At 32.0% G+C, this 122,737-nt stretch overlaps 5 protein-coding genes across 7 annotated transcripts; 3 read left to right on the plus strand and 2 right to left on the minus strand.

Moving 5' to 3' along the window:
- Window positions 1–2,709: 2,709 nt before the first annotated feature.
- On the minus strand, window positions 2,710–55,144 carry LOC134728110 (E3 ubiquitin-protein ligase ZNRF3-like). Its single transcript, XM_063592540.1, has 10 exons — window positions 54,809–55,144; window positions 24,756–24,869; window positions 19,618–19,692; window positions 17,571–17,717; window positions 16,475–16,561; window positions 10,630–10,656; window positions 9,903–10,079; window positions 8,997–9,099; window positions 6,591–8,285; window positions 2,710–3,041 (listed from the first exon to the last, which is right to left on the minus strand). Exons 1-10 carry the CDS (start codon window positions 54,995–54,997, stop codon window positions 2,980–2,982), a joined length of 2,676 nt encoding a protein of 891 aa, XP_063448610.1. The 5' UTR covers window positions 54,998–55,144; the 3' UTR covers window positions 2,710–2,979.
- A 15,753-nt stretch (window positions 55,145–70,897) lies between these two features.
- Window positions 70,898–107,749, minus strand: LOC134728114 (notchless protein homolog 1-like). Its single transcript, XM_063592546.1, has 13 exons — window positions 107,643–107,749; window positions 106,305–106,459; window positions 105,356–105,656; window positions 104,437–104,513; window positions 102,691–102,788; window positions 101,778–101,814; window positions 100,784–100,939; window positions 99,936–100,083; window positions 84,564–84,604; window positions 82,142–82,344; window positions 81,218–81,377; window positions 80,364–80,434; window positions 70,898–70,977 (listed from the first exon to the last, which is right to left on the minus strand). The coding sequence occupies exons 2-13, from the start codon at window positions 106,455–106,457 to the stop codon at window positions 70,965–70,967; spliced, it is 1,458 nt and encodes a 485-aa protein (XP_063448616.1). The 5' UTR covers window positions 106,458–106,459; window positions 107,643–107,749; the 3' UTR covers window positions 70,898–70,964.
- Window positions 84,923–88,771, plus strand: LOC134728111 (uncharacterized). Of its 3 annotated transcripts, none has more exons than XM_063592542.1 (3): window positions 84,923–84,998; window positions 86,520–86,558; window positions 87,316–88,771. In XM_063592542.1, the coding sequence occupies exon 3, from the start codon at window positions 87,324–87,326 to the stop codon at window positions 88,623–88,625; it is 1,302 nt and encodes a 433-aa protein (XP_063448612.1). In that variant the 5' UTR covers window positions 84,923–84,998; window positions 86,520–86,558; window positions 87,316–87,323; the 3' UTR covers window positions 88,626–88,771. The 3 variants fall into 3 exon arrangements, with proteins under 3 accessions (XP_063448612.1, XP_063448611.1, XP_063448613.1); XM_063592541.1 differs by lacking the exon at window positions 84,923–84,998 and adding an exon at window positions 85,452–85,608; XM_063592543.1 differs by lacking the exon at window positions 84,923–84,998 and adding an exon at window positions 85,690–85,756.
- Window positions 92,297–94,513, plus strand: LOC134728112 (uncharacterized). Its single transcript, XM_063592544.1, has one exon. The coding sequence runs from the start codon at window positions 92,311–92,313 to the stop codon at window positions 93,751–93,753; it is 1,443 nt and encodes a 480-aa protein (XP_063448614.1). The 5' UTR covers window positions 92,297–92,310; the 3' UTR covers window positions 93,754–94,513.
- Window positions 107,750–107,815: 66 nt separating the features above from the next.
- LOC134728113 (large ribosomal subunit protein uL18m-like) lies at window positions 107,816–119,951 on the plus strand. Its single transcript, XM_063592545.1, has 6 exons — window positions 107,816–108,020; window positions 110,742–110,829; window positions 113,707–113,784; window positions 115,771–115,884; window positions 118,349–118,463; window positions 119,608–119,951. Exons 1-6 carry the CDS (start codon window positions 107,954–107,956, stop codon window positions 119,764–119,766), a joined length of 621 nt encoding a protein of 206 aa, XP_063448615.1. The 5' UTR covers window positions 107,816–107,953; the 3' UTR covers window positions 119,767–119,951.
- Window positions 119,952–122,737: the final 2,786 nt, after the last annotated feature.

Below are 122,737 nucleotides of genomic sequence, written 5' to 3' on the forward strand. Positions count from 1 at the left end.
TAAATTCAATCGTTTATAATTTTTTTAGTTTAAACAAAGTTTTTCTGAACTATATTTTTGTGTAAAAAATGCATAAATGTTAAAATTAAAATATGGTGAAAGTTGGATTTTTAAAAAGTGATGATGTATTATTTTAACCTCTGCCCCTCCTAGTCCTGATGTCTCAATTTTAGGCTCCCACATCATGCACATGCTATATATAATGGTTGACACCTGACCTCATATAAGTAGTGATAAGTAAACAGCACTTCAACATCATTATGAAACCAACACTACAGCACTTTAATGTGATAGGTATTATCACTTTTGAAATAACATTTCAAAATCAGGCCAAAAACAAATATGTTTTTAGAAAACAACACTTATACATAGTGCTTTAAGCATTCATCATAAATGACTAAAATGTGCCTTAGTTGAGGTGAATTTATACTGTTACTATTGAACTTTAATCTTATAATAGAAGATTTAACTTTTTAGAAAAAGAATAAGAAATTAAGTCTTTGAAATTGGATGATAATAACTTCAAAATAAAATTGCTTTAATAAAAATGAACTTATGTTATTGTCAAGGGCAACGCAAAAAAAATGTTATACTACATAGGATACTGTAGCATTCTTATACAGGAAATTAAATAAAGTTATCTCCCTTTGACCAGGTACTCTATATTGGGTAAAACTTAACACTTGTTGGACACTTCCAAAATATGTGCATAAGAGAATATAGTCTGTTTAACCTATTAAAAGGGAGATAATTGTTGGAACACTGCCTGAGGAGGTATATAAAGAAATATTTCATGGTCCCAGAGTTTGAAGGGGAGTTAACAGAATATTTTGAACAGGAGTATCCTTTTTTGAGGGTATTTAGAGTTTTAGTTTTACAATTATATGAAATTAAGATAACTTCATATGAACAAACACATTTTGAGATGAAATTAATTTGTAAATATATGTAATATTAGCTTGATTTTACCCCCATGTCCAAAAAAATAACTATTACAATTAAGTAAAATGGTTTAAAGAATGTTGACTAATTTTAGGGGCTTATTTATGTATCTTATCATACCTCCACCATTTACTGAGTACCTGACATATATGACATATACTGGCCATTGATTGTACATAATGCATTGTTATTTTATCACATACATATGGTCAAAAACATACCTTTAATAAATGATCAAACATAAAACAAAGGCAATATAAAATCAATTGAATAATAAAGAAAAATTTAGACTTGGCGGCATGGATTCAAGGCTATTTAATTTTTAGTAAAATGGATGTTATACTTAAAAACAACAAAGCTTTTTGAAAAAAAAAGAAATTGAATTTTTCCATTGCATTTTTCATTTGAATATATGACACTTGTGTTTCATAAAATCAGGAGATAGAGTATAATTGTCAATGAGACAAGCAACCTTCAGAAACTGAAAGAAAAAGAATATCGACAGTTACCATGGTTACCTTACATATATCATGTATATGGTACATGAAATTGCAAAATTTTCAAAGATTTTATTTTTTCTAAATCAAGGTCTGCAAAATGTTCTGTTGTATTTTTAACATTATAGCAAAGATTTAATAAATAATTACCATTGTATTTTCAAGGGGTACAATCAAAATCATGTGATGGATATACACACACCGGAAGTTACAGTCGAACTCGCCGCTTGAAAGGTTAGAAGTTGCATTTTCTTGTTTATATCAATTAAATTTTGATTAATAAGTTGGCACACCTAATGTCGGATTGTATGTAGTTTTAAAATACACAATTGTTTTTGCTAGAAAGCGTGCAGTTATTGCAAACACTTCAACACAGTTCCAATTTTTTGACGGATAACTGTGTCGAGGTGTTAGCATTAACTGCACGCTTTCCAGCAAGGATAATTGTGTATTTCAAAACTAGATAGTATCCGACATTTGGTGCACTTCCTTATTTATTAAATTTTATTGATATAAACAAGTAAATATATATAGGAAGATGTGGTGTGAGTGCCAATGAGACAACTCTCCATCCAAATAACAATTTAAAAATTAAACCATTAAATAGGACTACTTACCTTTCAAGCGGTCTGCTCGACTGTTACTTCCGGTGTGTATATATTCATCACGTGATAATGATTGTACTCCTTGATTTTGCTTATTTACATGATTGTAGGTTATAGGAGGTATTTGTATTGACATGTTTGGAAATGTTTATTAGGTACAATATGATTACTTCCATCATGTTCATAATAAATTTGCATTATAATTTTGGGGTCAGAAAAAAACCCAAAATGAACAAATTGTGACTGAGGTAGTGAGAGTTGAAGTTTTCATTGGTGGTTATTATAATAAGATTTGTCCTCTACACATAGGGATAGTGAATTAAATTGAGTTTTTTCAATAAAATTTCCAACAAACAGGGGAAAATATGTGAAAAGAACATAATCAATAGTCCGAACTCAGGAGAACCCAGTGCCTTCCAAATTTTTAATGAAAATCAGTATTGAAGACATTGTATTTATCATAACAATTACTTTATTTCTTTTCTGCTGAAATTGTTATTTAAAGTGTCTAAAGGTCAATCAGGTAATTTCAATCTATTGACATATCCAAAAAGGGTGCTTTAGTTATCATATTTATTGGGCCATTAAAAATTGCAGTGCCATACTCCCAAGAAAACATGAGACTAGGAAATGGACATTTATTGTGTTAATAAAATTTAAGTGAATATTTGTAATTTTGAATAAACATTGTCAAAGACCAAAAAAACAATATTGTAAAAATTCAATAACTGATTTTAAACATTTATAATATGATAAGCTGATCTTAAAAAATAACAGACAAACATGACTTCTACGACAGACAACAATGAACTGTAGTGAAAGACTCTGGTACGTCACTTATGTCTTTATACAAGATTTCCACTGGACAGGTATAAAGGGTTGTCTTGTCTTCATACAACATTTCCACTGGACAGGTATATACGGTTGTCTTGTCTTCATACAGCATTTCCATTGGCATGTTTAGTCTGGTCTTTCATGAGTACAGTAACGGATGAACCTAAAAATAAAAAGAAATTTTATTTTTGCATAATGAGTCTCTCCTTAAACTATTCAATTTATAAACATGATAAACTTAAAATAGAAAGAAAATGGGAAGTTTACATTTAAAGTAACTTCCATATTTTTTTGGTAGGGTTGTGCCATTTTTGCCTAAAAAATGTACCCATTTTAATATAACACTCACTGAAATTCAATACCTATAGTTGTATAAAAATTTAAGAAAGAATGACCTATACTTTTATACAATATCTAAAATATGACCCATGCTTATATAAGCACTAACTCATCATCACTCATAATTCATAAATATATCAGCTACCCTTAAGTTTTTATATATGAATTGACATCATTTGGTGCACATAAATTTATAATTAAGATTCTCAATTTAGCATATTTATATATAGATCATACCCCAAATCAATAATATATATAGTTATCAAATGTAAATGCATTTTAATTTAGGATGTCATTAAAAAGGAGGGTTATTCTTATATAAAATCTTGCAAAATTATGACCCATGTTTTTGGCACATCCCCGTATACCCAATAATAGGAAGTTGACCCCCCGTGGACTACACACCACTTTACAGTTTTCATTTAAATGGGTTGTTTCCAATATTCTTATTTGGCTAATTTAATTCCAACATTTAAATGTACTAAGAATAAGTCACACTGGCAGGCAATCCTTGTCATGCTTGTAAACCAAGTTGAATAAAATTGCAGCCTATTCATTTTTTTGAACATGTTGAAGTGTTGTTGTCATTTTAAGGTTTTATTAAAGTTGCATTACTTTATTGACAGCCCTGCATACCAACATGACCAAGGCATGTAAGGTATCCACTTCTATTGACTTCATGAGAGTACAAGACTTTATCACAAGTCAACACAACAGAGTTGGTTCACCAAATGTACTTAATAATTTCCAAACTATGTATTAGTCATCCTGGATTGCAGATTTAATTGTTGGACCCCCAACTGCCTTTATGAATAGTTGATCATTTAATTATAATTAGAACTTTTGTTTTAATATAAATTAACATACCAGGTTAATAATGGTTAATATACAAGTAAAGACTCCTACATTGACAAGTCAAATCTAATTTACATGATTTTCTGTCTACCGATGACAACAAGTATTTAAAATCAACTTCAGCTTCCATTTATTCAAAGACAATTAAATTACAGCTCATTTGCATATTAAATATTATAACAATTTGTCATACACATTACAAATAAATTTACAGTGATATAACAATATTGTAGCAATGTAATCATAAATTGTTTGAACCTTAACAGTAAACTTATACTAATGATGTCGATACATCAGTTATAAAAGAAGAAATAAACAGCTGTGCCATGAGAGCATGATACGCCCGACGTTTTGTGTGTAAGTTTTATGCAATAATCATAAACAGTTTCTGAGAAAGTTTTAAGCAATAACCATATAATGTTTTTGAGACACGGTGGGACATGTGAAACCCCCAACCCTGTTTTTTTTAACAAAAAACTAAATATCACTAAAATAAAATTTTAAATCAAAACCAAAAAGTAAACAGATCTTTAGATTAATATAACAAAGAAGTGTGTAAAGTTTTAAGCATTATCATAAATTGTTTTTGAGATACGGCGCGACATGTAAAAAAACCTCCCCTGTTTAACAAAATACTCAATAACTCCGAAATAAAGTTTTGAATGATCACCAAAAAGTATACAGATCTTTAGATTAATAAAACAAAGAAGTGTGTAAAGTTTTAAAACCCTCCCCCTTTTTAACAAAATACTCAATAACTCAAAAATAAAATTTTGAATCATTACCAAAAAGTATACAGATATTAAGATTATAAATATAACTAAGAAGTGTTTAAAGTTTTAAGCCATAATCAAGAATCGTTTTTAAGATACAGTGCGACATGTGAAAAAAACACACCCCTGTTTTAGTTACAAAGTGCCGTAACTCAAAAAGTTTAATCTTATTTTCACCAAATTTGGATAAGTCGTTCTCAAGTTACATTGCAACATGTTTACGCCGGACAGACAGACGGACGGACACTGGACATTTGTATACCATAATTATAATACGTCCTGTCAAAATTTTGACAGGCGTATAAAAACAAAAGAAGTAATCCGTGCAATTTTTGACAGTTGCAGTCAACATTTCCAACAAAAGTAAAGCATGTCTTTTTTTTGGTCACTGGGTTACTTCATTCTTGCATTTACTTCCAATATCCTTTTAGATTATTGTTTTATACAAATTTGAACAACACAAAATACTACCCGATAGAAAGTACCCACTAGATTATACACAACAACAGAAAGTCAAGACCCTTTATTTATAACAACAGAGTCCTCTCCTTTGACCAACAGAAAGTGCCCCCTCCCCACCTGATTTTGACCAACAGAAAGTACCCCTCTCCCCCACCTGATTTTGACCAACAGAAAGTACCCCCCTCCCCCACCTGATTTTGACCAACAGAAAGTACCCCCCTCCCCCACCTGATTTTGACCAACAGAAAGTACTCACCTGATTCAGACCATAAAAAAAATGTGTTCTTCAGTGAACATGGTGAAAGGACTTAATATGAGCATGATGAGCTTGCTTCCACAGAAATAAAGGGGTCTGGTATTAAATGCTGTTGCATATTTTCAGATTCTAGACAACCTACATTATTTAGTATTTAAATGTACTGGTCCTAAGTCAGGAGTCTGTAATTTGATGGTTGTCTTTCATTTTCATAATAATTGTCTTTTCCCTTTGCATTTTTGTTTGAATTGTTCAACATTTTGTCGCATGGGACCCTTTTAAAGATCTTGTTTAAAGATCTTGTTTATTGTTGAAGGTTGTACATGCAGTGACCTATGGTTGCTTACTTCAACATCTAAATGGTTTTGTAGAAAGTTGCATGTCACATTGGGTTGTTGATTTAGAAGAGTGACGTAATTTTGGAATAATGACAAGGACAAACAATATACACAACAGCACAGGTAGGTTTGGCTTTTTCCACCGTCCCACGATGGACAGCCTACCTGTGCCCACTCAAGCTATAATCTCTTTTTTTTGTAAAAATATTGATTACAAATGCCTATCTGCTTTTTTCAGTTGATTGTACTTGCAAGTCTTTTGATTAAACAAAAGAAACCAATGGGTGGACAGAGTGGACAAGCTAGAAATTTTGCCATTCCCATGCAACTGTGGACTGGTGGACAGAGCAAAATCCACCTGAGCTGTACATAGTGTATTCCTGAACTACTTATAAATTATCATGATCATCTCAACGAGTGATTTTCTCGCCTGAGCGGGTACAGAAATGTACAGCGAAAGTGAAAAAAGCAATTGAGTTGAGATGACCAATAATAATCTGTTTATTGCTATTTTGCCTATGACAATGTACACATTGCCAACAGCACATGTGCCCTTAGTTTTTAGCGATAATTTTTCATATCACTCTACTACACTGAGAAGGAAATAATCAATAAGTAAGATTAAAATCAAATTTGTAAATAGCTGTAATGAGCTGTACAGCTTAACAATCATAAATTGATAAATTTACCTTGAGAGGTAGCTGTAACTATAGAGTCTTTGGGTAGAGGCTTTGGTTGTCTATAAATAACTCTGTCACGATGACGATCTGCATTAATCCTGATTATCGGTAAAATATCACATGACCTACTCAAAGGAAAATTGTGCAGTAAGTCTCCATTAGAATTTTTAAAAGCTGATTTTTCTTTGGTCAATGTACTTGCAGCAATGTTGAGTGTATTGCTAGGATAAGATTCTCCCTGAGTATTAAAATGTAATTGATGTGTTTCCTTGTCCTGATTTGTTAATCCATTATTGCATCCTGAAGAGTGGGGTAGATTAAAATGTAATTGTTGTGTTGCCATGTCCTGATTGGTCAATTCATTATTGCATCCTGAAGAGTGGGGTACTAGATTTCTACACTTATTTGTATTAAATCCATATTTATACATATTTGGGTCAGTCTTTTGCCGATTGATAAACGATCGACTTCTACAACCAACACAATTAGTCAGAATTTGTCGTCTATCTTTTGGAAAGGTATTTACAGTGTTATGTACATGGTGAACCATTCTACACTTATTTTTCTTAGGTAGTGTATTACTTTCCATCGGAATATCATTACACAATTCAGTGTAAGAATTCAGATTACAAGAACAACAAGTTTTATGACTAGACGATATCTCACTATCCTCAGTGAGACCAGAAATCTCACTCAAATTTAATAAACGATCTACAGACGGACAACTATCCAATTTACCTGACATTGAATCTAAACTATCAGCCGTGTCACAACCACTGAGTTCACTGAGGTTTAACGTTGAAGCACTATTATTAATATCACAGTTTTTACAGCTGCCAATTTCTCCAAAATTATTACAATCTGAATACCTGTCTAGACATGACGCCTCTGAAATAGATGTTTTCTCTGAACTGAGGTCCGTACACATTTGATCCGGGGCTCCCCCACCCCAGAACACATTAGAATCGTAACTTGTGTTATCACTGCTGTCATGGTTACCACTACTACCATAAGTACTGTGGTTGCTATCAACAACACACTGCTGAACACATTCGGGACATTCTAAACTACTGTTGCTTGGGTTTCTGTCTGAACAACTGTCGCTACTGCAACTTCCGTAATGAGCCTTGATACTTGTGTCTTTTCCAGAATTATATTCTGGTTCACTATCACATGTTTGTCCCGCATTGTTTTTCATTTTATATTGGAATAATCGTGTACTTTGCCCTAGATAATAATGGTGAGTAGAATTATGAATCTGTCTGTGTGTCCCACAATAATTTGTATGATGATGAACCGATGATGAAGTCACATGATGTGAATAAGATATCCCTGAGTTGACGAGTGAAGAATTCCACGGAAAAACACGACCAATTTCTGTAGTTCTATTTTTAGCACAACATGACTGCAATGCCTGATGATAACTGTGATGATAAGGTTCTCGTGAGAAATTTCGATGAGAATTTCGATGATATTCATGACAATAAGAATTGCACGAGGAAACAGATGATCCAACTGTTCCCTCGCAGGATGTACATGCATTGTGAAGTTCTGAACGATAATTTAAATAATGTAAATATTGAGAATGTGTAATCTGATGGTATATATTGTTTGTTGGAGGAGGTAGTTGATAATATTGTCTTTGGTCGGAACTTCTACTTTCAGTTTGTCGATTACTGGAAGACTGGTGTGATTCAGGTGGTTCTGAAAATAAAACATGTGAAATTACGGTCAAATTCAACATGACTACAATAATTCAGATTACAGTCAATTTCTCATTCTTTTATGATATTCTGCAATTGCTTCGAGTACACAACTTTTGTAAAATACTAATACATTGTAAAGTATGTCAGCTGATAATTGTCCCACATAGTGTATGTTTGTATGGGTGTAAATGATGTCATTTAAAGCTCAACTAAATCATCTCATACAATACCTTTAATAATTTATACTTTTTCTTTAGTCTTAATTGATAGTTGCCTCATTGGCAAGGAGACCACAACTCCTATAATTTTGCTTAATAATGTTTAAGACATAGAAATTCAAATTGAAAATGGAAATGGGGAATATGTCAAAGAAACAACCACCCGTCCAAAGAGCAGACAACAGCTGAAGGACACCACTGGGTCTTCAACACAGGAGAAAATCCCTCACCTGAAAGGTGGGCCTCAGTTGGCCTCTAGATAAAATTATGTACTAGTTCAGTGGAAATGGATGTCACACTAAATTCCAAAACATATATATACATGAAGTAAAATTTAAAATCATGTAAGACTAACAAAGACCAGAGGCTCCAGACTTGAAACAGGCACACAAATGGGGCGGTGTTAAACATGTTTTGGGAGATATTTCCATCAATTCTGGAGTGTCTTATTCCCCAACAAATATCCATGACTGTCAATGTTGATTACTTACCTATAATATTGTACATACAAAATGGACATGTTCTATGATTGACCAACCAAGGATCTACACACATACTGTGGAATTCATGGCAACATGGCAGTACACGTAAAACCTGAAATAATAGATATACACACATATACTGTGGAATTCATGGCAACATGGCAGTACACGTAAAACCTGAAATAATAGATATACACACATATACTGTGGAATTCATGGCAACATGGCAGTACACGTAAAACCTGAAATAATAGATAAACACACATATACTGTAGAATTCATGGCAACATGGCAGTACACGTAAAACCTGAAATAATAGATAAACACACATATACTGTGGAATTCATGGCAACATGGCAGTACACGTAAAACCTGAAATAATAGATAAACACACATAAACAGTGGAACTCATGGCTACATGGCAGTACACGTAAAACCTGAAATAATAGATAGACACATAAACAGGAGAACTCATGGCTACATGGCAGTACAAGTAGAACCTGAAATAATAGATAGACACATAAACAGGAGAACTCATGGCAACATGGCAATACACATAAAACCTGAAATAATAGATAAAGACACATAAACAGTGGAACTCATGGCAATATAGCAGTACATGTAAAACCTGAAATAATACATAAATACATTTATACTGTGGAACTCATGGCAACATGGCAATACATGTAAAACCTGAAATAGTAGATAGACACACAAACAGTGGAACTCATGGAATCTCACTTTTTTTTAATCTTTATAGTAAAAGCAAATTTTGAAATCAAAATGGCAATAATTAAACATGTTCACTATGCAAAATATTCTAAGTCAATGAACCAACTAATGATTGTACAACAGATCGTTCCTGGTGTGTCAATGTTGTGCTATAGATCTATATATGAGTAATTGAAAGGTTACCTGTCCTTCTTTATATTCTTCTAAACATATTGCACAACTATCACCATTAGAGGAAGTCTGACTATAAACATCTGAGGTAGGGGAGGTAAGTCTGGTCAAACTTTTTTCTTTTATACACTGGTATTTTCTGGTTTCTAGTTTAGCTATTGCCTGTTTTGCCAGCTCAGACATGGACAGCTGAAATGAATAAACAAAATCTTTATTGTAACATAGTTGTTTAAAACAGCTGTTTAAGTTCACATCAATAACAAACTGCATTAGGCATAATTGTTTTGTGAACAAAGTATACGCTTTGCTCATTGGTGAAGGCTGTATGGTGACCTTAGTATAGCTGTTAATTTCAGTGTCATATGGTCTCTTGTGGAGAGTTGCCTCATTGGCAATCATACCACATCTTCTTTTTATATTTATACCTCCACTTTCATATTGATTCATGTATTACAGGTATTACAAGCTCTAATAGCTATGCATGTGGTAAATGTAGGTATAATAACTATCAAACTATTATCACTGATTGATGTCTCAAGTTTGTTTAACAGAATGTCATGCAAGGTGTCATCACATGTGGAGCAGGAAATTCTTATTTTGTAATTTGTTTCATTAAATAATTCTTATTTTCTATGTATTCCCCCAATTATTTAAACTGTTTAAAGTCTTTAAAGGTTAAGTCAGAATTTTATTTCACTTCATTGTTAAAACTGGTACCTATAATAGTCTTAAAACATACCTGCTGCTCTCTGTGTCTGCATTTAAACTGAAACAGAAACAAATGGACATTACTCATGTTACTGAATTTTAAAATCAACACAATTTGTCTGCAGGTTAAAATATAATGAAATTGGGGAATGTGTCAAAGAGACATCAACCCAACCATAGAACAGACAACAGCAGAAGGTCAACAATGGGTTTTTAATGCAGCAAGAAAAGTCTGCATGCTGGCAATTGCTTGATTAAACTTATTACTTCCTAAGAGGGTAGAAGACTTTGTGAAAAATTTAATTATAGATACATATAAACTGTAAAAACATCAGCTACTTGCTTAAGCTTCTATCTCCGGAGTTTGTTACTTTTTGCCAGTTTCACTATCCACTGGAACCCAGAAAAAGTAACAAACTTCTGTGCTTGTATTCCATATGGTCCTATTATTAAACTACTAAAAAAATAGAGGAATAAGGAGAATATATAAAGGGCTAATTTTTTCAAATTAACTATTATAATATCAAAACAGGGCCATTCAAAACAAATCGTCATTCTAATAAAATTGCAAGTAAGGGAGCCTGAGATAAGTGCTTTGCAGTGCTAACAACATCATGTCACATTATTGAAGACATTGCACTCAAGTTATAAATGATCAAAGATGGTTAAAATCTCTTTCTTAATGGTAGATCTGACCAAATGTGATTGTAAACGTCAGAACTAAAATTTTAATGAAAGTAGTCTTGTTAACATTGTCTCTTTGATACAAATGAAACTATTTTGGTTCAGGATGTTTATGCAAAATTTGCAATATCATATATTTTATAAATCTTGCCAACATTATACATGTTATACATGTTATATAGTGCCAAATAACCTTTGATTTAACATGGTTGAAAAATCTTTATAAATTTTCTTTTCGCTTCATTATTATTAAAATTCAATAATTTTTATCAATTTTCTAGACGGCACCCTAATAGTTAAAGTCTTTTGAAAATAAATAAAAATAATAAAGATTTATTGCTTGATTTTTTCTTCTTCAGGAAATGCATTAAAAAAATTACAATATTGACAAAAACTTTATTCAATGCATGGCTTATACAGTCAAAAATGTTATTTCTTTAAAATGGAATTTTATTTTGAAGGTCATATGACCTTTAAGAAACATAAGTAGATAGCAATCTGAAATTACTGATGTTTTATTCCTTTTGTAACATAACAATGACATAAAGACTTGCCTAACATGCTTTTAATATGTTTTATGCATGATACTTGTCAATGAAACTATACTTTGATCAAATGCATCAACAATTAAATGAATGAGAATTTGTTGTGAAAATCATTTTACATTACATGTGCAGGTATTATACCTAGAGAATACAAAACAGAAATGTGTCGTGCAATGTGGGAGAATATTAATATATCTAAAGCATGCAAGAAGGACATGAGACGATCAGTTTTTATCTAAATTAATTCAGATATGAATAAAGTGAAGGTTGATAAAGCTCTCAAATAGCAACTCATGTCAAGAAATCTTCTCTTTTCAAATTTCTTGACAACTTATATATTCTATCAAAACAGCAAAATATAAATAGAAGGAACACTTTTACCTTCTTAAAAATGGGGAAAATATTAATTTAATGACATAAATTAATTACACTAAACAAGGGAAATAAATAAATTGAGAGTGGAAATGGGGACTATGTAAAACAACATGACAAAAGAGTAGATAACAGCAGAAGGCCACCAATAGGTCTTTAATGAACCAAAACACTCTTTTAATATTACAATTTATACTTCTATTACTTAGCTATGGAGTTGTCAGTTTATTGTCAACTTAAAAGTGGTTTGTATTTGGTATCTTTTGCCACTGTTTTACATGCAATATTTTTTTTATATATAGAAATTTCTTAATCTTCACTCTTTTATTTGTGAAAAAGTATTCTTAAACAAGAAATATGTTGACAATTCCATTTTTTCCATTTGATTCAAGTAATACATTCTCTCACATTTAGTTAAACAAAGTCTTTTTTGTCCTGTCAAATTATATTTCCATAAACATGATAAATAAGAATGTAATATATCAAATGAATCGAAGTTTATAAATCAAAGCACAACAAAATAGCCTTAAAAGTAGATGTTAAATAAATGATAATAAACCGTCATTTTGTTTGATATCAAATTAGAACACAGAACACTGACTTTTATATAAAATATAATCCCCTGATAATATGGCAACATATGAACAAATCTATACTGCTGAAGCCATTATTTTTAAATTTACTCTATCAAATTTCTCATAAAATGCATAAAAATCTACTAAATGGTTACAAATATCACCAAGTCTTTATACAGCATTGAAAAAAAGTAAAATTTTGTTTAATATTTAGATAATTTTGACAAAAAGCTTGTTAAATGACTTAAGCAATCTGTTTCAATAGGAATTCTGTGATGCATGATAAACATAACTACTTAACATCAATCCAATGAGACAACACCTGGATGATCAAAGCCCTACCATACAGGTAACAAAACAACAAATACCAATCTATAATTCATACTGCATCATTACTAAATACAAACCAACGTTCAACTTAGTTTTCTCTAACTTTCTGATCAGGGTTTCAACTAGTTATTTTAGGGGCCCTTTTTGGCTTGCTGTTAGGTTTGAGCCAAGGCTCTGTGTTGAAGACCATACTTTAACTTATAATTGTTTTCTGTGTTAAAGACCGTACTTTAACTAATAATGGTTTACTTTTATGAATGCACCATAACATGGATGGAGAGGTGTCTCATTGGCACTCATACCACATCTTCTTATATCTTTAACTATAAGTCTTGATAAAAAACAATATATTATAACATAATTAAATGTCTTGTTTTCTGGTTTCAATACATACTTAATATCACCATTACATTACTATTGCAATGTTGCACTAAATGAACACTTCAAAAGTAATAAAAGAGGGACGAAGTCAAACTCATAAATCTAAAAATAAACTGACAACGCCATGGCTAAAAATGAAAAAGACAAACAGACAAACAATAGCACACATGACACAACATGGAAAACTAAAGAATAAACAACACGAACCCCACCAAAAACTAGGGGTGATATCAGGTGCTCCGGAAGGGTAAGATAATAATAAGATATGATTGATTGATTTTTGATGTTTAATGACACTTTCAGCTCTATATTGGCTATATCCTTGCAGTTATTTTTGATTGCTGGAGGAAGAAGTAGAACCCAAACAAAACCACAGACCTTGACCAGGAAAACAGGCAATCCTAGCCAATAAAGATTTAAGTCCAATACTTTTGATGGTGCTGGGTTCAAATCTTAAAATCAGTGCTGAATTTGATAAAGAACTGTTCCCGTTTATATAAAAAAAGAAGATGTGGTATGATTGCCAATGAGACAACTGTCCACAAGAGACCAAAATGACACAGACATTAACAACTATAGGTCACCATACAGCCTTCAACAATGAGCAAAGCCCATACCGCATAGTCAGCTATAAAAGTCTCTGATATGACAATGTAAAACAATTCAAACGAGAAAACTAACCGCCTCATTTATATAAAAAAAATGAACGAAAAACAAATATTATGTTCCCTTGAACTACCAGCCATATTGTTCTTTCAGTAAAGTCCAAATTACCTTGAGAATTCAGTGCAAAACCTTTAGAGAGGGATTTGGCTTCATCTCAAAAATGAATAATCAAAATAAAAATCTAATCCATTTAAAATCATAAATTATATGAAAAACTTGAAGAAGCGTATTGCTTAATGAATGAACATTTAATGATACGTTTCATTCTCAAATTTTCCATTTCATATTTTAAAAGTCTTTTGATATATTAGATAGAATTCAAAGATCTCACTTAATATAATAAATCTCTTTGTAAAATTATATAACACTATAATTAATTACATCTGAGATTTCAAGGGTCTTACTTTTCAAAATCTCCTATTTAATATGACTGCATGGAATGCTTTTAACTAAACTGTACTAAATTACAGGGGTCAAGGTTGTCCATTCTTACTTTTTCTTTACAGATATTTTGATAATCACTGAATCAGTGCAATTGACAGGAATGCAAGTTTTTTTATTCGAGATATAAATCAGAAAATGTTATCTCAGTAAGATATCTTTGAATCCTGCATAATATCCTCAATTCATTTTTTTTTTGTATGGAATGAATTATAAAATATTGAATTTAAAATCAGTTTAAAAAGACGTTTTTTTAATGAACAGACATTATCAATTATTAACTGTAAGATAGGGTACATTAATATGTAGGACATCAATTCTATTGTATATTAATGGATAATTAAAATTACATAATATACTGTCTAGAAAAAAGTAACAGCACATCATCAAAACTTTTAAAAACATAAAGAATTTTACATTTTATGATTGGATTAATTGAATTTAACAAATGTCCTTGTAATCGATACAACAACAAAAAGCTAAGGCAACTGAAATAACTATATTAAGTCATGGATACAACCCATACTTTTAGAAAACAGTTAAAATTGAGAACCGTTAAAAATAACACACAATACTTTACCAGAATTTGTATCCCAAGAGTGCACACACTGAAATATCTCGACTTCTTTACTAATCATTGATATTATGTTGATAGTCCTAAATATAAAGCTTTATTACAACTGTCACATAAACTTAACATAAACCAAGAAAACTAAACTTTGACCTTTGAACCATGAAAATGAGGTCAAGGTCAGATGAACCATGTCAGACAGACATGTACAGCTAACAATTCTTCCAAACAACAAATATAGTTTACCTATTGCTTATAGTTTAAGAAAAAGACAAAACACAAAAACTTAACACAGAGCAATGAGCCGTGAAAATGAGGTCAAGGTCAAATAAAACCTGCATGACTAACATATAGATCATAAAATATTTCCATACACCAAAGAAAGTTGACATATTGCATATAGTATTAGAAAAAAAAGACCAAAACTCAAAAACTTAACTTTGACCATTGAACCATGAAAATAAGGTCAAGGTCAGATGACATCAGCCAGCTAGACGTGTACACCTTACAATCATTCCATACACCAAATATAGTAGACCTATTGCATACAGTATAAGAAAAACAGACCAAAACACAAAAACTTAACTATGACCACTGAACCATGAAAATAAGGTCAAGGTCAGATGACACCTGCCAGTTGGACATGTACACCTTACAATGCTTCCATACACTGAATATACTAGACCTAATGCTTATAGTATCTGAGATATGGACTTGACCACCAGAACTTAACCTTGTTCACTGATCCATGAAATGAGGTCAAGGTCAAGTGAAAACTGTCTGACAGGCATGAGGACCTTGCAAGGTACGCACATACTAAATATAGTTATCCAATTACTTATAATAAGAAAGAATTTAACATTACAAAAAATCTTAACTTTTTTTTCAAGTAGTCACTGAACCATGACAATGAGGTCAAGGACATTGGACATGTGACCGACCGAAACTTCGTAACATGAGGCATCCACATACAAAGTATGAAGCATCCAGATCTTCCACCTTCTAAAATATAAAGCTTTTAAGAAGTGAGCTAACATTGCCGCCGCCACCCCTGTAGCCGTAGCCGCCGGATCACTATCCCTATGTCGAGCTTTCTGTGACAAAAGACACAGGTTCGACAAAAAACTGAGATCAGCAGATTGATTTGTTTTACTGTTCAGTGAGAAAAAACAAATTGGTTGCTATTTTTTGTAATAAAGAATCAAGAAATAGATACTTGCAAAATATGATTTTATAGTTCCAGCTATATATGATGTAAGTACAGTCTTTATTTTGGTGCCGTGACTAGGTATTGATTATAATAACACTTACCTTTATAAGTATCACAATTACAACTATGCACAAAGCAACAAAAACAGCAACAAAAATTCCCACATCTAAATACTCTTTATCATTTTCCTGAAAGACAATATAAAGTTGCATAAAACAGCATTACATTTGTTATACTGCATTGTATATATGTCAAGCGTATATTGAAAATTTTAAAATGAAAATAATGCATCTACATCAGAGACTTAAATTTCTGATATTTAGTTTTCTATGAATCAATGGTGGACTTATTTGTCTTTTCATCTGTCTTTTGATTTTTTGCAATAGTGTTGCCAGTTTTTCCTTGGTCTTCTGAGTTTTCATCCTCCCTTAGGTATCTTTTGCCTCCATTTTGACATCAGTATTCTTGACTAATCATTTTGTATTTGTTTTGATCGACTGAGCATTGACACAATTTTTCTGAGGATTTTGTTTTAACTGTAAGGGATATCAGTACAACAAGGTCACAAGTTGTATGCACCAATATGCATCAAGTACTTAGTACAACAAGGTCACAAGTCCTATGCATCATGTACTTGACAGTCTGTTGACACATGACAGCAACCATTGTAGTATTTCAGCCAGTGTCTTGTTGTGTTTGAGTCAGACCTTGCTAACCCATAAAATTATTTTTTTAAAGAGGAAAGAATGCATTAAACAAAAATGTGTCCACTGTACATGGATGCCCCACCCGCACTATAATTTTCTATGTTCAGTGGACTGTGAAATTGGTGTGAAAAGTCTAATTTGGCATTAACATTAGAAAGATCATATCATAGGAAACATGTATACTAAGTTTCCAGTTGCTTGGACTTAATCAAAAACTACCTTGACCAAAAACTTGAAGCAGGAAAGAAGGACGGATGAATGAACGGACAGACCCACAGACCAGAAAACATAATGCTCCTCTACTATTGTATATAGGTGGGGCATAAAAAAAATATTCTGCTCCAAACAAATTACATATGTACTATTTATTGGCCATGTTTTACATTTGTATACTTACTTTTTTAACAGGGACATTGGACGGTAAAGATCGTATTCTTGCCCTGGCATTTTGTTGTGTCTGTATGATTGTCATTAGTCGTATTATACTTACTTTTTTAGCTGGGACATTGGACGGTAAAGATCGTATTCTTGCCCTGGCATTTTGTTGTGTCTGTATGATTGCCATCAGTTGTACGGCCTCATTACCATGAATAGTTATTACAGGTCTCTCTAACTGCTGCCAGGCATACTTTCTCAACTAGAAATAAAAGGATCTCTGCATGAAAACTTTGTATCTTTAGTCATGTTAGTGGGACTTCAGTGTAGGTTTACTTTGTGTATTTTGTGGATATTACTTTGTTTGAAATGTAATTTTTGCTACATTGAATATCCATCAATTATTTGCATGAAATTGAAAAGATGGAATATAGTGTATTTTAAAATAAATTTTAAATTCATTCAATAATGAAAAATTCGTTGTGAATAATATAAAGCTTTACTACCAGATTTCAGAACGCTCTATAAGATAAGATCCGAAGAATAAAGAGACTAGAATTTCAAGGGATGGAAAAAAGGTTGAACAGGCATAAACCAGTATATCCTCCCTCCTTGAAATGGGGGAGATTTAACAAAACCAAGGAATTGTACTGATATTGGATAAACGTACGTTTGGGTCAGATTTGTTCAGGGTTTTTAGCCTCAAAGGGGAAAGATTTTAGTCTTTGATGTATAAAAAAGAAGATGTGGTATGATTGCCAATGAGACAACTATCCACAAAAGACCAAAATGACACAAACATTAACAATTATAGGTCACCGTACGGCCTTCAACAATGAGCAAAGCCCATACCGCATATATTCAGCTTTAAAAGGCCTGATATGTGTAAATTTTCAAAGGGGAAAAGGTTTCAGTAAGTAAATTTTGCAATTAGTGAAGATTAGAAACAAGAGCAAATTTCCCTAATAAACAGTGTTTAATCAGAGTTTAGTATTTTTGTGTTTTTACTTTTTCCAGAATGATTTTTACACAGCCCACTTTAGACCAGAAATTCAAAATCCCAAATACTTTGTACTTTAAACCAATAAGGATTTAACAGGCAATATACTGGCTGAAATCTACTCTCTTTCCAGACAAAGTTAAAAATTTAATTTTAGGATAATTAGAGTATTTAAAAACAGTTTTAATGACTATAAACATAAACCTTATATACAAAAACACAATGCGAATGTTGCAATAATTATTCTACGTTGAAAAAAAAGTCCTACTATAAATTTGTTAAGACCACCCATAGCTGTATTAATTTATGATCTAATCATGTGACGTATACAATCTGCAGTGTACCTACCAGGTGCACCCATAATGCACATTTGGTTTCGTGCATATATATTGCAGGTAAAAATACACCTCATTATTCAACAGAATGTGCACTGGACAATTAAAACACAATGCATCTCTGCAGTGCAGTCTTCCTAATTACTGAAGATCATTTTATTTTTTGCAACTATCAATGTTTGGATATCTAAGTGCAAATGACGTATTGACCAACTATTTGTTTTAAGTATTTATGTTTTCCACAATTCCATTGTTATTATAACATCCCGATATGTTTTGTATATGCCTGTCCAAAGTCAGTAGATTGAAATTCATTTGTTGTCATTTGTTGCTGTGTTACATATATTTGTTTTTTGTTTATCATGTTTATTATTTTGTACATAAATATTGCTGTTGGAGGCTGTACCGCATTAATATCTATAGTTCTTAATTTCTGTGTCATTTGGTCTCTTGTGGAGAGTTGTCTCAATGGCAATCATACCACATCTTCTTTATACTTATACTATCATGACTATGTCTCCATAAGACCATATGAATTCTTGAAGCAAAGTTTGTGCATTGAAATCTTGCTTCTTTTTAAACCATTTTTTTTCAAACAAGATTAACTACTGTGGATTCATTATTATTTGTTGGATACCAATCTTCCTAGATTTTGTAGGTTCAGATGAACCACAAATTTAAATGCTCAACAATCAAATTTTCTATCAGTGTGACGTATGCTGAATTCGGCAAAGCAATGAAATTAAATATTTAAGTTTTCCTTAATCCATGAAATTCAGTACCCACAATAATAAATGAGTCCACAGTACATTTCAATATCTCCATACCCTCTTTGAAGCTTCAGGAACATCACTGACATCAAACACCACAGCAGTGGCACCTCGTCTTATTGCTACTTTTGCCTGAAACAAAAAAAATACAAACATATATACAAACATATATAATGCAGGTCAAAATAAAAACATTTGTCTAAAATTTTGTCAAAATATAACATACATCGGTCTTAATTCTCTAGACATCTTTTCTAAATGTGTGAAATAAAGAGAAAAACCTTTCAATTTTTGCAAGAAAGGATATTTAATTTGTATAATTTTGATGTTTTGACTATATAATTTATATAAAATGGTATATATTTATAGATACACAAAGATATATGTAGCGGAAAAAACCCGTTAAAAAAAGATATTTATGTCAATGAACTGGTTGTCAATTCGTATGTTAAGTGGAAAAATATAAAAGCTGATCTGTGTCTTTATGGTGATATAATAGGTCCTCTATATCTTCAGTACAAGGTGATCACAAAGTTTCATTAAAAACAAAAACACACACATCAAAGACAAAAACACACACATCAAAGCTTGATATGTCGGGATGCAATGGACTGATTCTCTTTCATGTGTCATGTCATCCCTGTTGATCTTAAGGTATGATAATTAACTACATTTAGATGTATGACTGGACCCAGGTCATCACGGTCAACTTATGTACAAAGGAATAAAACTCTATTGATGTGCATAACGTTTTTTACATGTGACTTTTAATATTTCCTGTTCTGGTATCCACAACACAGAACAAAAATGTCAAATATTCATGTTCAAATTCTTAAAAAACATAAGTTAATAAAGGCAGCCTCAAATATGTTGTTTTGTCTTTTGGCTAAATGAGAAAATCTGTCAAGTCTGTGGTTTATCATGTTTATGTTTAAAATATCCTTCATCATAAAATGTTAGGACCTTCATCAATTCAGAACAATATTATTATGCACAGAGCAAGATCAGGACAATTCTGAACATTTTAATTTTTAATTTTAGTCTCTTTTATATATTTCGGAGTTTAGTATGACGATGTGATGACATTCATTATCACTGAACTAGTAAACATTTTTGTTAAGGTGCGGGAGAATTTCTTGTTGCTTTCAAGACCCATTGGTGGCCTTCAGCTATTATCTGCACTATGGTCGGGTTATTACATGTCTCTTTGACATATTTCCCCTTTTCCATTCTCAATTTTATTCTGTGATCTTTTGTGCCCATGTGTGTATCATCTGCTCAGATTGCCTTTACTGCAGGCAAGATTGTGTTGCCTCATTCAGTAATACATTTGTCATGTTGCATTGTGTTGCCTCATTCAGTAATACATTGGTCATGTTTCATTGTGTTGCCTCATTCAGTAATACATTGGTCATGTTGCATTGGGTTGTCTCATTCCGTAATTTATTGGTCATGTTGCATTGTGTTGCCTCATTCAGTAATAAATTGGTCATGTTGCCTCATTCAGTAATACATTGGTCATGTTGCCTCATTCAGTAATACATTGGTCATGTTGCCTCATTCAGTAATACATTGGTCATGTTGCATGATTCAGTTATACATTGGTCATGTTGCCTCATTCAGTAATACATTGGTCATGTTGCCTCAATCAGTAATACATTGGTCATGTTGCCTCATTCAGTAATACATTGGTCATGTTGCCTCATTCAGTAATACATTGGTCATGTTGCATGATTCAGTTATACATTGGTCATGTTGCCTCATTCAGTAATACATTGGTCATGTTGCCTCATTCAGTAATACATTGGTCATGTTGCCTCATTCAGTAATACATTGGTCATGTTGCCTCATTCAGTAATACATTGGTCATGTTGCCTCATTCAGTAATACATTGGTCATGTTGCCTCATTCAGTAATACATTGGTCATGTTGCATGATTCAGTTATACATTGGTCATGTTGCCTCATTCAGTAATACATTGGTCATGTTGCCTCATTCAGTAATACATTGGTCATGTTGCCTCATTCAGTAATACATTGGTCATGTTGCCTCATTCAGTAATACATTGGTCATGTTGCCTCATTCAGTAATACATTGGTCATGTTGCATGATTCAGTAATACATTGGTCATGTTGCCTCATTCAGTAATACATTGGTCATGTTGCCTCATTCAGTAATACATTGGTCATGTTGCCTCATTCAGTAATACATTGGTCATGTTGCCTCATTCAGTAATACATTGGTCATGTTGCCTCATTCAGTAATACATTGGTCATGTTGCCTCATTCAGTAATACATTGGTCATGTTGCATGATTCAGTAATACATTGGTCATGTTGCCTCATTCAGTAATACATTGGTCATGTTGCCTCATTCAGTAATACATTGGTCATGTTGCCTCATTCAGTAATACATTGGTCATGTTGCCTCAATCAGTAATACATTGGTCATGTTGCCTCATTCAGTTATACATTGGTCATGTTGCCTCATTCAGTAATACATTGGTCATGTTGCCTCATTCAGTAATACATTGGTCATGTTGCCTCATTCAGTAATACATTGGTCATGTTGCATGATTCAGTTATACATTGGTCATGTTGCCTCATTCAGTAATACATTGGTCATGTTGCCTCATTCAGTAATACATTGGTCATGTTGCATGATTCAGTTATACATTGGTCATGTTGCCTCATTCAGTAATACATTGCTCATGTTGCCTCATTCAGTAATACATTTGTCATGTTGCCTCATTCAGTAATACATTGCTCATGTTGCCTCATTCAGTAATACATTGCTCATGTTGCCTCAATCAGTAATACATTGGTCATGTTGCATTGTGTTGATTCAATGTGTTTTGTTGCTGTATATCATATTTGATTGATCTAAATTGTTTTGAACATTAATCAAAGCCATTATTGTTTTCTCATTTCAATTTATTTACATTTGTAACTTTTGGGCCTTCTATGCCAGACAATGTGGTATAGGTTTTGATCATTGCTGAAGGCTGTTCAGTGACCTATAGTTGTTAATGTCTAAATCATGTGGTCTAGCTGATGGAGAGTTGTCTCATTGGTAATCATACCACATCTTCTTATTTTTACATTGACAAATTATGCCTCCATTCTAATTATAAGCCAGTTGGTATGCTTGCCTATATATAGACTTTAACCCCGCCACATATTTGCGCCTGTCCCAAGTCAGGAGCCTCTGGCCTTTGTTAGTCTTGAATTTTTTTAATTTTAGTTTCTTGTGTACAATTTGGAAATTAGTATGGCATTTATTATCACTGAACTAGTATTTGTTTAGGGGCCAGCTGAAGGACACCTCCAGGTGCGGGAATTTCTCGCTACATTGAAGACCTGTTGGTGACCTTCTGCTGTTGTTTTTTCTATGATCGGGTTGTTGTCTCTTTGACACATTCCCCATTTCCATTTTCAATTTTATTCTTTGAAGTTTTATTTCTTCTTTTATATGACTGCTGGCCCATAGACGTTGGGTTATATTTTTTCTATCATAAGGTAGCTCAGACCCATATACTTCTTTGGAGTTTAAATACTTTTGTCATAAAGGGTTGTAGTTCTCATTTAACGGAACACATGTCCAACAAATTTCATTCTAATAGCATGCACATAATTATACTAAAATGAAAAGTCTTTCCAACAAATTTTTAAAAAATCGTATTTTGTCTTTTCCTCAAATTTCTTTTATATATATTCTGAAAATCTAAAATAGTTTCCTACATTTTTCCTACAATGCAGTATTTGTATGTCCACAATACAGCCTTTGTGTACAATGTCACAATCCCCCTTCACATAGACCTCATAACTATGATAAAAATTTGTCTTGTCACCAGATTAAATATTTAGAAGACAGTTTGAAAATGAATGGTATTTTTTACCTAATAATTAAATTATATGATAATTATTGCACTCTCTGTGAAGTGACATCAAAGATTGTGCCTCAGGTAAATTACTACACCTGTGGTTTGTATACCTGTACAGTAAGGTAAATGTGTTATTAAAGAGACAAATGTTTTCAGTATTAACACTTATATATACATATGGAGGCTTAATAAAGAAAGAAACTATGAAGTATGGACTTTGCTCATTGTTGAAGGCCAAACTGTAACCTGTAGTTGTTAATTTGTGTGTCATTTGATCTCTTGTGGAGATTTGTCTCATTAGCAATCATACCACATCTTTTTTACCTAAAGCAGCAATAGTCATATAAGTTCTAGCTTTCATACATGATAATTTCGAGAGTTCATACCTGATTATATAAGCTCATACAATGATTTCTGATGGGTTCTAACATTCATACCTGATCATATAAGTTCATACAATGATTTCTGATGGGTTCATATATTCATACCTGATTATATAAGCTCATACAATGATTTCTGATAGGTTCTAACATTCATACCTGATCATATAAGCTTATACAATGATTTCTGATGGGTTCTAACATTCATACCTGATCATATAAGCTCATACAATGATTTCTGATGGGTTCTAACATTCATACCTGATCATATACGCTCATACAATGATTTCTGATGGGTTCTAACATTCATACCTGATCATATAAGCTCATACAATGATTTCTGATGGGTTCTAACATTCATACCTGATTATATAAGCTCATACAATGATTTCTGATAGGTTCTAACATTCATACCTGATCATATAAGCTCATACAATGATTTCTGATGGGTTCTAACATTCATACCTGATCATATAAGCTCATACAATGATTTCTGATAGGTTCTAACATTCATACCTGATCATATAAGCTCATACAATGATTTCTGATGGGTTCTAACATTCATACCTGATTATATAAGCTCATACAATGATTTCTGATAGGTTCTAACATTCATACCTGATCATATAAGCTCATACAATGATTTCTGATGGGTTCTAACATTCATACCTGATTATATAAGCTCATACAATGATTTCTGATAGGTTCTAACATTCATACCTGACCATATAAGCTCATACAACATGTAGAATGATTTCTTATAGGTTCTAACCTTCATACCTGATTATATAAGCTCATACAATGATTTCTGATAGGTTCTAACAATCATACCTGATCATATAAGCTCATACAATGATTTCTGATAGGTTCTAACATTCATACCTGATCATATAAGCTCATACATTGATTTCTGATAGGTTCTAACAATCATACCTGATCATATAAGCTCATACAATGATTTCTGATGGGTTCTAGCTTCATGACTCCAACCCAACCATAAACCATCTTTTCTGACACATCTCTGCTACAAATACTCATTGGATGGATCTGAAAAACAGAGAAAAGTTGTCAATGAACCATCTGACTTCTATAGATAAATAAAGTCTTCATTGAACAGACCAACTTCTTAAGATAAAACATATTTAATATAGGTAATTGTACATTTACCCTTTGATTTTATTGCCTAATATTTTTATAATCATGTACAGGAGTTGATATTGGAAGACAATAGACAAAGACGTCATATTATATTAGTGCAGCAATGCCATGAGTTCAGGTACTTTCCTAGCAATTTATCAATAAAATGCACACAACTTCAATCTTTTACAACTGTTTCAGATATTGCTTTCAATTAATTTAAATTCATCTTCTACACAAGCATTAATTTTACATCTTTTACATTTTTTTCAGCCCAAGCATCATTTTCCATGTTTATTTTAAGATTTCAACTATGGTAAATCCTGTAGCTTTATTCTAAGTCTTTATTCATGGAACTTAAATCCTTTCTGTAGTAAACTAGCTGATCCTACTTAAATCAAGTCATTTCAATTTAATTTAAAATTCTATGTCTAATGCTTAACTGAATTTAATAGAAGGAGCTTTAGAAAACAAGATTAAATCACTTTAAAATCCATTTACATGAAAACTACCCTTCCTCTAAACAATTATATGTTAGCAGGAAACTGAATTCTTCGGATAACTTTTAAGACTGCTACTCAATCAGAAATGCAGTATATAGTTTACATAGATATCACATCACAGACTATATGGAAATAACGGACTTAAAACCTGGATTTAATGTCTAATAGATACGAGTACATTAAGTAAAGAGGATGAATTCTAACCCAGCAGGACTGGAGTCAACAAATTAAGGATTACATATAGACATATACATGTGGATCACTATAGTACAAAGAGATTAAAGTTCTATCTATATCTACCAACTCAATTATTCCAAATATTCCTTCAGGTATAGTGTTTGTATCAAGTGCTAATCATATTATAATACAGCTCAGCTCTTGGGCCTCAGCTATTTGGGTCCCTCGTTTCTATATTTCTATATTTCCTTACCTCCTTTAAAGGCAGATGTTAACTATCTAGTTTAGTCTTTAGTCTTTAGTTCTATTTGTCTGTATCTTTGTATTTACAATTTGTAACTTGGTGGGTTTAGATTAAAGTATTACAGAGAACATTTGAGTCAATTATCAATTAGAGTCACTTAACAGCAGATAGCTGGTGCTTGTACAAAGACAGAAATATGACTATAGTTATCCATGCCTTTGATGTGTTTTTAGAATTTGATTTAGCAATTAATAAAGGACTTACGATTTGACTTTTTGTATTGTTTTGGTATTTTGTTATATATATTTGTTTTTGTACATTTGTACTAGCAAACTTGACATTTCAATTGTTCAAAAAAAGGTCAAACTGTTGCTGTACTTACACTTTTTATTATTTCATATTTTCATTGTCTCCAATATTTCATTGATCAGAAATTGTTGGAGTATAATTGTATTTATTCATCGTAATACAAAAATGTATTTTTTTATTTTATTTGAAAATATTGGAAAAAAATAATTTCATAAGATTATACTGATGATTAAGCCCTTAAAAATAAATGATCTTCTGAATCTCCTCCTTTTCTTTTTTTTAACCACCTATTTAAGGTTCTTCTTATGTTTTATATTTTAAAACTTATTCCAGAACTATCAAACCCCAATCCTAATAAAACATGTAACAGCTTTACAGAACGAAAGCTCAATTACTCCACTTAAGTTACAATGTCATACACTTCTTGATCAAAGACGGTTTGTTTCACTAAATATCTCATATGACAAAAAGAACACAATTTACATCTCAAACCAGATTGTTATAAATGTCGACCAAAAATGATCTATCTTTAATAAATATGTTTTCTTCAAAAGTATGAATAAATTATGGGTTTAATAATACATATAAGTATCTCAAAATTAAGGCAGTAAATCATTGAGAGAATTTAATGAAGGTATTGGAACGGGATCAGCAGCCTGGTATCAAGTTCAACTTACTGAAGTCTATTCATAACCAAGTGTTTCATATAAATATAGTGTCTGAATTGGGAATAAGCTAACATGGGTAAATAACTCAAGTTGTTGTGGAATCTTGGACTGTAATAATTTATAAGTTATCTCCCACCAAACTAGCCAAACACATTATAAACAGTACAGAGAGGTTAATAGTTGAAGGTAATATTGTGAATTCAAGATCACTGTTTGGTTCTCTTTTATTGTGTCTTGGTCCCACAGATGACATCACATTTGCTTCTAGAAGTATTTTAACCTACCAAGGATATTTGTTAGCCCAGTTAGTTTACTATCAATTATATCTTTCTAAGATATTTACAACCAATAAAATATAAAGGTACATTATGGTCTTTCACTATTACACAGCAATTTTTTCAATTTGTTATGTTTTCATTTTCAAAACTTGTTAAATTAAACAAGAAGTTTAAATATAACCAAAAAAAAGGACATCTCCTGTTAACTAATTTATCATTCTTTTTCTTAACCTTCAAAAATTATGACTTCAAAAGATTTTACTATATCATATTAACATAATCATGATGAAAAAGTGTTGTTAAAGATATAACATTGTATACATCTAACCACATTGTCGGTCAAGTTTAACACCTAACAGTGTAGAATTTATAAGATGTTGTTTTTTTACAAAGAACAATTATGATTTATTATCATGCATCTAACATGGCTTTTTTTATTGTTTTTTTATTTTTTGACAAATCTCTTATGAAGCATGTTATGAATCAAATAGTTAACAAATGTTGACAATCTGAAGCTATATATGTTCTTCAAAGTACAACATAGAAAGTTTAAAAGGATATATTATATTTAATATCTAAAGCTATATATGTTCTTCAAAGTACAACATAGAAAGTTTAAAAGGATATATTATATTTAATATCTTAAGCTATATATGTTCTTCAAAGTACAACATAGAAAGTTTAAAAGGATATATTATATTTAATATCTAAAGCTATATATGTTCTTCAAAGTACAACATAGAAAGTTTAAAAGGATATATTATATTTAATATCTAAAGCTATATATGTTCTTCAAAGTACAACATAGAAAGTTTAAAAGGATATATTATATTTAATATCTTAAGCTATATATGTTCTTCAAAGTACAACATAGAAAGTTTAAAAGGATATATTATATTTAATATCTAAAGCTATATATGTTCTTCAAAGTACAACATAGAAAGTTTAAAAGGATATATTATATTTAATATCTAAAGCTATATATGTTCTTCAAAGTACAACATAGAAAGTTTAAAAGGATATATTATATTTAATATCTTAAGCTATATATGTTCTTCAAAGTACAACATAGAAAGTTTAAAAGGATATATTATATTTAATATCTTAAGCTATATATGTTCTTCAAAGTACAACATAGAAAGTTTAAAAGGATATATTATATTTAATATCTTAAGCTATATATGTTCTTCAAAGTACAACATAGAAAGTTTAAAAGGATATATTATATTTAATATCTAAAGCTATATATGTTCTTCAAAGTACAACATAGAAAGTTTAAAAGGATATATTATATTTAATATCTTAAGCTATATATGTTCTTCAAAGTACAACATAGAAAGTTTAAAAGGATATATTATATTTAATATCTTAAGCTATATATGTTCTTCAAAGTACAACATAGAAAGTTTAAAAGGATATATCATATTTAATATCTTAAGCTATATATGTTCTTCAAAGTACAACATAGAAAGTTTAAAAGGATATATCATATTTAATATCTAAAGCTATATATGTTCTTCAAAGTACAACATAGAAAGTTTAAAAGGATATATCATATTTAATATCTAAAGCTATATATGTTCTTCAAAGTACAACATAGAAAGTTTAAAAGGATATATCATATTTAATATCTTAAGCTATATATGTTCTTCAAAGTACAACATAGAAAGTTTAAAAGGATATATTATATTTAATATCTTAAGATATATATGTTCTTCAAAGTACAACATAGAAAGTTTAAAAGGATATATCATATTTAATATCTTAAGCTATATATGTTCTTCAAAGTACAACATAGAAAGTTTAAAAGGATATATCATATTTAATATCTAAAGCTATATATGTTCTTCAAAGTACAACATAGAAAGTTTAAAAGGATATATTATATTTAATATCTAAAGCTATATATGTTCTTCAAAGTACAACATAGAAAGTTTAAAAGGATATATTATATTTAATATCTTAAGCTATATATGTTCTTCAAAGTACAACATAGAAAGTTTAAAAGGATATATTATATTTAATATCTAAAGCTATATATGTTCTTCAAAGTACAACATAGAAAGTTTAAAAGGATATATTATATTTAATATCTTAAGCTATATATGTTCTTCAAAGTACAACATAGAAAGTTTAAAAGGATATATTATATTTAATATCTAAAGCTATATATGTTCTTCAAAGTACAACATAGAAAGTTTAAAAGGATATATTATATTTAATATCTAAAGCTATATATGTTCTTCAAAGTACAACATAGAAAGTTTAAAAGGATATACTATATTTAATATCTAAAGCTATATATGTTCTTCAAAGTACAACATAGAAAGTTTAAAAGGATATATTATATTTAATATCTAAAGCTATATATGTTCTTCAAAGTACAACATAGAAAGTTTAAAAGGATATATTATATTTAATATCTAAAGCTATATATGTTCTTCAAAGTACAACATAGAAAGTTTAAAAGGATATATTATATTTAATATCTAAAGCTATATATGTTCTTCAAAGTACAACATAGAAAGTTTAAAAGGATATATTATATTTAATATCTAAAGCTATATATGTTCTTCAAAGTACAACATAGAAAGTTTAAAAGGATATATTATATTTAATATCTAAAGCTATATATGTTCTTCAAAGTACAACATAGAAAGTTTAAAAGGATATATTATATTTAATATCTTAAGCTATATATGTTCTTCAAAGTACAACATAGAAAGTTTAAAAGGATATATCATATTTAATATCTTAAGCTATATATGTTCTTCAAAGTACAACATAGAAAGTTTAAAAGGATATATCATATTTAATATCTAAAGCTATATATGTTCTTCAAAGTACAACATAGAAAGTTTAAAAGGATATATTATATTTAATATCTAAAGCTATATATGTTCTTCAAAGTACAACATAGAAAGTTTAAAAGGATATATTATATTTAATATCTTAAGCTATATATGTTCTTCAAAGTACAACATAGAAAGTTTAAAAGGATATATTATATTTAATATCTAAAGCTATATATGTTCTTCAAAGTACAACATAGAAAGTTTAAAAGGATATATTATATTTAATATCTTAAGCTATATATGTTCTTCAAAGTACAACATAGAAAGTTTAAAAGGATATATTATATTTAATATCTAAAGCTATATATGTTCTTCAAAGTACAACATAGAAAGTTTAAAAGGATATATTATATTTAATATCTTAAGCTATATATGTTCTTCAAAGTACAACATAGAAAGTTTAAAAGGATATATTATATTTAATATCTAAAGCTATATATGTTCTTCAAAGTACAACATAGAAAGTTTAAAAGGATATATTATATTTAATATCTAAAGCTATATATGTTCTTCAAAGTACAACATAGAAAGTTTAAAAGGATATATTATATTTAATATCTAAAGCTATATATGTTCTTCAAAGTACAACATAGAAAGTTTAAAAGGATATATTATATTTAATATCTAAAGCTATATATGTTCTTCAAAGTACAACATAGAAAGTTTAAAAGGATATATTATATTTAATATCTAAAGCTATATATGTTCTTCAAAGTACAACATAGAAAGTTTAAAAGGATATATTATATTTAATATCTAAAGCTATATATGTTCTTCAAAGTACAACATAGAAAGTTTAAAAGGATATATTATATTTAATATCTAAAGTAATGAACATTGCACTTTCATACTGATTTGATGAATGGGCAACTCTTTACCATTTAGTGGCAATTATTACATGCATACTCAGAGAGAGAACATGATAACATAGGACCAAAAATTTTAAAATTGAGTGCTCCTTTCATAACTTCATCTTTAACTTACATTTTTAATAGAATAATAGATACAAGTACATTTCCCTGTGTTTTAAAGAATGCAAGAGTAACCCCTGTTTTTAAAGCTGGTGAAAAATTCATGGCAACAAATTATAGACCAATTTCTGTACTTCCAGTTTTATCAAAACTTTTAGAAAAGCATGTTTCAAAACATTTGTTTGACTATCTTAAAAGATTAGATCTTTTACACCCAGCACAGTCTGGGTTTCGACAAGAACACTCTTGCCAAACTGCCCTTATCAATATCATAGATAAATGGATACAGGATATGAATGATGGTAATATCAACTTAGCAGTCCTGTTGGATTTTAAGAAAGCTTTTGATGTAGTAGATCATGATATCCTCTGTAAAAAACTTGAAATTTATGGATTTGATAATACTGCTGTTTCTTTTTTTCAATCGTATTTGAATGAAAGAACTCAACAAGTACAAATTGGTAATGCTCATTCTGAAAAACTTCATATCAAGTATGGTGTTCCCCAAGGCTCCATATTAGGCCCCCTTCTGTTTATATTATACATCAACGACCTTCCTATTTATATGAAAAATTGTTGCACTGATTTATATGCCGATGATTCAACCTTACATCTTTCTGGTAATTGTTATCAAACTCTTCAGTCAAAGGTACAAGAAGATTTACATGGTGTAGAGGCATGGTGCAATGATAACAATATGTTCATCAATAAAAATAAAACAAAATATATGATAATTGGAACGAAGCAAAGAGCAATGCCACATTACAATGAGAGTTGTTTAACTATTAACAATCAAGTGATACAATCTTCCACATGCGAAAGTCTTTTAGGCATTAAAATTGACCCTTCCCTCACATGGACAACCCAAATTGACTTGATCTGCTCAAAAATATTACTTAGACTTTATCTACTATTAAAGATTAAAAAATTTCTAAATCTAGACTGCAGAAAATTATTCTATAATGGTTATATCTTGCCACTTATTGATTATTGTTGTATAGTGTGGAGTAGTTGTAGCAGTGAGGGTTTAAAAAGGATATTAAAATTACAAAAGAGGGCTGCTAGATTAATACTAGAAACAGACCCATTCGCTCCTTCTGCACCCTTATTCAAACACTTAAACTGGATGACAGTTGAACAGAGAATAAAATATCATAAGTTAGTGATGACATTTAAGTGTATTAATAATGATGCCCCATCATATCTTACTAACAAGTTTCATTATGTTTCAGACAGAAATCCGTTCCCCTTGAGAAATGCTGTTCAAGGAAACCTCATACTCCCTAAACCAAAAACAGAATTATTCAAAAAATCTTTTATGTATTCTGGACCATTCTTGTGGAATAATTTGCCAATACCGTTAAGAAATATTACAAATATTAATTCTTTCAAATACAAAATAACAGATCATTTATTGAAATCAACCTAGCTGTATAAATAATATAAAAAACTGATCATGTCATCATGTTTATTTTTTCATCACATTTTATCAAGTTGTATTGAACATTATTATCACACTTGACTTTTTATGCTAATGTATGTATGCACTGTACTAGTATATGTTTGTGTTTTGTTTGATTTTTCATTACGAGGGCCTCAGGGAAGATTAGTTATATAGCTAACTGTGTAACCCTCTTAAAATAAAGTATTGTTGTTGTTGTTGTTGTTGTTATTATAGGATTAAACACATTTTTTCTAGAGGTTATTGATGTGTAAACCGGGGCGATTAACTCACAAACTGAATAAAAGTGAGTTAGAGACCCGGATTACACATCAATAACCTCTAGAAAAAATGTGTTTAATCCTTATAATTCTTCAGCCAAACATACACGATTACTAATTTACATTTTTACTTTGATGGCTACTATATGTACCATCAGAAACACAATGGCATGTCGTAACTAAGGAGTACGCCGCCATCTTGACTTTCTAAAGAAACTTAAATGTCCGATAAACGCAACAGAATCTAAAATGAAATAGCACCTACATCAAAAACTTCATTTTAATTAGATACTACCTGAATATGAAGCGTACAAGTAACGAAATAATCTTCCTTCTGAAAGTTTTCAATCGTATGACGTCGTGTTTTGCCATGACGTAAATTCGCCAAATCATACATGAAATTTCCTGGAATTTTATTTAAATTTTATTTTTATACATTTTCGAAGCTTTATTGCATTTATTTTATATTTTTTGGGGGGGGTTTTATATGCATTAGAATAGAAACAACTGTTATGCAATTGTTTTATAATCTCAACTTGCTGAAAATCCCAATATCCCTGCAAGAATGTGTATCGCGCATGAATAGATTACGAAAGTAGTTTCGGAAATATGGTTTATCGAAGTGTAAACCAAGAGAAAAATTCTAATTGACCAATCCAATTCAAGTATTTATAGATATGCAAATGATATAAGAATTATTAATGTGTAATGTAATATGACTATGATCCCCAATTCACAGTAGACAAACATGCTGAGCTAACAAATTCACAAGGTGACACTGACAATATAGTCCCTCTATCAAATATATTATTCTTTGTACTATGATCCGAAAGTCAGCCAATATTGTCCAAATAAAAGCTACTTTATAACGAAACAATGTAAATTAAAAAAAAATTGGGATAATAAAGATAAAGCTGATATTGTCACCAAATTTTGCATGACAATGAGCAGTTCAATAAAACACAAAAGACGCTCAATTTTTTTTCTTCGAAAGTTGTGCTCTTTATATGAACCAGTATAGAAATTTAAAATGTATTCTATCATAGATTAAGAGACAACAGCTGAACTGACAATGGTAATTGGTTCCATAAGCAAGTGTAAACATTGAATATTGCTTTATAATTTCAGCAGTTGAATGTCACTGACCACCAGGCATCTTAAGAATAACTAATACAAAAACTTTTAAATCGTTAGTAACCTTCATCATTAATTTCATCTGACAAGTCATTGACCACAAATATGGTTTAACAATTTATTCTTAGTGAAGAATACAAAGCCCTGTCTTTCCGCTAAGATTTGTGATCATGACTTCTTCATAATGTCATTACTATGAGTCACAAATACTTCAAAGTTTTTTTTTAATTTATTTGATTTTAATTTGTTTTTAATATCAACACCTACACCTCTTGTGACACAATGTACTATAATAAAGTCACTAACTGAAAAAAAAATGACAAAATGTACTGATAATCTACCATTAGAAAGAGAGAGAAATCCAAAAAATTACACATAAATAGAAATAATATATATATATGTTAGCGGCAATAAGTGAAATTAGGCATTAAGCTTAAATCCTAGGCAATAAGCTAACGCCTAGGCATTAAGTCTAATGCCTAAATGATGTTAGGCATTAGTCTTAAATCCTAGGATTTAAGCTTAAATCCTGAAAATTGTGCCCAGGCATTAAGCTTAATGCCTAAAGTATAAATGCGAGTAACTAAAAAACACCTATCTAATTAAATAAAAATTATACATTAGTTAGATAATAACATTACGAGAACTGAAGTTTAAAATGTCATCTACTGGAAATAATATCACAGATAAAATATGTTTTTATATTAAAAGTCATTAAATATTACTCATCAGTGATTGAAGTAAAAGGTTCCAAATTTGGTTCTGCAATAGGTTCTGGTATATCAGAGGCATCGAGAATGTTTTCAGTTTCATTTTCAGTTACAGGTTGATCATTTACAGACTCTGGCTGGATTAAGTCCTCTTCCTTTTCTAAGGTCATCAATATTTTTTTCGGAATTTGGTTTCCAATTGTTGCACATTTGCCAAATAAGACTTCATAGAAGGACCGTCCAATGCCTTTGCTAAGAGCTGAATTCTTTTGAATGTGGACAAACTTCATACCAGTTGACCACTTTGTTAATTCATTGTCCCTCATACATGCAGTTAGCATGTCATGGATATCTCCATTTGATCGCTCAATGCTACACTGTGATTGGGGATGTCTCGGTTTCCCATGAACGATAACAAGTGCTGGCCACATTAATTTTAACTCAGATATAACCAAAGCTGTGAATTCCCGACCATTGTCACTTTCCAGTATATGGTGCGCACCAAAAATTCTAATATATCAATTAAATTAAAAGCCACCTCTGATGCACATTTTGAGGTAAGGGCTTTAATGTTACAAAATTTTGTGAGATGGTCTTGAAATACCATAATAATTTTATAGTTTCCATCTAGGTTTGATTGAAAATCCATCAAATCAACTTGTCCTCTACTGTTAAAGTCTTTCGATAAAATGGGTTTCACCACTACTCCTTTTCCTATATGTTTTTTTTTCATATTGCAATTTTCACAAAGTGACAGAAATAATTCAACTGCATCGCGTGAAATGTTAGCATATCCATTATTTAGTTGTTTTATCATGCGATCTCTGCCGCAATGACCTGTTTCTTTATGTGCCTTTTCCTAAATACCATAGAGTTCCTCTCGGAAGACATAAATTTTAAAATTTCCCTCCTCATTCTCGTTGACTTTAGCTATCAACCTTTCAAAACCACCAATGTTAAAAATGTCATACCTTCCTAAATTGTAGTAATCTTTTGTCACTTTCTTTTCTGATGATTCCAAAAGTTTAATCTTTGCCAAAAGATCATGGTACTTTACTCTAGGGTATATGCTCTTTGTTTTCCCTGATTCGAATTTAGACCTCAAAGATTCAAATAAAAATTCCTAAATAGACATGGTTGCGAACAATCCAGATGAAGAAGTGTAAAAGACAAGATGGCCTGAGGGCATTTAAAAAATATTTTAACAGAGAAAATTTACTTATCCAATAAAATGGTGAGCAAAAAATCATATCTTAATTTTGTCTACTTTTGACCCGATCAAACCAGCTTGACCAGTGAAGTGTAAACATTTTCAAATAGTTATTATAAGTATTATAAAGAATCTCCCTTTTTTATGGGATACAATCACTTTTTTAAATCTTTTTTATTTGTTGTACTTCCACAAAAAAAGTATGAGTTAATTCTATTTTGAATAAGAAAAGTACTAAAATTAGGGGATTAGTCAGATAAACGTATATTAATATTAGGAATATAATTAAGAAAATACTTTATTTCAAGAAAAATCACTAAAAACACATAAATTCTAAAATTTCACTTATTGCCTAAAATCATGTTCGGCAATAGGATGAATAATCATCACCAAATTTCAGGTAATAAGCTTAATGCCTGGAAATTTCAGGCAATAGCTTAATGCCTAGGCGTTAGCTTATTGCCTAGGATTTAAGCTTAATGCCTAATTTCACTTATTGCCGCTAACATATATATATATACTGTAAAAAAAAATGTGCTTTGTAAAAATTTAGACAAATTATAGAAATTTTTCAAACAAAATAATTTTTATATTTTTCCTCTAAAGATATATGAAACATTTTTAATATTGCTAACTTATTCCATTGTATTCCTTAACTTCAAAATATCTGATTATTGCATTCGGTAGAGAAACTCGATCATCATTAATTTGATAGTAAAATAGACAATTGATAATTCAGCATTACTTTTTTAAAAGATTGACGTTCAGAAAAAAAACATGATTCCTATAACTATGTAACTAGTATATATATTTGTTTAGGGGCCAGCTGAAGGACGCCTCTGGGTGCAGGAATTTCTCGCTGCATTGAAGACCTGTTGGTGACGTTCTGCTGTTGTTTGTTCTATGGTCATGCAGGTTGTAAATTAGCATTGTCTCTGTGACACATTCCCATTTCCATTCTCAATTTTATGTAACAGTTAAATAACTTCTTGTACCAAGGTACTTTTTACAGTGTCTTTTGTACTAAGGTACTAACAGTGTCTCGTGATTGAACTTCCCTCCAGTCCTATAACAATCTATCAATAAGGTTTTTATTTTTACCTGTGCGGTTTTCATTAAGATCAAAGTGGAGTCACACCAGAGACAAAAGGCTTAACTGTGATTTAATAGGTAATAAACTGATCATTAAACATATTAAATGAATATTTCTTCAAACATCAAGGTAAGATATTACCTTCCCTGTAAAGGAATAGCTCGACCTATAATGTGACCAGCATACAAATGTAAACAAACCCAACACTTAATTAGCATACTGCCAAACATTTGTAAAAGATGATAAAGAAAGAATGTCTTATTTACTAGGTGCATAATTTCAAGCACAATACTTATTTAACAGGTACGGAAATGACATTTGAACTTTTTGTACAATAAGGAACAAAATGAAACTATTTTATACTTTGCTGTTCTTTTCCTTTGAAAGAGAAATATTTTTTAAAAGTAATGTCCATGATGACTGCCTGCAGGTAATTGCAGTAAACAATTATTTTATCATTATATTGAAAGAGCTTTTTTTCTTCTTCTTTTTATCAATGAATTAATTCAATCAGAAAATAAAAATTCTATCAGTTGTATATAAATCATGTAGCAAACAACCATTGTCAGTCAGTGCTAAATTTGTGAAATGCATTCATTAAAATATTTTGAAGCTGTACAAATATGACTCATTCAACTTAATCAACGTATTCTTTTCTGTACATCATTTGAAATGTATGTTACAATATTGTATGTAAATATAAATATGTAAATAAAGGCAACAGTAGTATACCGCTGTTCAAATGATCGACGTCCAATCTCTAATCAACGTCCGTTCCTCAAATCGACGTCCAAATCTGACGTCACAGTAAAACATCTTCCAAATCGACGGCCAATTTTACGCCTATCTAATCGACGGCCATTTTGGACACAGAATATATTATGCCAATTTCTTGCGTATATGTTTTACTTCAGGTGTAAAACTCAGAAATTTGTTGAAAAATATCTTACACAGATAGAATTATAATACTGAAGAAAAAAATTGGCTGTACTTCTTTATTTTGTCTATTGTTGTAGACCGAACAATGTCTCTAAATGTCGTTTGGTTTTCTTTGTCTTTAGGTTGTTTTCTCCTTGGCATATCATCATATGCATGTCATTTATTAACATGAATAGGAATGATAAGATATAAACTTTGATATGCATGATATACCTATTTCGGGTTCAAAAAAATATACATGAAAAGTATGTATAAAATGTTTAAACCCTACAAAACATGTAAATGTATATAAGTGTAAATGATTAAGTTCAGTAATTTATTATCTATTTATATTGAACAATTATCGATTAAAGACAATTAAAATCAATCGAACGCAGTTTTGGCAATACATGACTTTAGATTGAGCGTCGATAAGACGGTCAAAGTATTGGACGTCGATTTGAGAATGTGACGTCAGATTTGGACGTCGATATATGCTTTCATTGCCTTAATTTACTATCACCAATCAATGCTCTTCATATGAAATTATTGTATGATATAGTGCTGATGAGACAAATATCTTTCTGGTAAATTCTATTAGTTTTAGCTCAGTATGAACCATTTTGTTAATGTAAATGAATATGTTTTAAAATGTTGCAAAAATTGTCCAATTGTGCTCCATATAAGGAAGTGGTATGATATGTTGCCAATGAGACAACTTTCCACTAAAGTTATATTAGCCTTAGTCTCAACATTTAAGCTCTAGCTGAGCATGATGTCTGAGGATTATATATATATCATGTAGGTCAAGTAGTCAACCTCCCCCCCCCCTCCCCACTCAATCGCCCCTCCCCCCTTTCTTTACAAAACTGATCAAAGAAGCCATAGCCATACAATTGTACAAAGATGGCAAACAACTGAATGCAAACAACTTATTTCTTTAACTGCACTACAAAATGTGGTATCATGCTGCTTATGTTGCCTTAAACCTAGTCCAGCTCATCAGTGTTCTCCAATAGTATTTTATAAGTGTGAATAAACGTATACACATAATTTATTGAAAAAAATATCTTTAAATTCTCCCTACATTATTTCTTTGTTTAAAAGAAGCCAAGAGATTTCAGTAGTTTGTCAACATTAATCCTTTATGCTTCATAACAATTAAATAATAGCATTTAAATATTCATCTTAATGTCAAATTCCACAACTATTTAACTTTCAATTTTTTCCTTCCAAATTTCATGCCATTAAAAGCTATAGAGTTTAGTGATAATCCTTTGTATATGAACATGTATTAAGGTGAAAGTTCTCTGTGTTGTGATGAATGTTAAACAACCTATATCTACTACAGGCCAAATAAAGCTAAGTTTGAACATCAAAATTTATGAATTAAGAAAACATAAAAACATTCCAAAACTTCTAATGTCAACAAATAGGTCAACGAATGGAGTTATTTATGTTGTCCTTTAAAACAAATTTTATTAATGAAATAAAGTTGGTCATGTTAAAGTCTGACATTGAAATTAGAGAAAATGTCAAGACCTACTGATTCAAATCAAACATTTAAACACAAAAATAACCAAATATCCTCATTAGAACCTGATTATAAACCTGTAGATGAACAAAGGATATGGATCACAGGTCGTAATTGGTATTATAACTAAAAAAAAAATTTTCAAAAAACAATTAATTTCATAAAATTAGAAAGTTATTTAAACATATAGAACAAACTAAATAAGTATCTTTTTAACATTTTTTCCACATCCCCTTCTTCACAACTTTGGTCAGAGCAAAGCTTATATTAACTTTTTATAAAAGTATAGGCGTCTTGGGTGTATTCAAGTATGGGTTACTGACTGTCATTAGTAATAAAAGTTGAACCTTATAGACATTCACATTAAATGATATGAAAAAATGAATTCAAACAAATTCTAATAGAAAGAAAGTGTATTCAACATTTACAGAAATTCCTCAATTAAAATTAAATGACCTGTGAAAATTGGCTTCCCTATGTGATTTTAGTTATCATTTTATTTATTTTGTGAAAAGATGGAAAAGTCATGCATCAGTTTGTTTGATTTCTAAATATGGACGTCTTCTTTTATGTACAAAAGCGACCACAAAACGGGTGAATGATGACAAATATCTCATTCATATTTCTTAAAGAGGTTATCACTACATTCTCATTCACCGAATCACTCGATTCAAATCTGTTCAATATCAAACTTTTCACACAATGAATAAGGTTACATTTAATTTCCCTTTTTCTCCTATAGACGAGATCTATCTGATACTGCTGTGGATTTCTAACCCCGATAATAAACACAGATCAATTCATAATTCTGGTGTGTTAATAACATTCAGTCTCGGTTGGCGTAGCAAACATTATAGCGAGAGTCTTAATCAGTTGATAGAACTACGATGTATATGGAGCCGTACTGTTTAATTCAAATTCTTTATCACAATTTTATCCATTCAAATAAGTTTACACTAGGTTTTATATCATCGGTAAATAAATTTGTAGGTGTATGCGTACACCTTCCAGAAAGTTCAAGTAAAAGTATTTATGAATGAATTTTATCTTTACTTTCACTAGGATGCTTGTTACAATGGATTGGCATGATACGCGACAACAGGCACTGTTGAAGGCCGTACGGTGACCTATAGTTGTTAATGTTTGTGTCATTTTGGTCTTTTGTGGATAGTTGTCTCATTGGCAATCATACCACATCTTCTTTTTTATACTAAAAGATTGTCATTTTGGTCATCATCAGAACACGTAAATAGCAGCTTAGTGACAAGTGTTTGGTTATTGTTTAAGGCTGTAGGATAAAGTATGATGGTGTCTCACACTAAAGTATGATGGTTGTTAATGTTTGCTAAAGTGCAATGGTAAAGAACGCTAAAGTGCAGGGGAACAAAAGAGAAAGCTTTGATCAAGGGCACTAATGTTAAAAACAAGTCTTTTTGCAAAATCTAGTTTGCTATGATATAACATATAATGCGATGGGATTTTACTTATCGGTATAGTCTTATGTGACTGTTTCTGAAGGAGTATAGGTCCGGTATTAGTGCCAATTTTGGCCTCAAATTTCAGGTTCATCTTACGAAATATTTTGGACACTTTTCAACACTCAATTGATTCAATTCCTTTATGTGAAAGAACTGATTAAGTCATCAAAAACAATCCGATTCAAGCTTAAATATGGAAAATCTATGAAATATGCTATAAATCGTACTTTTTAGATGGTTTTTGTCAAAAATGAAAGTGATCTGTGTTCATCCTCAACCTTTATTATCATCACAATCAACTTACATTTCAATATTATGAATGAACAAATATGCGGCCACTTTCATTCGAGACAGACACCCTCTAAACTTTAGTAATTAAGCATGACTTAATGATAGTTACGTACCCCAATATGTGCATTGTATTGTCAAAAACCGCCCATATTTGTGTAGCAGAAGTTTAAATGAATTATAAATATCAAAGAGCAACAACAATGGAGCTGTTTAACCTGGTTGGGAAATGATTATTACTTATATTACTGCAAATGGAATTGTAATTACACAATAAATCATTGTAATTGTGATAAAATCATGTTTTGACGGATTTTTAAGGCATGAAATCACTAAGTTGTTTTTTTTGTATGTTTTTAAACTCCTACTGGCATGACTGGGCTTCCACTAAGACAAATATTTTTACCACTTTATCATATTTGGTGGATCATTAGAGTCAAATCAGTATAAATAAGGTTTATCACTCCCTGAATAACTGTCAATCATATAGTGTTGGGTATGACCTTAAATAACCTACTCAAACTCTCAAACATCCTTTAACAAACACAGTTCTTTTCTGAATAAATAAACATTTATGTGATAGGGTTATCACTTCAGTTTAGATACAAGTTACCTATCATGTATAAAAGTTACATGGCATTCTATTGGTTGTATGGAGTTTCTCAGCAACAAAAACATCCAATCAAATACACTTATCTATAAATTGTATGGCTGTAGTACTATTCCTACTATTCCTGATGGTAGCTGAATGAGATATAAATTGTTGGTTTCATTCATGACTTAATATTAAAAGTTTATTCAACCTACATGACCTATATTCTAAACTTATAAGAAAGTGACACATCTGTATGTAGATATAGGAAGATGTGGTATGAGGATCAATGAGACAACTCTCAATCCAAGTCACAATTTATCAGATAAACCATTATATTAGTCAAAGTACGGTCTTCAATAGGAATCCTAGGCTCACACAGAACAACAAGCTATAGAGGGCCACAAAAATAACTAGGGTCCTGTTAACTTATATGTAAACATCAACTAGTCCTGGATGTAAATGCTCAGATATATGGCAAAATATACTCTGGAGATCTTGGTTGCATGTTAAGATATTTAAGAAGTGACTGAACTTTAGAAGTAATACATTGCAAAACATAAAATCTGCAGAAGTGAGCCTTAAATAACCTCAAAAGTCCTTTAAACAGGTCAAGTTAAAATTGGAAATTAGTTTGCACTTTTATCATGTTTATTCAAAAGTTTTCCTTATTTTTAAAAATATAATTTCACTTAAAACAGCTGTCAGCTATCCAAAAAATCTTTTGTTAGTTTCCCTCTCCTTATTAACACAGAAATGTACAGTAATTAGTGTTTCACAGGTGGCCATAAAAGGCAACAATGGACGATTATTTTAATGAGTGACATTTCTTACATTCCACAACACTAATTTGAAGATTTCAACACTTTTTTACAAATATGAACAAATACTATTCAATCTTTCTTCTCTGTGTTGTTCGCCACTTATATAAATTAGGTTTGTGGAGCCTTGATCTTTACCATTGTAATGTAGGACCCGGTAAACACTTGAAAAAGAAATCGTTCCTGATAACAGATAGTCTACTTCAAGTCGCAGTTATCATAATCAAACAAAACAGATAGGTTAAACCGCAGAAAGTCACACGTACAACATTTAGAACAACTTCGTAAAGTGGATCCTCGTCTGTGCTTTTTGTTTTGTCAGATTCCTGTATCCGGCTAACACTATGTACATTAAAGTAGTTCTCCTATTTTTGTAATTTCCAGTGTCCTGCTAGATTTTATTTCCCGTTTTCACAGCACAATGATTTGACTTTTATGTGTCACGCTTACAAAAAATCAGCAATCCCGGTGTCATATGGTATTTTGAACCCCATGCTAAAATGACCCCAGGGTCATTAGACTGCAGTGGTATTACAATTTAAACCAGACTATAGAGGACTGCAGTTTTTAATCAGTGTGATCTATTTTCACAAATAAATGTAAATTATACATAAATATTACAGACAGCCTTCAAAATAATATATTGCATACAAAATAATATATATAATTAACATTCTTATCACAGTGCAGTTGTTCAACAGTTCATAAAGGGTGACTTACAAAAAAGGTATATACATCAAAAGACTTTAACATGTTTAAAGAAAACTAGAAGTATTAGATGTGAAAATAAATTCACATTACCTTGTAAAAACAACAGAAATATTACAAAGAATATGAACATGATGAAAGGTCTGTATACGTGCAAGATAGCGCCAATAATTAAGGGTTTAAAACATTTTCTCTTTCCTAACTATTACTTATAAATTCCATTCTAAAAAATCTGTTCATTCATTCATAATAGTCAACATTTCAAACAATTTTTTATCAGGGTATAGTTGTCTCCCCTGATGTTTGTCTGGACTATTTATTCTATGTTAATCAAAAGATTCAACATTCAAGTTTAAATATTATTAACATCTTGTTTAAATAAAGTCAAGGGCAAGCAAACAACGTAGTTTATAAATATGCAACTGTTTCACATACTTCTATTACAGACTATACCATATCCAAATATGTATTTTGTTATAATTCTCAAAAGAGATATTTAAATAAAACTGCAGTCTTAAGAATTTCACAAATAGGACCATAAACCCTTTACACGTGTAAGTTTTATCCCATATATCCAAATATGTACTTTATTATAATTCTTTTCACATCATCAAAAGAGATATTTAAATAAAAACTGCAGCCTGAAGAATTTCACAAATAGGACCATATACCATTATTAAGTTTTATCCTGCAATCAGCCAACTATGGTACAAATAACACATGGACAAATAAATGTTTATGTTTTTCATAAAATATTCTAAGGAAAAATTATCAAATTATTGTAATTATTGTTGATCAATCGATAGTTTGGAACACAATTTAAAATTCCTCAGTATTTAAAATACTCTAAAAAGACTAAAATTAGAAAGACTTCTTAAATTCTATGCATAGCTATAACCCAGACATGAATAATTTGGACTTCAATTATTGCCCTAGGTATTTAGATCTCTATAATAACATATTTGAACTAAAGGCCTGGACAGAAGCCAATAATTAACGCCCTTACAAGTACCAGACAAAACAGACAACTCTGGACACAGTACACATAAACTGAATTTGGGTATTGTCCAATACTTTTATTTCTTTTTCTTTTAAAATTAACAAATTTTCAAATATATCTTCAAAAACATATTTAATTCCTTTAAACACGGAAGGCATATGTATTATATACTATGGTCTGGTTTATTTTTTAATGGATGTATTTAAACTGGGTTACATGTAACAGGACACAGGTATCTATACTTGGAAGTTACAGTTTATAAACGGTCTATTATACTTTAATTGCTATTCTACATCTAAAAGTTTACTTTCAGGCTAGATAGTTATAACTCTAACAGCTCACAAAAAGATTAAGATGACCCATGCCATTTATAACTGTGAGGGTATTAATACAAAAATTAAGTTCAATATCAGTACGGTCTAAATATTAAGAAGCTTAAAGACATACACCTCTCATCAGATACAAATGTACCTAAATAACTTAAATGTATTTTACATAGATGATCATGCATTTAAAGGAAATATTTTATTTTAAATCTGTAGTACTTCCAAATAAAATTGAGAATGGAAATGGGGAATTTGTCAAAGAGACAACAACTTGACCATAGAAAAAACAACAGCAGAAGGTCTCCAACAGGTCTTCAATGTAGCGAGAAATTCCCGCACCCGGAGGTGTGTTCATGTACTTTATGTGATTTGGCCCATGTTGGTGTTGTTTGGTCTAATTTAAAGTCTATCCAAATTATTTTTGCAAAGAATTTCTCTCAAGCTCAGGGGCTATCTTAAAACTTGCAGTAGGGGGAGTTTTTTGCTCCATGTTGAAGGTCTCATTATGACTTTGCGATGGAGAACAGCAATGTTCTTTAGCTTTTACTGTGTATTTAATAATTGGCTGTGCACCTATACTGATTGTGTGTCATGGATGGACACCCAGTGACCTCTTTATTTTTTCTGTTATAAATACATTAAACACTTTTAATTGTCTCGAAATAATGTTTTAAAATAACAATTATCAACTCTATATTATTTGATATTTCTTTGATTTTTATAATTTACGCATTCCACAGCTGACAATTCATAATAAACAGCTGTTCAAAAAAGAATATAACAGCTTAAACTTACTTAGTTGTATAATATCTAATTATAAGTTTTAAAAAATGTAATTATGTACTGAAAAACCTACAATGACAAAAAAAATATATCCTTAAATAGAACATAAGTGGTGAAATCTGAGTTAAAATTAACAAATTGTTGACGACTATGTTCATCAGAATAATTAAGATTGAAATATATATGTTATTCCATGATAAGATTCTTGTAGAGATTTCAATCGTTAAATATAAAAATATATTAGCAATCTGATTAAAGGAAGTCCAAATGCATATGTTGCCTATATACTGTTAATTCAGAAATTATTGTAATAATTTAATTATTGCGAAAAAGTTTAAATAACAGAAATATTTCTTTTACTGAATTAAGGGCAATTATTCCTTCTTTAATTTCTGATCAAATCATCATTAATTAACAAGATTAAAGGTCATGGATAGAACAGATACCCTGCATGTAATCATTTTCTCAAGGTATAAACATACAAAAACCGGAGCCCCTATACCCATACAAATTACCCTCTAAATGCCATTTAAATTCTGCTGACAGTTAATTTAACCATCCAAAGTTCAATAACAATATACTGAATACACTCCTATAAAATACTTGGACAATTCTATCAGATCAAAAGCAGACATGTACTTGTATAAAACCTATAGCCTTCTCAACACAAAAACAAATTGGATTTCTACTTCTTTGATCTTATTGCTATTTGTTAAGTCTTATTTAATCTTTGTGTACAAAAACATACTAGTTTCTCTTAATACAAATCTCCAAATCAATCGTAGACAAGCTGCCATCTTAACGTTCAATCAGCCCCGCCAACATCAAACGAGTTATAGGTAAATGAGGAGGTGTATTTATTACCATATTAAAGCAAATGAGGTGAAAGTAAAATCTTAACATATAGTTTAAGTCCGATTTATAAAGTTTTAGACTATATATAAATGGTCATACGTACTGGCACACAGACTAAATGGTCCAATGTACTAGGGCACATCTAAAATAAAATCTTAACAAATAGCTAATACGTCTGATTTATAGACTAAATGGTCGTATGTACTAGGGCACAGCTAAAGACAGCTTACGTCCCTAGCTATATGTTATAGACTAAATGGTCGTATGTACTAGGGCACAGCTAAAGACAGCTTACGTCCCTAGCTATATGTTATAGACTAAATGGTCGTATGTACTAGGGCACAGCTAAAGACAGCTTACGTCCCTAGCTATATGTTGTAATGGGGCACAGCTCAATACCTTCAATCTATTAGTATAGTCAATAAAACTTAAACCTATTTACCTCATCCAAAAAAAATCTTTAAAGGGCAATAACTCCTTAAGAGGTCAATTGACAACTTCAATCATTAAACTTTTTTGAAGATCTTTATACTTTGCTGAACATTTTTGCTGTTTACAGTTTATCTTTATCTTTATCTTCCATTATATTCAAGACCAATTCAATGAATGTCAGATTTGCTATAAAAGTTCTGCTTTTGAGTTATATGCCCAAAACAGCATTTATAACCCCTATGTTTTATTTTTAGCTATTATAAGGTGGCCATGTTTGTCGATGGATCAGAACTTCAGATACAATTTATAAACTTAGTCTGCTCGATGGTCGGGTTGTTGTCGCTTTGACACATTCCCCATTTTCTTTTTTACCCTAAGGAACATTTAAGTTTGAAGATATTTGGCCCAGTAGTTTCAAAGGAGAAGATTTTGAAATAGTTTAAAATGATGGACGCCAAGTGAGCTCACATGTGGCACAAAGGGCCCCAGTGAGCTAAAAATATCTGACGCCACATAATGGAAAAGTGATTGCTGTTTGACTAAAAAAGTTCAATTGGGACAAATTCTAGAGTCAAGCGGGACAGATTTCCAAATAGCAAAAAGGTGTATAACTCCATATTCATCTGATTTATATAGATCAACTAAATTACAAGTTCAATGTCTTGGATTGACACAGCTAAAGTAATTCAGCTCCTTACATATCAAAATCTGAACAAACAGCTCAGTTTACAGATGTATAGGTTGTAAATTCAGTGACCTAGATTAAATCTAAAAAGCCTAGAGAGCAACTCTAAGACAGGTTGTCACAAAATTAGTGACCTCTAAATCCTATAGATTGGACCAACTCTATGACAGGTTGTTAAACCATGTAAACCTAAATCCTATAGATTGGACCAACTCTATGACTGTTTGTTAAACCATGGTAAACCCAAATCCTATAGATTGGACCAACTCTATGACTGTTTGTTAAACCATGGTAAACCCAAATCCTATAGATTGGACCAACTCTATGACTGTTTGTTAAACCATGTAAACCTAAATCCTATAGATTGGACCAACTCTATGACAGGTTGTTAAACCATGTAAACCTAAATCCTATAGATTGGACCAACTCTATGACTGTTTGTTAAACCATGGTAAACCCAAATCCTATAGATTGGACCAACTCTATGACTGTTTGTTAAACCATGGTAAACCCAAATCCTATAGATTGGACCAACTCTATGACTGTTTGTTAAACCATGTAAACCTAAATCCTATAGATTGGACCAACTCTATGACAGGTTGTTAAACCATGTAAACCTAAATCCTATAGATTGGACCAACTCTATGACTGTTTGTTAAACCATATAAACCTAAATCCTATAGATTGGACCAACTCTATGACAGGTTGTTAAACCATGTAAACCTAAATCCTATAGATTGGACCAACTCTATGACTGTTTGTTAAACCATGTAAACCTAAATCCTATAGATTGGACCGACTCTATGACTGTTTGTTAAACCATGGTAAACCCAAATCCTATAGATTGGACCAACTCTATGACAGGTTGTTAAACCATGTAAACCTAAATCCTATAGATTGGACCGACTCTATGACTGTTTGTTAAACCATGTAAACCTAAATCCTATAGATTGGACCGACTCTATGACTGTTTGTTAAACCATGGTAAACCCAAATCCTATAGATTGGACCAACTCTATGACAGGTTGTTAAACCATGTAAACCTAAATCCTATAGATTGGACCAACTCTATGACTGTTTGTTAAACCATGTAAACCTAAATCCTATAGATTGGACCGACTCTATGACTGTTTGTTAAACCATGGTAAACCCAAATCCTATAGATTGGACCAACTCTATGACAGGTTGTTAAACCATGTAAACCTAAATCCTATAGATTGGACCGACTCTATGACTGTTTGTTAAACCATGGTAAACCCAAATCCTATAGATTGGACCGACTCTATGACTGTTTGTTAAACCATGTAAACCTAAATCCTATAGATTGGACCGACTCTATGACTGTTTGTTAAACCATGGTAAACCCAAATCCTATAGATTGGACCAACTCTATGACAGGTTGTTAAACCATGTAAACCTAAATCCTATAGATTGGACCGACTCTATGACTGTTTGTTAAACCATGGTAAACCCAAATCCTATAGATTGGACCAACTCTATGACTGTTTGTTAAACCATGTTAACCTAAATCCTATAGATTGGACCAACTCTATGACTGTTTGTTAAACCATGGTAAACCCAAATCCTAGATTGGACCAACTCTATGACAGTTTGTTAAACCATCATGTTAACCTAAATACTAAATTGGACCAACTCTATATACATGATATATGACAGGTTGTTAAACCATGGTGACCTAAATCCTGCACTGGTGCAAATCTATGACCAAGTAAAAACCATATTGACCTAAAACCTAGATTGGATAAACTCTGTGGTTGCAAAATCGGTGACCTTAATCGTAGACTGAACCAACTCTTTCCATTTGAATTCTACTTGTTATTCATAAATGCAGTGTATTACACATCAGTAATTCAAATCTGTACCAGAACATTTATCTTTCTTAAACTGAACTTCTTTTAATGGCAGAGAATTTTCAATTTCCAACTTTCACACACTTTGTCCAAGAAAACAGTTAGTTCTCCCGATTCTTTCACCCACGATATATAATGTTATTCTGATTTCTATAAATCTCTTTGTAGCTCAAATCAACATTAAAATGATTTATGTCGCCAAATGAAACGAAAATGAAGGATTTGAATAAAATTATCATTTGTGGGAGCCACACAGAAGAATGAAAGAATGATATTCGAATGATATTTATATTATATTAGGATTACAATACTGTTCATTCATTAGATCACATCAGACCTGTATACAAAGTTCACTTGTTGTTAGGTACAACCCAAACACGCTTACCAAAGTCATTCTTAAAAAATCATATTCATATAAGTTGGCATTTTTATGCTAAGTCTCAATGCAACCAAAAATTTCCCATTGATATTTATCATTTATACAATCAAGGGAATGTATTAAAATGCCAACATGAACATTTCCATAAAAAAATTGGTGGAAAAAACTATGTATGATTATTTGATCAATTGTTTGTGTTTTAACGCCACTTTCAGCACTATTTTGGCTAATTTTTATCATGTATATTGTGGTGGTCAGGTTTTATTGTTGTCGAAAGATGTGTCTGTAGAGAACTCTACCTTTAAATTCATTCAGCCACCCAGTCTGCTAGAAATACAGGAATAGTAATATATTGGCTGAACTTGCATCTTTTTCATTTTTAAAATTTTCAAACTTCGATCATTTTTAAATTTCTCATGTTTATATATTGATAACTTATTTTTATGATATGATTTTGCGCAATCAGGTTTCTTCTTCTAATTGATGAAAATTAAATTTTTAATTCAAAGACCTCAAAGGGGCCACCAACTCAAAAGTGGTAATTAAGAGTGTTGTTCTTTACAACAGTATTGGTGTTTGTACGTATATATAAAAAGTAAAAACACAAACATACCGAACTCCGAGGAAAATTCAATAAGGAAAATCCAAAATCAAAAGTCCAAACACATCAAACGAATGGATAACAACTGTCATATTCCTGACTTGGTACAGGCATTTTCTAATGTAGAAAATGGTGGATTGAACCTGGTTTTATATCCCATTAGCAGGAAAGTAAAGCTATTATCTATTTATTTATCATTTAATAAATGCCTGGTATTTACTGTTGATTTTTCCAAAGATGAGTAATTCTAATGAATTTATAATTCTGTTTTTTATTGTGTTGTTTAATTGCTGTCTGATCGCTGATATTACCTACATATGTTTTCTGTAAGAAGACTGTCCTTCTTGCAAACCAATTACATTCTTTTCATTTACCATGTTGGGCATGTTGAGTTGTAATAAATATTACAAAATAGCTATTTTTAATTTTCTTAGTCTTTTTTCATAAAAGTCATAACCATTAATTTCAATTTGTTCTAAAATTATACATTTTTACATACAAAAAATAACCAACAAATTGAAACAGCAATAATGTAACAAGCAATCCAGTCTGTACAAAAGGGGGTATGTAAAAAACACCATGTGTCAAAGTTTACCTTCCAAATAATATAAAATGACATATATTATGATGCATATTACAAATAACATAGTAGAAATTCTACAACCAGGTCAGTCACAGACTAAATATTTCAATATCTAAGTTGTACTATATGTTTACAATGATACAGCATTATTTGTACAACGATTGGTGTAAAATCTATTTGACGAACAAAATATTAGGCCTGAGTATTTCTGAAGTAGTCACTCTACCTCTGTTCATAAGATGCTCTTCTAGTGTTGGGAAATTAACGAACAAAGAAGTTTATCTTTAGAATGTTATCGTGTTTACATAAGAAATCAGGCTACGATAACCTAGGATGATATATCTCTATTAAATATGATATTTACAGATACGATATAGACATAATAGATATAAAATCTATTTCAAGTAGAGTCATTATATTTTAATACAATCCTCCTTCAAATGATCAAAGCAATCCAAAAGAAGCGGGATATCTTGTAGTATAAGCGGTTATAAGGCTTGGTTGGTACTGTGTGGCACACTATGCGGTATGGCGGTTAGAATGCTAAGACGATGCTGTGTGGCTCACTATGTAGTAAAGCGGTTATAAGGCTTGGTCTGTGTTGTGTAGCACACTATGTGGTATACTGATGTTATGAGGCTTGGTCGGTGCTGTGATGTACACTATGTGGTAGAGCGGCTAAAAGGCTTGGTCAGTGTTGTTTGGTATACTTACATGGAAAAGCCGTTAGAAGGCTTGGTTGGTGCCATATAGCACTCTACCGTCTACGTAGTTTAGCAGTTATTGGGGATAAGGTCGGTGCTGTACGGCACATTATGTGGTATAGCAGTTAGAAGGCTTTATGTCAGTGTTGTGTGGCACACTGTGGTATAGTGGTTAGAAGGCAAAATTGATAGGTGCTGTGTGGCACACTATATGCGGTTAGAAGGCAAAATTGATAGGTGCTGTGTGGCACACTATATGCGGTTAGAAGGCTTGGTCGGTGCTGTGTGGCATATCCTCTTAATTTATCCCAACAATTAAACAACCAATTTTATGTATCAGATGGCAAAATAGACAAACTTTTAGTCATCCTTGATAAGAAAATTATGTCAACTTGCTGATCATAATAAAGAACACTTCAGTTTTTGAATTTATCTCTTCTTCTCTTTTATTAAATCTTAAATCTTGATAATAGCCATTACTTAACAGGAGTGTACCCCAAGGTTTAATGAAGTAAATATTGTATGACACCTGTATGGCCTCCTTCCAATCAGAAATGAAGGAAAGAAATAAAATCACAGACAAAATGTTCACATGATGTTGGAACATAAATTTAAATTGATATAATGTATATAAGATATTTGCACTTAAAGTAGTTCTTTAGTAAGTTTCTACATTTGCCAGTACTTCTCCTGGTTGTAAAACAATAATTTTCATAATAAATCTTGCCATTGTACTTGAAAAACAAATTACAAGGGAACCTATTAAATCAGATAGAGAAGAACATACACTATATGATTCTCAATAAAGGCAGGATATATAGGTAATAAAAGAGAGGAATCACACTTGGTGATAATTAATAAATACAAGAAGGTTTATTATTACTGATGCTCTCTTTTATTGTATCATTCATAAAAGAAACTAAAAACAAAATTAAAGGAAATAGATCTTGACTTATTACATTACCTTTTCAAATAATTAATGCTTAATTTCTAGACTCGTATGATGAAACTATAACCAACAAAATAATATATATCAAATAAACAAGGGGGATAACTCATGAAAATAACCAATTATTCCAGTTCTGCAATTTTTTTAACAAACTTGACTAAAACTAATTTCAATACTTTAAATGATGAAAACTAATTTGCAAGTTTGTATTAGCACATGGTTAAATACTCTTGTCTCCTTTATCTTTTATATTTATTTGCTACTTTAAACATGGTAAAAACCCAAAACTAGCAAGGATGGTAGAACCTATATCTTTGCTTACATCTTCGTGTACTTCATATGAGTTCTGACAAATAGTAATCACACCACCTCTTCTTATTTTACTATTCTAATTATTGCCTTATCAAAAGTTGCAACAAGGCATCAGCCAGTTTTTTCTTGCCACTTTTGAAAATCTACTTTTTGTTCCCTATCTAAAAGCTAAGCTTGTCACAGTTTTTATTATCTAAATACAATTTTCTGTAATAAACTTTTTTGTTTATTTTCAAATCCTTTCAAACACATACAATTCTGATATATAAAAACATACGACTGCACATCAGTACCTACTGTGAATGCAGGTGTTAAAGTTACCATTAATTTGGCAAGCGATTTAATTTAAATTCATATCCTTGGCGTTGCTTTATCATTTTCTTTGATAATCTTTTTTTGTCAGAACTTCAGAAAGACATATCAAAGAATCTCTCTACTTTCAAATCCATAAATATTCTTTGCAGCTAGTAAATCATTATAACATTATACTATCATTAATTTCATAACCAACTTATCGTTCATATTAGAATTTTAAAAGGCAGTAATTTCAATTCAGTCTATCGCCACAAAAAATCGGTGTATTGGTATTTTCCTGTATTATTTTCCCGTATTATAAAAAGGTCAAGTAATCTGATCTTCAAAGCTTTTCACTACCTGTATGATAGCTTTAAAAAAAGACTTAAATTAAACTTTTACGACACATGACTTTTACATTAACGGAGGTAAAGTATTTAATATGTATAAAAGTGGTTTAGTAAGACACATGACTTTTACGGAGGTAAAGAATTTAATATGTATAAAAGTGGTTTGGTAAGACATCTGATTCATTAAAAGATTTTGTACAAGCCCGTGGAGATAGTATCGTAACTTCAAACGTTTGTATATCTAACACAAGGTGTACAGCATAGATATGATAAACTACTAAATCTCCGCTAAGGTCGTGAACTTTGTATCATAAAACCTTTATATGTCTCTCATTGTGGCCCAGTTTTATATTTGGTCACATTTTCAATGTTTTTAATACTTTATTATTTACAATATGACTGATATTCCTAAACACTACAAGAAATTTATAAGCAAAAAAAAATCTCAATTAAAATGTGCAACAGTCAGTCAGTACTGATTAAAAGGTTGGGCACCTTTTTATTTTCACAGGAATTTTAAAGTGTCCATAAGTTTACAATGTAATAATATCCCAATAAAGGAGAAATTCTTTGTAGCAACTTATTTTTCTTGATTTGACAATTCTTGGTGTTCTCCATTCAATAGATATCTTGTAAGGACTGATTTAAATATTAAGACTAAGAGTAAAGAAAAATACTTCTTATATATATATATTTCTTCTTAAGTCAGTCTAACATACACAACACAGCCTCCAGCCCATGATGGTCTTGTGGCAGTCACCAGGTTACACCAAACACTTTAATAATGCCATAATCATGATAATTAATACCTGCTTAGTCTACAGAGTATTTTGATTGATTGATTGATTGATTGATTGATTGTTGGTTGATTGTTGGTTGCTTTTTTAAGTCCAGTGGCAGCATTTTTAGATTGTTTCATTGAACAATTTGTTTCAATCTATTAAATGTATATTGTAATTTGACTAAATATCATCCAAAATTGTACATGTATGTTTCCTCCTTCTAATAACAAGAAACAGTATGAAATTGGATTGTGGAAAGCTGTGTGGATTTTCCCTAAACAAAACTATTTTTAACAAATACATCTTTCATTTGATTTTTTTCTTATTCTTTTTTTTATGTACAAAAATGTACATCATTGTCTTATGCAGGAATGCAATTATGTACTGAGAAACAAACAATCAACTGTTCATTTAGATATCATTAATGTTAATTAAGACATGGATTATTTAATTGACAAGGTAATTAAATTATTACCTTGGGGCATAATAAACATTCACGTGTTTTGTTGTAAACAATAGCACCTGGATTGGATTAATTACTTTCCCAATACACAAATTCTTTCGTAATACATCTGTTTATTTAATTGTTAATCTGCAATTAACAGAGTCGACTTGTATATAATTAATCGTTGATAAACACCGCCACCCGCATAGCAAAATATAATACTACACACAACACACTTGACAGAAATATACACCAGGTGATTGGGGTACACAGGTAAAAACCTACCTGTAATATGTTGCCCTCTGCGCTGACCGTAGATCCTGCTGCACTAAAATGCCCTGCAATCCTTTCTATTTCTGTTTTATACTCTCCATTCTTTGTAATTTTGTGCATCACTATTTCTAAAACGGCCTTTTCTTTACAATAAACCAACGACCACAGAACATTTATTATCAATACACTTCCAAATATCATCGTGAAATCCTTTCCTTCTTTCGCCGAGACATATTTCTGGTGTTAAATCCCAATCACTAAAAAAATCAAACGTAAAATGTTGGAAATGAAAACTTTTACAACTATTCTACTCCACAACTAAAGGTTATGGCGGCATGCATCAAAGAGTTTCAGTATATACCACGTGACTGACAGTGTTTTCCCCGCCCACAAAGTTATTTTTATCACATAGTTTTCCTGGACGGCCGCTTTAATAATATAGAAAAGGCTTTCTTTGACGTCCGCTATAACTTAACCATGTAATATAATATAGACTTTTTTAAAAAAACTATATATATAATGAAGTGTTGATAGTCTTGACAAAAAAATACGCAAGTAATACAAATGAAAAGTTATTTTAAACGAATTGAATAACTGATTGCCGTTTTAGAAAAAGGTAAATAAATGATCACATAGAATACATTTCATTATAATGTCACTTGAATATTTGTTTTTATCAAAATCCTACGAATAACATTTTTAATAATTATATATTAGAATGAAAGAAGTTGAACCATTTACATCCCACCGAAAAAATTTTACAAATTATACCTCTGGAAATTCAGAAGAATTAATTAAGACTCTAGAAAGTAACATTGCGTTTAGGTTCTATTCTTATAATAAAAAAAAAGGAAGATATAATGACCTTTTGTATTGTTTTCAGTGTGTAAGTATTATCATGCTGCTTAATTGGTTTAAATATTTCAGAAAAGATTGATTCACAGTGGCAAATATTTCATCCTATAATATATTGACAATTTATGCAGTAAGAATGTTCTGTGAAGTTGGACAAACCGGGATGAATTAACGACTATTTTCGACAGTTACTAGAAACTAATGGTATTAAAGTAAGGAGTCCGAATTTTTTGCCAAAGACCACCAACTGACCATTTATATCGTTTTTTACGGCAAATGCATAGTTTATAATTTTCATATTTTACACACCGGCGTGAATCTTGAGAATTGAGAAGAACGAAACACGAAATAAAACATAGAACTGTAATCAAAAATAGTTCATAAATCATTGAAAAATTACAGGTGGTCCACATATACCTAAAACGAAACATTGCGCAGATTTTTCAAACACGCATATATATTTTGAGTTATGTTTTACATATTCTCTGAATACGTATTTTGATATCTTAATAGATTTTTCAATTACAAGAACATTAACTGTATGCTCTGATTAAACTTATATAACATGTATAATCTTACCCTTACAGATCTTTGATCACACATTTGAATTCATTAAAAATGCATTAAGTGGTTTTCAAAAAGGATATATAACACATAAACGCGTAAAATAAGATGATTACATTTTCAAATTATCCACTTCGACACAAAATACATTAATGTTTAAGATACAGGATCTATATAATGCATATGTATAAAACCCATTTACTATTTAATAGGTGCATCAAAACACAGAGGTGTTGTTGGTGTGTTTGTAAAAGAGGTACGAAAGATACCAAAGGGACAGTCAAACTCGTAAATCTAAAACAAACTGACAACGCCATGGCTAAAAATGAAAAAGACAAACAGAAAAACAATAGTACACATGACACAACATAGAAAACTAAAGAATAAACAACACGAACCCCACCAAAAACTAGGGGTGATCTCAGGTGCTCCGGAAGGGTAAGCAGATCCTGCAGATCCTGCAATAGACATCATCAAGCCTAGTGTAATCCTTCAAACAAAATAATTCATGTTCATAAATATACCAATAACTTTATTTCTTCTAAGCTATGCAAACGTATCAACATAAGAGGAGAAAAGCAGCCAACACCAAGAACAGAAATAAGCCAACACTATGAACAAAACGAAGCCAACACAATGAACTAAAAGAGGCCAATACTATGAACAAAAAGAAGCCAACACTATAAACAAAATGAAACCAACACCATGAACAAAGAGAAGCCAACACCATGAACAAAAAGAAGCCAACAACATGGACAAAAAGAAGCCAAGACCATGAACACAACTAAGCCAAGACCATCAACAAAAATAATCCAAGACCATCAACAAAAATAAGCAACACCATGAACAAAAATAAGCCAACACTATGAACTAAAAGAGGCCAATACTATGAACAAAAAGAAGCCAACACTATAAACAAAAAGAAACCAACACCATGAACAAAAAGAAGCCAACACCATGGACAAAAAGAAACCAACACCATGAACAAAACTAAGCCAAGACCATCAACAAAAATAAGCCAAGACCATCAACAAAAATAAGCCAAGACCATGAACAAAAATAAGCAACACCATGAATAAAAATAAGCGAACACCATGAACAAAGAGAAGCCAACACCATGGCTAAAAACAGATAACACAATGGCCACATTCAAACAATACCATGGCCAAACACGTACGACACAATGACCAAATGTAGACAACGAAATGGCCGAACACGGACAACACAATGGTCAATAATGGATAACACCATAACCAAATGCAGACAACACAATGACCTATCACAATAACCAAATGTAGACAACGAAATGGCCGAACACGGAAAACACAATGGTCAATAATGGATAACACAATGACCAAATGTAGACAACACAATGACCAAATGTAGACAACACAATGACCAAATGTAGACAACGAAATGGCCGATCACGGTCAACACAATGGTCAATAATGGATAACACAATAACCAAATGCAGACAACACAACGACCAATCACAATAATCTAATGCAGACAACACAATAGCCAAATGTAGACAACACAATGGTCAATCACGGACAACACAATAACCAAATGCAGACAAGACAAAAGCCAAACACAGATATCACAATAACCAAATGCAAACAAGACAACGGCCAAAAATGGATAACACAATGATCAAATACAGACAACATAATGGCCAAACACGAACAAAACAATGACCAAACGCAAACAACGCCATTACCAAATATGGACACAACCAGTTCCAAAATGCAGACGGCACTATTGACAAATGCTGACAACACAAGCAGACAACATCATGACCAAATCCAGACAACACTATGACCAGTCACAAATAAAATAGTGACCAAACGTAGACAACACCATGACAAAATACAGACAACATCATGACCATACGCAGACAACACCATGACCATACACAGACAACACAGTGACCAAAACCAGACAAAACCATGACCAAATGCAAAAAACATCATGACCATACACAGACAACACAGTGACCAAAACCAGACAAAACCATGACCAAATGCAAAAAACATCATGACCGAATGCAGAAAACATTATAATGACTAAAAGCATATATATACCGTTTATATCGTGTTTATACTATAAACGCATAACATGTTGAATGTAGACCAATTGAAATTTAAGTCTGGTGAAACATGTTAGTAGGAACTGGTTTGAAGAGCCTTCTGTTACTGCGAGTTCTGACTTATAGCTACCTTCCGCTTTTGCTCCTTTTTGGTTTTTTTTTTAACCTATTTTGTGTGCTTCGTCGGATTTGACGAGTCCAGCCTTTTCACCTAGTTTAAAGGTGGTCTGCTTGTGTAATAAATGCTCCGTTATTCGTGAAAACAAGTTCCTTCTTCTGATTATGTGACAATTTTGAATATTTATTGACCTCTCACAATACTGCTGATATTAAAAATATTTTATGATGTCTACAAGTGTGGACACAGATCAGTGTGGATAGTATGTTTGGATGTTTGACATTGTTTTGTATGCCAAAAGAAGTTCTATGTTTTCCCCCATATTATTAACTGTGTTGCACAATATGACAATCAACCTGGGCTTTAGGAGAGTTGTTTATTTAATATTTAGTTTTTTTTATGTTCAAAACTGGCATGTAAGAGACACCAATTGCCAAATGATTATGATAGAATATGTTCCACATATTTGATTTTGGAGACATTTTGAAGCTAGGAGAGGAACAGGTTCATTTTTTCATGATGTGATTTTTTTTAATGTGGGAGATGGTATCTGAGAACATGTATTTGCTTACTATTTGTATGGTTCTATTTATATTACTAGTACTTTGTGGAGTATAACGTAATCAGAGATCAATATTTTAATTAGATTGGGATACAAATATATGTAATATCAATACAGTAAGGCAGTTTTGTTGTGGTATGAAAGTGTTTTGTAGTAATTAACAATTGCTGTTACATTTGTAATTCACAAAAATTAAGAAATAAACAAATGAATGATAAATGTTGAACATGTACCATGAAATACAGTTTTAGAATTTTTTCAACATACTGGATGACCATTTACAATCAGGACTAAGGTGTCATGTAGGCAGTAAAGATGTACACAAGAAAGTGTAACATAACAATCAGGCATCATATTGCTAGTAGAGAGATGTAAAGACAGTTCTAGTATGATGTCTACAAGAAACCTGAACGGGATGTGATTTCTTATAATGATAAACTGGTTTAACTCCACCATCATGTTGTACCCTGATCATAAAAATTAAAATTGAAATGGAGCATGTGTCAAAGAGACAACAAACCGACCAAAGAGCATACAACAGCAGAAGGTCTTCAACGATTGGAGAAAATCCCGAACCCAGGGGTGGTCCTCAGCTGGCCCCCAAATAAAATTGTGTACTAGCTCAGTGAAAATGGATAATTCATTTCCAACAAACAATGTAGACAATCAGTACAATATTCATTATCCTCAATCAAATACAATCGTTTACAAAATACCGAAGATCTTTTCCCTAAAGACTATCTAAATAATATATGTGCTTTTAAAGCCCATGAACTTTAAGTATGAAAGAAAGAGACATGTGGTATGATTGGCAGTGAGATAACTATCCACCAGAGACCAAATAGAGTGGATGTAAACAGTTATAGAGCACTACAGGGTATTCAACAACTAGCTTTGTCTCATATTAAATCCATCTAATTTACAATCCAATCTAAAAGTTAGATTTCGCTTGTATATCTATTACTAGTACATATGAGTCATATAAAAACATCGATTCGACCATCTTTTCGGTCGCAGGACCAAAATGTTTTAAAAGAGTGATTTTTAGGCTTAGCAGGGGTAAAGAGGGGAGTCCAGCTCAAATGTTATTTTCTGGAGAGAAAAAACAAGGAATACAACGCCCCATAACAGCGCCCCCTTTTGAACCCGCTAGCGCATAGTGCTTAAACATAAATTAAAAAAAAAAATATCATAGAAAAAGACTTTCCTAGCCTCTCTCTTTTGACCATATCAGTGCGTAGTTTATATGACTAAACTAAAATTCAAATTGAAAGAGTCGGTATTGCTTTGTTTCATAAAACAAGAATAGCAAACGTAGATACAAGTATCTTGTCATAGGAAGTGGTAAATCCTTCTTTGTAAAGTATCACTTTAATTAAAACAAAAACAAATCTCTGAAACTGACAGTATCAAGATGCTTGATTTTGTATTGACAGCATATTTGTTACGTTTAGATGACGCGTGTTTTTTAACAAATGATCGGCATTCATATGGAAACAAATTGTGCCCCTCTTCTTCCCGACTTGTTCCTTTATTCTTATGAGTCTGACTTCATACAAGAAAACCCACAAGATGTAAGCAACAACATCCTTTAATTTTACTTTCCGCTATATAGATGATGTTCTCTCACTAAATACTTCAAAATTTGGTGACTCCACAAGTGTCAGATATTGAATATGCTCCTAATAGATATATATACGAGTCTAAATTGAAAACTACGTTCAAACCTATGATTGCGTGGGACAAGAGTGCACATACTGAAATGTCTCGCCTTCTTTACTTATCATAGATATTATGTTGTTAGACCAAATATAAAGCTTTATTACAACTGTCACATAAACTCAACATTAACCAAGAAAACAAAACATTGATCAATGAACCATGAAAATGAGGTCAAAGTCAGATGAACCATGCCAGGCTGACATGAACAGCTAACAATTCTTAAAATTGAGAATGGAAATGGGGAATGTGTCAAAGAGACAACAACCCGACCAAAATAAAAAAACACAACAGCAGAAGGTCACCAACAGGTCTTCAATGTAGCGAGAAATTCCCGCACCCGGAGGCGTCCTTCAGCTGGACCCTAAACAAAAATATACTAGTTCAGTGATAATGAACGCCATACTAATTTCCAATTTGTACACAAGAAACTAAAATTTAAATAATACAAGACTAACAAAGGCCAGAGGCTCCTGACTTGGGACAGGCGCAAACATGCGGCGGGGTTAAACATGTTTGTGAGATCTCAACCCTCCCCCTATACCTCTAACCAGTGTAGAAAAGTAAAAGCATAACAATACGCACATTAAAATTCAGTTCAAGAGAAGTCCGAGTCTGATGTCAGAAGATGTAACCAAAGAAAATAAACAAAATGACAATAATACATAAATAACAACAGACTACTAGCAGTTAACTGACATGCCAGCTCCAGACTTCAATTAAACTGACTGAAAGATTATGATTTCATCATATGAACATCAGGCACAATCCTTCCCGTAAGGGGTTTAGTATCATACCATCATAACATATATGAGAAGAACATAACCCGTGTCATGCCAACAACTGTTTTTAGAATAAATGTGTTTAGTTCCGACGCAAAGACCTTATCAGTGACTCAATATTAACGCCAAAATATGCAATCTTTAATGACTTGACAACAGTATCGTAATTATATCCCTTCTTAATAAGTCTATTCAAAGGTTTTGTAAGTTTATGAGGTGAATACTGACACCTTTGTGCTTTATAAAGAATATTTCCATAAAAAATTGGATGTGAAATACCTGAACGTATAAAAAGTCTGCATGTAGAGCTATATTTACGAATGATGTCTTTATACCGATGATAAAATTTAGTAAATGTTTTGACTAGTTTGTGATATCGAAAACCCTGGTGTAATAATTTTTCAGTAATACATAAATTTCTCTCGTTAAAATCTAAAACATTGTTTCATACACGATCGAATCGTACAAGTTGAGATATATAAACACCGTAAGATGGTGACAAGGGAACGTCACCATCTAAAAACGGATAATTAACGATAGGAAATGAAAAATCATCCCTTTTATCATAAATTTTAGTATTCAGCTTTCCGTTAGTGATATAGATATCAAGATACAACAAACAATACAACAAATATAGTTGACTTATTGCTTATAAATTCAGAAAAAGAAACCAAAAACACAACAACTTAACACTGAGCAATAAGATCTGAGATATGGACTTGACCACTAAAACTTAACCTTGTTCACTGATCCATGAATTGAGGTCGAGGTCAAATAAAACCTGCGTAACAGACATATATATTATTAAATATTTCCATACAACTAATATAGTTGACCCAATGCATAAAGTATTTGAAAAATAGACCAAAAATCAAAAAAATAACTTTGACTACTGAACCATGAAAATGAGGTCAAGGTCAGGTGACACCTGTCAGCTAGACATGTACACCTTACAATCATTCCATACACCAAATATAGAAGACCAATTGCATAAAGTATAAGAAAAACAGACCAAAACACAAAAACTTAACTATAACCACTGAACCATGAAAATGAGGTTTAAGTCAGACGACACCTGTCTGCTAGACATGTACACCTTACAATCATACCATACACCAAATATAGTAGACATATTGCATATAGTATAAGAAAAACGGACCAAAACACAAAAACCTAACTATAACCACTGAACCATGAAAATGAGGTCAAGGTCAGATGACACCTGCCAGTTGGACATGTACACCTTACAGTCCTTCCATACACCGAATATTCTTGACCTATTGCTTATAGTATCTGAGATCTGGACTTGACCACCAAAACTTAACCTTGTTCACTGATCCATGAATTGAGGTCGAGGTCAAGTAAAAACTGTCTGACGGGCATGAGGACCTTGCAAGGTACGCACATACCAAATATAGTTATCCAATTACTTATAATAAGAGAGAATTTAACATAACAAAAAATCTTAACTTTTTTTCAAGTAGTCACTGAACTATGAAAATGAGGCCAAGGACATTGGACATATGACTGATGGAAAGTTTGTAACATCGGGCATCTATATACAAAGTATGAAGCATCCAGGTCTTCTACCTTCTAAAATATAAAGCTTTTAAGAAGTGAGCTAACGCCGCCGCCGACGCCGGATCACTATCTCTATGTCGAGCTTTCTGCAACAAAAGTTGCAGGCTCGACAATAAAAACCGCAATTTTTATACGTGTGCATGTCAAACAAATTTCTTTGTAGAAGGGTCTAAAAACAGCACAAACAACATTTTCCAAAAGACCAAAAAAGTGAAAAAGTATATTTAAACAAAACGCATTTGACTAATAGGTCGAACAACTGATGTTCTTTAACCCTGCTGACTGCCATTGGCGATTGCCAAATAAAATTGATCACAAGATGTAACAAAATGGATCTTAATATGAATTTAATACTAAACAAAAGAAAATTTGTTAACTTGTGCATGGCCACGATGTTCTGCCACAAACATTCGGTGGCAATATTTCTTTAGTACACCAGATCCGGATTTCGACAATAAATGTCTCTTCAGTGATGTTAGGGATCGAAACGGTATTTAGAAGGCCATATATATATATATATCTGTAAAAATAACATCTACATGCCTTATATGTCATGTACTGTAGTACGACGCTAGATTAAAACTGACGTGGAAAGGTAACACCTGGCCACCGTAAGCTTATTTTTTATGAAGTCCAGGTAGTCGTGTGGTCTAGTGGGACGGCTACAGTGCAGGTGATTTGTTGTCACGATATCTCAGTAGCATGGGTTCGAATCCCGGCGAGGGAAGGACAAAACATTTGCGAAATTTACAGATCTAACATTCAACCCAACAATATCTAAACATCAACCCAACAATATTAGATCTGTAAATTTGCTTTCGCAAATTTTTTATTCTTCCCTCATCGGGATTCGAACCCATGCTACTGAGATATTGTGACACCAAATCGCCTGCACTGTAGCCGTCCCGCTAGACCACACGACCATCTGGGCTTCATAAAAAAGGAAGCTTTCGGTGGCTGGTGTTACCTATCCACATCAGTTATAATCTAAGGTCGTATTGCAGTACATGACATATAAGGCATGAAGATGTTATTTTACAGCTAGATCAGCTAAATTCTCTATAGTAAAGGATCCGACAAAGTAATGTAAGATACAGTCACAGAAAATAGTTATATTTATAAGTACGTCTGAGCCAGTGAAAACTCTACAACAGATTTATCCATCGGATCACCAGCAGTGGTGGTGATACATGGCTGTGTACGTTATATATATAGAACTCGTCTAAACATCTATCTAAATATATAGATATTAGAAGATGTGGTATGAGTTCCAATGAGACAATTCTCCATCCTAGTCACAATTATAAAAGTATACCATTATAGGTTAAAGTACGGTCTTCAACACGGAGCCTTGGGTCACACCAAACAGCAAGCTATAATGCCCCCTCCCCCCCAAAAAAAAAATATTTAAAAAAATACTAGTGTAAAATAATTCAAACGGGAAAAACAACAAACGAGAAACGAGAAACGCTTATGAACAAGATCAACAAACGACAACTAATCAACATTACATTCTTGACTTAGAACAGTTTAAACAATTGCAACGGGTTCACGTTTTAATGGTACCAAACCTTCACCCTTATTTGAAACAATTAGTGTAACATCACAACATCGAAAGACACGCTATAAAATATCAATTGATATTGTCTTTACTTCAATCCTGTTCCTTTTTCACGAATGTGATCTACCGAATTAGACTATTTACCAATTTTGCAATAAAATAAGTAAGCCGACGGGTGCCACATGTAAAGCAGCATCTGCATACCCTTCCGGAGCATCTGAGATCACCTCCAGTTTATGGTGTTTTTTTTGGACAAACTTTTTTTTTGACTTTTTTTCGCGACAAATCAAAAACATTTTTTTTTCTTTCAATTTTAGCATTTCATATAGTGGCAGCTGTGGGTGAAACAAACATTTTTTTCTCAGAATCAAAAACAAATTATTGTTTTAAACTGGAAACAAACTTTTTTTCCAAAAAAATCCATAGCGGCCCCCTCTTTTGCTGCATATCCAAGAACAAGACCTACCTTAAGAACGTTTCATAATTAAAACAATCGACTCGTGTGTCAGATTAGTAACAGCTTAGCTATACGAATAAGATCATGTAATACCAATGTGTTTTGCAAATAACTTGTGTTGTTTGACGCCTTCCAATTAATTGATTTCAAGAAATTAAAGGTTTAACATATTATAGATCAAAGACATGCAGTTGAAACGAATGTGTGTTCTCTTTGATCGTAATCCGTTCTTGATTCATAAACTATGAATGACAACACTTAGGAGACCAGAATCAAACGATTCGTAAGATCGATAGTAAGTTATTGGTTACTACCCACTGCTGTGTTGAGTATTTTAGTACAAAAACACAGACCAAAATCAATTCGGAAAAAGTATTCAAGACAAGATTTCCAATTAACGCTACAGTTATAGGAAGGTACCTGACAACTTTAATACGAGTAAATGTTATCAGAGACATATGTGTGTATATATGTCTCTGATGTTATCAATGTTTTCCCACAGGTTAGACGAACAATAAGTTCAGGCGAAAGTAAAAAGCGAGCGCAAGCCATGACAAACTTATTTACCGTTAACGCCAAGGAACAGTAAATGTGCAATGTTACATGCGTTGGTCAAATTTTGAATACAACTTATGCTCGTTGAACTATAATTGATTGAAAATCGGAAAAACAAATATGCATTCATCTCTTTTTTTCTCTGCAGTTTCATGAGTTTGCATTCTTTCAAAATAGGTGAACAGGCTCCGTGATGAAGGCCTTACATTGACCTATAATGATTTACTTTTTTAAATTGTTATTTGGACGGAGAGTTGTCTCATTGGCACTCACACCACATCTCCCTATATCTATTTCTATAGAATGCACATAACATCGACTTAAACGTAATTTGTCTTACATTCATCAAATTGGCACCTTCAAACCCCATAGTTTTTTTTTTAAATATTTTTGATGTTACTCAATTTCCGTTTTTATAATGTAAAAAGGCCCTGTAAAAGAATACTAGTACTATTTACCACACAGGCCAAATTGTTGTTGAAATCAGAGAACTGTATATCTTATTTTAGATACATAATTCCTTTTTCAAAAATCCAGGCTAAGATTTAGCTAATAACATCACCAACATCCTATTTTTTGTTTACCCTTCACTCAGGGTGTAAATGATAACACAGTATACGTAAATGCTAGATACATGTAGTTCTTTTCCATCTCCTCTCACATGTTTTTGCATCGAAATATATAAAGGCTGGAATAAGATCGTTATCCCGCCAACTACTTTGCACCAGTAGTCTTTTTTATGTGTTTCTTCTCAACATCTATCACTGCAAAGGAAACCGTTGATTCTCACAATGATTTGAATGGGTTTGGTTTGTAGTAAAGGGAACAATGCATTCCTGACCCGGTAGCTTAAAAAAATGGTTAACATTGTGTGTGGAAGCCTTGAAAAACTTGTAATCATTGTTTGTGGAAGCTGAAAAGGCTTCCCGGTTACATTCTGATTATAAATCAATACACTTCTATTCGACTTACAATGCGCCCAATTGTGTAATTCTATTTTTTTCCATTCTATTATTGCAGTACTAAACAATGTCTTTTGTATAACCTAACGGAGATTTTAAAGGTGAGCTCGGTACAAGATGTTAGATTACTGCTACATATTGATCTGTATGTAGATTTATCACTGTTTCAATCATACACCAAGGATCCTATATCGTAACGCATAACACACCCGGTCTAATTTGAACATGTATATTGCTATATTATAACTGGTATATTTTATGGTACATTCACATTATAAAAAACTTGGATGATTTGAGCATATATTACTGTACCTCAGATTATACCGGTATCTGATTTGAGCATTGTTGAACCTAAGTTTATACCGTGTCAACTTTGAGCATGTATTGTTGTACATTAGTGTATGCTCGGTTTGATTTGAGCATGTATTGTTGTACCTCAGTTTAAACTGTGTGTGATTTGAGCATGCACTGTTGTACCTCAGTTTATACTGGGTTTGATTTGAGCATGCATTGTTGTACCCAAGTTTATACCATGTCAGTTTTGAGCATGTATTGTTGTTCATAAGTTTATGCTCGGTTTGATTTGAGCATGTATTGTTGTACCTCAGTTTAAACTGTGTGTGATTTGAGCATGCATTGTTGTATCTCAGTTTATACTGGGTTTGATTTGAGCATGTATTGTTGTTCATAAGTTTATGCTCGGTTTGATTTGAGCATGTATTGTTGTACCTCAGTTTAAACTGTATGTGATTTGAGCATGCATTGTTGTACCTCAGTTTATACTCGGTTTGATTTGAGCATGCATTGTTGTATCTCAGTTTATACTCGGTTTGATTTGAGCATGCATTGTTGTATCTCAGTTTATACTCGGTTTGATTTGAGCATGCATTGTTGTATCTCAGTTTATACTGGGTCTGATTTAAGCATGCATTGTTGTACCTCAGTTTATACTGGGTCTGATTTGAGCATGCATTGTTGTGCCTAATTTAATACCTTGTCAGTTTTGAGCATGTATTGTTGTTCATTAGTTTATGCTCGGTTTGATTTGAGCATGTATTGTTGTACCTCAGTTTAAACTGTGTGTGATTTGAGCATGCATTGTTGTATCTCAGTTTATACTGTGTTTGATTTGAGCATGCATTGTTGTATCTCAGTTTATGCTCGGTTTGATTTGAGCATGTATTGTTTTTCATTAGTTTATGCTCGGTTTGATTTGAGCATGTATTGTTGATCATTAGTTTATGCTCGGTTTGATTTGAGCATGTATTGTTGTACCTCAGTTTAAACTGTATGTGCTTTGAGCATGCATTGTTGTACCTCAGTGTATACTCGGTTTGATTTGAGCATGCATTGTTGTATCTCAGTTTATACTCGGTTTGATTTGAGCATTCATTGTTGTATCTCAGTTTATATTGGGTCTGATTTGAGCATGCATTGTTGTACCTCAGTGTATACTCGGTTTGATTTGAGCATTCATTGTTGTATCTCAGTTTATAATGGGTCTGATTTGAGCATTCATTGTTGTATCTCAGTTTATACTCGGTTTGAATTGAGCTTGCATTGTTGTACCTCAGTGTTAGTCTGATTTTAGCATGTAATGTTGTACATCAGTTTATACTTGGTTTGATTTAAGCTTTTAAGCCTGTTTTGCGTCAGTTTATACTCGGCTTGATTTGAGCATACCTTGTTTTACCTAAGGTCATACTTCGTCTGATTTGAGCATACATTGTTGTACCTCAGTTATTACTTGGTTAGATTTGAGCATGTATTGTTGTACCTCAGTCTGATTTCAGCATACATTGTTGGTCTCTAGATTATACTCGGTTTGATTTGAGCATGCATTGTTGTATTTCAGTTTATACTCGGTCTGATTTGAGCATGTATTGTTGTACCTCAGTTTTGGTCAGTCTGATTTGAGCATACATTGTTGGTCTCTAGATTATACTCTGTTTGATTTGAGCATGCATTGTTGTATCTCAGTGTATACTCGGTTTGATTTGAGCATGTATTGTTGTACCTCAGTTTTGGTCAGTCTGATTTGAGCATACATTGTTGTTACTCAGTTTATATTCGGTCTGATATGAGCATGCATTGTTGTACTTGGGTTTATACTCGTTCTGATATGAATATTGCTGTACCTCAGTTTATACTCATTGTGATATGAATATTGCTGTACCTCAGTTTATACTTGGTCTGATTTGAGCATATGTTGTTGTACTTCAGTTTATACTCGATCTGATATGAGTATTGCTGCAACTCAGTTTATACTCGGTCTTATTTGAGCATGTATTGTCTTTATACTTTGTTAAGTTGTTTCTTACACTATAAGGTATCACATAGATGGCTCTCAAATAATTATAGATTATTACATGGCATTTTCCATATGGCTCTGGTATCAGCCCTAGACTCCCATATCAAGCCAGAGGGCTTTAGCCCGAGGGCTTGATATGGGTCGTGGGCTGATACCAAGGACCATATGGAAAATGACATGTTATAATCTATTTATCACATATTTTCAAGCAGGAGAAAACAAATAGCTTACACCAAATTAAGTTTGATATTTCATCAAAAATCAAAAAGATATTTAACGAAAAAACTAAATAAATGTATCACTGTGAGTTAAAAATGTTCGTATCACTGTGAGTTAAAAAAAAGTTCATATCACAGTAGCATGAGTAGGTTAACAACGTTTTGTGAAAAGTTTCAGAAATAATGGAAACGGGTACTTTTGTGATTTTCACTGTTGATTTCTACTTTTTTCTTCTACAGCACATTTGTTACTTTCTAAAAATGTTTTCATTGTGTTTAACTTGTTTACAAATAACCTTTGATTGACAGGTTACCGGAAGTTAAATTCGGGGGCTTGATATGGATTTCGAGGGCTGATATCGATATCGGCCCCGAGGGCTGATAACCAACCCTGACTTCCGGCTATTATTGGCCATGCAAAAACGTATCAGTACAAAATATGTGATAATACCAGTTACCGACTCTTGTGTATTGTGTACAACTTATCAAAATGAGCAAGCGTATAAGAAAACATTGTTTCCAGTAAAGAATGTCACCTAAGCATTAATCATATATTCTCTTATAAGATTGTAAGGGTTTCTTCGTCAATCCTTAATCTGGATAAATTGCATTTATAATTTAAGAAATTTCCAAAAAAGTTCAGATTTGTTTAGCTACTGTATTTAACCTTTGACAAAGAAACTTCAAAATAAATGAGTGTATGCTTCCCATGGGAGACACTAAAATTCTTCATTGAAACTGTCATGCTTCTTAAATACCAGAACGGAAATGATTATGCATAGAAATTAGAGGGTTCACCATAACAATATTTCGGAATAACTCGTACCTAATTAGAGAAATTGAAAAATATTTTTTTCATTGAAAATCAATAAGCTGGCATATGAATCTTTATTAAAAAATAATAAAATAATTGGTTTGACTGTAAGTCCACATTATCATGTTTCAATTCCTGATTTATCTTGTCCATTGAAAACAGGGAATTAATAACAGGGTTAAAGAGTGCACAAATTAAGTCAGATTATTCGATTTCTGATGAAAGTGATCTGAAAATTATATTGTTAGTCATTCACCCTTTCATTAAAAAAAATGCCATGTTAAAGTCAATGGAGTCTGGATATAAAGTCAATGGAGTCCTGCTGGTCTAAACAATCTGTATTGTATAGACGTGAACTTAGAAATATTGATATCATCATCTAATGAAAAAACATAACTGGAGAGATGCAGATAAAGAATAAAAAAACACGATTGTAAATTGCATTTTAGGACATTCACTTTATATCAGATATTGCTTAAAATATTTCATATATTCTTATGTTATGGAAGATTGGAGTTGATAATAAAGATCAATGATATTTTCTTATTCTCATATGACGTCCTTATTACGCTTTGTAAACAAAGCCGTGTTCTAATGAGCACAAAATATGTTTGACACATGCGCACGAACTTACTGTGCATATTAACATTATTTCCATCGTTATTCATTAAAATATATACATTTAAGCAGCTAACATAAACTTTTATTATATATTTTTATAAAACAACATATATTTACTCAGCTCGTAGTTTTTAAACTTATTCATTGAACTTTTGATGTCATCCCTAAATCATTTGCATCAAATAAAAGTTTAAAAAAAAATGAAATCCATGAAAATGGTCATCTCACACAAACATTGATGTGTTCATCAGGTTTATCCTCCACTGACCGTACAAGACCATTATGGGTATTCATGGTTGTTAACCCCCAACCCTATATAACAAAAAGAAAACTTTGTAATAAAATATTTTATTTGTAAAGATTGCACCATGAGTCTTTGTTTTCCTTTTGTCTTTATCTTTATCTTCTCCATCTGGAATTAGAAAGGTCAACATACAGTAAATAAGCTACATCACAGATTTTGTAAAAATTGTATATAGAAATCATATAAAATCAGCAAAATTTTAAAGTTTTCAAGTTTCTAGATTATTTCTATAAAGAATGTTTTTGATATCTAAATATCCATATCAAAAGACAGTAATTGCTGGAGCCGTGGTGTAGTGGTTAGTGCATCGGACTTCTAATACAAAGGTTACTGGTTCGATTCACGTTCCAGAATGAAAATATCAAGGACTGAATTTTCGGCTCTCTCTTGACTCCATTTGCAAATATGGTCTTGAGGAAACAATGATAGTCTGTGGGGAGGGGACAATACATGGCTGACCCTATTCAAGAGAGAGCCATATCTCTTGCACATAAAAGAGACCGTTGTAAATTTTGAAAAAGAGCAGGCTAATGCCACTACAAGGCAGCACTGGCAAAGTGGAACTAGATATATATGAATCTTATTCAAAAGCATATATGTAACAGGCTATTATTTAAACTTAGAATTATTTTTAATTATAGAATTGGCATAGTGTCTAGTGCAAATTTGTAATAAATTTCATATTTATATTGTACTATTTTAAAAAAAGTTTTGAGTGGCGCATAACATTTTCCATGCAATGTTTTTTGTAAAGATCGTGGTGTTCGTGGCACAGTACATACATTATATTAAAATGTGGTATTTTCTTTGTGATAAAAAACACTGTGTGCTGCATAAAACATTAAAATATAGAATAAAAAATAAATTTGAAGCACAAGAAATTTATGCAAATTCCATAATTAAAATAATTCCAAGTTGAATTAATAGACTGTTATATGTAAAGGAATCTTCACTAGAATTCTTACGACCTTATCAAAACATAAGATGACATTATAAACATTACAGAAGACATCTGTATCCCTTATATATAATAATATAAACAAACTATTAAAAATGAATAATGACCACTTTATTACAATGAGGTCTAACAAGGGGCACACACATTTTCATGGATTCTAGGACTTCATTATAAAGAGGTCTAACAAGGGGGACACACATTGTCATGGATTCTAGGACTTTATTACAATGAGGTCTAACAAGGGGGACACACATTGTTATGGATTCTAGGACTTTGTAACAAAGAGGTCTAACAAGGGGGACACACATTGTCATGGATTCTAGGACTTCATCAAATGGAGGTCTAATTTCTGGAAAGGAATTGTCATGGCTTATAGGACCTCGATAAAAATAGGTCTGACATGAGGACCGAAATTGTCATGGATAAAAGAACTTCATTACATTATTAAATATTATAGGAATTCATTACACTCAATGTAGGATTTACACGAGGACACAAGTTGTCATGAATTACAGGACTTTTAAATTACAAAGAGGACTCAACATAATATTCCTTCATTACAGAGAGTTCCAACTTGGCGAAATAAATTGTCAGGGATTATTAAATAAGGGCACATGTATATTCTCTTGGTCTAATATATACGACACAAATTTTCATTTATTACAAAATAGGGCACACATCATAGTCTAAAATATAGAGGGACACATATAATTATATAAATTATATAATATTGTACAATACTGTTGCCAAGGACACAAAATTGACAAAAACTGAAAAGTAGTATAAAATAGATATACAAAAAGTGATAGATTATAACATATCACTGGCTTACTGCTGACCAAATATAAAGTTACTCTGTTAAAAACATTCAATACTTATTAGGAAAGAGCCTAGTTTGTTTGTAGATATGAAATTTTTCACTTTCAAGCAGATCAAAAATGGGATATAAATTTTCAGATATATATCCACAGGGTTCTAGCCATTTGGGGGAAGTGATTCCAACTATTTATCCCTGTTCAAATACGTTGATCTTCCAAAACTAGAGGCTTGTAAGAGCCTGTGTCGCTCACCTTGGTCTATGTGAATACATGTATTAAACAAAGGAAGCAGATGGATTCATGACAAAATTGTGATTTGTTGATGGTGATGTGTTTGTACATCTTACTTTACTGAACTTTCTTGCTGCTTACAATTATCACTATCTATAATGAACTTAGCCCAGTAGTTTCTTTGGAAAATGTTACCGGTACTGTAGTAAAAATTTACAAATTTTATGAAAATTGTTAAAAATTGACTATAAAGGACAATTAATCCTTAGGGGTCAATTGACCATTTTGGTCATGTTGACTTATTTGTAAATCTTACTTTGCTGAACATTATTGCTGTTTACAGTTTATCTCTATCTATAATAAAATTCAAGATAATAACCAAAAACAGCAAAATTTCCCTAAAATTACCAATTCAGGGGCAGCAACCCAACAACGGGTTGTCCGATTCATCTGAAAATTTCAGGGCAGATAGATCTTGACCTGATAAACAATTTCACTCCAGTCAGATTTGCTCTAAATGCTTTGGTTTTTGAGTTATAAGCCAAAAACTGCATTTTACCCCTATGTTCTATTTATAGCCATGGCGGCCATCTTGGTAGGTTTAGTGGGTCACGCCACACATTTTTTAAACTAGATACCCCAGAGATAATTGTGGCCAAGTGTGGTTAAATTTGGCCCAGTAGTTTCAAAGGAGAAGATTTTTGTAAAAGTTAACGACGACGGACGAGGACGACCGACGCCAAGTGATGAGAAAAGCTTACTTGGCCCTTTGGGCCAGGTGAGCTAAAAATAGGGTTCCCACCTGTGGACCACCCCCCTTTGGGATCTGCCACAGATCCACCTCATCCCCTAAATTTTTATTGTTATTTCAGACTTCCATCAGACATAGACTAGTTGTTATCATGATGATACTTATTTCTGACCTTATTTGCAATTCTGAACTGACGTAACCAAAATTTATATTAGGAAAATTAATCTTGTTCTCCGGAATATTAGGCATTGAATATTTGATCATTTGATATGATCAATATTACCAGCCATGCATGGTTAGACAGAAAAGATATACATCTTGTACATCATAAGGCAGAACAGAGTCATCAAGAATTTTAATGGAACCTTTGTATTTCTACATGAAACACTTGTTTATCTCTGATCAATGTACCGTGCCTGGACAATTATCGTCACATAAACAGATTTGCGAAACAAAGTTGTCACTTTGTCTGATGACCAAAAGAGAACTCTCCAATAAAAAGACCAAAAAGGCATAAAAATGATCAAAACAGTCATCACTTCTCATAATTTAACATCAATTTACGTCTTAAGTATAAACATTTGTAAAGAAAATCGTAAAAGTCATATGTCTTTATCAACTTTCATCAACTAAATTTTGTTACAAAAAGTAAATATCCTATAGATCAAAGAGATACAATACTACACACAGAACCAATCAAGACACTATTAAATACAGATCTTTATAGTTAAGTGGTATGATTAATTCTACAGGCTTTCATCTATTACTTTAACTAAAGTCATAAAATTAAGTTAAAAATTAACAAATAAAGGGAAATAATTCAAAACAAATTTAAGAATTCTGATATACAGATTGTTTTACTGGACAAGTAGCAAATGGTTCATTTATTTTCCTTTTTATCTTAACAGTTTTTACTGTTGTCTACAATTTTTACTTTATATGTCAAAAGCTTTTTTAAACATTCTTTTTTATTAGGTTTAAAGTCTCTAATAAAGTTCTGATACCTGAAAACCATTTTTTTTACATTATTACACAGGCAAACTGTATATATTTTCAAGTCACTCTTTAGTAATAAAAACAATCATATTTTTATTATTATTCTTATAATTCCAATTGAAAATGTAATAATATGATACAATGTTAAACATTACATAATAAATTTTAATTTAATGAAAATATTTTCAATTGCAGAAGATAAATAAAAGGTGTAAAGCTTTAAGGAATACACCAACAAGGCAGCAATCTAAAGACAAAATTAACCAGAACAGTCAAAAAGACACCTAAATGGCAACAAACAATCCTTTACGATAGACATAAATTCAAAATTCTAAATCATTCTGTCTCTGAACAATGTGAGTGAAGCATAATATAAAATTAGTTCATGCAATCAACATCTTAGTCCTGTAAGTGGCATAATGATCAACTTGCCCTTTTGACAAAAAGAGGGTTGTTGTAAAAAAAAATCTAGTTTAATGTAGAGATTAATTAATCTTGTTATTTTGTAAAAATTTAATTTACTGAAAAGTACAATTTCTTTTGAATTGCAATTCATAGAAATAAAAGTAGTGACCATTTTACAATAATGTCTCTGCTTTACTCATGTTAGTCAAAATCTTTATTCACAACCCTAATACAACTAGCAACCTCAAGTACAATAAACCTCATCACTATTTGTTCGCCATTACTGGACACCACAGAGGTTCCTGTAAAATTTTGAAATCGCAATAGAAAATATCTGTCGCCACACTGAAAAAGTGATTGTATGATGACAATACCATTATTCCTGAACTTCAAGGTGCCAACTAAATATAGGAAGATGTGGTATGAATGACAACGACACAACTCTCCATCTAGGTCACAATTGGTAAAAAAAAACCATTATAGGTCAAAGTATGGACACTGAACATGCTTAACCCCCCTACAATTTTGCGCCTCTGGCTTTTGTTAGTCTTGAAAGAGTTTTAATTTTAGTTTCTTGCGTATAATTTGGAGTTTAGAATGACGTCCATTATCACTGTACTAGTATACATATTTTTTTAGGGGCCAGCTGAAGGAAGCCTACAGGTGCGGCAGTTTCTCACTTCATTGAAGACCCATTGATGGCCTTTGGCTGTTGTCTGCTCTATGGTCGGGTTTTTGTTGCTTTGGTTTAATCCCCATTTACAAAACTAAAGTACTTTTGTTTCATCAGTTGTGCAATCAGGATACTTAATTTTTCTTGCGAAATAAAAACAAAAAAAATAGACTTTAGATATATTCTTTACCAAATATATTTTGTTGTTTCTCATGAATCAATAATCAATATCAACTCAATAAAAAAGGCACTTCTACTGGTCCTTTAGGGACTTGTTAAACACTTTTAATGAGGGGGCTCCAAGGGGTCCGGATCCCCAAATTCTGGGCTGTAAAATATTAAATCTTGAGGTCACAAATTTAAAGAAATTTAAATCCAGACATCCTGAAATTCGAGAAAAGAATTCCCGGATACCAAAAGGATCAATCCCAAAATCCTGAGCTTAAAAACACCCAATCCTGACATCCCAAAAAAGGTCCTGCCCCTCTCTTTAGTTTCAACATCATACTAGTAGAAATACATCATTTTCATGGCAATTTTATTTTTATCAACATTATAAACCAAATCAATACCAGGAATTAACCAGATGCTCCGCAGGGCGTAGCTTTATACGACCGCAGAGGTTGAACCCTGAACAGTTGGGGCAAGTATGGACACAACATTCAAGCTGGATTCCGCTCTAAATTTGGATTGTGATTAAATAGTTGACACAGCATAGGTTTCTGACACAGAATGAATGTATTCAAATGAACTTAAAATTTTTGTTTTCTCTTATAGCAATTCACTATGCTGTTGAATATTAATCCTCTCAAAAAAATGTTTGAAGAAATTTTCTTTTTATTTATGAAATTTCAAATGAGAAAAATTTAACCCAATTTTTTATTCACATCCCCCTTTCCCTTATTCCAAAACTAATTTCAATTAAAATATTCTAATGGAGCTTGCAACAATTACTACTCATTTAAATACATGATGTAAAAAAACTGCTTGTTATCACTGAATGGTAAAGATTATTTAAATTTATCAGTTGGTAGTAAAAAGTGAATATACATTGTATATTGTATATAACAAAGATTTAAGTTGATTCTGGACAAAGAAAGATAACTCCAATTAAAAAAAATTCTTGCAGATATTTCTTGCTTACTATACTGGACAAAGAAAGATAACTCTTAATTAAAAAAAAATTTGCTATTTCACAATATTGTGAAATTAGATATTTCTTGCCATTGCACAATACTGTGCAATTGAAAAGACTTGCTTTTGCACAATACTTAATATAATAATTTTAGATCCTGATTTGGACCAACTTGAAAACTGGGCCCATAATCAAAAATCTAAGTACATGTTTAGATTCAGCATATCAAAGAGGCCCAAGAATTTAATTTTTGTTAAAATCAAACTTAGTTTAATTTTGGACCCTTTGCACTTTAATTTAGACCAATTTTAAAACTGGACCAAAAATTAAGAATCTACATACACAGTTAGATTTGGCATATCAAAGAACCCCAATTATTCAATTTTTGATGAGATCAAACAATGTTTAATTTTGGGACCCCGATTTGGGCCAACTTGAAAACTGGGCCAATAATCAAAAATCTAAGTACATTTTTAGATTCAGCATATCAAAGAACCCCAAGGTTTCAATTTTTGTTAAAATCAAACTAAGTTTAATTTTGGACCCTTTGGACCTTAATGTAGACCAATTTGAAAACGGGACCAATAATTATGAATCTACAAACACAGTTAGATTCGGCATATTAAAGAACCCCAATTATTCAATTTTGATGAATCAAACAAAGTTTAATTTTGGACCCTTTGGGCCCCTTTTTCCTTAACTGTTGGGACCAAAACTTCAATACCAACCTTCCTTTTATAGTCATAAACCTTGTGTTTAAATTTCATAGATTTCTATTTACTTATACTAACGCTATGGTGCGAAAACCAAGAAAAATGCTTATTTGGGTCCCTTTTTGGCCCCTAATTCCTAAACTGTTGGGACCGAAACTCCCAAAATCAATACCAACCTTCCTTTTGTGGTCATAAACATTGTGTTTAAATTTCATTGATTTCTATTTACTTTAACTAAAGTTATTGTGCGAAAACCAAGAATAATGCTTATTTGGGCCCTTTTTTGGCCCCTAATTCCAAAACTGTTGAAACCAAAACTCCCAAAATCAATCCCAACCTTTCTTTTGTGGTTATAAACCTTGTGTCAAAATTTCATAGATTTCTATTAACTTAAACTAAAGTTATAGTGCGAAAACCAAGAAAATGCTTATTTGGGCCCTTTTTGGCCCCTAATTCCTAAAATGTTGGGACCAAAACTCCCAAAATCAATACCAGCCTTCCTTTAATGGTCATAAACCTTGTGTTAAAATTTCATAGATTTCTATTCACTTTTACTAAAGTTAGAGTGCGAAAACTAAAAGTATTCGGACGACGACGACGACGACGATGACGCCAACGTGATAGCAATATACGACGAAAATTTTTTTAAAATTTGCGGTCGTATAAAAATATGATATCATCAATAACATGTTATTTTTTATTTTCATCAACCAGGAAATGTGGACATCTGCATCAAGTTTACATTACATTTTAATGATGCTAATTTTATTATACAACAAGGTTGTTTTTGATACTGAGCAATTGTTTACTTTTAAAGACATAATAAGGTAAGAACTCAATAGAAATAATAATAACAATTATATATTTTTTTCAATTAATTAAAAGATTTCTTGAAAAAAGAGACCATTCTTCTGCATTTAGGGGTAAAATAGGCCTGAAAACACATTTGTTTTATTTAATTTTTTGATAATTTTCAGAATAAATGTAGAATCTTTGAAGTGTAACTTAAATATATTCAAATATTTCATATAGATTTTTTCTGCAATACAAGACAGTTTATTCCATAATATGGCAAAGTTCCTTAATGAAGGTTACTTTATATACAGAAGTGCCGTTAGATTGGGCCGCTATATTAAATGTAAAATGTATCAATGGATAAAATTTCACCAAGGAATCAATTCGCCAATGAACTAATATTGTTCAATCACCTTTCGGTTAAATAACTGTCTTTAAGATATTTTATCATTTAAATTGAAATGCAAATAAATTAGATATGTGATATCCCTGGTAACTTAAACCAAAACTTTATGAAAAGATATATATATATAAGGGTAGACAAAGGACAAAACACATCAAAAATATATGTCCAAATACTATCTTAGACAGGACATGAAAATTAAACAGAAAAAAATAACATGTGATGGTTATCTAATTTAATTTTAGAATTTTTAGTTAAAAAACTTTATATTTTATGAACTATTTTCCAGATAACTATGATGTCTGTTGTAAGAATCATGCTAATAGTTTCAGCTGTAGTCATCACTAGTGTCCAGGCTAAGAACATGTTGAAACAGAAACTTATAAATGAAGGAGAGAAATCAGAATCTGAAATCCATGGTAAAGTGTCAGATATTGATGCAAGTAGGGTTCGACGAAGTTACTATGGACACTGCCACGATGTGGACACATGGTTTACTTATGACGGAAAGGGTCATACTATTTATCTGGATCGTCAAAGTCCAAACTGTGGTTTATCAGCTATCAGATCATTCCAATTAGTAAGAAACAGTGGCCACAATCATGTTCGGTATGACTTAAACTGTTGCAATCTTCCAAAAACATACAAATGTCAAACTTCTACTTTTAACACACCATATAATAATGATGGCAAAGGGCTTAACATTTACTTAGACCGCCACCATGTGTCCTGTCCATCGAACGGATTCCTGAAACATTTCCATCTGAACAGGAACAACCATGGAGACCTCTACAGATATACTTTCTCATGCTGCAGTCCTCATTATTACCAAAGATCTCAAATGACATGCTACGAAACTACAACCCCTGCAAACGCTGATGGTAAAGGAAACATGGTTTATCTTGATAGACACAGACCTAGCTGCCATATCGGGTACTTCATCAATGGCTTCCAACTTGTTCGTCCAACAAAAACAACCATACAGTATAAGTACAGATGCTGTGCCTTTCGTCAGTAATTGAAAAGGACAAATATTGCTTTTAAGCAAATTTTAAAAATAAAAGAAATCGTAAAATTTGTATTGTTCTTTGCACTTTTGAGTTGGTCCCATTGTTTAACTTGTTTCATACAGACAGAACAGAATTATTGTGGTTCTTTCCATCAATGTTTGGTAGACCATAGTTTGTCAAATCATTGGACACTGGTTTTCTTGTTTTACTAATTGTGATCTTTAACAGTAGACAAGTGACCACAAATCAAGTTTTAAATTACTCTGAATCAGATATATCTTGATAAGAGTTGACCATGTTGGAAACCTTGGAAAAAATAACACTTTACAGTCAATTTCATTGAGTATGTAACCAAAGGTAAAATCTTTGGTTAGCTTGCTTGCTAGCTGACCCCTGAAGTCATTTTTAGGTCAGGTAAACTACCCTTCTTTAATAGTAGACTAGTCCAACAGATAACTATTCTTTCTGTCTGTAAGACTAGGCTACTTCGAAAGGAGGGAAGTATACCTTACCTAATAATGACTTCAGGGTTCACTTAGCAAGCATGCTAACCAAAGATGTTAACTTTGGCTACATCCTAAATGAAATCGGCTGTAATAAACTTACATTTTAAGGACTTTATCTTTACCCCCACTTGCCACTCTTTGTCCGTCTGGACTCCAGTCAACTGCATAAACCTTTCAAAATAGATCAATGGAGTAGTAATGTCAAAACAATGTTATGGTGCTAGTTCTTACTCTGTGGAGTACACAAATTCTCTTCAAAATCAACAATTATTCAAAGGTCTAGACTTTTTCTTGCTTTTTTGGTAATTTTTCGACTTTTTTTATATTATTTTTTTATTTAAAAGACTGGTGTAATTTTTCCACTGTCTAATACAGTACATTAGTAACAAGTTTCACATGTGAACAATAAATTTAGTACTTGCTTTTGTAAAAGTTAACTTCTGTTTATAGACTAAAATTAAAGTGATGCAATTACTTAAAATTGCAAATTTTCATACAAATAGGTTGCTGTTTGTAATATCAGTTTTTGTCATTTATCAGGCTGTAATAGTTTTCTTGTTTAAATTAATATTTATCATTTTGTCATCTGGGGTCTTTAAAAAGCAGACATATGGACCTTGTCAATGTTGAAGGTAGAATTATGACTTATATTTGATAACATCCACATCATTTGGAGTCCAATGGATAATTGATTCATTGGAAACCCTTTTTGTTACTGTGGATTCATCATTATTCGATGGATACCAATTTTCGGGGTTTCATGGATACAGGCCAAACAATTGAAATTTAATGTTAAAAAAATAACAAATTTTCCACAGGCTTGTATGCGGAATTCGACAAAACCACAAAATTAAATTTCCACAAACATGTAAGTTTTCCTTTATCCACAAAAAATGCAATTGGGACCCATGAAAATAAACGATTCCACAGTATTCTAATTACTTAAAGACTTACCTCATCAGCATGACCTGGTAAATCTAATAATATTTTCTTCTTCGTTACATCAAAGACTTTTAATGTGGAATCAGAACTACCACTACAAATCAGTCGACTGTCTGCTGACCAAGCCACCTGGTAAACTCTGTTCACATGACCTCTCAGTGTGGTTATAAACCTAAAATTTAACATGTGTACAATAAACTACCACTACACATCAGTGTATGGTCATCCATACATTGTTCATAGACTATCCAATTTAGCACTTATTAACAACTCATATAATTTACACTACTACACAAAGGTCTACATTTTGCTATGATTTTGAACTATTCTCTTTTGAGCTATTAGGAACATTGGGTGTCAATGGCAGATTGTTATAAAATAGGGAGTTTTGGATTTGCCAATGAGACAACTGTCAACCAGAGTTCAAATGACAAAGATAAAAGCAATTAAAGGTCACTGTACTCTCTTAAACATCAGTGAAACCTGTCAGATATCAACATATCAAGGAAACCTTCACCAGCTTAAATGAAATGTCTTCAAAGAACTACAATTTACAAACATTAAATATTTGATGAATGCTTTGAGATACATGTATTACATTTAATTAAGGAATAGCTGTAATATATTTCTGTCTATGAAGAAATAACATCAAAATGTGGTGCACACTGACTAACCCTCTTAGTGAGTTATTTTAAAGTGTGCACCACATTTTTATGTTATTTCGAATATACAGAAAAAATATTGCAGTCATTTCTTATAATTCAATCCTAAATTCCATTGGTATAAACCATGAAAAATGTTGGTGACGTCACTGTCACATGACAAAATTATGTCTATGAGATGATAAACAAAACAATGTCAGCCAATCATAAAACATGTTACATTCAAAATTACATTATATCCAAATAAATTCTATTTTGTTGTTAATCGACTTACTGTCCTGTTTTACCATCCCATAATTTAACAGATTTGTCAAAGGAAGCACTAGCTATTAATCTGGTATCTGGTGAGAATTTAACATCATTAATTAACTGCTGGTGACCTGTCATACGACAGATTGGTTTCTTTTCTTCTTCTGGGTTCCATAAATACAAAGTAAAATCATCTGAACCGGAAACCAGTCTTTCTGGTTGTGATCCCTGAATAAAGAAATGAAATATATGAATAAGAAGAAAGATAACTCAAAATCAACTAAGAGAGTTCAGTTCTTTTTGTAGAACTATTTGTAATAACTAATAGTAATATGTACAATTTAGAAAAAATAATGGCAGTCAAAAATAAGAGACAAAAACACTTTGATACCATGTGGAATGCATTTAAAGTATTATTTTTATAATTCAATTTGTCATTTGTTTTTACAATCTATATTTATTGTCAAAACTAACATAAAATATTATTGTATCTAATAGCACAATTTATTATGTACTGAAAATCTTACAGGATATTTTTTATATTTTTTTTTTTTTGAATTTTTTTACAATTCTCAAGTGCCACACAGTGGTACATGAACATTTAACTCTAATTATATTTTTCTTCTGTATTTTCTTACTTCTTTTTTTTCATATAAATAGAAAAAATGAATTTACAACAATGTTTATTGTCATAAATAAATATATATTCAAATTTATTGCTAATATTACTGTATGTATGTTTGATGTGTTGTACTTGTTGTAAATCTTGAAAATAATAAAAAAAAAAAAAAAAATAGTATTTCTTTTACTGGGAGTTAAAGGAGTAGGTCCAGTAAGACCCCTTTTATGCCCCAAAATATAACAGTTTTACAAAATTATTAAAATGTAAACCTTCAGCTATTTATTGGAATGCATCAGGTTCTAGCATCGATAAGTCATGCTAAATTACTGAAATCTTCACAATTTTAGCATTTTAGTTAAATCTTAGATGGTTTCTGTCTTAAATGAAAGTGTCCGCAGTTGTGTTCATTCTTAATATTGAAATGCAAGTTGTATTTGATGATAATACATAAGATATATAAAGGTTGAGGATGAACATGGATGTGACAAAAAACATCTGAAAAGTGACATTTTTTGGCATATTTGATAGGTTTTTCATCAGAGTATTTTTAATGAGTAAATCATTTATATATATATATATACAATTAAGGAAGCTCGCTTGTCATATTTTGGAATTTTGGTCAGATTTTCCGAATCCTCTGGTTTTATCCATTTGAATGCATTAACAAAATTTGCCTGGTGACCCCCATTTTTCTTTTTATAATTCTTTTACATGTATAATGATAAGCTGTCTATTAAAGTCTTATAACATTTTAATTACTTTTTAATAGTTTTTGAAGACTTAAACTTGTTAATGATAAAGCTATGAAAAGTCAAGAGAGAACATTTTCCCGCCAAAATTTCAATGGCTAATATCTCGAAAACAAGCACGGTGACCTATATGTTTTTTTTGCTCTTTTGATTCCTTTATTAATCCCCTATCAATATATGCTAGTGTTTTGAAAAGTTTATTACTTTGAAACTGAGAAGCCAGCTCCATTAAGTAAAAAAGAGTTTCATATGCTGATTATTATGAGGTCATTATCATCATACACAGTATCAACTTTTAAAAACATCAGGCTAAAGATGGAAAGAGACTAAAGGCTTTAGATTTAATTATTTATTTGGATTATCTCCCTTTGATGCATATTTTTTTTAAATTTCCACCTAACATCATTACTTTTAGATATATATAGATTCTTACATTGATACCAGTGGATTATCGGATTTATCCAATCGAGATAGTTAAATTATCAATTTTAAAGTTCGAGCCGCCTCGGCGAGTACTTTAAAATTTATAATTTAACTATCGAGATTGGATAAATCCGATAATCCACGAGTAACTATGTAAGAATCTGTTTCTCTAATGATTAAAAAGACATTTTCTTTTTTTGTTTACCGAAAATCCCCTTCGAGTGCCTTTCACATTGCACGAAGTTGTCAATTTCATTAACACCTGTTATCATATTTTGGTTCATCCAGTCAGCCAAAAAGGTCATGACCCTTAAAATCTCGATCTTCTGAGATCACCAGCAACCACACGTTGATTAAATTTTTTTATACAATGGGTTCGAAAAGGGATAAATTTCCATAGAATTAGAGAAATATATATATAAAACTGAAATTATCAACAAGCAAAAGTACATGCTTGTTGAACGTGTTGAGTAATATATTTAGTGTGTATTAACCTTTTTGTTATCTTGAGTATGAAATACCATGTGTCATATCTTTAGTATGGTCTACAATATATTATTTAACTTATTTGTGATATATATGTTTTTGTGAATTTCTGTAACTGAGATGTATTTTGATTGTATAAATCATGTTTTATCTTTGGTGTGTATTACCTTAACTGTGTTGTATCTTTCCAAAGCTTTTTTCTGCAATTCTTCTCCTGAAATTATAAAAGAACACAATTAAACTAATTTTTTTTTATCAGATCATTGCATGTTGTTATTACTAGATTGTCTGTAAAGGGTTATCCTATCCCTCATTTCTATATATGCAAAACCAACTGTAAAATTTAACAATAATAACTCTTTTAGGTTATAAATAAGTGTAACAGATTTGCAATTAAATCTAATATTTTGTACTTTAGTTAACTAGAAATGTGAAGAAAACTTTAAAATTGAAATAAAATTGTATTTTAATGCTCGAAAGTAATAAACCCCTACTTATATATGATAAATGCTTGAATTGTTTATTTCCTGAACTCAGTTTTTTACAGTCACGTTTGTCAGATGTAATGGGATGCTGGAAATTACCATTGAAAAACAATATAGGTAAATGTTATCTGTTGAACCTTTTTTAATACCATAATCATGATAATATGCATAATGGAATAACATTTTTACAGTTAATATATATATATATATATAAAAAAATAATTATGATTGTTGATATATAATTTTATTTCTTTAATTTTTTACCAACAAATTACAAATATAATTTCAATTCTAACTTGTAATTACATGTACTGATGAATACTTATATAATAAAAAAGGGGGAGGGTTATAAATTACAGGAAATTTGTCAGCATGATTTTATGACTACAAAAACCTTGTAATGTACATCAGAAATGGACATGTCAATCATCCATTATAAGATATTTACCTGAGGCCCCCAGCAGGGAATCAATATTACACTATGTCATCATTATTGCCCAAAGATACAAGGTTTAACAATTTGTTTGTAAAATTTCATGTAATTAAAATGGTTTTCAAAGATATCATTAGAAACATTCATACGTCATAGTACATGACTAGGGTTTGACGAGGACTGACCTTCGAAGGGCCTCCTCTTCCTAATTTGTCATCATTAGTCGTCATAAGAATGATTATCTAGATCATATATACACATGATTATTTCGAATAATGGCTTCATCAAAATAAGGTAAGGAATAGGATCAAATAATAATATATACGAAAGTTTGAAAAAAAACAGACCAGGGACATCGTTGTTCAATAGAAAGTTACTATGTAGAAAGTCATTAAGATTTCAACAGGTGTTCATTGAAAAAAAAATTAAGAAATTTTTCAAGGTAATAGTAATATTTTGATAAAATTATGTAGTAGATTTTTTTTCCCTAATTAAAATATATATAAACAATACAATTATATTTCACTTCTCCATTTACTGTTATATGATTTTTATCTGATACAATGTATTTTTTATATCTAAAATTATTCCTGACTGGAATCAAGAAATGTGATTTATAGGAGATCATCTATTTATGTTCTATTGATTACTGGTATAGTGGTTTCTCACCTATAGCTGACGCTCTCTATATACTATTAACATTAGGGTGTGGTGGCTCTTATACAGCTTGTAGGATTTTATACTTTATTCTAATACTTCATTTGTACTTGTAATAAGAGGTAGGTCTAAAGGACCAGGAAAATATAAATATTTCAATTTTAAAAAAGATTATATTCAATTTTACTTTAATATATATATATCTAAAAATTAAATGACTACAGATAATATAAACAATGTTAATGTAGTATGAATGGATTTTGCTTATTTATAGAAGGCATTGCAACCATGACCTATAGATGCTTGCGCTAAGTCTCTGGTTTATGGCCGTCTCATTGGTCAACTAACTTCATCTTTATATTTCTAAAGCATCCTTGACCATCAATAACTGAGTGATATAGGGACATCCTTAGGTATATAATACACTCAAGTGTTTAAACAACACACAGAGAAATGTCAGGAAGAAACAATAATGACCTATTGTTTGAATCGTAAGCATCATATCCTATCTCTCTCTATAACATTAGTATTGTTTTATTTGTTCACAGGAAACAAGCCAGACAAGTACTAGAGGACACAAACAACAGGTATGTATATTTTACTATCATAATTTGTTGGTTTGTATACATAATTCAATAATAAAGACACATTTCCAAAAAGTTAACAACAGAAAAGATTGAGTGATACATTGGTTCTCCTTTTTTTCAAAAATAATCTAAACATATATTTAAAAAGACAAAATATTCAAATATATCTGAATAGTTTATTTAATGTTCTACATTGACAGAAATGTCGATTTTTCTCCTTAAGTACATTGATATTAATACTGTAAGTCTGTATGTTGTAGCTAGATATAAAAATCAACAGCTAATAGAAATAAAAGATGTGGTATGAGTGCCAATGGGACAACTCTCTATCCAAATCACTGCAATGTGTAAAAGTAAATCATTATAGGTCAAAGTACGGTCTTCAACACAGAGCCTTGGCTCACAAAAAAAACAGCAATCTTTAAAGTGCCCCAAAATGTCAAGAGTAAAACAATTCAAACAGGAAAACAAACAGTCTATATCTATATGAAAACGAAAAAAAAGAAACACTTATGAATTAATAAGTTCATCATTTCAAGGCAATGCATAGACATCTAGCTTTGCGGTCATTAAACTTACAAGTCATTTTTTTGTACTTATACTCCAAAATCAAGCAATCAAAATGTTTGATTTCATATTTCGAGCATGATTTTTGTGCTCCGAGTACTGAGCAAAGTTTATGACTTCAAACCCTAAATATCAATTTAGTAAAGTTAATTGGTATATATTAATAATTTCACATATCATTCTATTACAGAGATCACAATGGGTTGTTGGTACAATCTAAAGAGAAACCTATGCTTCCAAGTCTTCATATTTCTAGTGATATTTACAGTCGACCTTGCAGACGTTCTGAGTGATTGGTTATTCTTCAATGAAATGCGTCTGCAAGAGAAAGGCTTGGTATTCGGACCAATCGATACAAAACTCCTTTATGTTTTACTGGGATTCTCTTGTGTTGGAGTTTTAACATTTCTAGTGGAGATCGTGAATTTCGGAAGACATATATTTCGACCGGATGAGAAAGGTTGGTTGGATGTGGATTATCTGTCCACTTTTGTTGTTTGGGTGGAGGAAATACCACAAATATCAATCAGTGTCATTATAGCTGCTTGCCGTGAAGAAGGTGTCAGTGTATATCAAATTTCGAAAGCATCGGTCGTTATCATAGGGTGTTTCGCCAGGTTATTAATAGGTTTGATACGATACTGTCTACGTAGAAGACGAGGAGAATATAGAAACAAACAATCGTTTAAATGCTGTTCTGGAATACTTCTCTTTGGATTAGTTTTATCCGTGTTGGGCTCGTCTCTAGTTTTCATTTTTTCCCATATATTAAAGGATGGTGACAAAATTTCATTTCAAAAACCAAAAGAATTTATTTTAACGAAGCGTGATACAGCTAAGTATTTCCCACATGTTGGAATATTCCTCAATAGTAACGAACTTAGAAATGGGATCGATCAAACATATAGGCAGGATGAATGGATAAAACTCATGGATCTTACAGACTTAGAAAAAAGTCCACAGCCTGTGCAAAAAATAAAGTTTACAAAGAATGGAAACATGAAAATGAAAATTGTGACATCATCAACACAAAATTTGGGATCACTCACATCACAGAAACTTCGAACGGAATGTTATAATGAAACAAATGGCTGGTTTGTATCAAACTCCACAGAGTGTTCTAAGTTATTTACTGCCGCTGATTTTACATCAGAATTTGTGATTTACTATAACTTTAAACCACAGTCGTCACATCAGATGTTTGGTGACGTCACTTATAATACTAGATACACATCCACTGGAGAGTGTTACAACGAACCTAACGTAAACAATACACGGCTATATTTAGAATATTTCAAGGCAACCCCTCAAACTGAGGATAGATTTCACTTACTTTTGCCAAACGGAAATGTTTTTAAAACTTTATTTAAATTTTACACATCAGAGAACTTGATTCCAATAAAACAAGCGTGGATGACTGGATTTCTGGGATGTGAGAGCTCAGGCAGTGAAGCTCCACATTGGGACAAATCGTTACAAATCAAATGTTTTAATACTTAATATTGAAGCTGACTTTAGTGAACTTTTCAAAAGAAATCCACAATATAACTATAAGGACAAACCAGAGTTATCTCTCTTACAAGGAAATATAATTTTTTATGTGAGGCAGTTTTACAATTTTTATAATAAAGTATGATTTTTTATGATACATATATTTTTTTCTTGACTATATTTTAAAATAAGAAACTGATGTAAAAATCATTATAAAGCATTATTTTTATATATAGAAATTGTTTCCTAAAATTGAGACCAGAAATGGGGAATATGTCTAACAGACAACATGACCAAAGAGAAGATAACAGTCAAAAGACACCTATGAGCCTTTAACGCATGCATTTCACATATATTGATTTACGTGCACAAGAAAACTGTCAAACATTTTATAATTCCTGTATATATCTGTTTATATCTGTATTGTTAAAAAATAATTGATTCAATTTTGTAGTTTACAACTAGCTAAAGGCAGCTGACATATTAGATACTGTCCTACAGATGATAAAACAAAATGAGTTTGAAATATATTTTGTTTTACATCAGGAAAACCCTTAGAAATGAAAATAAGATTGGCCAAGGGGTTCCAAAACATCGATATTAAAAGTATGTACATATTATGGAAAACATCTGTGTAATATTTTTAAGCGCATTTTTATAGGCATAAATTTGCATGCATGTGTCAATGCATAATTTGTGTTCAGCCATTAAAAGGGAAAGAATGTCAACATTGAAAGTGAAACAAAGGTAAACCATTTTGTTGACTGATTCAATTCACAAAAAATCATTCTTATTCAGGTAAAAATTTTTAATCAACTTATTTTTTTTAACCTATAACATGAAATCAAACAGACCTATGAAAGTCTTATTGCATGAGGTCGCAATCTATTTATTTTTGTTTATGTCAGATTATGGGATCGTCAGTAGTATTAGGTTGTCATCAATAGTTAATTAGATGGCGTGAAGACTAATATACACATGAAATTCTAATATATATTATAGAATACCGCGGTAAATACTTTGTTAACTGTTCATTTAAGACTTATTGTAATTTCGATATACGTTTTAGTATGTTATAAATCAAATTTGAGAGAATTTGAGTCAAATCAGTGAACATGAATTTGACAGCTAGTTCCCCTTTCATAAACAACTGTATAAAATTGAACATTATGCAAGGTTAAGTTTTTAAAAGGATCAGATTTGCTTTTAATAGTTCTTGTTTATTTGGTAATTGAGTTGGTATGTGAGAAATTATACAATAATGATATAATACTTGTGTGACATATGTAATATGGTCTTGACATCATTTTTACACTTCAGTATTTAAGACAGAGTTCTAGGCTCTTAACTGCTATTGAAAACAAAATGTTAAAAAAATAATATTAATGCCAATGATAAATATACTGATAAAGCCTGCAATGCAATGTTGGTTTAAAACACATGCCATCTCATACCTATCAAAGACAACTTGTGCATGATTTTGCTTACTTGTACTCTTCAACTATGAGCAAAACCTAAGCTTTAATAGTACAAATGCCCAAAATGTAGAACAATTCCAAAGTGAAAACAACAGTGAGATTTATATTATAAAATATCCAAATATTTTTACTTCAGAAATTATTGCAAAAAATGCGACAGGGTTATAATGCAATAATCATGATAATTTTAAACTTGCATTTTGAATTTTTTATTTGAATTAAACAGGATTTATCTCAATATCACAAAAACAAAAATTGCATTTTAGTCTCATGTTACAAAATAATAAATGCATGCAATAATTTCGGAATTTACAGTAATAAAATGCTACACTGAGCCAAGCCTGATACAACTGCATTGTGTGAGGTTTGAAATTTCAATATATAAATTGTAATATTTAGCTATTGGGAGAAATGCCATATTCCATTAGATAAAGAGGCAGGTTCTTTATATGGTCAATTAATGTTTGTGTTCTACAACAAAATAAATGAAAAACACATTTGGTGACAAAGTATTGCACTTGCACTACAATGCAAAATCCATACATCAAAATCTTAATCCAAATAAAAATATGTCAAATGTTAACAACCAACTTGGCGACAGAAGAATTTAAAGGAAATAAATCTATGTCGGCTAAGACATGGTTTATATTGGAAGTTTATCAGTTCAATATTTTGATCACAACAGTAGAAGTCACCAGTGACAATATAACCTACGATGATCTACCTATCTGGAACTTATCTCAATATACATGATATACACCATAAGTGAGGTAAGAAAATAAGTTTGATTTTTTTGTATTTCTTTCCTGATAATAAAAAAAATTATTTGTCTTGATTATCATAATAACCATTTGCATTGAAAAAAAAATTGTAAGATGATAAAATTAAGAGAAAAACATGAATTAAACAACATGGATGCAACATGAAACAACATCCTTGAAGATAGAGTGTTCCTTTAATTGTTTGCAGAAGCACTCTCTGCCAGAATAGTTTCTATAATTGATTCATTTATTTTTGTTTGCCTGGTGTCCAGTGCGAAATATTTCATGCACATATTTGACATTATTTTTGTGCAGGCAACCTTTAAAATAATGTATGATCAATGAATAAATATGAAGGGCTGTTTTTGATATTAAAATTCAAAAAGTAAACAAACACTGCTACAATGCATTGTTCATCATATCACAAAGCTCTGAAATATCTCTTTGCATCCTGGCATTCTTAGTCATCTAAATAGAAATGATTGACCCTTGAACTTCTGTACTTGAAGTACTTATTATTCAAACTAATTTTGTACAATTCTAGTTTCAAATTAGTTTGCAGGTGTATTGATTTATAAAAAATAATGATAACAACAAACAAAAATGTTTGTTATACAAATAAAGCTTATCATACAAGATAATATCAATGATAAAATCCAAAAATAAAACCATAGACCACTAGGAATAATGGAGCTTTATCCACGGTAAAATAATAAATCTTTATTATCAATTTTTTAAAAGTTTTTTTAAGTTATATTAAGTTAGAAATAATATATATATGTGTTACACTTTGACTTTAATTCTTTTCAAAGAGGGCTATGACAGCTTTATTTCAATGATATAATATTTATGTGATGAATAGTATACTTTCACTCTAAATCTTATATGTTAAATTTTAAATAAACTTTTTAATTTGTAAAGAAAGTCTATAATTATGTCTTACTGTGGATTCATTTATTTTCGTGGGTACCAATTTTCATGGTTTGAGGAAAACTTACATATTCGTGTATATTTAATTTCCTGGTTATGGCAAAGTCTACATTCATTCCTTTAGAAAATTTCTAATTCGTTGAACATTTGAATTCGTGGTTCTTCTGTACCCACTAAATCCACGAAAATTGTAATCCAACGAAAATTAATGAATCCACAGTATATATTTTATTTTCATTTCCACAGTAATGGTTTGAAGTACCAAAATAACTAATTATCATAATAATTATTCAAATTTTCTATCCAATACTCTAAAAAACTTTTTTTGTAAAAAAATTAAACTGTAAAATTTTTACAGAAAGTCTATAATTATGTCTTGCATTTTCTTGTCATTTCCACAGTAATGGTTTTTAAATAACTTAACTATTATGAAAAAGATTCAAATTTTCTATCCAATACTTTTTCTGTAAAATAATAATCAATTTAAACCATCATTGCTTACTTTTCAGTCTACCAGATGACACAATGCCTACAAAAATAGCCGTAGAGGAGGCTCCGATGGAGATGACGGAGCTAGAAAGAAAGTCCTCTAACGGGAAACCTGAGAAGTTTGAACAGGCTAACCCAGAGACAGAAGCTATAGAGAAATGTTGTCCATGTATACATACAGTCCGTCATAAAATGTGGTTTAAGTGTTTTGTTTTCCTGATAGTTTTTGGATTAGACGCTACAGATTTAATCTGTGACTGGTTGTTATTTAAAGATGTCTTTCTGACAGAGGAGGGATTAGTTTATGGACCTCCTGAACCAGCTATAACATGGTCCCTCCTTGCTTTTTCTATTCTTGGAACATTTACTTTCATTTTTGAAATTTCTAATTTGTGGTGGGAAGTTTTCCGTGAAAATCCCTGGATAGATTCGGACATGGCATCAGCCATTACAATTTGGGTTGAGGATGTTCCCCAGATAGCTCTAAACGTTGCCATTGTTGTCTGCAGGGAGGAAGCTATCAGTTACCTACAGCTTGTGAAGGCAAGTGTTATGATTTTTGGAATATGTATTCGTATAATTGTATCTTTAATTCGTTACTGCAGTAAGAGCAACCTAGCTAAAACCAAAGAAAAGACCAAATGGGCGAGAACACATGTTGCATACAGAGTCTTCATAATGTTTGGACTGATTCTAATCTTTGCTGGATCTGTAACAGTTTTCTTTTGTACTCAGTTTGAAAGAAGTTTGGATGGTGACATCAAATTCAACATTCCACGTACACTATTTGAGGGGAAGTATGACGATGAAAGATACTTTGATAATGTCAGCATGTATTTCAATCATCCAGTCATTGATTTTGAAAGCAGCATAGAAAAAGCTAACTGGGTCCGTCTCATTACTTTATATGATGTACGAGAAAAAGAATCTGAAACTTTTAAAATTGAATATGATGAAACTACAAAAACCAAGTTAATAATCTGGCAGACTGGAAGTTCTCAATTGTTAGTTGCAAAGGAATGCTACACAATGGACAAAACAGCGAAAACTGTTACACGAGCAACTGGGACATGTAATTCAAATTTTATCACTGGGAATAGAGTGAAATTCATCTTCAAATTCACTTTCATCAAACCAAATGTTCCAAATCTAATTTTTGGGGACATCAAATTTAACACAAAGGTTAACGAGACAAACAAAGCTTGCCATGACCCTGATATCAGGATCTTTGATGATATAAGGAACCGTAAAGTTGGTGCCGTGACCCACCCAGTGATTCATTATTATAGAACACAATCAACAGCTTCACAAGACCATCATACAATCTGGACTACTGGACAATCAGCACGATTTTTCAGAGTAAAATCAGACTTAATCGATATAACAACCGTTTGGAAGACAGGATTTGGATACTGTGAAAGTTCTGGTAGTTTAGCCCCCCACCACAAGACAGATATAGGAGTGGACTGTAATTCATAAACATACTGTGTATTATCTTTACATTAATGTTAAAATAAATCACTTTTCATACGGAAAAATTTCCTGCAAATGGAAGGAAATAAATAAAAGTAGGGTAAAGGGTCAGTGCATGGCAAACCAACAACATCTAAATGATAAATCACCTGATAACTGAAAGTAAACAAACAAGAAGTGAAATTTAAAAAATATATAGATAAATACACATTACGAGAAAAGAAATCTAAAAGTAAACTTAATGGATTTCTAGATAATCTATTTAAATGTAATCAGTGCTGTTTTGTTGCTGTCTCTTTGAATACTTAAGTAACCATATCTCCTTTTATCCATACATGTTGGAAAAGTTTGTGTGCAATAAAATTGAGAATGGAAAGAGAATGCGTCAGAGACTACAACCTGACTAAAGTGCAGAAAACACACAAATCCCACACCTTGAGATATTCTTCAGCTGGCCCCTAAACAAAAATGTGTACTAATTCAGTGAAAATGAACGTAAGACTCAACTCCAAAACATATAAATGAAAAACAAAATATAAAGATCATACAAGACTTACAATGTCCATAGGCTTCTAACCTGGGACAGGCACAACAATGTGGTGGGGTTAAACATGATAAGTTAGATCTCAACCCTCAATATATATATGCAAAACTGTAAACCACAACAGTTCATGTGGTGCATAAAATTCCTTAGCCAGAATCTAAAAAATTTATAGTATAACTAATCGCCGTATTTGAATATCAAAAATAAGACAACGCTTGACTGAACGACGCATGGATTAAACGAGTGCGCAGCACGAGTTTAATCCATAGCGGCGTTCGGTCACAAGTTGTTTTATTTTTGATATTCAATTACGGCGATTAGTTATACTTTTTATTACATTGTCAAATGTCTTTTTTTTATGAAATTAATGTAGAAAATGTAAGGAACTATATGTTTTTCCTACGCATTCCCAATTTGTTTTGATCCGACGTTATCAACGTCTTGACAACGCCTATTGTTGTATGACATCAGAGAGTGAAATAACCACGTTTATTTCACATGTGAAATTATCGGTTTTATCTAACTGGGAAATCAATGTAATTCATTGCAACCAATGTAATAAAACTTGATAAATTTGATTTTATAGTTTGCTAGAATTTCAAAAGCATAGAACCAAATTATGAAATGGTTTATTATCTTCAATTTATATTATCATCCATTTGGCTTTTTAGTGAGTGCCTGATTCAATTTATTTCTGTTTATTTTTGTAAATATTGTGTTAAATGTTTCAAAAATAAAACAATATTGAAGAAGTACATTTCTTATGGATAATGTGTGAAGACATGGTGGAAGATCATTCACTTTTTAAATCTGACCTAATAAAACATTGTTGCAGATATCTTTAGTTTAATTATTTATTGTTATCATATATTAAGTATTTACATGTATTTACAGAATTTTAATATGTCTGATAAAAAAAAAGACAACGCACATTCAAATTAAACATCAGATCATTAAATCAATTCTTTACAGAAAACCTGTCAAGATCAATGGTTTTCAAATATTGGATCATAAAACAATTTAAATGTTACCAAGGTTCATATCAGTGAAATCATTTCTAAAATAGTCTCAACACAAAAATTATGGGCGTTTTTATTTATGATATTGAAGTTCTACAAAACTTCAAACATAGATTTAACCTTATATATAGTCCAATATTATCTAAACCTAGTTTATTATTGGAGATAATGAAGAAAAACTCATATCAGACAAAGTGTTACTCAATTAAACCATTTTACTTGTATATAAATTATTAAAGGGAGCTACTTTACATTAATACAGTGGATAGTTCATTTATAAGGCTGATTGAACACTGGGACTTTTTCATGGTTTATACAATTTCAGAAGACCTTAGGGATGTTTGTTACCTTTGGTGAGGCTAAGGAATTCGAGTCAGATGTTCGCATTCTTTGGGTTTTATCATACAATACATGGTTAATATTTTGCCCCATAAAACCCATTTTTCTTTTCATATATGAAGACTTCAACAGCTCATAAAAGGTCATTTACCAAAATTCAACCAGATTCTATATTTCTTTTCTTTTGATTTTAGGTCCAAATAATACCAATACAAATATAAGGTAAAAAGTCGATCCGAGTCATCCTTTTTCTGTCATTTTAAAAAAAATCAAATATCTCGTAAAGGCATGAAGGAGCTCCATGAACTTTCAATATTTTTGTTTATTTTGGTCCTATCAATGCTCTTCTGATCAAAAGTATCAATATTAAATTCTAGATTTTTTACATCCTTTAGTTCTTAAAAATTGAGAAAACACTGGCCTGAAAGATCTGCTGATATGAATAAATAATAAGAAGGAAATAAATCAATGAGACAGCAACCAAACAAAACAAATAACAAAAAAAAAATGTGAGAGCATGTCATCAACAATACACACGGAGAATCACCAAGACCTTATTATCAATGTACAAAATGAAATGAGGGGCATGGATGAAGACATGTTGTTTGTGAACAAATGCAATGAATGATTGGTGTTGTTTGTTAACAAATATAAAATGTTGACACAGACTTGAAAGATACTTCCTGCTTTTATAATTTTGATAGAAAATGTAAATCAGGCAAAGAAGATGAAAATTGGTGACATTAAACCAAGTAAAACAAGCAAAACTTCAAAGTAATTTAACCACTGACAGAAATAACCTCTTTGGAAATGAGAAATGCAAATGCTTATACAACTGCATACCAGATATCATTGAGTTATAATAAGTGGTTCCCTTTCAACAAACCTCAACACAAATACATTTAAACTGATAAACAATACATAAGTTTTAAGGTCAATGAACAATGATGATAGAGAGGGAACATATAATCTCCATGGAAATGAGAATTTCAAATGTTTATACAAATGCATACTAAATCATCAGCAATCATTAGTTGATGTGACATAAAATTCATGTAAACTTCATTTACCTAAATATATAACCTCATAATAAACTATTACCATGACAACTTCACACTATCACATTTCTATGTTTGAACAGTTAAATATTAAATAAAGCCGACTTTGGCTTGAAGGTCACAACAATTAGTTTTAAAGATGGTCTATGTGCTTTGTGCTCAAACATTTACCCGTGTTCAATGTGGCACAAAATAAAGGGACACAGATCTCCATCTGCCATTATAGTCCCAAAAGTTGCTATAAACATTTAAATTTGTAACCTATAAATATGATATGGTATGTCCCTTTCAGACAAGAAACTTTGCTAATGTGTTGATATACAAACTGTGCCCCTCTACCCTCAAATCCTTGTGAGGGGCACAATTTACTTGAATATGACCTATAACCTTGACCTCTTGATGTACAACTGTAGCTTTGGCTGGGTCAAATGCTCCTGTTCTCATAACATAGTCTGTACTTAGTGCTAAAATTTTCACCCAGTGACCATGACCTATAACCTTGACACTTACCTGTATCTGTGACCTCTTGATGTACAACTGTAGCTTTGGCTGGGTCAAATGCTCCTGTTCTCATAACATAGTCTGTACTTAGTGCTAAAATATTCACCCAGTGACCATGACCTATAACCTTGACACTTACCTGTATCTGTGACCTCTTGATGTACAACTGTAGCTTTGGCTGGGTCAAATGCTCCTGTTCTCATAACATAGTCTGTACTTAATGCTAAAATATTCACCCAGTGGCCATGACCTATAACCTTGACACTTACCTGTATCTGTGACCTCTTGATGTACAACTGTAGCTTTGGCTGGGTCAAATGCTCCTGTTCTCATAACATAGTCTGTACTTAATGCTAAAATATTCACCCAGTGGCCATGACCTATAACCTTGACACTTACCTGTATCTGTGACCTCTTGATGTACAACTGTAGCTTTGGCTGGGTCAAATGCTCCTGTTCTCATAACATAGTCTGTACTTAATGCTAAAATATTCACCCAGTGGCCATGACCTATAACCTTGACACTTACCTGTATCTGTGACCTCTTGATGTACAACTGTAGCTTTGGCTGGGTCAAATGCTCCTGTTCTCATAGTATAGTCTGTACTTAATGCTAAAATATTCACCCAGTGGCCATGACCTATAACCTTGACACTTACCTGTATCTGTGACCTCTTGATGTACAACTGTAGCTTTGGCTGGGTCAAATGCTCCTGTTCTCATAACATAGTCTGTACTTAGTGCTAAAATATTCACCCAGTGACCATGACCTATAACCTTGACACTTACCTGTATCTGTGACCTCTTGATGTACAACTGTAGCTTTGGCTGGGTCAAATGCTCCTGTCCTCATAACATAGTCTGTACTTAGTGCTAAAATATTCACCCAGTGACCATGACCTTTAACCTTGACACTTACCTGTATCTGTGACCTCCTGGTGTACAACTGTAGCTTTGGATGGGTCAAATGCTCCTGTTCTCATAACATAGTCTGTACTTAGTGCTAAAATATTCACCCAGTGACCATGACCTATAACCTTGACACTTACCTGTATCTGTGACCTCTTGATGTACAACTGTAGCTTTGGCTGGGTCAAATGCTCCTGTTATCATAACATAGTCTGTACTTAGTGCTAAAATATTCACCCAGTGACCATGACCTATAACCTTGACACTTACCTGTATCTGTGACCTCTTGATGTACAACTGTAGCTTTGGCTGGGTCAAATGCTCCTGTTCTCAAAACATAGTCTGTACTTAATGCTAAAATATTCACCCAGTGACCATGACCTATAACCTTGACACTTACCTGTATCTGTGACCTCTTGATGTACAACTGTAGCTTTGGCTGGGTCAAATGCTCCTGTTCTCATAACATAGTCTGTACTTAATGCTAAAATATTCACCCAGTGACCATGACCTATAACCTTGACACGTACCTGTATCTGTGACCTCTTGATGTACAACTGTAGCTTTGGCTGGGTCAAATGCTCCTGTTCTCATAACATAGTCTGTACTTAATGCTAAAATATTCACCCAGTGACCATGACCTATAACCTTGACACTTACCTGTATCTGTGACCTCTTGATGTACAACTGTAGCTTTGGCTGGGTCAAATGCTCCTGTTCTCATAACATAGTCTGTACTCAATGCTAAAATATTCACCCAGTGACCATGACCTATAACCTTGACACTTACCTGTATCTGTGACCCCTTGATGTACAACTGTAGCTTTGGCTGGGTCAAATGCTCCTGTTCTCATAACATAGTCTGTACTTAATGCTAAAATATTCACCCAGTGACCATGACCTATAACCTTGACACTTACCTGTATCTGTGACCTCTTGATGTACAACTGTAGCTTTGGCTGGGTCAAATGCTCCTGTTCTCATAACATAGTCTGTACTTAATGCTAAAATATTCACCCAGTGACCATGACCTATAACCTTGACACTTACCTGTATCTGTGACCTCTTGATGTACAACTGTAGCTTTGGCTGGGTCAAATGCTCCTGTTCTCATAACATAGTCTGTACTCAATGCTAAAATATTCACCCAGTGACCATGACCTATAACCTTGACACTTACCTGTATCTGTGACCTCTTGATGTACAACTGTAGCTTTGGCTGGGTCAAATGCTCCTGTTCTCATAACATAGTCTGTACTTAATGCTAAAATATTCACCCAGTGACCATGACCTATAACCTTGACACTTACCTGTATCTGTGACCTCTTGATGTACAACTGTAGCTTTGGCTGGGTCAAATGCTCCTGTTCTCATAACATAGTCTGTACTTAATGCTAAAATATTCACCCAGTGACCATGACCTATAACCTTGACACTTACCTGTATCTGTGACCTCTTGATGTACAACTGTAGCTTTGGCTGGGTCAAATGCTCCTGTTCTCATAACATAGTCTGTACTCAATGCTAAAATATTCACCCAGTGACCATGACCTATAACCTTGACACTTACCTGTATCTGTGACCTCTTGATGTACAACTGTAGCTTTGGCTGGGTCAAATGCTCCTGTTCTCATAACATAGTCTGTACTTAATGCTAAAATATTCACCCAGTGACCATGACCTATAACCTTGACACTTACCTGTATCTGTGACCTCTTGATGTACAACTGTAGCTTTGGCTGGGTCAAATGCTCCTGTTCTCATAACATAGTCTGTACTCAATGCTAAAATATTCACCCAGTGACCATGACCTATAACCTTGACACTTACCTGTATCTGTGACCTCTTGATGTACAACTGTAGCTTTGGCTGGGTCAAATGCTCCTGTTCTCATAACATAGTCTGTACTTAGTGCTAAAATATTCACCCAGTGACCATGACCTTGTAAAGTCCGACAAAGTACACCCTGTAAATATATTCAATAACATTTAGTTTGTTGTTTACATGTTTTAAGCAATGAAATTTCGAAAGTTAAATTATAATATTAAATCTAATTTTAACTTTCTTTCACATCTTAATTTTTTCAAAGTCAAAGTAAATGGGCAAATATAAAACACACTCTAACCACTCTAACTTGAAGATCAACACCTACACATACACAACCAATTAACTATTGAGGAACAGGTATATCATGTGGCTTTTAAAGTCCTATCTTAAACTCCAATAATAATGTTTGTAATTGCAGAGGAAAGTTGGGACTGTAAGTTTCTGTTTACTTACAATATCTTTTATTAGTATTCTGTAACTAGGGAAGTAATGATTGCTGAATATGAAAATACATCACATGTTATGACATGCAAAGATGTAGCTTGATACCAAATTTCAGGAAGCTTTAATTCCTGTAAATATGAAGTTGATTAGTCATGAATGTGAAAAGTCATCATATGGTATATACCTCACATGAATCTCATAGACCTGGGACAGATGGAAGGACAAAACAGATAGGCAAAGGTAAACCAGTGTGCCATCCCTCCTTTTGATCCAAAGGTTGTACATGAACATAACCTGTCTCTTGATGCTTCCATCAAAGTAAATTTAATTGAATCAAACTGACGAGGTTTCTAGTATTTTACATATATTTATTGTTTTAATTCATATTTACTCACATCTTCAGCTCTCCAGACTTTAACTGTTCTATCTTGTGATGCTGTATACAATAAATTAGTCCCTCCCCACTTCACACAAGTCACAGACTGTAAATGACTGGATAAAATAAGTGTACATGTACTCAGCAATGTATCCCAAAGTCTGACTGTTCCATCCTGAAAACATTAGATAAAATAAGTGTACATGTACTCAGCAATGTATCCCAAAGTCTGACTGTTCCATCCTGAAATCATTAGATACAATAGTCAGTAACATGTACCATACCCTAACTAATAAGACAATGATCTTAACAATATAAGGCAGTAAGATCAAAGGGAAAAATTACAAATTGTCTATAATAAAGCGTATTAAGGTTAATTTAAGAATTTGTCAAAATCTAAACAATGCCATTATTTAAAAACTGAAATTCATATGTGTAACTACTGACAACCAAACGGGTCAATAAAGATTTTGTTAAGTTATGTTGGAGAAAAGAAACTAAAAACTCAGCATCTTTTATATTTGTAAAGGGACATAACTCTAGAAAGGTAAAAGTGAAGCCACTCAAATCCATAGCTGATCGGTATTTGTGGTAATAAGCATTGTTTACAAGTTTCCTAGCATTTCGTTGTGGCAAATAATTAAAAGAAAAAGAACAAAAACTAGTTTTTTTATTTAAGGACAGACATGAGCATCACTTAATGCAACCTATGCCGAGTAAGTCAGTCAATCTTACTTATCATATTATTTCTAAAATTCATAATTGTAAGAGTATTAACAAACATTTTAACTTAAAAAATAAAGATTCTATCATTATTTTTTTTTAGTAAAAAAGAAGTAAAGTTTTAAAGGCTTTCTAAAGGCACTTAAAAAATTTGGCCATCCAAAGGTGTATGATGTAAATATAATCAGACTAAGACTTTATGAGCTTCACAATTGAATTCTTTAACTATTTCATATGATAATCATCATTTAAAAAAACAGATTCGATAAATGAAATAGAGCTATACATACTTTTGACGAACTTGCTAGAAATCTACATTCTGGGTCTCTGAAATAAGATAAAAATAGTCACAAATAAACTGACAAACATCTGTAGGAATATTCATCAAAATAGTTTTTACGTGGACAATTAAACAAATCTTCTAAAAACATATAGCCAACCAAACCATATAGTTTTTCCCCTAAACTTAGCTATTTAATGTTTAAATCCTCTGACCCTATCCCAAGGCAGGAAAAGGCATCGACAAACTGGTGTGTATTTTTTTGTCATGCATTGCAGCATTTAGGAGTAAGAGAAGACTGGTTGACATGCCTGATACAGCATTTGACACTGAACATTAAGCACCATACTACATTGTACTATTTGTAATGGGTAATTGATTTAATAACATACAAAAAAGAAATAATGCACAAATGATCAGGTCAGATTAGTATCGTGTTTTTTACACAAGAAATAGAGACCTGTGAAAAGGGGAGATAATTGCAGGAAAAAGGCAAGAATGTCAAAGTTTTAACCATACAATATGTATTGTTGCGTGTTTGATTGTTGACATTGGCCTGAGGTATAGGGGGAGGGTTGCGATTTCACTTAACATGTTTAACCCCCAGCATTTTGGCGCCTGTCCCAAGTCAGGATCTTTTTGTCTTTGCTCGTCTTGTATGATTTTTAATTTTAGTTTCTTGTGTATATTTCAAGGTTTGGTATGGCATCCATTATCACTGAACTAGTATACATTTTTGTTTAGAGGGCTAGCTGAAGCATGCCTCCAGGTGCGAGGAGTTTCTTGCTGCATTGAAGACCCATTGGTGGCATTCGACTGTTGTCTGCTCTTTGGTTGGGTTGTTGTCTCTTTCAGTCTTTGACACATTTCCATTCTCAATTTTACATGCATATATATATATATGTACATCAAAATAAACTTACAAATGTAATGGTTTCCATGTTAACCATGTAATCCACTGTCTGTGTCCAGTTAATGTTTTTCCTGTCTGTAACCCTGTCGAGGGGTCCCATATACAAATCTGGAAAATGGTTATAGTATAAAGATGGAAAACTTTTGTATTGTATATATGGTACTTGAACTTGCAACTTGTTTTTTCACAGTTGATTATTTGTATTTTCTATTTCAAAATGTTTCACTTTTGTGGCAGTCATATATTGCATAATTTAATTTAAAAGAAGGAAAATTCCTAAACATCCTTCAACTAGGCCAAATCAATAAAGTACCCCAAAAAGTACTTCAATTGGGCCAAATCAATAAAATATATGAAGTGCAATTTTATATATCTTTTTACAGTAGAGCTTAAAGCTATGGATGGTTTCACAAACTTTGATCCCTATGTGAGTATTCTTACTGCTTATTTTTATATGATACTGTTGATTCATTTATTTTCATGGGTATCAATTTTCAGGGATTGAGGAAAATTTACAAGTTTGTGGATATTTGACTTTGTGGTTTTGCAGAAGTATGCACATAAGCCTACAGAAAATTTGATATTCGATGACCATTACATTTCGTGGTTTACCTGTACCAAGGAAACCAACAAAAATTGGTATACAACGAAAAATAATAAATATGTGTATGAAACAAGAATGTGTCCATAGTACACAGATGCCCAACTCGCACTATAATTTTCCATGTTAAGTGGACCGTGAAATTGGAGTCAAAACTTTAATTTGGAATTAAAATTAGAAAGATCATATTATAGGGAACATGTTTATTAAAGTTTCAAGTTGATGTGACTTTAACTTCATCAAAAACTACCTTGACCAAAAACTTTAACCTGAACTTCGCACTGTCATTTTCTATGTTCAGTGGACCATGAAATTGGGGTCAAAACTATAATTTGGCATTAAAATTAGAAAGATCCTATCATGGGGAACATGTGTATTACGTTTCAAGTTGATTGGACTTCAACTTCATCAAAAACTAACTTGACCAAAAACTTTAATCTGAAGCGGGACGAACCAAAGGACAAACAAACGAACGGAGGCACAGACCAGAAAAAATAATGCCCCTCTACTATCATAGGTGGGTTATAAAAATTTCTGGTTTCTCATTCATTAATTAGTTTTGTAATACTATTAAAGAATGATGGTAAATATAATAAATAGATATAAAGTCACTTTATTCTGGATTCTAGTTCCTTCAAATTATAAAGAAGTCTGATAATATATAACCCTCTACCATGTATTGTTTTGCATGCACACAAAAGTCATATAAAATTTGTGGTTTTTATTCATTTATTTTTGTTATTCAACACAATCATAGGTTTATATTTATTATGTAGTACATGTAGTATTCACATTATAAACCAAAAGTCAATTGACAGAAATATTGGTATATATTCCCTAATAAATTTTACAAATTAAACAATTCAGATCAGGCCAAAATAAAAAATAGGTTTGTTTGCCCAAACGCTACCTACCCAGAAAAAAGCTGCCTACTCAAATTCTTTTATTGTCCTGATTTGAAGAAGTTTTTTTTTAATCAAATAGGCATGAAGACTTACTAACATCTGATACTTCAATTTCTTTTTTTGAAATAAAAAAAAGAAAATGCCTACCTACCTACCCACTGTCTCAACCTTTGGGTAGGGTTTGGGCAAACCAAAATATTTTTAAGTGTGGCCTCATCAGATGTCCTTAAAATATTGAGGACCAACTTACCTGACTATTTTTACAGCCTGAGGCTAGCTTTTTACCATCAGGTGACCAGCTTATACACAATACCCAATGTTTATGTGCTGAAACAAATACCAGCAAATAACTAAATATGACATTAATTTTAAACCAATCCTTATGTATACATACAATGACATATAATTTCTGTGAGCTAAGTATAAAATTAAAGAAAATAATTTTGCTATTCATTAAACCTTGCGACCCAAAATGAACCACACACTTTATCAGAAAATTTTCATTGGATAAAGCAGATTGACAAACACTAATTTTTATTAAGAGAAGACTAATATTTCATTAACTATAGAACTTGATTACAAGGTTCAGCTGATTTTTACATAGTTATCTCCCTAAAATTAGCCTATAGTGTTATGTACCACCTTAACAAGTTTAAAATGATGATTAATCTTTTAAGAATTGAAAACATGTTGTTAATTTAATTGTTCATCATGAAGAAATTAGAATAAATGAATGGTTAAATACACACTGGTGTTATATCCCATACCTATCTGATCAGGGAAGCCTTCCCAGTTGATTTTTAGATTTATTTACTAATGTATACAGATCTACATATATTACCATTACAAACACTATTTCAATTATTTCCCATGAAATCAATAATACCCTGTGATCAATGACATTCTTACTCTACATCTAGTCCAGGGGAGATAACCACAGGATAAATGTACAAAAAACATGTCCTTGAACTTCCAGCTTTTAAAGGAAAGAATATCTCACACAAGTAAAAATGTTTGGCAAATGTTGTGTTGTTTCATTGTTTATTACAGATACGAATCTGAACATGCAAGTTCTGTTGTTTTTTTGGTATTTTTGTTTGTTTTGATAAAACTATTTAAAAGTCATATCCTCCCTCCATACTATTGTTGCCCCCTAGCCTTGACCTTACCTTTACAAGTAAACTGTGGTGTTTCTGTATAAATATCCCAAAACCTGACAGTTGTATCACCTGACCCACTAGCCAAATATCTTCCATCAGGACTAAACCCTACAGAAATAACCGCCTCAGCATGTCCCTCTATAGAACTAGTACACCTGGTGACTGGTCTGACACGGAATATAGCCTGTGGTTGGTATACAATGTCCAATACTTCCTCTGATTGTTCTAATGTGTCTTTATCTAAAGCCTTAGATAATGTGTCTATGATCTCTGTCTCTTTCACAAAAAATGTGTACGGAACTTTTTCTTCCTGTAATCATGGTAATAAAGATATCAAAAAGAGGTTAAATCTAGCACTAGTTTGGTTGAATTTAAAAAAATAAATGTGCACATACAATGGCATAGATATGTCTTTTATATTTGTAATGTACAACATGTTTAAGGTATTAATTTGACTTCAGAGCATGAGTTTATATTCAAACCAATACATGTGTTGTCTGAATGCACCAGTGTCTTAACTCAACAGTTGTGTGCATACTGTGGAATCATTTATTTTCATAGAAATCATTTATTTTCATAGGTATCAATTTCCTGGATTGCTGAAAACTTGCATAATCGTGGATATTTGATTTCGTGATTTTGCCAACCTCTGTCATTTATCTATATATAAATATATCAAAGCCTACTGAAAGATATTATTCGTTGAACATTGGATTTCTTGGTAACCGCTGTACCCACAAGTCCTACGAAAATTGGTATCCAACTAGTTATAATCAATCCACAGTAGTAGAAACATACATTGAACATGTGACAAATTACTGACGTACAAGAACTTACATTTGTTAACAGTACACGACAGACAAGTTGTAGTTCATGTGTAAATTCTCAGTATCTATATCGATCATTTCTATAGGTATATCAAACAGACTCCGATTAACATTTTGTTACACATACTTACATTTGTCAACAATGCATTACAGACTAGTTGTAGTTTCTCTGTGTTTATATCTATAGGTATATCAAATGGACTCCCGTTAATTTCTCCAGTCTCACTTTTAAACTGAACTAAAATTCTCCTATCACTAGGTTCCAGATTACTGTCAGATGTCATAGCTGAAGCATATAACAAAATATTAGACATAAGCCTTCTATAATTAAACATTTGAATTATCATATGTGATTTTTAATGGACAGTCACCCAATGAATATTTTTTATAACATAAGATTACACAGTTATAGTTGAGTCACTTACCACGCAAATCATGCATATGGTGATACAAGCATGAAACTTTGTAAGGACATCCCTGAAGGTGTATTTAATCATATTGAGGGGGTAGCCTTTAAGTCCAGAAATTAAAAGTTTGAATGCCACTGGAACCATTCATGGATTTTCTTATCATTGGCCCTGCGAGCAATTTCTACTTGTACAAACAAGTGTATATCATGTATAGAGAGGTACCTGGCGATTATAGATTGACCATGACATATCTAGTGGAACTGGCCAGAGAGTTTCTGAGTAGATGTCTTGGGGTTGTACAGTAGTGGTCCTACCAGTTGCAAAGATGGGTGGTATGCAGATCGAAAAAAGAAAAGGGAAAAAAGTGTTGAAGACCTGGAGATATTTATAAAGGTAGTGGAACTACTGTTAAAAGGCTTGTATAGTACACAGTTTTATTCCCAAAAATTGGACCTTCCAGACAGGTTTGAATTATAAAAAAATCATGCAAACTATGTTCCCTTTCACAGGTAATGCCTGCCTCATATTAAATATTGTCTATTGTCTATTAAGTGAAGACAAGATCAATATACTTTGCAGCAGCACAGCTTAATCATGTTAATGTTGTACCATTGTACCTTTGTCGGAATAACGAACTGTCGGGTTATCAGTCTGTCAGATTATCGGACTGTTGGACTACCCAACTTTCAGACTATTCGTCTGTCAAAGAGCTAAGCTCCTGTCTGCCTATGGTAATATGGATCTGTCTTTATCATGTTTTATATCAATTTCTCTAACATGTAAAATTTTAACATCAACCATTTGAGAGAAACGAAATTAATTTCCCAATTCTCCATCCTTAAAACCAATTATTTGACACCATTAATTTATCCACAACTGGTCAAAAAGTTATGCTGTAAAGATTTTTTATAAAGTGTAAAGTGCGTAGCCAAATCAGAAAAAAAACCCCAGATCTTATTTCTTACACGGAATATCACACAGAATTTGTTGGAAAACAAAATAATAGGAATCAAGCTATTTTTCTAATATTCAAATTGTTCTTTCTAAGTTGTTGTTTACCTGTGACTGTTTATAAATCTTGTACTCTAAAAAATATTTATGTGTTGATTTGTTTTGACGCAACACGTGCTTCCGGTTTACAGCATTCTAAATAAAAATCTATAACGATTTCCGGAATATATTTTTTTTAATTTCTTTTAGCAATATATGATTTCTAATTCTTATGATAATAAGTTCATATTTTATTTATCAATGTAATTCCCACTTCCATAAACACACAAAGGTGTATTAGACATTCTTTCAAACATATATCCGGAATAAAAACCATGCGCTACCGTACTTGTTTTGCAATTTTACAACTCTGAAGAAAAATGAATTTCTTGACTTTGAGAATTCGCTTGCCACTGTTCTCAGAGGCATTAACATGTAAATGTATAGGTGAGGAACTACGGATAATTTAAGTACAAGAAAAATACTGAATAATCTTACATTGTAATTGTCACTCACTCATGAAGTCTTGGTTGCTTCTGTTCTCCCCAAATCATGTTTGTTCCTTTTTAGCTCACCTGGTCAGAAGGGCCAAGTGAAATTTTCCCATTACTTTGCGTCTGACGTCCGTCGTCGCCCGTCGTTTTCCGATGTAGTAGTCCGTTGTTAACTTTTACAAAAATCTTCTCTCAAACTACTGGGCCAAATTTAACCAAACTTGGCCACAACTATCATTGGGGTATCCTACCGTAGTCTAAGATCGTTCATCTTGTCAGTTCGTTAGGTATATGTGTTTGAACTTAACACACGGGGAAACTCCGCACTGATGTCACTACGGTACTTCCGGGTATAAAAACAATGCAAAATACGTTTTTTCTGCACTTTTGAATAAAAAAACATTTCTAAAGGTAAGTTTTCATTGTTGTTCTCAATTATTGCCAAAAAATACCAATTTCCTAATGCTCGTTTCAATCCCAACTTCTGAATATTTAAAAACATTCTAGAACTTCACAAAATCCCATTTCCAGCCTCCATTGCTTTGTGTACATTCCATTCAGCGTCATCAATCTTGTGGCAGGCAATACAGGTCAAGCAAATCGTATTTTTAGGAATTTAAAAATGACATGCTCCTTACCTCTTTTGCGATTTTCCCGCGAAAAAAGCCCAACCAAAATGAAAGGAAAACTACATGAAAAAACGATGTCCATGCCATAATTTTGAACAGGCATATAGAGTTGGTTAATAAAAAACAATTTACATTTATGTTTCATAGAATTTTCTTTTTATTCATTATAAAAAGATCGATATTCTGACCATCATGACTGTAGGTAAATATTCGTACAAAATTCCCTTGATGTCAAAAGGGATGGCAAAATAAGAGTTTTCCTGTTGAATTAAACCCAGAACTATTGCAAACTATTTTGAAGCAATATCCCAGAAAGAAATAACGTAATTGCCGTAGACTGAAAAATCCCCTAAATGACAGTAGAGCAATTTGATTGGATATAACGAATTGACATCACATGATTTTGACGCCATTGAAATTTTAATGTAAACAAACAAGGTCAGAAGGTTCTGTATGGGACATCATCGTACATTTAGTTACTGACAAACAATTATGAGTTTTCAAGCTTGCCAATGCATGGTTATAAAAAATTAAAGCTAAGTCTACAGAAAAAATAAGAAAAAAATAATCTTAGTATAACGACTTATCATTACACCTGGATATCTAGTTTCAAAAGGCTCATTTTAAAATGTGTGGCGTGACCCGGCCAACCATCCAAGATGGCCGCCACACCAAAAAAATAGAACATAGGGGTAAAATTCAGTTGGAAATTTTAAGGAAATTTTGCTGTTTTTGGTTATCTTGAATATTATTGTAGACAAAGATAAACTGTAAACAGCAATAATGTTCAGCAGTTGACCCCTTTAGGAGTTATTGCCCTTAATAGTCAATTTTTAACCATTTTTCGTAAATCTTAGTAATCTTTTACAAAAATCTTCTCCTCTGAAACAACTGGGCCAAATTAAACCAAACTTGGCCACAACTATCATTTGGGTATCTAGTTTGAAAAATATGTGGCGTGACCTGGTCAACCAACCAAGATGGCCGCCACAGCTAAAAAATAGAACATAGGGGGCCAGGTAAACTTCAGTTTTTGGCTTATAACTCAAAGACCAAAGCATTTAAAGCAAATCTGACAAGGGGTGTAAAATTGTCAGGTCAAAACCTATCTGCCCTGAAATTTTCAGATGAATTGAACAACCCGTTGGAGGGTTGCTGCCCCTGAACTGGTAATTTTAAGGAAATTTTGCTGTTTTTGGTTATTATCTTGAATTTTATTATAGAGATAAACTGTAAAAAAAAAACAATAAATGTTGGCAAAGTAAGATCTACAAATAAGTCAACATGACGGAAATGGTCAGTTGACCCCTTTAGGAGTTATTGCCCTTTATAGTCTATTTTTAACCACTATTTTTTAATCTTAGTAATCTTTAACAAAATCTTCTCCTCTGAAACTACTGGGCCAAGTTAATTATAGATAGAGATAATTGTAAGCAGCTAGAATGTTCAGTAAATTAAGATGTACAAACACATCACTATCCTATCACTAAAACACAATTTTGTCATGAATCCATCTGCGTCCTTTGTTTAATATTCACATAGACCAAGGTGAGCGACACCGGCTCTTTAGAGCCTCTCGTTTGTTTCTACATCTACATTCTACATTGATCTGTCAAACTTGACCAATACTGAACGCTTCTGGTGGGCGCAAGAAAAAGTGTGATTTTGTAAGATTACCAATTTCAAAGAATATACAAGCGAGTGTAAAGCATATAAAAAAAATAATAATAAAGCAAGGTGTTTCCCCTCAGTAGTCTTTCATTGAAGATATTATGAAAATTATATGGTCTATCAATAACAATGATAACCTGATATATTACACACTTTTTAAACATGTAATTTCACTTTTAATCAATTGTAGAATATTATAAGACCATACAAAATTGTCAACTACCCATGTACATATACATGATGATGTTCAAAGATGATTTATAACTATGTGTATATTCATGATATTTGAATTGGTACCATCTTTCTGATGCCATATATACGATGTTATGATTATTGATATCAATTTTACATTTTATTTTGTGATTTTTTTCCAGGGAAACAGTTTTCTACATGTGGTGTTCTTGGTACTGGGGAAAATAAAGACTATGCAATAAACCCAGATTTTGTTAATAGAAACCCAAGGTATGTTCACAGTCTGTACCTAAGATTTTCATCAGAAATCAGACTTGTCATGCTGGTAAAATGGGTACACCTGTTGTTTAGTGGTTGTCGTTTGTTAATGAGGTTCATACATGTATGTGTTTCTCCTTTCACATTTTTGATAGATAGACCATTGGTTTTCCTGTCATGTCTGTTTGAATTGTTTTACACTTATCATTTTGGGCATTCCTATTCTGTGTTGAAGGCTGTACTTTGACTTTAAATATGAAGGTTTACTTTTTATACGACGTATATTGCTATCACGTTGGCGTCGTCGTCGTCGTCGTCCGAATACTTTTAGTTTTCGCACTCTAACTTTAGTAAAAGTGAATAGAAATCTATGAAATTTTAACACAAGGTTAATGACCATAAAAGGAAGGCTGGTATTGATTTTGGTAGTTTTGGTCCCAACATTTTAGGAATTAAGGGCCAAAAAGGGCCCAAATAAGCATTTTCATGGTTTTCGCACTATAACTTTAGTAAAAGTGAATAGAAATCTATGAAATTTTTACATAAGGTTTATGACCACAAAAGAAAGGTTGGGATTGATTTTGGGAGTTTTGGTTTCAACAGTTTAGGAATTAGGGACCAAAAAAGGGCCCAAATAAGCATTATTCTTGGTTTTTGCACAATAACTTTAGTTAAAGTAAATAGAAATCAATGAAATTTAAACACAATGTTTATGACCACAAAAGGAAGGTTGGTCTTGATTTTGGGAGTTTTGGTCCCAACAGTTTAGGGATTAGGGGCCAAAAAGGGACCCAAATAAGCATTTTTCTTGGTTTTCGCACCATAGCGTTAGTATAAGTAAATAGAAATCTATGAAATTTAAACACAAGGTTTATGACTATAAAAGGAAGGTTGGTATTGATTTTGGGAGTTTTGGTCCCAACAGTTAAGGAAAAAGGGGCCCAAAGGGTCCAAATTAAACTTTGTTTGATTTCATCAAAATTGAATAATTGAGGTTCTTTAATATGCCGAATCTAACTGTGTATGTAGATTCTTAATTTTTGGTCCCGTTTTCAAATTGGTCTACATTAAGGTCCAAAGGGTCCAAAATTAAACTTAGTTTGATTTTAACAAAAATTGAAACCTTGGGGTTCTTTGAAATGCTGAATCTAAAAATGTACTTAGATTTTTGATTATTGGCCCAGTTTTCAAGTTGGCCCAAATCGAGGTCCAAAATTAAACATTGTTTGATTTCATCAAAAATTGAATAATTGGGGTTCTTTGATATGCCAAATCTAACTGTGTATGTAGATTCTTAATTTTTGGTCCAGTTTTAAAATTGGTCTAAGTTAAAGTGCAAAGGGTCCAAAATTAAACTAAGTTTGATTTTAACAAAAATTAAATTCTTGGGCCTCTTTGATATGCTGAATATAAACATGTACTTAGATTTTTGATTATGGGCCCAGTTTTCAAGTTGGTCCAAATCAGGATCTAAAATTATTATATTAAGTGTTGTGCAATAGCAAGTCTTTTCAATTGCACAGTATTGTGCAATGGCAAGAAATATCTAATTTCACAATATTGTGAAATAGCAAATTTTTTTTTAATTAAGAGTTATCTTTCTTTGTCCAGTATAGTAAGCAAGAAATATCTGCAAGAATTTTTTTTAATTGGAGATATCTTTCTTTGTCCAGAATCAACTTAAATCTTTGTTATATACAATATACAATGTATATTCACTTTTTACTACCAACTGATAAATTTAAATAATCTTTACCATTCAGTGATTACAAGCAGTTTTTTTACATCTTAATATTTTATGATGTATTTAAATGAGTAGTAATTGTTGCAAACTCCATTAGAATATTTTAATTGAAATTAGTTTTGGAATAAGGGAAAGGGGGATGTGATTAAAAAATTGGGTTCAATTTTTCTCATTTGAAATTTCATAAATAAAAAGAAAATTTCTTCAAACATTTTTTTGAGAGGATTAATATTCAACAGCATAGTGAATTGCTCTAAGAGAAAACAAAAATTTTAAGTTCATTTGAATATATTCATTCTGTGTCAGAAACCTATGCTGTGTCAACTATTTAATCACAATCCAAATTTAGAGCGGAATCCAGCTTGAATGTTGTGTCCATACTTGCCCCAACCGTTCAGGGTTCAACCTCTGCGGTCGTATATAGCTACGCCCTGCGGAGCATCTGGTTACATCTTGTTACTTGGATGGAGAGTTGTCTCATTGGCACTCATACCACATAAATATGAATAACAAAGTTTATCTATTTCAAACATATTTGTTTAAACATAGATAATACAGTCAAACCTGACATTCCTGAGTAAACTGGACCCTGAATAAACTGGTTTCCTGTCCATTCCTATTTTGTTCCCTTTAAAGTCTTCCGTCAAAATATCCTTTGTGAACTGAACACTGCGTATTTCAAATTCAGGTTTTATGATGCAGTCCAAATACTCTTAATAACATTAATTTTCACCTGTCAAATCTGGTTGGTCTAATTAATTTCAAAGGATGGATATGCAATCAACACATATTTGTTCATACAGTATTGCTTTTCAGGATAATCGATAATCCAGGTGTTAAACTATGAACTTACAATCGTACAGCAGTAAGCTTTATTATTTATAAGAACACTTTAAACGTGTGTAAAATTAAACTCAAAGACACCCTGAATATATCTCGGATTGAACTTGCACTGTCACTCACAAGTTATTCACTTTCATTAAAAATGGAAACCTGAATAAACCGGCCTACTGTCCAAACTGGCCTTTTTCATAGTCCCATAGCCGGCAGGTTTATACAGGTTTTACTATATATTATGATATTATATGCACAAATTATAATTTTGATATCTCTTTTTTCCATGCATGTCTGATTTTATTTTTAAGGAATCTTGAGCAGATGGCATTGGCAAGAAAAAGACAGGGTTGGAAATTCCAAAGTCCAACAAGAGAATATTACAACAAGTATGGTGATCATAGAATTCCTCTCAATTAATTTCCTCTACAACATAATATGCATAAGGCACAACATGCACAACAAAGTCATAAACCATAATGTTGGATCGACACTATTATTAATGATGGTTTTGTTAATTATTCCATAATTTCACTTTTTTCTGACAATTAGAAAAAAAGAGCATGTTAACCATTTCTAACTTTCAATTTTTCATTTGTGGAAAGCATAACTTAAGGTCAAGGAACAGTAAATGGGCTATGTCGCAGATTTTGCTCAAATTTTGCATACAATCTTGGCTCGGTTAAGTTCAACTGAAAATCGAAAAAATAATGCATTTATCTCTTTTATTATCTGAAATATTGCTGATTAATTGCTTTTAATATGGGTGAATATTTGTATAGAAAGCACATACAATCAGTGAAAAAACATACAAAATTTGTCTTAAAATCGCCAAATCTTTTATTCTATCCCATAGACATGATAGATTTTTCTTTAAAAACTGTATGTTGTTGACACATACAATTCCATTATAATGATGGAAAATAAAGATAGGGTCACCTACTTTGTTTGTTGTCTAATAATCATTTTTTCACCTTGTTGGTAGTGAATAACGTCAAAAATCAACGTTTTACGGCCGGCAACACGGCGACGTTACGATTATTTCGACGTTTTATACGATTTTTTCACAAAGAACACAACATTGAATGATGTATACCGTAAAAACTAAGTCGGTGACCCTATCTTTATTTTACATCATTATAACGGTAATTTATGTATCAACAACGTATAGTTTTTTAAGAAAAATCTGTGGAGTAGAATTAGAGATTTTGCGATTTTAAGACAAATTTTAGAAGGTTTTATGCCGATTTTATGTGCTGTCTATACAAATGCTCACCAAATTTGTAAGAATTCAATCAGTAATATTTTAAATGATAATTGAGATAAATGCATTATTATTTCGATTTTCAGTTGAAGTTCATCGAGCCAGAGTTGTACATGTTGTATGCAAAATTTTACTAAAATCTGTGACATAGCCCATTTACTGTAACTTGATTTTTGGCAAATATTATAGAGAAAGCCTCTGATGTATTCGAATAAATTAAACAAACATTTTGAAAACACCACTAGAAGAGGTAAAGGGTGACTGCATATTGTCATTAAAAAATCTGGTGAAAAAGTATTTTATACTGCTACTTGTATATCATGTATATCACCCAATTGGATTGTTTGTTACCCCTTAAAAAAATTTCCAATGTACTAATTTCTGCTTTTTACGCAAATAAGATAGAATTGTGATTTCTAAGGAAGATTTAAGTAAGAAACAGAAAAAAAGAGAAAATAGTACTAATACTTAAGTAAATGTTTGGACTTTAAATCACTGAATATTTTACAGTAGTAAAAGAGATTTTTTGTTTCCAGTCCTTGTGTCCCATTGTTGTCCATTGATAGTAAAAAAAAAATCCTATGATAAATGGTTGTCGTTTGTTTATGTGTAACATATTTGTTTTTCATTCATTTTTAAAAAAAAAAAAATTTCACATAAATAAGGCCGTTAGTTTTCTCGTTTTAATTGTTTTACATTGTCTTATCTGGGTCTTCTATAGCTGACTATGGGATATGGGCTTTGCTCATTGTTGGAGGCCGTACGGTGACCTATAGTTGTTAATGTTTGTGTCATTTTGGTCTTTTGTGGATAGTTGTCTCATTAGCAATCATACCACATCTTTTTTATATGTACATGTCCAAAACAAACGATATGAAATGATTTACTTTTTTTTTAATTTAAATTGTTATTTGGATGGGAGTTGTCTCATTGGCAGTCACACCACATCTTCCTAAATATCTATGAAGGCTGACAAGGCTTATGGTATAGGACTAGTTATATTTATTATTTAAATGCTTTCATATTTTCTTTCACAGATAAGATATTATGTGAATGAAGTCTATTTTTTCAGATGAAATGATCTCTATATTTCAATCCTCATTACTTGCAGGTTGGTGTTTGATAAAACTTCTAAACATACCTCAGGGAAAGTGGTTCATTGGACTGGTGACACAGTTGTGTCAGCTTCAACTAGAGAATGGGCCATCAGGACACATTTATATAGGTAGGTTATTCTGTTACAATATAAACATACCTCAGGGAAAGTGGTCCATTAGACTAGTGACACAGTTGTGTCAGCTTCTACTAGAGAATAGGCCATCAGGACACATTTATATAGGTAGGTTATTCTCTGTTACAATATAAGTATACCTCAGGGAAAGTGGTTCATTAGACTAGTGACACAGTTTTGTCAGCTTCTACTAAAGAATGGGCCATCAGGACACATTTATATAGGTAGGTTATTCTCTGTTACAATATAAACATACCTCAGGGAAAGTGGTCCATTAGACTGGTGATACAGTTGTGTCAGCTTCTACTAAAGAATGGGCCATCAGGACACATTTATATAGGTAGGTTATTCTCTGTTACAATATAAACATACCTCAGGGAAAGTGGTCCATTAGAATGGTGATACAGTTGTGTCAGCTTCTACTAAAGAATGGGCCATCAGGACACATTTATATAGGTAGGTTATTCTCTGTTACAATATAAACATACCTCAGGGAAAGTGGTCCATTAGACTGGTGATACAGTTGTGTCTGCCTCAACTAGAGAATGGGCCATCAGGACACATTTATATAGGTAGGTTATTCTCTGTTACAATATAAACATACCTCAGGGAAAGTGGTCCATTAGACTGGTGATACAGTTGTGTCAGCCTCAACTAAAGAATGGGCCATCAGGACACATTTATATAGGTAGGTTATTCTCTGTTACAATATAAACATACCTCAGGGAAAGTGGTCCATTAGACTGGTGATACAGTTGTGTCAGCCTCAACTAAAGAATGGGCCATCAGGACACATTTATATAGGTAGGTTATTCTCTGTTACAATATAAACATACCTCAGGGAAAGTGGTCCATTAGACTGGTGATACAGTTGTGTCAGCCTCAACTAAAGAATGGGCCATCAGGACACATTTATATAGGTAGGTTATTCTCTGTTACAATATAAACATACCTCAGGGAAAGTGGTCCATTAGAATGGTGACACAGTTGTGTCAGCTTCTACTAAAGAATGGGCCATCAGGAAACATTTATATAGGTAGGTTATTCTGTTACAATATAAACATACCTCAGGGAAAGTGGTCCATTAGACTAGTGACACAGTTGTTTCTGCCTCAACTAAAGAATGGGCCATCAGGACACATTTATATAGGTAGGTTATTCTCTGTTACAATATAAACATACCTCAGGGAAAGTGGTCCATAAGACTAGTGACACAGTTGTTTCTGCCTCAACTAAAGAATGGGCCATCAGGACACATTTATATAGGTAGGTTATTCTCTGTTACAATATAAACATACCTCAGGGAAAGTGGTCCATTAGACTGGTGATACAGTTGTTTCTGCCTCAACTAAAGAATGGGCCATCAGGACACATTTATATAGGTAGGTTATTCTCTGTTACAATATAAACATACATCAGGGAAAGTGGTCCATTAGACTGGTGATACAGTTGTGTCAGCTTCTTCTAAAGAATGGGCCATCAGGACACATTTATATAGGTAGGTTATTCTCTGTTACAATATAAACATACCTCAGGGAAAGTGGTCCATTAGACTGGTGACACAGTTTTGTCAGCTTCTACTAAAGAATGGGCCATCAGGACACATTTATATAGGTAGGTTATTCTCTGTTACAATATAAACATACCTCAGGGAAAGTGGTCCATTAGACTGGTGATACAGTTGTGTCAGCTTCTACTAAAGAATGGGCCATCAGGACACATTTATATAGGTAGGTTATCCTCTCTTACAATATAAACATACCTCAGGGAAAGTGGTACATTAGAATGGTGACACAGTTGTGTCAGCTTCTACTAAAGAATGGGCCATCAGGAAACATTTATATTCGTAGGTTATTCTGTTACAATATAAACATACCTCAGGGAAAGTGGTCCATTAGACTGGTGACACAGTTGTGTCAGCCTCAACTAAAGAATGGGCCATCAGGACACATTTATATAGGTAGGTTATTCTCTGTTACAATATAAACATACCTCAGGGAAAGTGGTCCATTAGACTGGTGACACAGTTGTGTCAGCTTCTACTAAAGAATGGGCCATCAGGACACATTTATATAGGTACATAATTCTCTATTTTTAAATTCACGATACACTTGTAAGCACATCTAAGGAATTGATAATCTAATTGATATTAGATCAAGCAACAGTCCGTAAAAATTAGTTTTCCACACATTTTTTTCTTCATGCTTAAAGATATTGATATCAAATTTGGTATATAGTTTTTTCATGACAAATAACATGTCAAGTTCTAATTATCTTCTAGTCTGGTGATTTTGTGCAGAGTTATGGTCCTTGGACTTATATCCATGAATATTGTTTTGTGCTAGTTTACAGAAATCACAAAAGATAAGTCAGTAATATTTGATATGCAGTTTTATAAGCATTTGCACTTCTAATGTCCATGGAAGTTATATTATCTATCTATTGTTTTATTTTTCAGTGTAAAAGATGTATCTGCGGCACAGAATATAGGTTCTATTTTAGCACAGAGATGTTTAGAAGCTGGAGTCTCCTGTGTTTTCTTAGGGGAAAAAGAAAATTTTACATCAGAAGCAGTAAGTGATAATCTATTTTACATTAATATAATGATTAAAAAAGATTTATACTAGAATTACCAGAAATATTGGACAAATGCAAGACAGACATCTAAGCAACTGCTAACACTGAACAGCTATAAAAGAAATAAGTAAATAACCATCAATACATGGTCAAGTTAATCTGCCTTGATACAGGTGCAAAATGTGGTGGTGTATGTGCATGGTCATAGGCGGATTTAGGGGTGGGCCCGGGCCCCCCTTTTTGGGAAAAAAATTTGGTTGCTTAAATACTGTAAATTCAGAAATTATCGCGTGCATTTATTATTGCCATTTTGTCAATTTCAACTTAAATGCGATTTTAATTTTAACGATTTGGGGAAAAGCCTTGCTTTATTCAGTTAAAATATTACAAAATGCGAGTTTTAATTATTGCGTTTACAACTCTGTCGCATTATTCGCAATAATAAAAACCTCGCAATAATTTCTGAACTTACAGTATAGGGAGTCAATGAAGCGGGACTAGAGTGAGACCCCTCTTAGGTTAGTCAGTGGGCCCCCACTTATGTAAATTTCTGGATCCACCACTGATGGTATGTTTTAATGAGAGCACTTCAGCTATGCAAAACCATTAACTACAAACATACACAGACATCCTTTTATTTCCATCTAGACTGTCGTAAAAGTTACAAAAAAAAGTCTGTACATTCCAGTTACCAACAGGATGAGCACTTACCTGAACAAGTAAAAAGGGGCTGGCTTCTAGGTATTAAAGCAATCAGTAGACACTTTTAAAAAATGAACACCTTTGGTATTTAAATTACTAGAAAATGCACTCAAAATTGCGATTCTGGTACATTTGAGCCAGTCTTGACACAAAAGAGTTTTTAAATTTCACAGGCAGTACATTGACTGCACATGTAAGAAAGAGTATAAGACACAGAAAAATAACGGTCTCCAAATTGGGTTATTTTCTCACAAATTGGTGTTTTTGTGTAAAAAGATTGTTTCAATGACAAATTAAGGAAGTACAAAACTCCAAATTTAGAGGTCATATCAAATTGTTTTCTAAGTTCAAATACTTATAACTTTTTTCTTAAAATGAATCAATTCATTTCCTGGTGTGTCTATGTCTGCTATTAATTTAACACTGTTTTTATTTCAGGGCCTGTCCTTTCTGAAGGCAGTAGAAGAAGGTTGTATCAGTCTCCAGGAACCAGATGTCATAGAATCTGAGTATAAGCCTGGAATTGATTATGAGGGACCAAAAAGACTGGGAGGAGAAGATAAAGATACACCAATGAAAGATGACTATCAGTTTTGAATTGACCAATGAAAAAGAAGAAATGTTATAAATTAACTAATGAAAGATGACTATCAGTTTTGAGTTGACCAATGAACAAGAAGAAAAGTTTTGAATAAACTTATGAAAGAGAAATATTTTTTTGGCATTAACAAATGAAAAAGAGCTAGAGCTATGAGTTTGAATTAAACAATGAAAAAGGACAATCAGTTGTCATGTTTTTGTCTGAACAAGCAGTTAGAATATTTTGTCTTTTAAAATTAAAAGTATTAGTTGAAATGTCTACTTCAAGAAAAATCATCCTAATGGAGATAATAAATACAGCATGAACTTCATATTGGATTAATAACATTAGGGGTACCAGCTTTATTTTTGAAAGAGTGTCTTCAGTGATGCTTGAGTCTGAAATAGTTGGAAAATCCCAAACCTTATACAACCATTTGATTTTCGGTGGAGCTATGGATTTTTTTTCCGGACAAACTTTTTTTTGCCTTCAGGAAAAACAATCTATTTTTTTGGCGACAAGACAAACATTTTTTTTTTCAATTTTAGCATTACATATAGTGGCAGCTGAGGGTGAAATAAACAATTTTTTTTCTCAGGGTCAAAAACAAATTATTTTTTTCTCCAAAAACTGGAAACAAACTTTTTTTCCCAAAAAAATCCATAGACCCCCCCTCCCCGAAAATCAAATGGTTGCTGCCTAAGTAGAAGGTTGGGATTTATTTTGATGTGTCACTGTACTTGTCTATCCCAAATTCATGTATTTAATTTTGATGTTATATTTGTTATTCTCATAGGATTTTGTCTGATGCTTGGTCTATTTCTGTGTGTGTTACATTTTAGTGTTGTGTCACTGTTCTCCTCTTATATTTAATGCGTTTTCCTTGGTTTTAGTTTGTTACCCCGATTTTGTTTTTTGTCCATGGATTAATGAGTTTTCAACAGCGGTATACTACTGTTGCCTTTATTTAAGGGGTTATTGGGCAAACAGTCTAGGAATTAAGGGCCAAAAACAAGCATTTTTTCCAGTTTCATACAATAACTTGTGTGTAACTGTATGTATCTCTCAGGGAATGCTGGGATTGAGTTTGGGGTTTATTTTCCTGAATATGTAGGAAAAAGGGGCCAAAAAGAAGCATTTTGCTAGTTTACAGCCAATAACTAGTGTTTAAGTGTATGGATCTCTATATTTTTTTACAAGAAGGTTCAATACCACTAAAGGAAGGTTGAGATTGAATTTGGGGGTTATGGTCTCAATAGTTTAGAAATTAGGACCAAAATGGGGTCCAAAAATAATGATTTTTGTAGTTTTCAAACATTAACTTATGTTTAATTGTATGAATATCTCTGAAATTAAACCACAAGTTTCCATACCATGAAGGTATGGTTAGTATTGACTTAGGGGAATCATGCCTCATTTTTTTATGGAATTAGGGGCAAAAAAGGGGAAAAACTAGGTATTTGGAAATTAGTATGGCGTTCATTATCACTGAACTAGTATATATTTGTTTAGGGGCCAGCTGAAGTACGCCTCCGGGTGCGGGAATTTCTCCCTACATTGAAGACCTGTTGGTGACCTTCTGCTGTTGCTTTTTTTATTTGGTCGGGTTGTTGTCTCTTTGACACATTCCCCATTTCCATTCTCAATTTTATTTCTGGTCAACAGACAATTAAGACAATTTATCAGCAGTTTAAGGGTGGTAATTCTAAAAAAAGTTAAAAAAAAAAGGGTTGGGTATGTTCAGATATACATCCCTTAAACTATTTGTATATTATGTATAAAGAAAAGTCAGGTTTTGAACAAATTGAAAAAAAGGGGTGGTAGTTTTATATTTTTTTCTTCAGATTTCTCAAATTCCAATTTTTGAAAAATTAAAGAAGAAATCTTAAATTGCACAATATTGCGCAATATATTTGGAAGATCTTGACCTTTGTTTTGTGTCAGAAACTCATAATATGTAAAAAATTTGATTGAATCTAAATTCAGAGCTGTATCAAGCTTTAATTGCACAATATTGCACAATATATTTGGAAGATCTTTACCTTTGTTTTGTGTCAGAAACTCATATCATGTAAAAAATTTGATTGACTCCAAATTCAGAGTCCATACTTTCCCCAACTGTTCAGGGTACGACTTCTGCGGTCGTGTAAAGCTGCGCCCTGCAGAGCACCTGGTTCTATATTCTAAAAAAATAATTTCAAAACAAAACTAAAGAGTGGAAATGTTCTTCTCGCTTTACTTATCATGATTTAATTTCATACCATACAATGAATGTTAAGAGTATTGTATCTAAGAAATAGGTTTCATTAAAAAAATTGAACATTGACCAAAAAATGAGGTCATAATCAGATAAACCCTTCCAGACAACACGAGCATTGTGCAATCATTCCATACACAAAAAATAGTTGAACTATTGCATATTATATTTTAGAAATAACCATGAAAACTTTAACATTGACTGCTTAACAAGGAAAATTAGTTCAGGTCAGATGAACCCTGCCAGACAGACACGTCCACACAATCATTTCATAAAACAATTAAAGTTTACCTATTCCTTAGTTTCCGATTATAGAAAAAACATGAAAACTTAACAGAGACCAATGAACCATGAAAATGAGGTCAAGGTCAAATGAAATCTGCTAAACAGACATGTACACCTTAATACACTCATTCCAGTCAGCAAATATAGTAGACCTATTACTTATAATATCTATAAGAAAAATACCAAACTGGAAAAACTAAACATTGTCCAATACACAATTTAAAAAAGGTCAAGGTCAGATGAAACATGCCAGACATATACATACATATACACCATATCATTCATTACACGAAATACAACTGATCTATAGCGTACAGTATCCTAAAACATGCCAAACAACAAAGACCTAGCATTGACCAATGACCATTTAAAAAAGGTCGAGGTCAGATGAAATTTGTCAGTTTAACATGTACACCTTACAATCATTCCACACACCAAATATAGTT

The sequence above is a fragment of the Mytilus trossulus genome, chromosome 8 (assembly GCF_036588685.1).
Source record: "Mytilus trossulus isolate FHL-02 chromosome 8, PNRI_Mtr1.1.1.hap1, whole genome shotgun sequence".
In the NCBI taxonomy this organism is placed as follows: Eukaryota; Metazoa; Mollusca; class Bivalvia; order Mytilida; family Mytilidae; genus Mytilus; species Mytilus trossulus.

Bases quoted from the DNA above. Each gene is read 5' to 3' on its own strand.
- LOC134728110 (XM_063592540.1), bottom strand. From the start codon at position 54,997: ATGATATTTGGAAGTGTATTGATAATAAATGTTCTGTGGTCGTTGGTT. The intron at 10,657-16,474 runs GTAAGTGTTATT...TTTCTGTTTCAG, and splicing joins TAATTGTGATACTTATAAAG to TTTAAATGCAGACACAGAGA. The intron at 8,286-8,996 runs GTAAGTAATCAA...TTTTATTTTCAG, and splicing joins TTGTATGTACAATATTATAG to AACCACCTGAATCACACCAG.
- LOC134728111 (XM_063592542.1), top strand. From the start codon at position 87,324: ATGGGTTGTTGGTACAATCTAAAGAGAAACCTATGCTTCCAAGTCTTC.
- LOC134728112 (XM_063592544.1), top strand. From the start codon at position 92,311: ATGCCTACAAAAATAGCCGTAGAGGAGGCTCCGATGGAGATGACGGAG.
- LOC134728114 (XM_063592546.1), bottom strand. From the start codon at position 106,457: ATGACATCTGACAGTAATCTGGAACCTAGTGATAGGAGAATTTTAGTT. The intron at 105,657-106,304 runs GTAAGTATGTGT...CCATGATTACAG, and splicing joins GTAATGCATTGTTGACAAAT to GAAGAAAAAGTTCCGTACAC. The intron at 101,815-102,690 runs GTAAGTTTATTT...ATCTTATTTCAG, and splicing joins ACATGGAAACCATTACATTT to AGACCCAGAATGTAGATTTC.
- LOC134728113 (XM_063592545.1), top strand. From the start codon at position 107,954: ATGAATTTCTTGACTTTGAGAATTCGCTTGCCACTGTTCTCAGAGGCA. The intron at 110,830-113,706 runs GTATGTTCACAG...TTTATTTTTAAG, and splicing joins TTTGTTAATAGAAACCCAAG to GAATCTTGAGCAGATGGCAT. The intron at 118,464-119,607 runs GTAAGTGATAAT...TTTTTATTTCAG, and splicing joins AAAATTTTACATCAGAAGCA to GGCCTGTCCTTTCTGAAGGC.